At 42.2% G+C, this 144179-nt stretch overlaps 1 protein-coding gene, 3 long non-coding RNA genes and 2 pseudogenes across 8 annotated transcripts; 3 read left to right on the forward strand and 3 right to left on the reverse strand.

Moving 5' to 3' along the window:
• The first annotated feature begins 7855 nt into the window (after window positions 1–7855).
• Window positions 7856–13478, forward strand: LOC309799561. Its single transcript, XR_014293308.1, has 2 exons — window positions 7856–9042; window positions 9938–13478. It is a non-coding gene; the product is annotated as an uncharacterized lncRNA (long non-coding RNA).
• LOC309799552 (U3 small nucleolar RNA-associated protein 25 homolog) lies at window positions 13464–35880 on the reverse strand. Of its 3 annotated transcripts, none has more exons than XM_082612862.1 (7): window positions 33822–35880; window positions 31623–31842; window positions 23815–23963; window positions 22439–22621; window positions 22190–22302; window positions 21217–21462; window positions 13464–14998 (listed from the first exon to the last, which is right to left on the reverse strand). In XM_082612862.1, the coding sequence occupies exons 1-7, from the start codon at window positions 34026–34028 to the stop codon at window positions 14755–14757; spliced, it is 1362 nt and encodes a 453-aa protein (XP_082468988.1). In that variant the 5' UTR covers window positions 34029–35880; the 3' UTR covers window positions 13464–14754. The 3 variants fall into 3 exon arrangements, with proteins under 3 accessions (XP_082468988.1, XP_082468987.1, XP_082468989.1); XM_082612861.1 differs by having other exon boundaries at window positions 23815–24017; window positions 33822–35879; XM_082612863.1 differs by lacking the exon at window positions 33822–35880 and adding an exon at window positions 32135–32240 and having other exon boundaries at window positions 23815–24017; window positions 31623–31906.
• LOC309799560 lies at window positions 31835–38268 on the forward strand. The gene is made up of 3 exons (XR_014293307.1): window positions 31835–31900; window positions 32178–32335; window positions 37003–38268. It is a non-coding gene; the product is annotated as an uncharacterized lncRNA (long non-coding RNA).
• Window positions 38269–46805: 8537 nt separating this feature from the next.
• LOC309799557 (U3 small nucleolar RNA-associated protein 25 homolog) lies at window positions 46806–76348 on the forward strand (annotated as a pseudogene). Its single transcript has 12 exons — window positions 46806–47290; window positions 48409–48448; window positions 49153–49385; window positions 51275–51445; window positions 53818–53906; window positions 55576–55985; window positions 57964–58183; window positions 65794–65996; window positions 67190–67372; window positions 67509–67621; window positions 68349–68594; window positions 74813–76348. The product of its transcript is annotated as a U3 small nucleolar RNA-associated protein 25 homolog (transcript).
• On the reverse strand, window positions 76334–81956 carry LOC309799559. Its single transcript, XR_014293306.1, has 2 exons — window positions 80770–81956; window positions 76334–79874 (listed from the first exon to the last, which is right to left on the reverse strand). It is a non-coding gene; the product is annotated as an uncharacterized lncRNA (long non-coding RNA).
• Window positions 81957–96017: 14061 nt separating this feature from the next.
• LOC309799262 (3-hydroxyisobutyrate dehydrogenase, mitochondrial-like) lies at window positions 96018–100798 on the reverse strand (annotated as a pseudogene). Its single transcript has 2 exons — window positions 100685–100798; window positions 96018–99966 (listed from the first exon to the last, which is right to left on the reverse strand). The product of its transcript is annotated as a 3-hydroxyisobutyrate dehydrogenase, mitochondrial-like (transcript).
• Between the last annotated feature and the right edge of the window lie 43381 nt (window positions 100799–144179).

Raw genomic sequence — 144179 nt, forward strand, 5'->3', positions numbered from 1 at the left:
CCCCCCTTCCCCCCGCCTTGGTATCCATGTGTTTCTTCTCTACATCTGGGTCTCTATTTCTGCTTTGCGAATAAGTTCATCTGTACCATATTTCTAGGTTCCACATATAAGTGATATTATACGGTATTTGTTTTTTTTTTGATATTGATCTGCATGAGTTGCTTATATAGTTTACAAATTTATTTATGTTTATATTTTTTGGAGATGAATCCCTTGTCAGTTGCTTCGTTTGCAACTATTTTCTCCCATTCTGAGGGTTGTCAGAGTCCAGAGTCTTCAGTGTTCCCCCAGTATCCAACTTGGACAAGTGTACAAATAGCGGTGGTATAAATGATGTAGAGAGATGAATAGTGGAAGTAAGTATTGAAGGTAAAATTAATCGTTCAGTAACATCACATAATTAATTTTAAGTGTCCATGTTATATTTGGGCAGAGTTGTTCAGTTGGCAATTAGTTAAGTTTGTAAGAGACTCAGGAGAGAGAGATATGTACGTTTTAGGTCAAGATCTGTGATATATATGGTGGCTGGAATCACAAGAGTAGATGAGACCATCTATCAAGGGCAGAAGAGAGCTTCTGAGAAATACACATCTCTTGGCAGAGGGCAAAGTGAGAGTGCCCAGTGAAAGAGATAAGGATGTCCAGAGGCAGGAGGAAGAAGTAGCAGGTTAAGATGCTACTGTTGTTAAGGTGAAAGATTTTTCTGAGATGACAAGTTTGATCAACAAAATCAAATATTGCTGAAAGGTGACGTAATGACCAAACAACATTCACTCAATTTAATCACAAATTAAATGTTGGTGAATGCAATTCCAGTGCAGATAAGTAAGAAGAAAAGAGCAAAATTGTGTGAGTCACGAGGTACATAAAGATAAGAAAATACAGACAATGAGAATAAATACAATTTTTGATAAACTGCACTGTGAAATTAGGAAGAGAGAAAAGGTAACTAGAGAATTACTTGGCATCAAGCAAGAGTAATTTTTAATGGGAGGGGGGCAGCTTTTTAATGGGAGGGGGCCAAAATAAAATCGCTAAAGAGGAAAACCTTAACAATCCCAATGAGGTGGGAAAATGAATGGAAGATACTGAGGAAGTGAGAATAGGTATTGATAAACTATGTCGAAAAGCTATTCTTGGACGTAAAGAGAAAAAGTTAGTTTGGGGTGTTTTTGCTTTATAGTCTGTGTTTTCTCTGTGAAATAAAAGTTTGATGGGAGGTGATGTCACCTCGAGATAGTGCTCATCAAATATCCTATGTGCTTATCTACATTTTTCATCCTCCTTTGTAGTTCAACTGTTTTCCTTTGATTCGTTGTGGCCAGTGGCAAAGAAGCAGAATCAAGTGTATCACTTCTGAGCTGAGGTCATTAGGAGCCAGTGTCCCTCTTGTCTGGTCCTCTGCTATTGTGACATGGGAGGTCAAATAGTCCAGATGACGTGGCTGCAAGATGGATCAGGACCATGTGATCTGTAAGGGCTTTACTCAGTAGAGAAATAACGTACTCGTATTTTCCACTGAGATTCCTGTGTTCAATAGATCTGCCTGTGAGAGCTCAGAGAGCATAGCGAAGGCTGAAATGACAAAGACAGAGGGAGAGATGTTGGTAACAGATGGAAGGCGCCTGGCAGATAATATATTAAATGGTAAGCAAAGCTGCTGGAGTAAGAGAGAGAGTATATAAGAGATGAGAAGAAGGCCAACTGTCTGTAGTATCTAACGCTAAGGAGTGAGGAGAGAAACAACTGAAAAATAAAAATAAAAAGAATGATCAGAAAGAAGCTAGGTGGTATGCCAACAGAAATCATAAGATTGCTATAAAACATAAAGGAAGGTAGTTTGAAAAGAAGCACCATTTAATGGAGTCAGTTGTTTCCCAAAGGCAAAATGCTATGGGAACTGAAAATAAACCATCTGATTGGATGACTAAACTTTTATGAACAGAAATGGAACCATTTCAGGAAAGTCATGGGAGAAGACGCTGTGTTACAGTGGGGAGAGTAATCAATACATTGTGAGGAAAGGTGCCTTCATTTGCAAGAAATGCCAATTAAGAAGTGAAGACAGCATTTAAAGGGAAGGGATAATGTAAGAAAATCAAAAAAAATTTTAAGGAAACTTGAATAATTCGTAGACAAAGAGGGAGGTATTAGTGAAAGACTGAAAATCAGAGAAAGCTATCTTAAGTTGTTGTTATGGACTGAATTGTGTCCCCCCCAAAATTATATGTTGAAGCCCCTCCTAATTTGACTGTAGAAGATAGGAGATAGGTCCTTTAGGGAGGTGACTGAAGTTAACTGAAGTCATAAGGGTGAGGAAATAATCTGACAGGGACTGATAAGAAGGTGTCCTTATAAGAAGGGGAATAGATTCCAGAGATCTCTCTCCCTCTGCTCGTAGAGGAAAGGCCGTGTGAGGACACTGCAAGAAGACAGCCATCAGCAAGCCAGGAAGATTGTTCTCACCAGAAACCAATTCTTATGGTATTCAATACCTTAATCTTGGACTTCCACCCTCCAGAACTGTGAGAAAATAAATTTCTGCTGTTTAAGTCATTCAGTCTATAGTATTTCACTATAACAGCCCAACCAGACTAATACAGACCTTCATGTACACTGCAATATACAGAAGCTAAACAATGATTGTGAGCCAGAGATTACATCTTGAACAGAAGTGTAATGACGCTTGAGGTACTCACAACTTGACGAATTTTGTCAGAAAGATGTGAAAAAAAGTCAGTCAAACAACGGTTCTGATAGTGGATATTTTCTTTATGTGTTTGACCTAAAGCAGTGTCTGACAGCCTCCCTGATACCCATCAGTATCGCAGTTTTGATTCTGTGGCTCCAGTTCCACATGGCACCAAGGTGCTGTGTACTGTCCATTCTTGGGTTTTTGGGTGCTGTACCTATTGCCAATAGGTGGGTCAAACCACTGGGGCTCTTCTGAAGTCCTCCCTAAATTTGGACCCAGCTTCAGCTCCAAATCCGAGTTTTCAGAGAGCCCAGGGTGAGGCTCGCCTGCCACAGTAGACACGTTGGCTAACGGGTTGCACTGCAGCACCCGCTCGGACAAGGGCACCATCACGTTGCCACCGTTCTTCTTCTGCAGGGGCGGACCCGTGGACAGTCAGCTTGGCCCCCAGCACAGCCAGCTGCCTGCTCACTCTCTCGGCCCCTGTGAGGAAGGTGTTCAGCCCTGGCTTTGAGGTCAGAGTCGTCTCCTCTCTGGGTTTGTGTGAATGGAGGAGCCGCAGCCCTGGTCTGGGTGGTGTGTTGGCCCTGGGTTTCCGGGTTTGGAGGAGTATCTTACCACCTAGGGCTGAAGAGTTCAGGGGCTGTGGACCGTGGGTTTTGGGGGCAGAAGATATTTAACCTGGCGTTTGAGGAAATGGAGGGAGAAGAGGCTCAGGTTCAAGGGCTCCTGGTTTGAATCTCTTGCTTTAGGTTTGAGGGCCAGGGCAGTCTCTCACCAGAAGCTGCAGGATATCATCAGGAACATTGCGAGTGTTCTTGCACATACCCCGGGCAGCTGAGTGGGAGAAGATGACCGGTGCCTGTGACACTTGTAGGGCTCGCCGTGTCACAGCATCCGAGACATGGGCCAAGTCCACCATCATGCCCAGGCGGTTCATTTCTGCCACCACCTTCTGCCGGGACAGGATGGGGAGAGGGCATGAGGGCTGCATTTATCTTGTGTGTATTTATCTGTAGGGAACAGGCGGGGCTATACATTCATGTGGGGCAGGGTATGGAAGCCGGGTCCTTAACTCGCCAAAGCCGGAGAGCCCACTGACATTGCTGTAGAAGGGGTGGATACCTACCTTTACTGAGCTCTGTGCCCTGCAGGATGGCCAGGATGCAGTCTGACTGGTGGCCATGACTTGGCTACAAGAGCCTAGAAAGTGGTTCTGTCGAACCGTCTACACCTGCAACCGTCTACACCTGCAACCGTCTACACCTACCACCCGCCCTGGTGGCCGGCAGGCCCGGGGAAGCGGCCCCGGCCCCTGCTCCCGCTCCCGCCCCCGGCCATTGCGAAACGGCGGAGGGGGGCCTTTATCCGGAGGGAGCTGTGGAGAGCCACACCCGCGGGCAGGTGGCGGCGCCGGGGCAGGGCGCCGGAGGGGGCGGCCAGGTGCAGGTCGAGGGGTTCGCGGGCCGCACGGACAGCACCCGGGCCCGCGGCGGAGTCTGGGTCCGGGCCAGCCACCCCGGGAGCGTCTGGGGTGCGGCCACCTTGCAGGGCCGCCTTCTGGCCGCATAGAGCGCCCCCTCTGGCGCGCTGTGGTGGGAGGGGCCGGAGGAGGTGGGGCCTGCAGCGGTGCCCGTCGGGGGTGCGGAGCTGGCGGCCACCGCCACGGGCGACTAAAGGAGAAGGCGGAGCCGCAGCGGGAGGCAAAATGCCTATGGCACCCGGTATTCCCAGGCGGTCTCCCATCCAAGTACTAACCAGGCCCGACCCTGCTTAGCTTCCGAGATCAGACGAGATCGGGCGCGTTCAGGGTGGTATGGCCGTAGACGGGGGCGGGGGATCATTTGAAGGGGGTCTTGAAAGGTAAGAGTTCCACAGTGGCGACAGGGCATTCTGTGCAGAGGAAACAAGATAGCCAAAGATCTCTATCCATTGACCTTGCTCTATTTTCTTCCAGCATTTAGCACCATCTGAAATTATATTTTTATCTAGCTTCTCGTTGTTTATTTCCTGTCTCCCCCATGCACTCTAATTCTCCAAGTGCAGGAAGCAGGTCTGTCCTATGTGCCCAAAAGAATGCCTGGCACATGGTGGGTGCACAGTACATATTTGTAGCATGGATGAATCAGTAGGCAGTCCAAGCAAAAGGGAGAGAACGGGATTTGATGAGATCTATAAGTACATATGTGGTTTCATTTCAACCTCACAATTCTCCTTCCTAAGAAAGATGTCATTATCTCCGTCTTACAAATAAGGAAACTGAGGTAAGACAAAGGCAAGCAACTTGACAAAGGTCACACACCCAGTAAAAGGTAAAGCTGGCATTGAAGCCTAAGCTAGCAGGTTCCAAAGTCTGGACTGTACCACAGGAAGAGGCTAACAAAGGCCTGAACTAAGTAAAGCCGTGGGAAGGGAGTCAGAGAGAAGAGTTCATGCTTAAGAGTTGCTGGGCTTAATAAAATGGACCAGACGTGGCCACAGACTGAAAGAATCCCCTGCAGATTCATCTCCATCTGAGCCGCTCGTCCTGACCTCCTTCTCAGTCTCATGGGGATGACAGAAAACACATGCAGCATTGGCCACTAACTAGCTGTTTAACTTTGGAAGCCTTACATATCTAATTTCTCCAAGCATGTTTCCCCCACATGAAAAAAATGGTGACAGATACTAGGTTTACGGTTGTTATGAGATGATGCAGATGAAGCACCCAGGACAGTTCCTGGCCCATAGTAGGTGTTCAATAAATATTAACTTACTTCTCTTTCCCCATGGCCTCCTGCTATCTTTTGGTCTGGGAAATACTATTCCCAAGAGGAGGACCAAAGAGGGAGGAAGTGTTAGGAGGGCATCTGCTCTGGGGCAGGTATGGAAATGGATAGTCTCAAGAAGGTAGTGAGTGACAAGCCAGGCCTGGAAGAGGTGGGTGGATAAGAGGCTAGGAAAGTACCCAGCAGTTTTCTCTATGAGGAAAACTCTGACCCCCCCTATAATGAAGGTTCAGACAAGCAACCAGAATTCCAAGTCATGTGCCCAGTCTTTTCTCTGCACAAAAGGTGTAGCCAGAGCTTGGTGAAGGGGAAGCAGGGGACCATTTGACTTGGGCCTCATACGTACAAATTTGGTTGGATTCCCAAAGGAAGTTATTCATCAAGTTATTATAATTTGGGGTGTTTAAAATGTTAATTTTTAACAGTTATCTGTGAGTTTAATTATGGATTGCACCTAGTAGTGATTTTCCATTTCTTAAAACATAATGTACACTGCTCTATACAAACTGTTTCCTGAAATAAACATGTTATTTGTGGACTCATTTTTAAAAGGGGTTAACTTATAAACAATTAAATTATACCACAAGTTTTTGTAACTGTCTTTGAATTTTCACATTTCCTATGTGTTGGAATTGTTTCAAAAAGAAGAAGAAGAAAAAAAAGAGGCTTGGGTTTCTGGGTCTCTTCAGCTCAAGAGGGCACAGGGCAGTGGCAGCCCAGAGGCAGCCAGAGGGGAGGTGAAGAGCCTGTTACTGAACTTGTTTACAGCACCACCTGGTGTTTATAACTCATTAAAATGTCACACTTCCTTGTCCTTAAGCCCTGGAATTTGCTGAGTAAAATCCCCACAGCTATTTTCTGAAGCCCTCTCTCTCAAAATTTCTTTTTCACTCACTTAAAAAGAATAAGGCTTATAGACAAGAATAACCCAAAACAGAAGTTGATGCCCCACGACTTTCCTTTGTTTTCTTTTATTTAGCTTTGTGCTGTGGGACGGAAGGTCTGTATGTAATACTAGTTCAGACTGACTGAGCAGTGACTATGTGCCAAGCAGTTCTAAGTACCCTGCATGGCTTAAGTAACTTAATTATTATAACAACTCTAGAGACAGGTATTACTATTACCATAAGCCCATTTTACAGATGTGGCTACTGAGACACAGAGAGTTTAAGGAATTTCATAAAAATCACTAGAAAGTAGCAAAGCAAAGATTTGAACCCAGGCCTGAAGCCTTGCTTCAGTGTCCATGATTTTAAACACTGTTATGCTGCTTTTCCGTGTAGGTGCATGTTTCAAGAAAAGGTATCTTCTTAATTTTTATTTGGCCTGATATTAAGAACTTAATTTCCCTGGGTAAAGCTCGATGGACCAAGGATAAACAGAGCAGCAAACAAGTTAAAAATATGCCTTCAATAATCATCTGCTATATGAGGCATTAAGCTTCTCAGAAGCCTAGACCGCCCTTTAGAATGTCATACAATCCAGAAGGGTGGCATACAAAACAACTTAGTGTTTGTTTATAACAACGCTACCACCACCAAGAAAGCATTATAATCCTCTGTCTTTTTAAGAGTTCAACAATTTCAGATCTCTCCTTTTAAAGGGGTAGTAATAATAATAGCTACAATCTATTGAGTGCTTTTTTGTTTTTGTTTTAGAGAAGCATCAACTAGTGAAAAACAGTGTGGGTTTGGGGGAATCATACTACCTGGGTTCAGATCCTGTTATTTCTTTTAATGAATTTTTATTGGCATATAGTTGCTTTACAATGTTGTGTTAGTATCTGCTGTACAGCAAAGTGAATCGGCTATACATGTACATATATCTCCTTTTTTGGATTTTCTTCCCATTTAGGTCACCACACAGCAATGAGTAGAGTTCCTTGTGCTATACAGTATGTTCTCATTAGTTATCTATTTTATACATAGTATTAATAGTGTATATATGTCCAATGGAATATTACTCAGCCATAAAAAGAAACGAAACTGAGTTATTTGTAGTGAGGTGGATGGACCTAGAGACTCATACAGAGTGAAGTAAGTCAGAAGGAGAAAAACAAATACCGTATGCTAACACATATATATGGAATCTAGAAAAAAAAAATTTTTTTAAATGGTTCTGAAGAACCTAGGGGCAGGACAGGAATAAAGACACAGGCATAGAGAATGGACTTGAGGACATGGGGAGGGGGAAGGGTAAGCTGGGATGAAGTGAGAGAGTGGCATGGACATATATACACTACCAAGTGTAAAACAGATAGCTAGTGGGAAGCAGCCGCATAGCACAGGGACATCAGCTCGGTGCTTCGAGACCACCTAGAGGGGTGGGATAGGGAGGGTGGGAGGGAGATGCAAGAGGGAGGGGCTATGGGGATATATGTATACATACAGCTGATTCACTTTGTTATACAGCAGAAACTAACACACCATTGTAAAGCAATTATACTCCAATAAAGATGTTAAAAAAAGTATTAAAAAAATAGTGTATATATGTCAATCCCAATCTCCCAATTCATCCCACCACCGCCCCTTCTCCCTTGGAACCATACATTTGTTCTCTACATCCGTGTCTCTATTTCTGCTTTGCACATAAGATCATCTATACCATTTTTCTAGATTCCACATATGTTAATATATATTTGTTTTTCTCTTTCTGACTTACTTCACTCTGTATGATAGTCCTGTTTTTATTTTTAACATCTTTATTGGAGTACAATTGCTTTACAATGTTGTGTTAGTTTCTGCTGTATGACAAAGTGAATTAGCTATACATATACATATATCCCCATATCCCCTCCCTCTTGCTTCTCCCTCCCACCCCTCTAGGTGGTCACGACGCACTGAGCTGATCTCCCTCTCAGAGACAACCTATAGGCGACTCAGGGGTCAAGCAGCAGATTGGACCACAAGACCTCTAAGTTGCTACCAAACTGGGGATCTGGACCCATTTCCTAGTTTTGCTTTGAAATACACCTGAAGAAATGAAAAGCAGGTGGTCGCCGACTTTCAGAGAATTGAAGTCTGTTTTCTTGCCAGTTATTTTTCTGCCACCATCAGTTTCCATAAACCCTATGAGGAGACATATGTCCTCCCTCATTCTTACAGATCCAGTTGGATTGGAGATGACGGAAGTGATGGCACAAAGCCAGACACGTCTTAGCGCTCACTCCGCACTGTCACCAAATGGCCAGGCGTCAACCTTGAAGCACAATCTCTATGCTGGTTCCTGCAGAGACAAGAAGAAAGAAGAAAGAATAGGCAGAGCCTTTGGACTTCAGGACTTGTGATCCCATTTTTGTCCTCTGTAGCCGTGAGGACTTGGCAATACAGCCTGAGGCCAACAGTACTGCCTGGCCTCAGTGGCTGAAACAAATGAGGGATTTAGGTTTTCACAGAAAAGTGTGAAGAGAGACCATGCAGAGCTGGGATGCAGCTTCAGGATATGACCTGAGAGCCAGGCTCCTTCTGCCCTTTGGCTCCACCATCACTTCTGTGTTGCAGGCAGGAAAAAGGGAAGAGCAAGAGGAAAAAGTGGTGTTCCTACCAGTTTCAAAGAGCTCTCCTAAGAGTCTGCCCCAAGGTTAGTGCTCTTTTCCCTGGCCACACCCTACCGCAAGGGGGACTGGGCACTTTGTCACCCAATAAAATCCAGGGTCCTCTTACTAGGGAAGTAGGAGGCGAGTACAGGGCAAACAACAGCAGTCTCTTCTACTTTCTCTCATGTCCCTCTGTCAGGATAGTGGAGATTGTACCCCGCTTTCTAAAGATGAGAAAGCTGAGAGGTGGCCAGGAGGACCTGCACAGAGCCACAGTGGGTTGGTGGTAATGTTGGTGTCAGCACCCAGCTCAGGGCTGGTTTTGAAAAATGATGAACACAAAAGGCAGAAATCCATGAACATCTGTGGGCAAACAGCAGCTGTGAGCCCAGGGCCATCTCTGTGGGGAGTCAAACTGACAGATGAGAGGGGCTGCAGGGTGCAGTGAGAATGAGGGCTGCAGGACACAGGGCTCCATGTCATTCCCTGGGTTGGCAAGAGCTAGACAGCTTTGGCCTTGGCTCAGTTGGGAGAACAGATGGGCAGGAATTCGGCACAGCTTCCAAATCAGCCAAGCAGCAAAGACTGCCTTCTTTGCCCTTGTCAGCTGAGGCTACAGCTCCCACCAGTCCCAGCCAGCTGCAGAGGCCCAAGCCTGAAGACCATGACAACTTGGCCCGGACTGTGCCATGCCCCGCCCACTGTGGGAGCCAGGAGGACAAGCAAGTGCAGGTGTTCCGCCCAGCAGTGAGGGTGACACCTAGGTGGAGCTGCCCACCAGGTTCAGATTTCTCTGTGCAGGGCGAGCAAGCCTTGTAGCAATCCAATCTCAGCCCTGACTCCTTTGGCGCATAGGACTCTTAACTATGGAGACAGCCAGCCCGTTTGATTGAGGTCCAGACCTCTGTTCTTTCTCATGCTCTCACCTCCCTCCCACAGGAATGATGGCAACGTGGCCAGAGGTGAAAGGCAAATCCAGGAATTATACTGAGATGCAAGCAATGCAGAGAGAACTCCTTCCCACATCTGAAGAAAGGAGGGTCCTCACAGAAACAAGGCAATCGATGAGGGGATAGGAACGCGTGTTCAGCTCAGAAACAGGACATAAAATACATAGAATTTTATTGCAGCTCTGGCTAGAGCATATGGTATAAGAGGAAGAAATACAAGTCTTTAGAAAGAAATGCACTTTGTGCTGTCAGCTAGACGTGGTAGGTTCATTCTCTCTTTCTCCCTCCAAAGACTACATGAATTTTGGATTATCTGTGTATCTACTCCCAATTCACTGACTCTGGTATTAAAAGCAGACTGAAATTTGTTTAGAATTCTACTTAGCTAGAAAAGTTCTTTTTTTTTGAATGAGACTGAAATTTGTTTAGAATTGTTTAGCTAGAAAAGCCAGAAAAGCTTTTTGTGAATGGTGCAAGGATGACTACCATGACTCCTTTAAAGAGAGAAGCTGGGAAAGAGATGGGAAGGAGAGGCCGGGCCGGCTGTGAGGGCCCCACCCCCAGGAGGATGCTCCCTGAAAGCAGCAGTCTGTGCAGTGCCCACCACACCCCTCCTCCGCGAGGCTCTGGCGCCCTGCAGCCACCTGCAGGTTACACGATGAGGCTCTTCCAATGAGTATAAAGAACCCCCAACCCTGCTCCCTTACCCCAGGACTTCTATAATCTTGAGACCCTAGACTCATCAAAGCTACACTCTGCAGCCTGAAGATCTGTCCACACAGCCAAGGGAAGGCTGGGCAGGAGGCAGCCAGCAGGCTCTCACACCACCTGCCTCCCCTCCTTCCTCAGTGGCTCCCACGAGGGCACAATCAGGGCTGGGAGGCTTCATGAGCCCCCCTTGGCCCTCTGGGATGTGAGGAGTCAGCAGGGATTCATACCCATCCTGCCGGGACCATCTGCACTCAATTATAAGCCCTTTGGAAGCCAGCAGAGGGCTGTTAAGCTGCCGCTGGTTCTCTATGATTAGCTAGTTCTTGTCTTTTGAATACTGCATATGGTGCAGCCAGCTGCAGAGAGCATTCATGACTCAAAGCTTTTTTCCCCTCAAAGAGAAAAGTGCTAAGTTGTTATTACTATGGGAAGAAAAAAAAAGTTTAAAACTCTTACTTTCTGGTTAAGTTCCTCTTCCTCCCTTAAAATTCTACCTCTTCCCAGGATTGGGACCATTCCTTTGTCTGTTTTCTACCAGCACTATATAGGTACTTGCTTGCTGAAGATGAGCCTTGCTAAGAAATATCAAGATTGTGTATAATTCCAGCTCAGGTGTTGTTATCCGTGGTCCAGTAGACCCTCTTCTCTCCCTTATTTTGTGTGAGAGACCTGACGTTAAGGCATGCTTTTGATGAAACCACTCCAAAAAGTCAACTCTTTGCAATCAACTCAGGAGCCAGCGCCACTGCTGAGGCTTACCTTCTTTCCCAGGTGCTGAGCCAGGAACAGAAGCAATACTGCTTGGTTCGCACTTGAAACCCTCAGTGTTCTCTGTAGGCGAGAAGCAGTTAGCTGGCTACAAGCTAGCATTAAAATCAGTAGGGATGCTTAAAAAAAACATGTATTTCTGGGGCTATACATAGACTTGAAATCCAGGCTCACATGTGAGTGGAGGTCCAGAGAAGATGGAGATTTGAGAGTCTTGTGAATAGTGATAATGAAAGCCATGAATTAGCTACAATTCACAGGGAAAAGAATATGGAAATAGAAGATGGGGGTAATCAGAGTCCCTTCTTCCTCATATCTCTGAACTAGGCAAATAACTCGTTTTTTTTCTCATAATACACAGGCTCTATGGTAAACACAGCACAAATATGCCAATAACCACAGGGCACTCTATGGATAAGACAATTCTTTGTAGAGTGGATACATGTATAACTGATTTGCTTTGCTGTACACCTGAAACTAATGCAACATTGTACATCAACTATACTCCATTTTAAAAATATATATTTAAGAAAATGTTCTTTGTACCATGAGTTTGGCTGGCTTAAGCCTATAAATTTGCAAAACTTTAGGAACCCATCTATATATGGAATGAATAGTTCTACTCTCCATGTTGAGAGACAAATAAAAATGCCTATTTAACTATCTAGCAGGAAAAGTACCCCAAAAGTGATTTCACTTTTTTTTTTTTTGATGAGCAATTTTAAGCATGTCCAAGAGGAAGAAAATCTGTACCAATATGGGTTGTTCCACTGAGCCTAATGGGAGCCACATGTCTATCTGACAAGGGAGTTACAAGTTTGGAAAGGGAGAAAACAAAAGGAACCCTGTGTTGTTAGTCTGAAATTGGAGGTAAGGTGTAAATTCATGGTTTTCAATATATGGATACAGAAATAAATTTAGATGTCATGGGCACATAGGTATGTGTATACATATACACACATGCAGATATTCCCAAACTCTGACCACTGAGATGGCCTGGGACCAGTGGCTCCACAACAGTACTGGGTACACTTAGCACTCAAATCTTCGCTTTAAGGTAATTTTCCACTAAAGCAAGCAGGGCTGGAATAGGGAAAGTACAAGACAAACTTGGAATGTCTTATAGTGTCAGAAAATAAAGAAATGCCCAAGTTAAAGGGGGATGTGTCAAGACGACACAGGAGCCAGCTTGAAGGTGTTCCTGCTGGCCACATCTGAGACCATTTAAGCATCTAAAGGAATAACGATAATAACCAATTACAACCCACTGAATAAAAACTGAAGAATCCATACTTGTAATATTAATATAAATTAATAAAGGGGGAATGAGTGATTCTATAGTGGAAAAGTCTGGCAAGCACCACCTTAAACAAGTGGTCAGTTAGTGTCATAATGATGGGACAGGTGGAAATCATGCACCGCTTGAAGAGATGCAGCGAGGAAGACGCAGCATTGCTTCTATGCTGCTCCTGCCAAAGATGCATAAACTAAACCTAACCTAACCTAATCTGACAGGAAACACCATCCAAAGTAACTGGCCTGTAATCTTCTAAAGTGTCAACGTCCATTACTCAGCCATGAAAAGAAATGAAATTGAATTATTTGTAGTGAGGTGGATGGACATAGAGACTGTCATACATGAGTGGAGTAAGTCAGAGAAAAACAAATACCGTATGCTAATGCATATATATGGAATCGGAAAAAAAAAAGGTTCTGAAGAACCTAGGGGCAGGCTAGGTAGACGGAGGCGTAGAGAATGGACTTGAGGACACGGGGAGGGGGAAGGATAAGCTGGGACGAAGTGAGAGAGTGCCATGGATTTATAATACACTACCAAGTGTAAAATAGATAGCTAGTGGGAAGCAGCCGCATAGCACAGGGAGATGAGCTCGGTGCTTTGTGACCACCTAGACGGGTGGGATAGGGAAGGTGGGAGGGAGACGCAAGAGGGAGGAGATACGGGGGTATATGTATAGCTGATTCACTTTGTTATAAAGCAGAAACACACCATTGTAAAGCAATTATACTCCAATAAAGATGTTTAAAATTTTTTTTTAATTTAAAAATTAAAAAAAAGGTCAAGAAAGCCAAGAAACAGCTGAGGTACCATTCAGAATAAAGGCCACTACAGAGATATGACAACTCAAAGCAGTATGTAACTCTGAACTGCATCCTTTTGCTATAAAGGTTATTATTGGGACATTTGGCAAAATCTGAATGGGGCCCAAGGATTAGTGGCAATTTCCTGATTTGACGGTTGTTTTGAGGTTACATAGAAAAATGTCCTTGTTTACATGAAATACATACTAAATTCAGGAGTGATTTTTAGGAGTGACAGGCCCAGCAACTTGGCAATTTATTTTCAGATGATTCAGGTTCTGAATTGGTAATTTTTCTGTCTGAGGAATAGTTCAATTTTTTTTTTTTTTTTTTTTTTTTTTTGGGCCACGCTGTGCAGCTTGCAGGATCTTTGTTCCCTGACCAGGAACTGAAACTGGGCCTCGGCAGTGAAAGCGCCGAGCCCAAACCACTGGACCGCCAGGGAACTCCCTAAAAATGTTTTTAAAAGTGTAACTTCTTTTCCTTTTTATGTTATATGACTTAAAAAATGACTATAGCAATGAAGACAGTGATGTTGACGATGAATTTGTGACATCAAGAATTTCATAAAATTATTTCTTGAAATAAGGTAGAAATTCATGTTATTTTATATAATGTGATTTTTAAGTATATATTTTCATTAAAACATTTAGGAGTTAAAAAAAGATCAGTGAACGAATGTGCTCTTCTAGGTTGAATTAAAATAGAATATTTAAGGTTTAAAAAAGTTTGGCTGGGGAAAAATAACAGTTTTGCAAAACCTTTGCGATCCAAAACTAAGATGATATTCAACAGCAAGAAGTATTCCAATTTCTCATAACCAGTTCTCACAAGCAAAGAAATGCATGCCTCACTTTAAGAAGGTGTCCAATAGAAACAGGCAAATCTGAAAGAGTTTACCAAGTGTAATAAATTAGAGGTGAAATCACAACAAAAGAATTTATGGCGTACAAAAAAATTCACAAGTAGAAGATTCCTTCTATCAACTTCTCAGAGTTCCATGAGCTCTCCCCTGACCTCTGAAAGATGGGTTTTACCAAAATCTGGTTTACACGGAACTTTTCAGGTATATATGGTCTGAAAAGAAAGAAGTATCTGCTAAGAACCTGCCTGGTGCTCCTTCCTTGTTGCAGCCCTTCTTTGTGTAAGTGATCAGAATCAGGTCCAAGAGACACAGAATCAAGCATGACATATCACACCAAACACCATTTCCTGTCCAACCAATTCTCATCTCTCTCCAGTAATGAAAAGGTGGACGTTCTTCTTGGACTGCAGCATCTGTGCAGCCCGCTCCACCCCGACCACAGCAGACAGCCTCTGGGCATCGTACTTGGAGTAGGGGACAGTGCAGGTCCAGGCAGCTTCCTCTCCTCTGGTGGCGGCTTGCAGCATGTTACAGACTTCACTGTAGAAGTGGGGATATGTTGGCAGTTCATAGAAAATTAGGTTCCTGATGCCTTTTATTGTGTATCTGTTAGAAGGAGAAAGAGAGGCTATGTCTACATGAGAAATTTTATGGAAAAGCCACCGAAGAGTTTTACAGGGACATAGTCACTCTCGCTGTTTCATGCAAGGAGAAAGACCATGGCACAAATAACACACAGACCAAAAGTTACTCAAATTTGAGCTGGAGGGGCTCATTTTTTGTGACAGTGTATTTGAATTCCTAATGTTTGGCTTAAGATAATGATAAAATGAATTTGCACTTCTTGAGCCTAATCTGAGCAGACTGAGGTAGGGTGGGGAAGAATAGTAGACAAGGATTAGAAATCTGTCGCAGAAAATTTGAAAAGCAGGCATTTCCAATTTAACATTATCCTAATTATAATCAGGCAAAACAGTGTTCTGTAATGGAGATGAGGTCAGACCAGACCCAGTACATAAAATAAACAGCATAAACTGTAAATGCACTCCCATTAGTCTTTTCTTGTCATTCTGTAGACATGTTAACTCCATGGCAGATGTCCCAAGTTCACCCATTTACAAAATCCTGCCCGAGGACCCATTAGGCATTATGGGAAGGCAATTAATTTCAACAGCTTCCTCGCTTCTTTCCCTGCTGCACAGGGCTGCATGGTGTGTGGGGGGGTGCAGACCCTAGGGACGCGCCTTACGGTTCGGGTTGAGATCAATCATTCCCTCTTGGGCTCCATGACCAAAGATTTTATACGTTGACAAGTTTCTGATTTTTCCTGTTAAGACTCTCATACAGGGCTGATGTCAGACTCCCTCGGGAATTTTATTTTATTCATGGACGGTAAGTTTTCCTTGTCTTTTTATCCCTTGGCTCATCCTGATCTCTCTGGAGACCCTCCTCTCCCAAAATATAACTGCAGCCCATTACTTGGATCAGCTTTCCACATCCTCTTTCCATAAAGGAATTTTAATGGCTAATGATGTTGAAAAAACACAGTTCTGCCTCAGTAGTTATCAAAACAAACACAGAGTTCCATTTCTGCTTAGTATGTAGAAAACTCAAGAGAATACTGCTCCCGTGCTAACAAGAAGAAGATAATCTACAACAGTGTTCCTTTTCCTGAGCCTAGACAGCTGATGTCACAGGGCAACCAAGTGAACGGATTCAACGGTGCCCTGGTGTGTGTTTAACAACTGATTCTCAGTGGGGGAGGATAGGTGCTGATTTGAAGCATTTGCCAATTTCTGTGGTGTAAATACTCCATTTCAAGCTACCAGTGTCATGTTGCTGAACTTGGAACTGGGAAGAGATGTGCAACCATACCTTAAGAGCTGGTATGAGCCAGCTTCAGCCCATCACTGACTGAATTCCAAAGAGTGACAAGATGGTCTGAAGAAAGACAGGACATATGAACCACTTCACCTTTGGCAGAGCACAGTGGGGAAGAGGGCAGCTGCTAAGAAAGTGGGTAGGAAGAAAAAAGCTACACTTTTAACAAGTTCTTAAAGGGCAATTATGGGCTTGCATGACAGTTCAGAATCCCTGGGATTCCCGGACACTCCTTTACTTCACAGTCATGATGGCTTTTCCAAAGGTCTCCACTGGGAGCCCTGGAAAGGCTGGACGCAAGGCAGAAGACCTGAGAGACCCCGATGGTGGTGCAGACATGAAAACTCACTCTCTTCCCAGAGCCATGTTGTATATGAAGCTAAAGCCTGAAGCCAGTGAGGGGGCAAAGGTCAACTGCCAGGGTGGAGTCAGAAGCAGCAAAACTGTGTGCCCTAAGGGAGGAGCATTAACCCCTCACCCCATCCCTCCCCACCACAGGACTTACATCCAGTCAAAAGAGCAGTCTGGGGAAAGGGGAAAGGGCATGAAGACTGGGGAAAGGGCATGAAGCCTGTTCAGCCCAAGATCCTGCACTGATGTAAGCAGATGTTTGCCACCACTGCAGAGATGCAGGGAACTCTTCCCCACCAAGACCCCTCGTAGAACAAGGCAGAGGCTGGCCACCATGGAGGGTGGTGCAGGAGCCCTGAGAAAGCGCCAGCTCCAAAGCCCAGGATGGACAGAACCTGCCTGCATCTGAGCTGGACCAGGAGGAGAACAACTGCCCCACTTCAAGCCTTAGGGGAGGAGCGAGCAGGAGCAGCCTGCTGCTGGGGGAGGGGCCGGAGCGTGGGAGAGGCTCTCCCTCGGCACAGGGGTGCAGGGCATGGTGAAAGCTGAGAGGGGAGCAGGACACTGAGACAAGGCCCTCCAGCACTGGGCCCCACAGTGGGCCACTGTCTGCTGGAGGAACTGGCAGTTTGTGGTAAATAGAAGGCAACGACGGTAACAACCAAATCCTAACTAGATTCACAACTGCCACGCTAGTGGCCTGACAGAAGAGGCGTCCAGGCCAGCTACTTACTCAGGCACTACGTTCAACTGACAATTACAAAAAACACAGAAAAGCAAGAAAAAGACATTAAAACCATGAGGTATCATTTTGACTATCAAGTCACTGGAAAAAAGGAGAATTTACAGAAATATTTACAGAATTTACAGAAATAGGCTAATGGAGTATAAATTATTGTGAGTGTGTATTTCACCGGGGAGGGGAGAAGATGGGAGTGGCAACACACAGCAAATTTTAAACTGGGTACAGCTTTTGAACAAATAAGTTTTCCTTTCCAAATTTATCCTAAGGAAATGCCTAGGCAACTATGCCATCAACTACGCATATGGATGCTCTTGGCATTATTGTATATAATAACAGAAAACAACAAATCAGTATGCCCATTAAAAGGAAACTGGGTTAATTATATACCCATACAATGTAACACTATGCAACCATTAAAAAGGATGCTATACACGCCTTAAAGATTACTTATAATTACACAGAAAAGGTATTTTTACAATGTAAAGATTTAGCAGACCTACCTTGACCAAGTGATTACATTTAGTATCACCAAAAATGGGACAAACTGACACCCTGGGCCTCTTGAGGAGATGCAGGGGGAAGTACACAATAGCCTCTATGTAGAATTCTTACTAAAATAATGTTTAAATCTTTGGTCCCCGAACTCTAATGCTCACTGAATCACCTATTTGTTTTTTAAAAATACCTGTAATTGGTCCCCATCCCCAAACACCATGATTTAATTGATACTGGGGTATGACCAGGGCATTCAGATTTTTAAAAGCTCCCCAAGGGGATTCTAATATGTAGCAAAGTTTGGGAACACTGATCTAAATAATAAGAAAACAGCCAAATCCAGATGTGAGACATTCTACAGGAAACTGGACTGGACTCTTCAAAACATATCAGTATCACAGCAAGAAACAAAGGCAGAGAATTATTCTAGATCAGGGTTTCTTAACCCTGGCACTACTGCCATTTTAAGCCAGGTAATTCTTTGGTGTAAGGGCTGTCCTGTGCACTGTAGGACGTCTAGCAGCACCCAGGCCTTGACCCGCTTGAACCACTAGACCACTAGAGTAACCCTCCAACTGTACCAACCAAAAATGTCTCCAGATATTTCCAAATGTCCCTTGGGGAGCAAAACTGCTCCTGCTTGAGAACTGCTAAAATAGACTAAAGAAACATGTCACGCAAATGCAACGTAGGATTCTTAACTAAATCCTGGATTGGAGCGGGGGGTGGGTGGTGAGAAGCAGCTGTAATAGTCATTTTGGGAACAACTAGGAAAATTTGCATACAGACTAAATATTAGATGGTATTACTGCAGTAATGTCAAGTGGTATGTTAATGGTGTTGTGGTTAGATAAAAGAATGTTGTTTTTAAGCTCTACAGGCTGAAAGGTTGAGGAGTTAAGTGTCACGAAGCCTCCCATAATTTACTCTCAAATGGTTCAGGAAGAAAAAATAAGAGATGTGAGTGGAAAGAGAGAAGGAGAGACAGAGAATGTGGGTGCATGAGAATGTGGCAAAATGCTAACAGCTGGTGAAGCCTAAGTGGAAGGAGTTAGAGATGTTCACTGGGATAGTCTTACAATGTCTTTTGAAATGAAATCTTCCCAAATAAAAAGTTGGAGCGGGGGCAGGATATAGTAGAACTATATATATATTAACTTAAAAATACATCCATAACATACAAGTATATACCAAAATGCTAACTTATTTAAGCTTTTTTTCAATAAGCACATAAAACATTCAAGATAAAAGAAAGAAAAATCCAAATGTGTACACTGTGATCCCAATGTTGGTGTCCTTTTTAAAATGCCTGTGTCTGTGTGTGTGTGCACGTGCACATGTTTTTTACATCAAAGAGACAGGAAAGAAATACACCAAAATGGGTATTTATATCAGTAAGATGATAGGTGATCCCATTTTTTTAACCTAGATTTTCTAGGTTCTCTACAATAATTGTGTAATACTCTTATAATGAGAGTATTTTTAAAGCAAAATAAAACAACAAAACCAATTCCAATAGGTATTATATTTAAAACCCAAGAAAATCTCTCTTAGGACCAATTCGTGCACAGTAGAGACTAGGCATCTCCTGGAAATAAGAGCACGTGACCAGAACCTCTTCAGAGGGGCAGTTAGTAACAATTCCCATGGTCTTCTGCACCTCTTCCCCTGCCTTCCTCCTCTCCTGTATGTGCTTTGGGTCTTCGGTGACCCCTACAAATATGGCGTAACACTGTGACAGGACCCAAAACTAAGGACATTCCCGATGTCTATGTTACCTGACAACTGTTAAAGATAAATGAGGCAACCACAACTGACTTGCAAGGCTGGCTCCTGCATACAGTCTATAAAGACGAGGTCTGTTACTTCTATAACTGGGGTTCTCCCTGGGGCAGGGAGCACTCAGAAACACCCCACTAGCGTTTCCCACCTCCAGAAATCCTACCTCCAGAGTTTCTGATTGCCCCCTGCTTAAGAATCCTTCCTGTGCTAACCCACTGATAATGCTCAGAGAAAGAACTGTGAACTGTCCTCCCCTCAGGAGGGCCATCATGACCAAATGCCCATCCCATCCTAAGATTCTACTGGTTTCATCTCCCCAAAGAAAACAAATCCTCAGGATGAAAGTTTTTTGCTAGCTCACAAATGAACTGCAATATGTCTAACACGGCCTACTTCCATAGAGAATATAAATACAGAATTTTAAAGCTGGATACTAAAGTGTAAAATACATGTACTTTTCCCAAGGTCAAATGAAAAAATCAAATCACAAAGACACTGCAGATCAAAATACCCATCATCACCTTGGTGACCTCTCAAGCAAAAAAATCTATAGCTGGGAACCTTGAGATAATTGGCAGTTGCAGGTTATCTCCATTCAACTTAAACACCCACTAACCTGGTCCAGGGTACAAAGCTAATGGCACGTGTTCGGTTTGTCTTTATAGTGACTTTGGGGACAAAACAGTTTGGTCAATAAATGAACAGTGTAAGACAGAAGACTGTCCTGCCTACTTAAGAGAAAGGGCTCCTTTGACATCATGCCCTCTCCTTGAAAAGCTGCTACTTGAGAGCAGTCCTCATCCCAGCTTAGCTCACTCTTGCTACAGACAATCACGCTGGGAAGTTTTCCAATCCATCCACTTCATTTAAAGGACTTGCTTTGATGTATCAAGCTTTTGGAAAACTAAGGGCTCTTTAGACCTGCTGAGTGCAAACTCCCCCAAAATACCATTTCCAACATGAATGAAAACAACAACTCACTGGAACAAAGCAAATAATGATGCCAGCAAGAAGCAAACCCTGAAGCCCTTAAATAGTCACCTCTAAGCCCCTCACCTTTTGCTTCTCCTAAACTTCAAGGAGCCCCTTAGTCCTGGTTCTCCTTGGTGCAGAAGTGTGTGTGCACTGCCTCAGGACAAATGAGAGCTTTCTGAACACTGACCCTGTACTCAACTTCCATCTCCACAGACCACACAGTCCCCAGGTGTTTCATCTGTGCTTCTACGACAGGTTCCTCCCTTTCCTGTATTCAGTTGAGAGCTGCTCAACTCTGTAATATCCTTCTTGAGGGGTATACCCACAGCTACAGGAGGTACCCTAAGTATGGACCCACTCCAGATCTGTATACAGGTTATGCTGTAGTCACTCATTCGTTTCTACCACCTTTTCCAACAATGCCCATTTTGAAAGAAAACCAACCAACCAATCAAGAAAAGTCTGTCCAGCCCCCCAGACTCTGGCTTGTCTGCAGGAGGTGAAGCAAGGGAGGACCTTATAACACAGCAAAGCCCACCATGCACTTGGAAGCAGACCCTCCAGAGAGGACACTTGAAACCTGGCCCTACTTTACCTTTTGTAGAAATGGAAGTGCTCTGTGAGGAGCAGGAACTGCTTCTCTCCTTGAAGGAAGAAGTGTCTGGCCCTGGAGACACCAGACTTCTGGGTGTACTCGCAGATATGAGTGAAGTTCAGTTCCTCCTCCTTGAAGTAATTTCGGAGACGCACAAAGTCAAAGTAGGAGGGGACATAGATAAGCGTGTGAGACGTGACTGCATCACGATACTGAGGCAAAATCTTGTTGACGAAAAAGTTAAACCTGATTTGGAAAGGCAAAGGGCAGAGAGTCAGTGGTCTAGAGGTGAGCCATAGTGTCACTGCCAACTGCATGACCCTGGGCAAGTCACAATCTCCTTCTACCTCCCCTAAGAGGCCAATTTGGCCTACCTCATTGCAAAGAGATTATATAGGGATAAAACTTGTTAAGCGCATCAAAAAGTAAGTGCCAACACTATTCATCATAAAGGATAGATGTGATGCTGGTATATCCCAGAGAATTATTCTAGGAAGTACGTAACTGTATCATTCATTCATTCATTCAGTTGTCAATCAGTCAGTCAACAAATAATTACTGAACACCTACCATGTGTTAAGCACCATTCTGCTACCATGGGTCCCCTGACTAAACACAATGAGAAGACGGGGAAATTACATAGAGAATTAGAAAAACAGTTCTTGCCCTGAAGGGCTTAGAATTAAGTTGTTGACATGAGGCATTAAAAAATTAATGTAATTTAAAAATGCCACAGTCTAGGGGAAAGTACCCTTGATTTACTAACCCTGACACTATTGGAACTAGGACAACACACCATTTCTCTGGCCTTCAGTGTCCTCCTCTGTCAATGGCATGATTGGATTCAATTATCTCATTTCATTTCGTAAATGGTAACTAAGAAAGCCAACGTGGAATACAATTCTAAATTTGAATGCCCAAGTAAAATCCCTCTCTGTGACCCCCAGGGATCCAATGGGACAGGGGAGGGTACCTGGCATCAATCACTGAAGCTAGGTTTTCAGGTTCCATCCTCTGGAAGACATGTGGGAGCTGCACCAGGACATGACTGATGCAGCCTGTCATCGGGACGTTCCTCACAGCCACCTGCCAGGAGTCAGTGAGAACATTAGGAAGTGAGCTATCCCCATTGTTGACCAAATGCTGTCCTCTCCTTCTGCCTCATGACCCAAACAATACACAATACTTCATGAAAATTCAGAGAAAGAAGGAGAGAACCCACCTGGCCTTGCACATTGACGCAGTACTTGTTGAACACAGAGTTGATCTGGGCATCCTGCAGGGCCCCAAACAGCAGTGTCTGACGATAGTACTTGGACCAATTATTGAGGTTCCACATGCGCACTCGAGAAAAGTCCACCCCATGTGAGTCCAAGGGCAGTAGGTTCATGTGGTTCATCAAATGCTTTGAGCAGAAGTAATACTCCATTAATACTTATTGAACACTTACCTGTTGGGCGTTGCTAACCTTTCTATAAGCCCATCATCTTATTTAACCCCATGAAGTAGATACTATCATCTCCCAAATTACAACAAGAAAACAGGCTCAGATGGGTGAGTGACTTGCCCATAGTCAAGCGAACAAGAAGAAAAGCTCAAACTGGCCACCTTGTGGATCTCTCAAAAAGGATCAAGATGCTACCTATACAGAATATTTCTTTTAAAGGAAATTCTGAAATGCCACTCTGGTCACTCTATAAGCAACTCAGTTCCAGACTTGGACAAGAAGGGAAATGACACGGAAAACAGAGCTGCTGTCCTTCCATGACTTGGCTCCCAAAACGTTAGAAAATTCCCGGAGTGACTACATGTGCCTTTTGCTCAAAATAAAGATGACTCAACCATCGACATGCCTGTTCTATTTTAATCATATTTTTACCTTGTAATGTATATTGAAGGGTCACAAGTACTATAAGTTTATTCCCTACTTTATAAATAAGTACTCCCCTTTATCTGTCCCAAACTTACTCCAAGTCCTGGGGTTGTAGAAAAGGTAAATTCTCACATGCCTTATAAAAATAAACCTATAGTTCTGTGATGAGGATTGTTCCAAAGCACAATCCTAAACCCCAAAACATTGCAGAGTATGTTGAGAGGGAGAAAAAAAATTATAGTACAAATTACAGTAGGGGGACAAAAACATCTTACGTTTCTCTGTAAAACATCACAAATTAAGAAATCATGAGCAATGTTTTCCCATCTCCACTGAAGACCAAACAAAAGAGAACGAGCATAAATAGGAGGAACTATTTTAGATAAAAACATTCCTGGTGAGGAGGGATTTCAATCAATCAACCAACCAACCAACCAACCAACCAACCAACCAACCAACCACACTAAACTGGTCTATTACTAGAAGCAACTTTTAAGGGGAAGAAATCTTTTCTGGAGATTTGAAAATGTTGACAAGAATTTTTATCTTTCTGGATACTTTACTGACCAACTTGTGGGTAGAAGAGGGGACAACATTTCCCGTTTTCAAATTGGAAAATGTGGAATATTTCCATTTCCAAGCTGAGTTTTAATCTGGACTTTAATAACCATTTCAGACTCAAACCACTGAGCTTCTTGTCTCTAAATGTTAATGACCAGCATTACCAAGACATGCTCCCAGTTCTGCATCAGGTAAATGTCAGCTTGATCAATGATGAGAAGCTTAATACAAGACAGAAAGTCAAAATCTCTCTTCTTCTCTCCTTCTCCACCAATGATGGTCCTCAAGCCCAGAGGGGAGGCAATGAGGATGTCTGACGAATAGAAGGGGGCATAAAGTCGGATGCTTCTCTGCAGTATTGCCACCCCTATACACAAAACAGCCAAGCACACATCAGTTCATGAGTCACCACCAAGCCATTAGCTTCCACCCTCTCCAACTGCAGCCTCCCCTTGTACCTTCCACATCTTCCCCTTTGCATGTAATTGTGCTCCAACTGCTTTAATTATTAAAATCATCATCGTCATCCCTCCTTTGCATCTACGGTCCCTTCTAGCTCCCACCCTCTTCTTTTCCTTCACTGGCAAACCTTCCAAAAAATTATCTCTACTTTAAAATCTCCCACTCACTCCTTAATGTACTGCAATCTGCCTCTGAGTCTCAGGACACCACTGAAATGACTCTTGCCAAGGTCACCAACAGCTCTCAGTTACCAATTCAATGGCACTTTAGTGTTTCTTGTCACGAATGCATAAGCACACCCTCCTTGAAATGTTCTTTTCCTTACTGGTGGTTTCTGTCACTTTAACACTTACTTCTATTACTGACCTGGTCCTTATCTATTTTTCCATATTCAAAGAGCTCTTCAACAAATCCCTGGATTCACCCACAAGTTCTCTTTCACTCTACATAAAGCTTTGGATAAATATATTCACTAATTATGGCTTTAACATTATCATCACAAAAATTTATATATCCTGCCCACATCTCTTTCCTAAGCAACAAGTAGCAGTCTTTAAAGAGCCCAGATCATATGTGAAGGAGATTCACTTGCTAATCTTAAAGCATCTACCAGAGGGGCAGAAGTTGGCTGGGACTCTCTCTGGGGACAGAATGCTGGCAGATGCCATTTTTACAAATTCCCTCTACCTTGATGGCACTGGTGGGTGCCACTTTTTTGCACTCTCACTCTTAAGTTGCTAACAGTGGTGGTGGGTGAGTACCCCCTACCCCACGGCCCTGCACTGCCTGTGTGCAGCACTGACAAACATGGACAACGAGCAGCCACGCCTACCCCATCTCATGCCACTCGCGGGACACGACCTGAGGCAACAATCACATGTAGCCCACACAGGGGACACTCCTTGAGCACCAGGCTCAGGCAGATGGGGGTGGGACTGCATTTCTAGACTCCATGGGAGTGAAACAAACAGAGAGAGTTTATAAGATGACCAAGAACTAGGAAAAAGTTAAAAATACAGTTCATCTCCCACACAGGGCCACTCCTTCAAGACGGGGCAGTAACTGTTTTGCATAATACACAGAAACAAAGACGGAGAGTCAAGCAAAATGAGGAAGCAGAGGAACATGTTCCAAATGAAGGAACAAGATAAAACCCCAGAAAAAATATTTAATGAAACAGATGCAAGTGATTTATCCAATAAAGAATTCAAAGTCATAGTCCTAAAGATGCTCACCAAACTTGGGAGATGAATGAACGAACACAGTGAGAAACTCAAGAAAGAGACAGAATATAAGAAAGTTCTAAACAGAGCTCACACAGCTGAAGATTATAATAATTGAACTGAAAAATACACTAGAGGGAATCAACAGCAGACTAGATGGTAGAAAAGAACAGATCAGTGACCTGGCAGACAAGGTAGCAGAAATCACCCCAACAGAACAGCAAAGAGAAAAAATATTTTTAAAATATGAGGACAGTTTAAGGGAACTGTGGGACAACATCAAGTGTACTATCATCGGTGTTAAGGGGTCGCAGAAGAAGAGAGAGAAAGGGGCACTAACACCCACATTATAGGGGTCCCAGAAGGAGGACAGAGAAAGAAAGGGGCAGAAAACTTATCTGAAGAAATAATGGCTAAAAATGTCCCTAACCTGGTGAAGGAAACAGACATTCAGGTCCAGCAAGAACCAAGAGTCCCAAACAAAATGAGCCCAAGGAGATTCATACCAAGACACATTATAATTAATATGTTAAAAGTCAAAGGTAAAGAGGGAATCTTAAGCAGCAAGAGAAAAACAACTAATTACAGACAAGGGAATCCCCATAAGAATATCAGCTGATTTTTCATCAGAAACTTTGTGGTCCAGAAGGAGATGGCATGATATGTTCAAATATGCTGAAAGGAAAAAACTTCCAACAAAGAAGGAAGGAAATAATAGAAGTCAGATGAGAAATACTGAATAAATGAAATGGAGACAAAAAAAAAAAAGATCAATGAAACTAAGAGCTGGTTCTGTGAAAAGATAAACAAAATTAACAAACCTTTAGTCAGACTCAATAAGAAAAAAAGAGAAGGGGCCCAAATCAGAAATGAAAGAGAAGCTATAACTGACACTACAGAAATACAAAGTATCGTAAGAGACTACTACGAACAATTATACACCAACAAGTCAGATAACCTAGAAGAAATACATAAATTCCTAGAAACACACAATCTTCTAAAACTGAATCATGAAGAAAAAATGTGAATAGATCAATTACTAGTAATGTGATTGAATCAGTAATCAAAAAGCTCCCCAAAAACAAAAGACCAGGACCAGAGAGCTTCATGGTAAATTCTATGAAATACTTAAAGAAGATTTAATACCTATCCTTCTCAAACATATTTCAAAAAACTGAAGAGGCGGAAACACTTCCAAACTCATTTTATGAGGCCAGCATAACCCTGATACTGAAACACCACAAAAAAAGAAATGTACAGGCTACTATGCCTGATAAACACAGATGCAAAAATCCTTGACAAATTATTAGCAAACTGAATCCAACAATACATTAAAAGGACCATACACTATAATCAAGTAGAATTTATTCCAGGGATGCAAGGATGGGTTGACAAAGTGGGTATAGAGGGAACGTATCTCAACATAACAAAGGCATATACGATAAACCCACAGCTAACATCATATTCAGTGGTGAAAAGCTGAAAGCATTTCCTCTAAAATCAGGAACAAGACAAGGATGCACACTTCTGCCACTTTTATTCAACATAGTATTGGAAATCCTAGCCACAGCAACTAGGCAAGAAAAAGAAATAAAAGATACCCAAATTGGAAAGGAGGAAGTAAAACTGACTATTTGCAGATGACATGATACTTTATGGAGAACACCCTAAAGACTCCACCAAAAAACTGTCAGAACTAATAAATAAATTTAGTAATGTTGCAGGATACAAAATTAACAAAAATCTGTTGTGTTTATATACATTAATAATGAACTATTAGAAAGAGAAATTAAGAAAACAATCCATTTACAATAGCATCAAAAAGAATAAACTACCTAGAAAAAAATCTAACCAAGAAGGTAAAAAACTTGTACTTGGAAAACTACAAGGTATTGATGAAAGAAATTAAAGATGACAGAAACATGAAAAAATACACCATGCTCATAGATGGGAAGACTTAGTACTGTTAAAATGTCCATACTGGACACCAAGGGGGGAAAGTGGGGGTGGGGGTGGGGGTGTGATGAATTGGGAGATTGGGACTGACATGTATATACTAATATGTATTAAATGGATAACTAATAAGAACCTGCTGTATAAAGAAATAAATAAAATTCAAAAACAAAGTCCATACTACCCAAAGAAATCTACAGATTTAATGCAATCCTTATCAAAGTACCCATGACATTTTTCATAAAACTAGAGTAATCCTAAAATTTGTACAGAGTTGCAAAGGATCCTGAATAGCCAAACTGATTATGAGAAAGAAGAACAAAGCTGAAGGTATAACACTCCCTGATTTTAAACTACACTACAAGTCTACAGTAATCAAAATTGTACGGTAATAGCACAAAAACAGACACAGATCAACAGAACAGAGAGCCCAGAAATAAATCCATATTTATATGGTCACAATCTATGACAAAGGAGACAAGAATATACAATGCAGAAAAGACAGTCTCATCAACAAATGGTGATGGGAAAACTAGACAGCTACATGCAAAAGAATGAAACTGGACCACTAGCTTACACCATCTACAAAAATCAACTCAAAATGGATTAAAGACTTGAACATAAGACCTGAAAACCACAGAACTCCCAGAAGAAAACATAGGCAGTAACTTCCCTGACAACAGTCTTAGCAATATTTTTTTGGATCTGACTCCACAGGCAAGGGCAATGAAACCAAAAATAAACAAATGGGACTACATCAAACTAAAAAGCTTGTGCACAGCGATGGAAACCATCAATGAAACAAAAAGGCAATCTACTGAATGGGAGAGGATATTTGCAAATCTAGTAAGGGGTTAAGATCCAAGATATATAAAGAACTCATGTAACTCATTATCAAAAAACCCCAAACGGGGCTTCCCTGGTGGCACAGTGGTTGAGAGTCCGCCTGCCGATGCAGGGGATATGGGTTCGTGCCCTGGTCCGGAAAGATCCCACGTGCCACGGAGCGGCTAGGCCCGTGAGCCATGGCCGCTGAGCCTGCGCGTCCGGAGCCTGCGCTCCACAATGGGAGAGGCCAAAACAGTGAGAGGCCCGCGTACTGCAAAAAAAAAAAAAAAAAACGCAAAAAAAACCCCCCAAACAATCCAATTAAAAAATAGCAGAGGGGGCTTCCCTGGTGGCGCAGTGGTTGAGAATCCACCTGCCGATGCAGGAGACACGGGGTCGTGCCCCGGTCCGGGGGGATCCCACATGCCGTGGAGTGGCTGGGCACATGAGCCATGGCCGCTGAGCCTGCGCGTCCAGAGCCTGTGCTCCGCAACGGGAGAGGCCACAACAGTGAGAGGCCCACGTACAGCAAAAAAAAAAAAAAAAAAAAAAAAGCAGAGGACCTGAATAAACATTTTTCCAAAGAAGTCGTACTGATAGCCAACAGTCAAATGTAGAGATGCTCAACATCACTCATCAGGAAAATGCAAATCAAAATCACAATGAGAAATCAAAACTACAATGAGGTACCATCTCACACTGGTCAGAATGGCCATCATTAAAATGTCTACAAATAACAAATGCTGGAGAGGGTGTGGAGAGAAGGGAACCCTCCTACGCTGTTGGTGGGAATGTAAGTTGGTGCAGTCACTATGGAAAACAGTATGGAGTTTCCTTGGAAAACTAAAAATATAATTACCATATGATCCAGCAATCCCACTCCTGGGCATATATCTGGACAAAACTATAATTCAAAAAGATACATGCACCCCTATGTTCACAGCAGCACTATTCACAATAGCCAAGACATGGAAACAACCTAAATGTCCATTGACAGATGAATGGATAAAGATGTGATACATATATACAATGGAATACTACTCAGTCATAAACATGAACAAAATAATGCCATTTGGCAGCAACATGGATGCAACTACAGATTATCATACTAAGAGGAGTCTGTCAAAGAGAAAGACAAATACCATATGATATCACGTATATATGAAATCTAAAATATGGCACAAATGAACCTATCTACAAAACAGAAACAGACTCACAGACCTGTGGTTGCCAAGGTCAGGGGTGGGGAAAGGGATGGACTGAGAGTCTGGGGTTAGTTGATGCAAACTATTACCTTTAGAATGGGTAAACAACAAGGTCCTACTGTATAGCACAGGGAACTATATCCAATCTCCTGGGATATGCCATAATGCAAAAGAATATAAAAAAGGATGTATATATGTGTATAACTGAGTCACTGCCGTACAGCAGAAATGAGCACAACATTGTAAATCAACTATACCTACTCCAATTAAAAAAAAAAAAAGAAGAATGTATCAGGTGGCTAGTAAGTGCTGTGATCAAAATGAAATAATATAAAATGATAGGCTGTGATTTTGGAGTTATAAATTCTTACAGCCACCATGTATTATAAGTTGCTATTAACCAAAGCACAGAGAGAAAAAAAACCACAATGAGATATCACCTCAAACCTGTCAGAATAGGTCTTATCCAAAAGACAAGAAATAACAAATGCTGGCAAAGATGTGGAGAAAAGGGAACCCTTGTGCATTGTTAGTGGAAATGTAAATTGGTGTGGCCACTATGGAAAACAGTATGGATGTTCTTCAAAAATTAAAAATAGAATCACCATACAATTGAGCAACTCAACTTCTGGGTGTTTATCCAAAGAAAAAAACCCACTAATTCAAAAAGATATATGCACTCCTACGTTCAATGCAACATTTATAATAGCCAAAATATGGAATATGGAAGCAGCCTAAGTGTCCACAGATGACAAATGGATAAAGATGCGGTGTGTACACACACACACACACACACACACACACACACACACACACACACACACAATGGAATATTACTCAGCCATAGATGAATGAAATCTTGCCATCTGCGACAACAAGGATAGACCTTGAGGGTATCACAGTAAGTGAAATAAGTCAGACAAAGACAAATATCAACAGCATGTGACTTCACTTATATGTGGAATCTCAAAAACAAAAAACCAGACAGATAGATACAGAGAACAGACTGGTGGTTGCCAGCAGGGAGGGCGGGGTTGGAGGGTGGGCAAAATGGATGGGGGAGATCAGGAGGTATAAAACTTCCAGTTATAAAGTGAACAGGTCACAGGGATCCAATGTATGCCATGGGGAATATAGTCAATAATATTGCATTAACTTTGTATGGTGACAAACGGTAACTTTACTTATTGTTGTGATAAGTTTGTAAGGTATATAGACATTGAATCACTATGTTGTACACCTGAAACTAATATGTCAATTATATATCAATTAAACAAAAGACTGATTTATCAGCTCCTTGTTGGCCGCCTGCATATGTTTAAAACTAACTGTAAGCTCTAATCCCCTTGCACTGCACACTCCGGCCATGCTAAAGCCTCTGAATCCTAAGTCTTGCCGGTTTATTCACCCTGATGCCTCCACACTTGCCATTTCCTGTCTGAAACTTTTTCTTCCACTCTCATCGCTCTACTTTGTACCTGGCTAAATCTGACTCAGGTTTCAACATAGTATGGATGGTACCTCCAACAGAAGGCCTTCCCTAACAGTCCTGAGCCCATTTTGAGTAAGGATATTTGCTTTAAATACTTTAACTAGAACACCCACTATCCTCTAACCGTAACACATCTCATCCCATACTGTCTGATTTGTCTTAAGGCTGGACTTGCTTAACAGTAACTTTTAATTCCATATCTCCAGCTTAACAGTGCCTGGCACATAGTAGATGCTTAATAAGTGGTAAATGGGCATACGTGACTAATAAATATTTTCCAGGAACTTTTTCAATGAACAAGCAACCAAGTACATGGGAGCTGAATGACAAACAAGCAAAAATGTGCAAAGCTGGGTGGGAGTCAGTAAGTCCAGAGTGGAGATAATTCAGGTGTGGGCACTCCACATGGCAGGCAGGAGGGAAGTCCATTACGTACAGATGCTCTAGTTTATTCATCTTCCCCAGACTGACCCACCCAGCCCCATCAGCTCCAACTCCCCCAAGAAGCCCTGTAGCATTGACTGTGAGCTACCAGCTATAGGCATGCTGAGACGTTTGTTATAAACATGCAGGTGCCTTTCATACATGCCTTCACAGACACTCCATCCCATTAGCCAAGTATGTACCCCATTAGCCAAGGCAAGACTCTCCCCTGGCAGACGAGTGGTCTCAAATGCGTCCTGGTTCTGCTAGGAGGCTGAGACAGTGACCCTCTGAAAGAATGCCTAATTCCAGGCTTCTAGCTTCCAGCTATGTGCACCTCACACCTCAGGTCCCTCAGGGTCTCAGTTTTGACAAGGAGGAATTACCAGTCCTGAAGTGGTCATCGATGTTGCCGACAAATACAGCTTCATAATCCTCAGGCCTCTTCAGGTTGGGTGGTCTCTCCTTGGGATCTGAGCCATACTCTCCATTAAACCTCTTTTTGTTGCTTACAATTATTTTCTTCTTGCTGTCGCCCTCAAGAAGACAGATGAAGAGCTGTACCACCCGCAAAGCAGCTTCCCGGAATGGCACCACTATCGGCACCTGTGGAGGGAGTGATGGGCAGCCTTGGAGGGGCAAGGGGAAGGAAGGACAGCTCGAGGTGAGCCTGCTGGGGACCTAAGGAGCCCTCCGTTCCACAGCCCCTGGCCAAGGACCACATCCGTGTCACCCCCTTTACATAGGACCTGGCTCAGTACTGAAGGCTGAGCATCTTTCCGACCCACAGCACCATGTCCTATGGACTTCAATCTCATGGCTCCTTGGGGTGGGGGTGGGGTTAATTCTTAAGCAGAATGTAGAAATTTTATTTATTTATTTTTTTTTTTTGCGGTACGCGGGCCTCTCACTGTTGTGGCCTCTCCCGCTGCGGAGCACAGGCTCCGGACGCGCAGGCTCAGCGGCCATGGCTCACGGGCCCAGCCGCTCCGCGGCATGTGGGATCTTCCTGGACTGGGGCACGAACCCGTGTCCCCTGCATCGGCAGGCGGACTCTCAACCACTGCGCCACCAGGGAAGCCCAGAAATACTCTTTGAGGTAAGTCAATGCCGTTAACAGAGGTGTCCATTAGCAAAAACCCAAGGGCATAAACACACAAAGCTCTTTGAGGACAAGAAATGTTACTCATTTCTGTCTCCCACAGAACTTAGTTCAGTATTTTGATCCGTAAGACCCAAGGAATATGCTGAACAAATGAATTAGATGTATTAAGTAGAGAATAAAGTTAGTAAGGAAAGGACTAAAGCATCATTACTTTTCTAGTACATTTCCTAGTACATTTTTCAGAAATGATGATAAAGGATTTCTGAAATAAGATGATATTTCAATGGGAAATATAGGATTCAGTTTTCCAAACATTTCCAAAAGTGCTCAATTTTAACTGTTGAGGAAAAAAAAACAGAAGATGCTTAACAAATGATTACCTTCTAACTACCCTTGTGTAAACAATACAATCAATGGATATAACCCCAGTCAGATCAGACAATTCACCAAATTCTGAATGTGACTCATGGGTAATCTACCTCATATTCTATTTTGCAATTCTAAATGGAAACAGATAATCTTATTATCCTGATGTTCAAGATTCTGAGATAGTTTCTCAGAAAGGCAACCAGCACAGCCAGAGGGGTGTAGTGATTCAGTTTGGTACAGTGCAGGGATGATGGATCAGTTTTGAAGAGGGCCAAGTTACTGTCCCGGCTGTCACACTAAGTAAGTGTCTAGGCTTTGGTTTCCCCAACTATCAAACAAGAGGGTTGGACTAAGAAATCTCTAAGAGCCATATCAGTATCAAAATCCTAAAATCCTATTAAGCCCAATGAGAAGAATCTAAGAAGATGAGGCTTCTTCAATATAGACACAGAGGCTAAAGGGTAAGGGGGTATGGGTGGCACAGTATCTAGCTCCAGCACATCATGAAAAACGTAGACAGAATTCAACGACGTAAGCTCCCAATCCACTGGAGCTTAGGCTTATGAGCCACATAAATGTAATCATCACTTTAAGCAGTAATAAGGATACAATGCAAAAACAGGGATTTTGTTTTCCAAGGTCTACATATTTATGTGGCTTAGTGAAGGGAATCCTTGGTTCTAGTCCTGTCTCTGCTACTTTTTCTCTGGTTCTCTTTAGCAAGGTCCTCTACGAATCTGGGTCTCTGTCCACAGGTGTAATATGTAGGGATTGAATAAAAGGCTCCTTAAGGTCCCATCCAGCTCTGACAATCACAAAGAAGAGATTTATAGTGGAGTGTTACTTATGTAGGATCAGGGTTTATCTTTAAGGAGAGAATTATCATGGAGGTACCTCCTACTCCACTTTCCAGTTAGATCTGCTGTTAGAGACAGTCCACTGAGCTGTCTGCAGCACTGCCGTGACATTACCTGGCCCATCTAATATGCTCATTCTTGGACTCATTCATTATTCCAATCATTAAACCATCTGAGAACCTGCTAAGTGCCAGGACCCATATGTTAGAGCCTTACAGCCTCCTTGAGGGCAAAGTTCTGCTGCTGCCACTCACCTTGGGCCTCGTTAGCCCTTGGTCCCTGAAGTCATCATCATCACCCAACCCAAGTTTCTGGCTTCGGCATCTGCTGTTGTTGGCAAGCACCTGGGCATTGGCTTTGAGAACGTGATTTATCACATGCAGGCAGTACACGTGGCGGATCTCTTCCCCTTTCTTCAGGGCAGTCCTTTCTGGGTAGAACAGGTCCCGGTAAGAATTCATAATTAAGAAGAGCTCTTTCTGGAGGGGTGTGAAGGGGCTACTTGAATTTGGGGGACAAGAGGGGAACTGGCTGTTGGTCTTGATCCAGGTGGATTCCAGAGGCTTCTGGAGATGAAGTGACTTTAAGTCAATGTCCTTTGGGGGTTTAAAGGTTTCCAACTGTTGAAACCTGGATGAAAAGACAAGCTGGCCCAGGATGGGCCACTGTGGGAGAAATGATCAAGAACTAAGTTAGAAATGAATTATAGTACCTTACATTCATATAATGCTTTATAATTTACCAAGGCCTTTCACAACTTACAGATCCTCTCACTTTATCCTCACAACAACCTTACAAGCTAAACACTATAATGCTCTTCTGGCAGTTTAGGAAATGCTGAGGTTCAGAGGTTATAGGATTCAGACAAACAGAGGAGAACAGAGCTAAGGGTTAGAGCCCAAGGTTTCTGACTTTAGAAACCTTGTGAGCTCTTCACTAGATCAGTGGGTCACAAACTGTCCTGTGGACCACACTGTAGGAAGTCAAAATTTACTCTAGACAAAAGAAAAGGGGGCCCAACGGTCAAATAACTTTGGTAACCACCACAAAACCTAATCCCCCTCAGGGAGAGTCACAAGCAGATCGGACACTAAAGGTTCTGCTGAGTCCTGTAACAAGGACTCCGTTCCACTTCGTTTGACCCAGAGTTTTCCAAATTTACTTGGACGTGGAACAAGGTTTTTGTTGTTGTTTTGGATTTTTTTTTTTTTTTGGAGACATATATTAGAATTGAAAAGAATAGTATTTTGTGGAATACCAGTTTGGGAATTTTTGCACTGTAACAAAACTGCTGATCTTAGCAATAAAGAAAGGATGACCTCTGCAATAAAAAAGAATTAACTATTGATATATGCCAACAACTGGGATGAACCTCCAAGGAATTATGCTGCGTGAGAAAAAGCCAACCTGTATGATTTTATTTATATAACGCTTTTGAAATAACAAAATTATAGAAATGGAGAACAGATTAGCGGTTACCAAGGGTTAGGAATGGGGGAAGGGAGGTGGGTGTGGTTATAAAATGGCACCAGGGAAGAGGAGGGATCTTGATGGTGCTGGAAATGCTCTGTATGTTGACTGTGGTGGTGGCCAGGGCAACCTACACGTGATAAAACAGTATAGAACTAAATAACACAAAGGAGCAGGAGCAAAAGTGAGGAAATCTGAATAAGACAGGTAGGTTGTATCAGTGGAAATTTCCTACTTGTGATATTGTACTACAGTTTTGTAAGATGCTACCATTGGGGGAAACCGGGCAAAGGGCACATGGGATACCCTTGTATGATTTCTTACAACTGCATCTATAATTATTACCTCAATAAAAATTTCAATGAAACAAGGATGACCAATTCTTATGAATAGCATCAGTGGTGAAAAAAAAAATCACCGAAAAAAGAAGCAAAAACTGCTCCATACTGAATAATTTAGGTGTGAACTTATCTCAGATATTTCAAACAAATGAACAGCAGTAGCTACTGTCTGACTGAACACTTTGTACATGTCTTCCAGTAAACTAAATTACTTTATTTTGATGCAGGCATTACTGTCCCCCTCTAACAGATGAGAACAGTGAAGATTAAAAAGGTAGATTAACTTGCCTTAGGTCATGAGATAGCCCCTTGCAGACGTTGGTCTAAACCCTGGTGTACCTGTCTCCAAAGCATTCTTATCTTATTGGTCCCCACCTTCCAGCTTCCCAGTGCCTTTTCTAGCTATGCCTGTGCCTTACTGGGCTCTTCCAGTCTTCCTCTATCTTGCTCCCTCTCAAGCCATCTGCCACGGGTGTGTATCATACATTCAGGGAGACCACTAAAACCCAAGACCACTGCTTGCTTTTAGCTGGTGGGTAGTTTTGGGATTTGTGGCAACAGCCTGGATTTCTTTTTCTTTCAGTTCTTTGTTTACATGTTGTGCAAATGGATCTAATTCAGAAATAAAGAATATTAGAACACTTAGGGCAAATGACAGGGATTTTCCAGTCTTCCCCTGTGAATGACATCCTGTTTTCATGATGTTAACTCATCTTTTTCCCCATCAACTTTCCCCATCATTTATCCCAGTCCAGAGCTTAAAAGTTTCTGACAGGTTCATCTCCCTAAAGCATTTCTTTAATCACATTATTCCCCACCTCAAAAACCTTTGAAGAAACTTCTTGGACTGAAATTCAACATACACCTCTAACCTACCTCTCTAATGTAATTTTTGAATTACATGGCTCTCAAATTCTTCTGCCACTGTGGCTTTCCTTCCTTTAACTGAAAATTCTATCCTCTTGTTCACCGCATTTCTATATATCCAAATAGTATCCGTTGAATGTTACCCCCTGACTCACAATAAATAACTATTTCCCAAGAGCCTACTGTGTCAGGCACAGTTCTGGCTCCAAAGAAGCCATCTCTGGTCCCCTATAGACAGTCATCACTTTCTCTCAAGCGCCCCACCCTGCCCTCAGTTATCCACACCAACACATATATGTGCATGTCCTACCTCACCTAACTAGACTGCAAGATCCCTGAGGGCAGGTACCACGTCTGATTTAACCTGCACTGGAAGACAAATGTAAATGCTCAACACTCAACTGAGGTGAACAAATGATCAAAATGGCAGGGTCAGTGCTCTGCACTGGCCACCCAACCTTCTCTTCCAGCCCCACTCACGTAAGAAGCAAAGTTAAATGACCCATTCAGGGACCCAGGTAGTAAAACTTCAAATGCAGTGCACCTTATATTAAGACCTAAGATAAAGGTGAACAATAGGAAATAAGAATTCTAGGTGATAATATATCAGTACAGACCAAACAACCAGAGAAACTTTAGGATAGTCAAGCCTCCTAATGTTTCCTCCAGGGTTTTTTTGTTTTTTTTTTTAACTTTTTTTGAGTTCAGAACGCGGTTTTTGCCCAAATTCTACCTGCTACTTCTTCCTCTTGTCTAGAATAGCTAACAGAACCAAATGAGGATTAAAATTTCAACTTCAGTGGCACCGCTGGTTGAAGAATGGCACTGGGACCAAAAAAGGCAGTCAGGACGCAGAATGAGACCAACCTGACGTGCCCACCCAGGCACAGGCTAAGACACAGGACCTGAGAGACAGCAGAGCCCTGCCTCAGCCTACCACAGGCTTGTCTAAGTAACAGTCATTGGGACAGAGGCATGGCCCAGTGTTCTGTATCTTGACTTTGGCGATGACAATATAAATATACACATTTGTCAAAACTTATCGAATTGTATACTTAAAATGGGTACACCTTGTTGAATGTAATTCATACCTCAATAAAGTTGATTTTAAAGTTAAATTAAACAGTCGCCTATGGGGACTTCCCCAGTGGCACAGTGGTTCAGAATCCGCCTGCCGGGCTTCCCTGGTGGCGCAGTGGTTACGAGTCCACCTGCCAGTGCAGGGGACATGGGTTCGAGCCCTAGTACGGGAAGATCCCACATGCCACGGAACAATTAAGCCCGTGCGCCACAACTGCTAAGCCTGCACTCTAGAGCCCACACACCACAACTACTGAAGTCCATGCACCTAGAGCCCGTGCTCCGCAACAAGAGAAGCCCCCACAATGAGAAGCCCATGCACTGCAATGAAGAGTAGCCACTGCTGGACGCAAATGGAGGATGCCCGCATACAGCAACGAACACTCAACGCAGCTATAAATAAATGAGTGAATGAATTAAATAAATAAATAAATAAATAAAAGGAAAGCAGTGCACTGAGCCGTGACTGTGCCTTCAAATACAAGATTCTGGAAAGAGTCCAGAAATTGGTAAATTACTCTCAGAACTGTAGAGAGGAACAACAGCTTTCCCCTGTGAATTGTAATAGTTGGCAAAACATGCTAGTGTTTCCTTCTTTCCTTATCCTTTCTGAATAAATTGAAAGTGTATGAATATATGAATAAAATGTGACACAGTTCATGGGCATCATTCAAATCATTCCCTGCCAATTATGGGAGTCTGTTGAACACTGAACAACAAATGTTTCTTGACTGACTAAACTATTGTCTGATTTGATGAAGGAAGAGAGGAAGAAAGAAGGAAAGGAAGGAAGGATTGATTTTATGGCAACTGAGTAGATCTTAGCAGAAATCCTGACTCTGATTTTAGAAGCCTCAAACACTGATATTCTATTTCCCCAAATCCCCCTTCACTGGCTCTATTGTTTTCCCACCTCCTTTCCTTTCTTTCTTGTTTTTAAATTAATTTTTATTGGAGTAGAGTTGCTTCACAATGTTGTGTTAGTTTCTGCTGTACAGCCCCCCTCCTTTCATTTCTATGTATGCAGCAGCCATGAGCAGCTCTGCTAATAATGTTTGTAAAAGAGTGAACTAGATCAGAAAAAGCCTGGTAGCTACCTGGTACCCCTAGGGATTTAGTCATCCAGGATCCTGGACAGCAAGATCTGGTGGGTCTTTGTTTGATTTTGAAAGACCCAGAAGAAACTGCTACTGCTAGCAACTCAACGTTTTACAGATGTCACTGTGCTGGGGAGGGACAGGTGGTGAGTGGGCTGCCTCATCTCTGATTCCTAGGTCTGAATGAGATAAGAGAGGGAAAACAGTCCCAGAGAACGGCATCAGAAGTTTCCCAGGGGGGTTAAAATCAAGTGGAGCCACACACAGGCCATCTGAGCCGTCCCCACATCCTGGATAGGGGATGGGGGTGGTGTAAGGGGCTGACGAAGAGCTGTTTCTACTCTTCTACTCTTAGTCTACCTTAATCCATCTTTCTTGCAAGACATTTTGTCTATTTCCAAGTTCAGAGATTTGAACTTGAACCTGAGTGTGGCCACTTCCCGTGTCATCTATTGTCCTCCATGAGCCTCAAGCGTACAATACGAATACTAATAACTAACACATACATATACATTTAGCAAACATGTATGAACACCTACTGTGTGCCAGGCTCTGTGGCAAGCACTGAGAACACAGTGGAAATAAGACAAAGTCCCTGTCCTCCTGGAGCTTACTTATACTCCAGGCAGAAGCCCCCAGAGGGCAGCTCCTATGGGGGGTTTTATATACAATTAAAATTTTATACGTAATCAAAAATTTTTAAAAACTTGTTGCAAACATATAAAAATTGGAAGATTTTATATAAAAATCCAGATTTCCCAGTGGCAAAACTGGGCTTGTCTTTCTGTACAGCAACCATCAGCCAGAACTCTGGCTGCTTCCTTTACAAGGAATGCATGCTTTCCAAGTAGACACAGTCCTCAACATTCCCGGACACTCTTACCTTGTTAAAGCTTAAACAATATTTTTGTTTACTTGTTTGTTTACCTAAAACCCTTCAATGTTCCCTCACTGTAAATAGGAGAAAGTCTAGCTCTTTGATATGACATTCCATTCAAGGCCTTCCAGATCTGTTTCCTGCCTAATGCATCCCTATAAATGCTACACACCAGTAAACTGCAGTTTCTTGACCCTCCCATGTGGTACCTCTGAACCTGTGCAGTGCTATTTTCTTTGCCTAAAATGTCCTTTGTTTCTGTTTTTCTATCCAGATAATTAATATTGACATTTAAGGGTCATCCTAAACACCTCCCTCTCCCTTTGTGCAGGCTTCCTGTGAGGAAATGCCCAGAGGGTCACGTGGTCTGGAGACCCATAAAGATGCAAATGGTCCACTTGAGACCAAAAGGGAATCAAGTGTTCTTTATCTTATGGTTGGGCCCAGGGACCTTCCAATTGGTGGCAACTTGTAAAAAGCCTCAGCTTTCCCAATAAGTGGGGACAAAATATAAACATTAAATGAAATAATGTCTGTAAGTGAAATTAGACAATACTTTTTAAAAAATTGAATGGAATTATTGATGCTGGATAAGTAGCAGCTATTATTCCAGTTGTTATTATTATTCGAAGTGGAGGCCACTTCATCAAGGATGATAGGTCAGCCGCTGCCAAGTGTGTTCGGGGAAGAAGAGTCTGTTAGGGCTACAGGGTAGCAGAATAGTAAGAGATGTGATTGGACAAACAGAAGAGGGCCAGCAAGGGGCCTTCCAACTCATCTCCCTGCTTGGCCATTTTCTCCTTTCTCTTTATTTTAAACACAGCAGCCAGAGTGATCCTGCAAGACAAGTCACCCCACATCACTTTTCTGCTCAAAACCCCTAGTGGCCCCCTATCTCTATCAGAGTAAAAGCTGCAGCTATTAGATCTCAGATCTCACATCCCAACCGTCTCCCCTCTCTCCTCACTCTGCCAGACACTGGGCCTCATTCTGACCTCCCTGCTCATCCTTTAAAGTGTGCTCTTACCTCAGGGCCTTTGCACTTGCCAGCCTCTCCTTCTGGACCCATATTCCCTCTGCTATCCCCAGGGTTCCCTCCTTCATTTTCTTAGATCTTTACTTGGATGTCTTCTTCTTGCTGGTTAGTCTATCTAAAATTTTACTTCTCCCTCGCCCCCTCCACTTCCTGACCTGTTGCCTTATTGCTCTTAGAACTTATCACCAACTAACATGCTTTACTTATCATACTTGTTTATCTTGGTTATTGTCTATCTCCCCCACTAGAATATAAGCACTATAAGAGCAGAAGTTTTTATCTGTTGCTCACCGCTGTATCCCCAGCACCTACAACAGAGCCTGACCCATCGTAGACATGCAATAAACATTTGTTGGATGAGTGAATCAAGTTTCTTGATTCAATAAACATTGGGAAACCACAGAATGTTTTTGACCAGAAGAGTAAACCGATCAGAGCTCACAAAGGGGCTTAGGATAGATTAGGGTAGGGGATAGGATGGGGCCACAATAGTAGAAGGATACACATGGGAAGGTTTAAACAGAGGGCTTCAGTAGGAATGAAAGAAAACAGTAGGAGGCAGTAAGTTTCATGAGGGCAGGGATTTTGTCTGGCATATAAGAGGCGCTGAATAAATATTTACTGAAGGATGAATGAAGGAATGATGCTTGTGTCTCATGTGGGATGGGCCCAGGGCTCTGGTTTGGGTCTGTCTGAGAAAAGATATAAATCCTTTCTGATCTTGACCCGGATGCGCTCGTGGTCAGGGGTTACACGAGATCAACACTGAACTCTTATATCTGTATGTACATCTTCCCTTTCTTCCTGGATTGGGCTAACCCTCCACGGCATTTAGTCACCTTGTAGGCCTCAGTTCAACTCAGACAAATTGGGATTCAGACTTTGGGAATTGAGGAGGGGGGTCGAGCTGTAGGTGTCTAGGAGCAGCATCCAGATCGAATGACCTGTTTGAATGCTATGCAACCAAAGTTTTAAGTGATGTGGAGAAATTAGTGTGGAAGGCAGCCCATAGTGTGGAAAATCAGTGTGCCAGTCCAGAGCCACTCAAGAGAGAGGAAATCCCTGTGGACACCATCTTTACCTTTTCTGCAGAACGACAGGTAATGGAATAGGAGGCTAATCTAGGTTGAGGTTGTGTATGTCGACACTGTTAAGAGAAAGTCCCCACAGTGGAGGGGTGGAGGGATGGAAGGTAGTTGGTCAAAGAACCTCTCATTCATGCCCTCCCTTGTCTACCCTTTAGTTAGCTACCTCTCCTCAAAGGAATTACTCACTAGGCTCTGATACCCACACTTGGACCTTGCCCCTAATACAATCAACAGAAATGAGGTGCTTCACATTCTCCCTACCCCAAGAATAAATAATACAGTAACTCATTTCTGAACTCTTCAGGTTTTAATTAAACCAATGCCTGGTGACCAGAACTGTGCCAGATCCTTGCCTAAATATGGGAGGTGCAGCAGTTGAGAAAACATACATTTGCTGCTTTACTTATTTGTTGCTTTACTTATTTCATTTAATCCTTCTGTCAGTCCTGAGAAATAGGCAGTATCCTCATGCATGAGTTGAGTAAACTGAGGCCCAGCCAGCTCACACAGCTAGGAATTGAAAGGGGAAATCTGAGACAACTTTTGACTAATTCCAAAGCACAGGTGGTTTTTCTGAGGACGTCAGTGCTGCCTCTATAAGTTACTTGTAGAACTAGGAATTGTTAGAACTAGAAGGTGATTGTGGGATTTGTTCAGCTCCTTCAGATAAAGGGGCTCAGGCTCAGACAGAGACGGTGACAAGCTCTGCTGTCACCAAGTACCAAAGAAAGATCTGACACCCAGGTCTCTCCTGAGTCCCAGGTGCTCTTGCTTCTTTCTTTAAAAAAAATACTAATAATAATATTTTTCTTAAATTTTATATATATCTGCTTTAAAAATTAAATAGTACTGAAAGCTTTCTAATCAAAATATCAGCCCTCCCCACTCCTTATTTTTGTTAACATAATACTTCACCTCCTAATATTTCCTGTTGAAATCTTTCATCCATCTTATCTCCCCGCCTGTGCTTTTGTCCTCTCTTACCCTTGTGGGTTAAAATCTTTTTTTTTTATTCCTTCATTGTCATTTTACTGGAATGGCCTGGGGAGGGAGACACGATAAAACACATTTGGTCAATCAGTCTTACTGAACAGAAGTCCAGTTTTTTGTCTCACTGACACCCAATGATCCTGTATCCCCAGATAACTCATTTTTCTGAAGTCAACACATTCTCCATTGCTCGTGGAGATCACCCTGCCCCTAGCCCTGTGCCAGGAGCTCCTGACTTACAGGAGTTCCTGTCTGGCCTGCGCCTTGCTGCCCTCAAGGACTTGACTGAGGCCTGGAGAGAATGATTTACAGGAGGAAACAAAAAGCCGATAATAGCAGTGAGAAGCCCTCCCATCCACACAGCACTTGTCCAATTTCAGAGAGCTTTCATATCCACGATCTCATATCATAGCCATAGATAATCAAAGGATAGGTAGTTTGGTGCTGACCAAAGTCAAAATCAGGACACTGCTCTGTCCCAACAGGGAAACATATTTGAAATCAGGACTATGAACCTTCACGCTCATGGTACTTGTAACTTCTTGTTTGGCTCTTTTATCTGCAGGTCCAGTGACAACTTTCTTTGCCAGGGGAGATGGAAGTGGGCTGTTAGATTGGTGCTGAAGGGAAGAAGTTTGGAGGGAGGGCCCCAGGTGGGCAGCGTACTTCCAAGGGAGTTACTGAGCCTTCTTTTTCCTCCTCCTCCTCTTATACAGGTCCAAGTTTGGAATAAAGAAAGCTGCTTCTCTGAGAACACTTACCAGTGCTCAGCTTGGTCCAAGGATAAGAAGAGAGTCAGAAACAAGTAATTCTGAACACGTTAGTGGAGAATTCTCCTAAAGTCCCAAGCCAAAGTCTGTTTCATTGTCTGGGTTGGAAAGTGAGATAGATTCATTTATGGATTTCTGCCAGCACTCTCAGGAAGAGGCTGGATGGCTTTGGGGTGTATACAGACATGTATGCATACATGTGGTGGAGGAGACTGTCTGATTTGAGGCATCTAGGAGGAGACAGATGTGTGGGTGCACACACACCTTCCCCAGAATCTTCCCAAATCAGTAGCTGAGGTGTCGGAGCTTTCATAATTAGAGAGTCATACCTTTGGATTATTTATGGCTCCCTGTCAACATATCTTGAATACATGTGCCCTTGTTACCACTTAGATTATCACATAAATTTCAAAGCTCAAACTTCCCCAGCATCTGATCTGTATCCTCAAATTGTGCTCCTTCCCCACCTTCCCATTCCTGCTCTGTTGAGAATCTCAGATAGACGACTGTTTACTTTCTGTGGTTTGTATTAGGACATAGTTTGTCTTTTCAAATACATCACTATATGTCAAATAAGCTCTTTCCAATCATGTACACCATAATATTTGCAAGGGATTAAAACACATCAATTTGTGTAATTCCATGAGTTCATAATGATACTAAAAATTTTAAAAAAGTTGATTGGTCAACATTAGAAGATCCAGTGAATTGACTCCTTGTGTTGAAAATTAGTAAATGAAGGGAGAGAATCAAGCATTTCTTCTGCTTTTCCTATACAAACAGTACCACTGGGTAAGCAAAATTTAGGGGAAGGAAAAGCTTGCTTTCATAGAAATAGTCCAGCAAGTAAGTGAAGAAGAAATGATAGAATTAGAATATCACCTCATGATAGAATTAGAATGTGACCTCTAATGAATTAACGAATTTAGACATTGACTACCAATGACTGGTAACATCACAAAATGAAAGGCAACCAGACGGTATACGCCTCCTGATGGAAGTATAAAATATCAGCTATCATGAAATCTGATCAAAGTTCTAAATCCCACAATGTATTCGCGAGAAACACAGAGAATAGCAGAACACGTTCAACTAACAGTGTAAAAAAAAAAAGACATTTATGAGACAATCAGAAATCTGAATACTGACTGGTTACATGATGATATTAAATAATTGTTATCATCTTTTTTTTAGGTGAAATAGTGCCATTGTAGCTATGTTAAAGAAAGAACCCTTATCTTTTAGATATTTAGAAATAAATATTTACAGATAAAATAATACAATGTCTGGGATTTGCTTCAAAAATAATACAGGGGCGGGAGTTAGGGGTAGTGGGTGGGCATATAAATGAAACAAGATGGCCTTGCATTGAAGCCAAGGGATGGGAACATGGGAGTGCATTATACTCTTTTGTCTACTTTTGTATATACTTGAAATTTTCCAAAGAAAAAGTTTTTAATAAAGAAAAACTAACACTTTTCTGAATATTCTGACCATCTTGTCTTAAGGGACAGCCACCGCCCTCCCACCCCTTGAGATCGTTATCCTAGGGAGTCTCCCCGAATTGAAATACCCAAGTAACATTAATTCATCAGCCTCTCTTTACAAACTAGTATAAAAGATTATTTCCTGGATTGTTTTTACCCCTGAAAATACTGAGTCCCTGAGGGCAAAGGGCAAAGAAAACCCTGCAGGATGGAAAAGGAAGGGCTGAGCATGGGAAGAAGAAAGGGAAGAACAAATTTTGCCTTTATTACAATTTTCCCAGGGCCTTCACTAGTTGGCACACGCATCTTCTTTGTGTGGGTTTTACTAAGAGAACTTTCACTGGAGGCATGAAAAATATGTTTAAATTGCGAAGTCTCAGGTTAAAATTTCACAAAGCATCCCCTTTTATGTTGTCAAAGGCTAATATAAATATTTTCAGAAGCGGGCTCAGTGAGCCAATGATGAGACCACTTGGGTGGAGCTAGGGCACAGTTGTGTCTGAACCTGGGAACAGTCTAGACCTGTCCATAGGACTACAATGACATGGAAAGCAGGAGAGAGTAAAGAGTCACATCAAGTGCTCATGAGTATAGCTTTTTATAGCAGATCTCTGGAAGAACACCAAGAAACTGGTTGCCTCTGGGGAGGGAAGCTGGGGCACTTGGAATAGGGTGGGAGGAGAAAAAACATTGTATGACTTTATTGTCATAGCCAGGTTATACTGTGGTTAGTGCCTTAGTATGTATGATGAGATTTGCAAGCAGCCTTTTGTTTACGTAAGTGACTGTACTTTTTATGTTGAAATGAGACAGAAGACAGATGTGTGTTTGTTTCTGGGTTCCTTGGCTGGGCCATCAGCTGGCACTACCTGCTGTTTGCATATTTTCTTGATCCTCCCTCCCCCTTGCCTCCCTCCCCTACCCTAAGCTCCCAGAATCTAATTAGGAGTAGATGGTCCCCAGAAGGAGAAAACTAGGATTTGAATAGTTGTAGTGTGACTTGTATAGGTGTGACATGGTATTGGACAAAGGTCCAATTCTCTCACAGACGCTCGTCTAATAGCAGAGGCAGTGAACACTATCTTTGATGGCTCCTATTTTACCTTAAATATTCAGGTGAATTCTGTGGTTTATGATTGACATTGTAAGTTACTATTAGAAACAAAGTGTCTCTGTGTTTATGCTGTGGTTTTTGTTTTGTTTTGTTTTTTCGGTACGCGGGCCTCTCACTGTTGTGGCCTCTCCCGTTGCGGAGCCTTGCGGAGCCTTGCGGAGCCCAGGCTCCGGATGCACAGGCTCAGCGGCCATGGCTCACGGGCTTAGCCGCTCCGCGGCATGTGGGATCTTCCCAGACCTGGGGCACGAACCCGTGTCCCCTGCATCGGCAGGCGGACTCTCAACCACTGCGCCACCAGGGAAGCCCTATCCTGTGGTTTTTAAGTATCCCTGCACACTCTGCCTGTCTCTAGAGTATTAAGTCCAGTTGCGCTGTTTTTTCCCTCTTTGTTTATTGAGGTTATTATTTACTTGCATTAAAATGTACCAATTTTAAAGGTACAGTTTGATTAATTTCGGTAATTGTATACAAGGTGTAACCACCACCACGACCCAGATATAGAAAAGTTACTTACCCTTTAAAAGTTTTCCATCCCAATTTGCCCCAATTCAGTTTTGAGACACTTTATTGAGTTTTACTGCTTTCTCTAACATCGACTCTCCGGGTGATTTAGGAAAGTCACTTTACCTCTCTGGATGTGTTTTTGCTTTTCTAACATGAAAAATGCCAGAACAGATTTGTTACCAAGGGCCCTTGCAATCCTTTCAGAAAATGAGGGGGTAGGGTAAAGGGCGGGAATCTCAGCCTTGCGTCCTCATTCTTCACATGGCACACGCATGTGGCAGATCCTAGTGGGAAAAGCCTGTGGTCGCATCAGAGAGAATTAGGTTTCCATCTCCTCTCTTGCTAGTGTGTATGTAACCTTTTGTAAGCATCAGCTTTCTCATCTCCAATATCAGGCTTATTAACAAGGCCTATTTGTTTACTGTTGTTGTGAGGATGAACTGAGATGCACCGGCAGCCTTAAATGTTAGTTGGTATTTGTATTATGGCATAATATAAAGGCACTGCATTCAACCATCTCAGTCACTACACGTTTATGCAGGCTGATTCTCACAGCCAAAACAGACGCACAAAGTACACCCACCCATTTACCCACCTGGGGAAGCCCGAAGCCTCCCTGCCTGCCTGTCTTCCTTACGGGGCTCAGAGAAAAGCTGCGCATGCGTGCACGTGCTTCCAAAGAGCCTCGCTAGGGGGCGGAATGGGAAACAGGAAGTTCTAACGCCTGTCGTACAAGCGCGACGTAAAGCGGGTCTGCTTTATGGCACCCTGCTTCCGCCGTAAAGCGCCGTTGGCAAGCCCGCGTGAGTGGGTTGACGAGACTACTTCCAGGTGCAAGACGCGTTTCTTGGAGGTTGGCTGACTTGCCGTCTTCCCCATGGGCAAACGCGGGAGCGGGAGCCGGAGCCGGAGCCGGAGCCGGAGCCAGCTGCTCAGCTCCCTAACTAAAAAGCAGAAGCATCTAAGGGATTTCGGCGAGGAGCATCCCTTCTGTGACACGTATGGAGAGGCAAGGCTGGGACCGGCGCTGCCGGCGTCCTTTCCCGGTGGGAGCCCGCGTGTCCCCGCGTTTGGTCCGCCGGTGCCCCGGGGGTAGTGACAGTGCAGCTCCCGCCGCGTCCCACGCTGCCCCGGCGCCGGCCTAGCTCGCCCGGGGATCCTGACGGCTTCCCGCCTGAGATGGGGTTCTTCACCGGTCTTCCTACCCTTTGTTGAGCCTGTAGTTTTATGCTAGACGGCACGCCTCCCGTGTGGCGATTGGGCGGAGATTTTATAAGCTTGTTTTCGTTTTATATGTTTTTAAAGAATTGCTTGGGGGCTTCCCTGGTGGCGCAGTGGTTAAGAATCCGCCTGGCAACGGAGGGGACAGGGGTTCGAGCCCTGGTCCAGGAAGATCCCACATGCCGCGGTGCAAGTAAGCCCGTGCGCCACAACTATTGAGCCTGCACTCTAGAGCCCGCGAGCCACAGCAGCTGAGCCAGGGTGGTGCAACTACTGATGCCCGCGAGCCTAGAGCCCCTGCTTTGCAACAAGAGAAGCCACCGCTCGCCGCAACTAGAGAAAGCCCGGGCGCAGCAACGAAGAGCCATAGCAGGCAAAAATAAATAAATTAAATAAGTTAAAAAAAAAATAGAATTGCTTGGGACCCTCGACATCACCTATGTATTCAATGACCATGAGGAAACTAATGTTTGGGTAGTTGTGGGTTCCTCTATAAGTGTCCAGACTCTCAGTTATGATCTTAGTGCTCATCCCACCCCTTTGGGCTGCTTTATCAACAGTTAGAGGGATAATCTACTTAAGAAATTTGCTAGAAAAGGTGAACCCCGAGGGCTTGTATTTGCCAAAATTTCCCATCTTTTGGATGAGAGCCTGTTACTGTGTGACTGTAGTATTTGTCATGTGGTCTTGTTAGACCTTTTCATTCGTCTATTATTATCTATTTGGCATATCCTTACAAAACCTGTCCAAATGCATATGGAGTTTTTAACTTGACAATAGATATAATGTATTTATAACGGTATAGTCTGCCATGTTCATTTAAAGTTGTATCATTAGGCTTTTCCTAATTGCTACATACTAGTAGTTAAAGTTTAACATTGCCTGTTTCTTCTCAGGGTTTCCAGAAAGGAAGCAAAACCACAGACTTGTCAACTGGTAATGCTTTATACCTTCTTTATGATAGTAGATTCTGGACGGTTACTTTTAAGATTATATATGGTAATAATGTTTGGCTACAGTTCCACTCTTTCTGATTTTAGATGTAAGCTATATTTTAGTAATATTGCTTAGTTTTAAGTGCAGATGTCTGTTAAGATGCCATTGTGATAACTAATATAGTATAGAGTATGAAACTGTCCTGAGAGAGTAGCCTGTTAGAACCTGTTAAGGAGGCTTACCAGAGGGCTCTTGGTGAATCCTAAGAGGGAATGTCATGTTTGCTTAACATAAAATAGAGTGCAAAATCATCAAAGGTCTTATTTCATTACCACGGACTCAGAAATAAAGTACACTTTTTTGTTGTAAGTTTTCCTGTTGCTCCTTTAAAGGTGCCAAGTGGCTGACACATAGGTTAGATCGCCTTATAACCTAAAGCTCCATGTGTTTAGTTTGCTGTCTTCCCACGTGGAACATTAGCAGTTCAAAGAAGAGGAAGAGCTTCTAGAATCATAGCTAGATTAGCTGTTTTAAACAAATTTGGTGCTAGGTTTGGTTGAATAGATAGGATTGCATATTTGCAGAAAAGCTAGTTTTTATTTAGAAAAGTCTGAACTTGGTTCCACTGTGGGCCTGATGATAGTCGTGGGGTAGCAACAAGAACAATATAATTTTTGTTTTTAAAATCCCCATTTTCCTTTTAGTCAGAGGGTTTAGATACTTCCAAGTTCTGAAAGTGAAGCATAGAGTGAACCAGAACAAGTTTCTGGTTACAACAGACTACTTGCCACGTTAAAGGATGTTTCCAAGGAAGATGAGGAGGAGGAAGAGGAAGAAGACAGTGTTACAGATGAGACAGAAATGAATCTTGAAGACGGCGATAGTGACATCGTTGTGGAGGAAGAGACGGCAGTAGAGTCTACTGACACGCGGAAGAGTAAGTGTCTTTGATGTGGGTTTATCATCTTTGCAGGGACCACAGACAGATTGCCCCAGGGGCAGGGTGCCTTGTACCATAGAGCTGGGTGAAAGCACATGGATTCAAAGCAGAGATTCTTAACATTGTTGGGCTCTGTGATATCTTCAAGAATCTGATGAAAACACAGGACCCTCTGGCCATAAAAATGCAGAAATGACGTTTTTGCTTATGATTTCCAGGATCTTCCCCATCCTACTTCAAATTCCCCTGATTGAGAGGAAAGGGAACATAATTCTGTTTTTGTAATGGTCTCAATTTATGAAAGAGATGATTGTTCCTGCCTTAGAGGAACCAAGTTTAGTGGAAGATAGACATAAAATATACAAAACTTTTCAAGCATCAAATCTGAATGGAACCGATAAATATAAGGTGTTAAAGAGGTGCAAAGTGGTCACATGCTGCCAGGGTACATGAGGGGAGGCTTCAGAGAAGAGCTGGGATTGAAAGCTGAAAGGAACTCTGTCTCACTCGGACATCTAGGTGACTATTCTTTTAAAAATTATTATTAATTTATTTATTTTTGGCTGCATTGTGTCTTTGTTGCGGTGCGCCAGCTTCTCACTGTGGTGGCTTCTCTTGTTGTGGCGCACGAGCTTAGTTGCTCTGCGGCATGTGGGATCTTCCCAGACTAGGGCTTGAAACCACGTCCCCTGCATTAGCAGGCGAATTCTTAACCACTGTGCCACCAGGGAAGTCCCCATAGGTGACTTTTTAATTTAACTTTAAAATCAACTTTATTGAAGTATGAATTACATTCAACAAGGTGTACCCATTTTAAGTATGTAATTTGATGAGTTTTGACAGATGTGTCTGTCTATATTGTCATCGCCAAAGTCAAGATACAGAACACTTCCAATACCTGCAAAAAGTTCCTTCTTGTCCTTTTACAGTCAGTTTCCCAGGCCTGGCATCAGGCAACCACTGACATGCTTTCTTTCACTATGTATTAGTGTTTTCTCTTCTAGAAATTCATATGAATGGAAGCACACAATAAGTACCCTTTTGCATGTGGCTTCTTTGGCTCCTCATGTTGTTGTGACTCATCCGTGTAGTTCATATTAGTAATTCATTTCTTTTTATTACTGGAATAGTAGTCCATTGTCTGAATATATCTGGGGAACTTTTTATATTCTGTTATCTTAATGCCTATTTGCCTTACTGTATTTTTGTCTCTAAGGTGTCACACACCATTCTTAGTATTTTCATTCATCACTTGTACTCGGATAAAAAAATCGTTGCCTCAGACTTAGGGACTTTTTAAATTTTGTTGGTTTTCCATTTTTCTTTCATGTTTTAGGTTTTTAAAAATGAAAAGTTTGGTTTTTTAAATTATAAAAGTAATATATATTTACTGTAAAAATTTAAGAGGGTAATATAGTTAACGTATATCTCCTCCACCCTGGGATGAACACCTTTAACATTTTATAGAACCTTCCAGGCTACTTTTTTATGGATATATGAGTGAATATATATTTGTGTGTATGTGCATAATGGCCTCATACATTTCTGTAAGTTACTTTTTTCTTTAATGATATAACGTGTGTAACTGTGGGTTCACATTAGCTTAATCACATAGTATTCCATTGTAAATAATATGTGGTAATTTAATTAGTACCCCTTCGATAGAAATGACGAAATCATTTTTTCTAGTTATTTGTTATATCAACGCTGATTTGAACATCTTTACATGTACTAGGTCAGCAGTCAAGCTCAGTTTTGAAACTTATGTCTTCTACCTGAATTTGCTTAAAAGTAAATGATAGCCTAAGGAATTAGATTTCATTTGTCAACAGAAGTGTAATTATGAGTAGTAAATAATTTCACAAAATGTTTTATCAAAACTGCAGATGCGGCCTTACCTGCTGACCCTAAGGGAAAAGATGGGCACGGGCCACCTGGCACAGCAGAGGAATCCCCAAAGGAGTTTACAGATGCAAAACATGAGTCACTCTTCAGCCTAGAAACCAACTTTCTCGAAGAGGAAAGAGGAGGCAACTGTTCTCTGAAAGCATCACAAGGTCAGAGCACAGCTCATGTTGTTTGAATTCAGCTGGTGCTTAGTATGGGTGGTTGTGGTCTAATACCTGTTAAATCTCTTGTTATTGGAATGAGCAGTAATAGAAACAGATAGTTTAGCAGCTAGATGTAGAGCTGGAAAGAAATGCTTCTCCGAGATCTTTTGTGTTTTTCAGGGTTAGGCAGTGTTGCGAGTGGGCGCGGCTGTTCATGAGGACAAACAGTTGAACAATGATAGCACGGAAGGCCAGTTCCTCAAAGCTCACGATCCACAGCTGGGGTCAGGGGAAGACTTCTGATTTTTTTCCCCAAGCAGGGAAGGGAGAGAAAGAGGAGAAAAGTACTTTGCATTTTTCTCTCTATCCTTCACTTGCTCTTCCTTACTGGAGCAGTAATTTTACAGATTTGTGAGACCCGGCAGTGGCTAATCTGATTGGTCCTTATTACCAGGAAGCACCGCAGAAGCCAGAAAGCTCCACCCTGTCTCCCCAGTCTCTCTCTTTATTTTTGGCTGCATTGGGTCTTTGTGGCAGTGCGTGGGCTTCTCACGGTGGTGGCTTCTCTTGTTGTGGAGAGCAGGCTCTAGGCACGCGGGCTTCAGCAGTTGTGACATGCAGGCTCAGCAGTTGTGACACATGGGCTCAGTAGTTGTGGCTCGCTGGCTCTAGAGCTCAGGCTCTGTAGTTGTGGCGCATGGGCTTAGTTGCTCCGTGGCATTGGCAGGCGGATTCTTTTTTTTTTTTTTTTTTTTGCGGTACGCGGGCCTCCCACTGTTGTGGCCTCTCCCGTTGCAGAGCACAGGCTCTGGACACGCAGGCTCAGTGGCCATGGCTCACAGGCCCAGCCGCTCTGCGGCATGTGGGATCTTCCTGGACTGGGGCATGAACCCATGTCCCCTGCATCGGCAGGCGGACTCTCAACCACTGCGCCACCAGGGAAGCCCGGCAGGCGGATTCTGAACCACTGTGCCACTGGGGAAGTCCCCATAGGCGACTGTTTAATTTAACTTTAAAATCAACTTTATTGAGGTATGAATTACATTCAACAAGGTGTACCCATTTTAAGTATACAATTCGATAAGTTTTGACAAATGTGTATATTTATATTGTCATCGCCAAAGTCAAGATACAGAACACTGGGCCATGCCTCTGTCCCAATGACTGTTACTTAGACAAGCCTGTGGTAGGCTGAGGCAGGGCTCTGCTGTCTCTCAGGTCCTGTGTCTTAGCCTGTGCCTGGGTGGGCACGTCAGGTTGGTCTCATTCTGCGTCCTGACTGCCTTTTTTGGTCCCAGTGCCATTCTTCAACCAGCGGTGCCACTGAAGTTGAAATTTTAATCCTCATTTGGTTCTGTTAGCTATTCTAGACAAGAGGAAGAAGTAGCAGGTAGAATTTGGGCAAAAACCGCGTTCTGAACTCAAAAAAAGTTAAAAAAAAAAACAAAAAAACCCTGGAGGAAACATTAGGAGGCTTGACTATCCTAAAGTTTCTCTGGTTGTTTGGTCTGTACTGATATATTATCACCTAGAATTCTTATTTCCTATTGTTCACCTTTATCTTAGGTCTTAATATAAGGTGCACTGCATTTGAAGTTTTACTACCTGGGTCCCTGAATGGGTCATTTAACTTTGCTTCTTACGTGAGTGGGGCTGGAAGAGAAGGTTGGGTGGCCAGTGCAGAGCACTGACCCTGCCATTTTGATCATTTGTTCACCTCAGTTGAGTGTTGAGCATTTACATTTGTCTTCCAGTGCAGGTTAAATCAGACGTGGTACCTGCCCTCAGGGATCTTGCAGTCTAGTTAGGTGAGGTAGGACATGCACATATATGTGTTGGTGTGGATAACTGAGGGCAGGGTGGGGCGCTTGAGAGAAAGTGATGACTGTCTATAGGGGACCAGAGATGGCTTCTTTGGAGCCAGAACTGTGCCTGACACAGTAGGCTCTTGGGAAATAGTTATTTATTGTGAGTCAGGGGGTAACATTCAACGGATACTATTTGGATATATAGAAATGCGGTGAACAAGAGGATAGAATTTTCAGTTAAAGGAAGGAAAGCCACAGTGGCAGAAGAATTTGAGAGCCATGTAATTCAAAAATTACATTAGAGAGGTAGGTTAGAGGTGTATGTTGAATTTCAGTCCAAGAAGTTTCTTCAAAGGTTTTTGAGGTGGGGAATAATGTGATTAAAGAAATGCTTTAGGGAGATGAACCTGTCAGAAACTTTTAAGCTCTGGACTGGGATAAATGATGGGGAAAGTTGATGGGGAAAAAGATGAGTTAACATCATGAAAACAGGATGTCATTCACAGGGGAAGACTGGAAAATCCCTGTCATTTGCCCTAAGTGTTCTAATATTCTTTATTTCTGAATTAGATCCATTTGCACAACATGTAAACAAAGAACTGAAAGAAAAAGAAATCCAGGCTGTTGCCACAAATCCCAAAACTACCCACCAGCTAAAAGCAAGCAGTGGTCTTGGGTTTTAGTGGTCTCCCTGAATGTATGATACACACCCGTGGCAGATGGCTTGAGAGGGAGCAAGATAGAGGAAGACTGGAAGAGCCCAGTAAGGCACAGGCATAGCTAGAAAAGGCACTGGGAAGCTGGAAGGTGGGGACCAATAAGATAAGAATGCTTTGGAGACAGGTACACCAGGGTTTAGACCAACGTCTGCAAGGGGCTATCTCATGACCTAAGGCAAGTTAATCTACCTTTTTAATCTTCACTGTTCTCATCTGTTAGAGGGGGACAGTAATGCCTGCATCAAAATAAAGTAATTTAGTTTACTGGAAGACATGTACAAAGTGTTCAGTCAGACAGTAGCTACTGCTGTTCATTTGTTTGAAATATCTGAGATAAGTTCACACCTAAATTATTCAGTATGGAGCAGTTTTTGCTTCTTTTTTCGGTGATTTTTTTTTTCACCACTGATGCTATTCATAAGAATTGGTCATCCTTGTTTCATTGAAATTTTTATTGAGGTAATAATTATAGATGCAGTTGTAAGAAATCATACAAGGGTATCCCATGTGCCCTTTGCCCGGTTTCCCCCAATGGTAGCATCTTACAAAACTGTAGTACAATATCACAAGTAGGAAATTTCCACTGATACAACCTACCTGTCTTATTCAGATTTCCTCACTTTTGCTCCTGCTCCTTTGTGTTATTTAGTTCTATACTGTTTTATCACGTGTAGGTTGCCCTGGCCACCACCACAGTCAACATACAGAGCATTTCCAGCACCATCAAGATCCCTCCTCTTCCCTGGTGCCATTTTATAACCACACCCACCTCCCTTCCCCCATTCCTAACCCTTGGTAACCGCTAATCTGTTCTCCATTTCTATAATTTTGTTATTTCAAAAGCGTTATATAAATAAAATCATACAGGTTGGCTTTTTCTCACGCAGCATAATTCCTTGGAGGTTCATCCCAGTTGTTGGCATATATCAATAGTTAATTCTTTTTTATTGCAGAGGTCATCCTTTCTTTATTGCTAAGATCAGCAGTTTTGTTACAGTGCAAAAATTCCCAAACTGGTATTCCACAAAATACTATTCTTTTCAATTCTAATATATGTCTCCAAAAAAAAAAAAAAATCCAAAACAACAACAAAAACCTTGTTCCACGTCCAAGTAAATTTGGAAAACTCTGGGTCAAACGAAGTGGAACGGAGTCCTTGTTACAGGACTCAGCAGAACCTTTAGTGTCCGATCTGCTTGTGACTCTCCCTGAGGGGGATTAGGTTTTGTGGTGGTTACCAAAGTTATTTGACCGTTGGGCCCCCTTTTCTTTTGTCTAGAGTAAATTTTGACTTCCTACAGTGTGGTCCACAGGACAGTTTGTGACCCACTGATCTAGTGAAGAGCTCACAAGGTTTCTAAAGTCAGAAACCTTGGGCTCTAACCCTTAGCTCTGTTCTCCTCTGTTTGTCTGAATCCTATAACCTCTGAACCTCAGCATTTCCTAAACTGCCAGAAGAGCATTATAGTGTTTAGCTTGTAAGGTTGTTGTGAGGATAAAGTGAGAGGATCTGTAAGTTGTGAAAGGCCTTGGTAAATTATAAAGCATTATATGAATGTAAGGTACTATAATTCATTTCTAACTTAGTTCTTGATCATTTCTCCCACAGTGGCCCATCCTGGGCCAGCTTGTCTTTTCATCCAGGTTTCAACAGTTGGAAACCTTTAAACCCCCAAAGGACATTGACTTAAAGTCACTTCATCTCCAGAAGCCTCTGGAATCCACCTGGATCAAGACCAACAGCCAGTTCCCCTCTTGTCCCCCAATTCAAGTAGCCCCTTCACACCCCTCCAGAAAGAGCTCTTCTTAATTATGAATTCTTACCGGGACCTGTTCTACCCAGAAAGGACTGCCCTGAAGAAAGGGGAAGAGATCCGCCACGTGTACTGCCTGCATGTGATAAATCACGTTCTCAAAGCCAATGCCCAGGTGCTTGCCAACAACAGCAGATGCCGAAGCCAGAAACTTGGGTTGGGTGATGATGATGACTTCAGGGACCAAGGGCTAACGAGGCCCAAGGTGAGTGGCAGCAGCAGAACTTTGCCCTCAAGGAGGCTGTAAGGCTCTAACATATGGGTCCTGGCACTTAGCAGGTTCTCAGATGGTTTAATGATTGGAATAATGAATGAGTCCAAGAATGAGCATATTAGATGGGCCAGGTAATGTCACGGCAGTGCTGCAGACAGCTCAGTGGACTGTCTCTAACAGCAGATCTAACTGGAAAGTGGAGTAGGAGGTACCTCCATGATAATTCTCTCCTTAAAGATAAACCCTGATCCTACATAAGTAACACTCCACTATAAATCTCTTCTTTGTGATTGTCAGAGCTGGATGGGACCTTAAGGAGCCTTTTATTCAATCCCTACATATTACACCTGTGGACAGAGACCCAGATTCGTAGAGGACCTTGCTAAAGAGAACCAGAGAAAAAGTAGCAGAGACAGGACTAGAACCAAGGATTCCCTTCACTAAGCCACATAAATATGTAGACCTTGGAAAACAAAATCCCTGTTTTTGCATTGTATCCTTATTACTGCTTAAAGTGATGATTACATTTATGTGGCTCATAAGCCTAAGCTCCAGTGGATTGGGAGCTTACGTCGTTGAATTCTGTCTACGTTTTTCATGATGTGCTGGAGCTAGATACTGTGCCACCCATACCCCCTTACCCTTTAGCCTCTGTGTCTATATTGAAGAAGCCTCATCTTCTTAGATTCTTCTCATTGGGCTTAATAGGATTTTAGGATTTTGATACTGATATGGCTCTTAGAGATTTCTTAGTCCAACCCTCTTGTTTGATAGTTGGGGAAACCAAAGCCTAGACACTTACTTAGTGTGACAGCCGGGACAGTAACTTGGCCCTCTTCAAAACTGATCCATCATCCCTGCACTGTACCAAACTGAATCACTACACCCCTCTGGCTGTGCTGGTTGCCTTTCTGAGAAACTATCTCAGAATCTTGAACATCAGGATAATAAGATTATCTGTTTCCATTTAGAATTGCAAAATAGAATATGAGGTAGATTACCCATGAGTCACATTCAGAATTTGGTGAATTGTCTGATCTGACTGGGGTTATATCCATTGATTGTATTGTTTACACAAGGGTAGTTAGAAGGTAATCATTTGTTAAGCATCTTCTGTTTTTTTTTCCTCAACAGTTAAAATTGAGCACTTTTGGAAATGTTTGGAAAACTGAATCCTATATTTCCCATTGAAATATCATCTTATTTCAGAAATCCTTTATCATCATTTCTGAAAAATGTACTAGGAAATGTACTAGAAAAGTAATGATGCTTTAGTCCTTTCCTTACTAACTTTATTCTCTACTTAATACATCTAATTCATTTGTTCAGCATATTCCTTGGGTCTTACGGATCAAAATACTGAACTAAGTTCTGTGGGAGACAGAAATGAGTAACATTTCTTGTCCTCAAAGAGCTTTGTGTGTTTATGCCCTTGGGTTTTTGCTAATGGACACCTCTGTTAACGGCATTGACTTACCTCAAAGAGTATTTCTGGGCTTCCCTGGTGGCGCAGTGGTTGAGAGTCCGCCTGCCGATGCAGGGGACACGGGTTCGTGCCCCAGTCCAGGAAGATCCCACATGCCGCGGAGCGGCTGGGCCCGTGAGCCATGGCCGCTGAGCCTGCGCGTCCGGAGCCTGTGCTCCGCAGCGGGAGAGGCCACAACAGTGAGAGGCCCGCGTACCGCAAAAAAAAAAAAAAATAAATAAAATTTCTACATTCTGCTTAAGAATTAACCCCACCCCCACCCCAAGGAGCCATGAGATTGAAGTCCATAGGACATGGTGCTGTGGGTCGGAAAGATGCTCAGCCTTCAGTACTGAGCCAGGTCCTATGTAAAGGGGGTGACACGGATGTGGTCCTTGGCCAGGGGCTGTGGAACGGAGGGCTCCTTAGGTCCCCAGCAGGCTCACCTCGAGCTGTCCTTCCTTCCCCTTGCCCCTCCAAGGCTGCCCATCACTCCCTCCACAGGTGCCGATAGTGGTGCCATTCCGGGAAGCTGCTTTGCGGGTGGTACAGCTCTTCATCTGTCTTCTTGAGGGCGACAGCAAGAAGAAAATAATTGTAAGCAACAAAAAGAGGTTTAATGGAGAGTATGGCTCAGATCCCAAGGAGAGACCACCCAACCTGAAGAGGCCTGAGGATTATGAAGCTGTATTTGTCGGCAACATCGATGACCACTTCAGGACTGGTAATTCCTCCTTGTCAAAACTGAGACCCTGAGGGACCTGAGGTGTGAGGTGCACATAGCTGGAAGCTAGAAGCCTGGAATTAGGCATTCTTTCAGAGGGTCACTGTCTCAGCCTCCTAGCAGAACCAGGACGCATTTGAGACCACTCGTCTGCCAGGGGAGAGTCTTGCCTTGGCTAATGGGGTACATACTTGGCTAATGGGATGGAGTGTCTGTGAAGGCATGTATGAAAGGCACCTGCATGTTTATAACAAACGTCTCAGCATGCCTATAGCTGGTAGCTCACAGTCAATGCTACAGGGCTTCTTGGGGGAGTTGGAGCTGATGGGGCTGGGTGGGTCAGTCTGGGGAAGATGAATAAACTAGAGCATCTGTACGTAATGGACTTCCCTCCTGCCTGCCATGTGGAGTGCCCACACCTGAATTATCTCCACTCTGGACTTACTGACTCCCACCCAGCTTTGCACATTTTTGCTTGTTTGTCATTCAGCTCCCATGTACTTGGTTGCTTGTTCATTGAAAAAGTTCCTGGAAAATATTTATTAGTCACGTATGCCCATTTACCACTTATTAAGCATCTACTATGTGCCAGGCACTGTTAAGCTGGAGATATGGAATTAAAAGTTACTGTTAAGCAAGTCCAGCCTTAAGACAAATCAGACAGTATGGGATGAGATGTGTTACGGTTAGAGGATAGTGGGTGTTCTAGTTAAAGTATTTAAAGCAAATATCCTTACTCAAAATGGGCTCAGGACTGTTAGGGAAGGCCTTCTGTTGGAGGTACCATCCATACTATGTTGAAACCTGAGTCAGATTTAGCCAGGTACAAAGTAGAGCGATGAGAGTGGAAGAAAAAGTTTCAGACAGGAAATGGCAAGTGTGGAGGCATCAGGGTGAATAAACCGGCAAGACTTAGGATTCAGAGGCTTTAGCATGGCCGGAGTGTGCAGTGCAAGGGGATTAGAGCTTACAGTTAGTTTTAAACATATGCAGGCGGCCAACAAGGAGCTGATAAATCAGTCTTTTGTTTAATTGATATATAATTGACATATTAGTTTCAGGTGTACAACATAGTGATTCAATGTCTATATACCTTACAAACTTATCACAACAATAAGTAAAGTTACCGTTTGTCACCATACAAAGTTAATGCAATATTATTGACTATATTCCCCATGGCATACATTGGATCCCTGTGACCTGTTCACTTTATAACTGGAAGTTTTATACCTCCTGATCTCCCCCATCCATTTTGCCCACCCTCCAACCCCGCCCTCCCTGCTGGCAACCACCAGTCTGTTCTCTGTATCTATCTGTCTGGTTTTTTGTTTTTGAGATTCCACATATAAGTGAAGTCACATGCTGTTGATATTTGTCTTTGTCTGACTTATTTCACTTACTGTGATACCCTCAAGGTCTATCCTTGTTGTCGCAGATGGCAAGATTTCATTCATCTATGGCTGAGTAATATTCCATTGTGTGTGTGTGTGTGTGTGTGTGTGTGTGTGTGTGTGTGTGTGTGTGTGTGTGTACACACCGCATCTTTATCCATTTGTCATCTGTGGACACTTAGGCTGCTTCCATATTCCATATTTTGGCTATTATAAATGTTGCATTGAACGTAGGAGTGCATATATCTTTTTGAATTAGTGGGTTTTTTTCTTTGGATAAACACCCAGAAGTTGAGTTGCTCAATTGTATGGTGATTCTATTTTTAATTTTTGAAGAACATCCATACTGTTTTCCATAGTGGCCACACCAATTTACATTTCCACTAACAATGCACAAGGGTTCCCTTTTCTCCACATCTTTGCCAGCATTTGTTATTTCTTGTCTTTTGGATAAGACCTATTCTGACAGGTTTGAGGTGATATCTCATTGTGGTTTTTTTTCTCTCTGTGCTTTGGTTAATAGCAACTTATAATACATGGTGGCTGTAAGAATTTATAACTCCAAAATCACAGCCTATCATTTTATATTATTTCATTTTGATCACAGCACTTACTAGCCACCTGATACATTCTTCTTTTTTTTTTTTTAATTGGAGTAGGTATAGTTGATTTACAATGTTGTGCTCATTTCTGCTGTACGGCAGTGACTCAGTTATACACATATATACATCCTTTTTTATATTCTTTTGCATTATGGCATATCCCAGGAGATTGGATATAGTTCCCTGTGCTATACAGTAGGACCTTGTTGTTTACCCATTCTAAAGGTAATAGTTTGCATCAACTAACCCCAGACTCTCAGTCCATCCCTTTCCCCACCCCTGACCTTGGCAACCACAGGTCTGTGAGTCTGTTTCTGTTTTGTAGATAGGTTCATTTGTGCCATATTTTAGATTTCATATATACGTGATATCATATGGTATTTGTCTTTCTCTTTGACAGACTCCTCTTAGTATGATAATCTGTAGTTGCATCCATGTTGCTGCCAAATGGCATTATTTTGTTCATGTTTATGACTGAGTAGTATTCCATTGTATATATGTATCACATCTTTATCCATTCATCTGTCAATGGACATTTAGGTTGTTTCCATGTCTTGGCTATTGTGAATAGTGCTGCTGTGAACATAGGGGTGCATGTATCTTTTTGAATTATAGTTTTGTCCAGATATATGCCCAGGAGTGGGATTGCTGGATCATATGGTAATTATATTTTTAGTTTTCCAAGGAAACTCCATACTGTTTTCCATAGTGACTGCACCAACTTACATTCCCACCAACAGCGTAGGAGGGTTCCCTTCTCTCCACACCCTCTCCAGCATTTGTTATTTGTAGACATTTTAATGATGGCCATTCTGACCAGTGTGAGATGGTACCTCATTGTAGTTTTGATTTCTCATTGTGATTTTGATTTGCATTTTCCTGATGAGTGATGTTGAGCATCTCTACATTTGACTGTTGGCTATCAGTACGACTTCTTTGGAAAAATGTTTATTCAGGTCCTCTGCTTTTTTTTTTTTTTTTTTTTTTTTGCTGTACGTGGGCCTCTCACTGTTGTGGCCTCTCCCGTTGCGGAGCACAGGCTCCGGACGCGCAGGCTCAGCGGCCATGGCTCATGTGCCCAGCCACTCCACGGCATGTGGGATCCCCCCGGACCGGGGCACGACCCCGTGTCTCCTGCATCGGCAGGTGGATTCTCAACCACTGCGCCACCAGGGAAGCCCCCTCTGCTATTTTTTAATTGGATTGTTTGGGGGGTTTTTTTTGCGTTTTTTTTTTTTTTTTTGCAGTACGCGGGCCTCTCACTGTTTTGGCCTCTCCCATTGCGGAGCGCAGGCTCCGGACGCGCAGGCTCAGCGGCCACGGCTCACGGGCCTAGCCGCTCCGTGGCACGTGGGATCTTTCCGGACCAGGGCACGAACCCATATCCCCTGCATCGGCAGGCGGACTCTCAACCACTGTGCCACCAGGGAAGCCCCGTTTGGGGTTTTTTGATAATGAGTTACATGAGTTCTTTATATATCTTGGATCTTAACCCCTTACTAGATTTGCAAATATCCTCTCCCATTCAGTAGATTGCCTTTTTGTTTCATTGATGGTTTCCATCGCTGTGCACAAGCTTTTTAGTTTGATGTAGTCCCATTTGTTTATTTTTGGTTTCATTGCCCTTGCCTGTGGAGTCAGATCCAAAAAAATATTGCTAAGACTGTTGTCAGGGAAGTTACTGCCTATGTTTTCTTCTGGGAGTTCTGTGGTTTTCAGGTCTTATGTTCAAGTCTTTAATCCATTTTGAGTTGATTTTTGTAGATGGTGTAAGCTAGTGGTCCAGTTTCATTCTTTTGCATGTAGCTGTCTAGTTTTCCCATCACCATTTGTTGATGAGACTGTCTTTTCTGCATTGTATATTCTTGTCTCCTTTGTCATAGATTGTGACCATATAAATATGGATTTATTTCTGGGCTCTCTGTTCTGTTGATCTGTGTCTGTTTTTGTGCTATTACCGTACAATTTTGATTACTGTAGACTTGTAGTGTAGTTTAAAATCAGGGAGTGTTATACCTTCAGCTTTGTTCTTCTTTCTCATAATCAGTTTGGCTATTCAGGATCCTTTGCAACTCTGTACAAATTTTAGGATTACTCTAGTTTTATGAAAAATGTCATGGGTACTTTGATAAGGATTGCATTAAATCTGTAGATTTCTTTGGGTAGTATGGACTTTGTTTTTGAATTTTATTTATTTCTTTATACAGCAGGTTCTTATTAGTTATCCATTTAATACATATTAGTATATACATGTCAGTCCCAATCTCCCAATTCATCACACCCCCACCCCCACCCCCACTTTCCCCCCTTGGTGTCCAGTATGGACATTTTAACAGTACTAAGTCTTCCCATCTATGAGCATGGTGTATTTTTTCATGTTTCTGTCATCTTTAATTTCTTTCATCAATACCTTGTAGTTTTCCAAGTACAAGTTTTTTACCTTCTTGGTTAGATTTTTTTCTAGGTAGTTTATTCTTTTTGATGCTATTGTAAATGGATTGTTTTCTTAATTTCTCTTTCTAATAGTTCATTATTAATGTATATAAACACAACAGATTTTTGTTAATTTTGTATCCTGCAACATTACTAAATTTATTTATTAGTTCTGACAGTTTTTTGGTGGAGTCTTTAGGGTGTTCTCCATAAAGTATCATGTCATCTGCAAATAGTCAGTTTTACTTCCTCCTTTCCAATTTGGGTATCTTTTATTTCTTTTTCTTGCCTAGTTGCTGTGGCTAGGATTTCCAATACTATGTTGAATAAAAGTGGCAGAAGTGTGCATCCTTGTCTTGTTCCTGATTTTAGAGGAAATGCTTTCAGCTTTTCACCACTGAATATGATGTTAGCTGTGGGTTTATCGTATATGCCTTTGTTATGTTGAGATACGTTCCCTCTATACCCACTTTGTCAACCCATCCTTGCATCCCTGGAATAAATTCTACTTGATTATAGTGTATGGTCCTTTTAATGTATTGTTGGATTCAGTTTGCTAATAATTTGTCAAGGATTTTTGCATCTGTGTTTATCAGGCATAGTAGCCTGTACATTTCTTTTTTTGTGGTGTTTCAGTATCAGGGTTATGCTGGCCTCATAAAATGAGTTTGGAAGTGTTTCCGCCTCTTCAGTTTTTTGAAATATGTTTGAGAAGGATAGGTATTAAATCTTCTTTAAGTATTTCATAGAATTTACCATGAAGCTCTCTGGTCCTGGTCTTTTGTTTTTGGGGAGCTTTTTGATTACTGATTCAATCACATTACTAGTAATTGATCTATTCACATTTTTTCTTCATGATTCAGTTTTAGAAGATTGTGTGTTTCTAGGAATTTATGTATTTCTTCTAGGTTATCTGACTTGTTGGTGTATAATTGTTCGTAGTAGTCTCTTACGATACTTTGTATTTCTGTAGTGTCAGTTATAGCTTCTCTTTCATTTCTGATTTGGGCCCCTTCTCTTTTTTTCTTATTGAGTCTGACTAAAGGTTTGTTAATTTTGTTTATCTTTTCACAGAACCAGCTCTTAGTTTCATTGATCTTTTTTTTTTTTGTCTCCATTTCATTTATTCAGTATTTCTCATCTGACTTCTATTATTTCCTTCCTTCTTTGTTGGAAGTTTTTTCCTTTCAGCATATTTGAACATATCATGCCATCTCCTTCTGGACCACAAAGTTTCTGATGAAAAATCAGCTGATATTCTTATGGGGATTCCCTTGTCTGTAATTAGTTGTTTTTCTCTTGCTGCTTAAGATTCCCTCTTTACCTTTGACTTTTAACATATTAATTATAATGTGTCTTGGTATGAATCTCCTTGGGCTCATTTTGTTTGGGACTCTTGGTTCTTGCTGGACCTGAATGTCTGTTTCCTTCACCAGGTTAGGGACATTTTTAGCCATTATTTCTTCAGATAAGTTTTCTGCCCCTTTCTTTCTCTGTCCTCCTTCTGGGACCCCTATAATGTGGGTGTTAGTGCCCCTTTCTCTCTCTTCTTCTGCGACCCCTTAACACCGATGATAGTACACTTGATGTTGTCCCACAGTTCCCTTAAACTGTCCTCATATTTTAAAAATATTTTTTCTCTTTGCTGTTCTGTTGGGGTGATTTCTGCTACCTTGTCTGCCAGGTCACTGATCTGTTCTTTTCTACCATCTAGTCTGCTGTTGATTCCCTCTAGTGTATTTTTCAGTTCAATTATTATAATCTTCAGCTGTGTGAGCTCTGTTTAGAACTTTCTTATATTCTGTCTCTTTCTTGAGTTTCTCACTGTGTTCGTTCATTCATCTCCCAAGTTTGGTGAGCATCTTTAGGACTATGACTTTGAATTCTTTATTGGATAAATCACTTGCATCTGTTTCATTAAATATTTTTTCTGGGGTTTTATCTTGTTCCTTCATTTGGAACATGTTCCTCTGCTTCCTCATTTTGCTTGACTCTCCGTCTTTGTTTCTGTGTATTATGCAAAACAGTTACTGCCCCGTCTTGAAGGAGTGGCCCTGTGTGGGAGATGAACTGTATTTTTAACTTTTTCCTAGTTCTTGGTCATCTTATAAACTCTCTCTGTTTGTTTCACTCCCATGGAGTCTAGAAATGCAGTCCCACCCCCATCTGCCTGAGCCTGGTGCTCAAGGAGTGTCCCCTGTGTGGGCTACATGTGATTGTTGCCTCAGGTCGTGTCCCGCGAGTGGCATGAGATGGGGTAGGCGTGGCTGCTCGTTGTCCATGTTTGTCAGTGCTGCACACAGGCAGTGCAGGGCCGTGGGGTAGGGGGTACTCACCCACCACCACTGTTAGCAACTTAAGAGTGAGAGTGCAAAAAAGTGGCACCCACCAGTGCCATCAAGGTAGAGGGAATTTGTAAAAATGGCATCTGCCAGCATTCTGTCCCCAGAGAGAGTCCCAGCCAACTTCTGCCCCTCTGGTAGATGCTTTAAGATTAGCAAGTGAATCTCCTTCACATATGATCTGGGCTCTTTAAAGACTGCTACTTGTTGCTTAGGAAAGAGATGTGGGCAGGATATATAAATTTTTGTGATGATAATGTTAAAGCCATAATTAGTGAATATATTTATCCAAAGCTTTATGTAGAGTGAAAGAGAACTTGTGGGTGAATCCAGGGATTTGTTGAAGAGCTCTTTGAATATGGAAAAATAGATAAGGACCAGGTCAGTAATAGAAGTAAGTGTTAAAGTGACAGAAACCACCAGTAAGGAAAAGAACATTTCAAGGAGGGTGTGCTTATGCATTCGTGACAAGAAACACTAAAGTGCCATTGAATTGGTAACTGAGAGCTGTTGGTGACCTTGGCAAGAGTCATTTCAGTGGTGTCCTGAGACTCAGAGGCAGATTGCAGTACATTAAGGAGTGAGTGGGAGATTTTAAAGTAGAGATAATTTTTTGGAAGGTTTGCCAGTGAAGGAAAAGAAGAGGGTGGGAGCTAGAAGGGACCGTAGATGCAAAGGAGGGATGACGATGATGATTTTAATAATTAAAGCAGTTGGAGCACAATTACATGCAAAGGGGAAGATGTGGAAGGTACAAGGGGAGGCTGCAGTTGGAGAGGGTGGAAGCTAATGGCTTGGTGGTGACTCATGAACTGATGTGTGCTTGGCTGTTTTGTGTATAGGGGTGGCAATACTGCAGAGAAGCATCCGACTTTATGCCCCCTTCTATTCGTCAGACATCCTCATTGCCTCCCCTCTGGGCTTGAGGACCATCATTGGTGGAGAAGGAGAGAAGAAGAGAGATTTTGACTTTCTGTCTTGTATTAAGCTTCTCATCATTGATCAAGCTGACATTTACCTGATGCAGAACTGGGAGCATGTCTTGGTAATGCTGGTCATTAACATTTAGAGACAAGAAGCTCAGTGGTTTGAGTCTGAAATGGTTATTAAAGTCCAGATTAAAACTCAGCTTGGAAATGGAAATATTCCACATTTTCCAATTTGAAAACGGGAAATGTTGTCCCCTCTTCTACCCACAAGTTGGTCAGTAAAGTATCCAGAAAGATAAAAATTCTTGTCAACATTTTCAAATCTCCAGAAAAGATTTCTTCCCCTTAAAAGTTGCTTCTAGTAATAGACCAGTTTAGTGTGGTTGGTTGGTTGGTTGGTTGGTTGGTTGGTTGGTTGGTTGATTGATTGAAATCCCTCCTCACCAGGAATGTTTTTATCTAAAATAGTTCCTCCTATTTATGCTCGTTCTCTTTTGTTTGGTCTTCAGTGGAGATGGGAAAACATTGCTCATGATTTCTTAATTTGTGATGTTTTACAGAGAAACGTAAGATGTTTTTGTCCCCCTACTGTAATTTGTACTATAATTTTTTTTCTCCCTCTCAACATACTCTGCAATGTTTTGGGGTTTAGGATTGTGCTTTGGAACAATCCTCATCACAGAACTATAGGTTTATTTTTATAAGGCATGTGAGAATTTACCTTTTCTACAACCCCAGGACTTGGAGTAAGTTTGGGACAGATAAAGGGGAGTACTTATTTATAAAGTAGGGAATAAACTTATAGTACTTGTGACCCTTCAATATACATTACAAGGTAAAAATATGATTAAAATAGAACAGGCATGTCGATGGTTGAGTCATCTTTATTTTGAGCAAAAGGCACATGTAGTCACTCCGGGAATTTTCTAACGTTTTGGGAGCCAAGTCATGGAAGGACAGCAGCTCTGTTTTCCATGTCATTTCCCTTCTTGTCCAAGTCTGGAACTGAGTTGCTTATAGAGTGACCAGAGTGGCATTTCAGAATTTCCTTTAAAAGAAATATTCTGTATAGGTAGCATCTTGATCCTTTTTGAGAGATCCACAAGGTGGCCAGTTTGAGCTTTTCTTCTTGTTCGCTTGACTATGGGCAAGTCACTCACCCATCTGAGCCTGTTTTCTTGTTGTAATTTGGGAGATGATAGTATCTACTTCATGGGGTTAAATAAGATGATGGGCTTATAGAAAGGTTAGCAACGCCCAACAGGTAAGTGTTCAATAAGTATTAATGGAGTATTACTTCTGCTCAAAGCATTTGATGAACCACATGAACCTACTGCCCTTGGACTCACATGGGGTGGACTTTTCTCGAGTGCGCATGTGGAACCTCAATAATTGGTCCAAGTACTATCGTCAGACGCTGCTGTTTGGGGCCCTGCAGGATGCCCAGATCAACTCTGTGTTCAACAAGTACTGCGTCAATGTGCAAGGCCAGGTGGGTTCTCTCCTTCTTTCTCTGAATTTTCATGAAGTATTGTGTATTGTTTGGGTCATGAGGCAGAAGGAGAGGACAGCATTTGGTCAACAATGGGGATAGCTCACTTCCTAATGTTCTCACTGACTCCTGGCAGGTGGCTGTGAGGAACGTCCCGATGACAGGCTGCATCAGTCATGTCCTGGTGCAGCTCCCACATGTCTTCCAGAGGATGGAACCTGAAAACCTAGCTTCAGTGATTGATGCCAGGTACCCTCCCCTGTCCCATTGGATCCCTGGGGGTCACAGAGAGGGATTTTACTTGGGCATTCAAATTTAGAATTGTATTCCACGTTGGCTTTCTTAGTTACCATTTACGAAATGAAATGAGATAATTGAATCCAATCATGCCATTGACAGAGGAGGACACTGAAGGCCAGAGAAATGGTGTGTTGTCCTAGTTCCAATAGTGTCAGGGTTAGTAAATCAAGGGTACTTTCCCCTAGACTGTGGCATTTTTAAATTACATTAATTTTTTAATGCCTCATGTCAACAACTTAATTCTAAGCCCTTCAGGGCAAGAACTGTTTTTCTAATTCTCTATGTAATTTCCCCGTCTTCTCATTGTGTTTAGTCAGGGGACCCATGGTAGCAGAATGGTGCTTAACACATGGTAGGTGTTCAGTAATTATTTGTTGACTGACTGATTGACAACTGAATGAATGAATGAATGATACAGTTACGTACTTCCTAGAATAATTCTCTGGGATATACCAGCATCACATCTATCCTTTATGATGAATAGTGTTGGCACTTACTTTTTGATGCGCTTAACAAGTTTTATCCCTATATAATCTCTTTGCAATGAGGTAGGCCAAATTGGCCTCTTAGGGGAGGTAGAAGGAGATTGTGACTTGCCCAGGGTCATGCAGTTGGCAGTGACACTATGGCTCACCTCTAGACCACTGACTCTCTGCCCTTTGCCTTTCCAAATCAGGTTTAACTTTTTCGTCAACAAGATTTTGCCTCAGTATCGTGATGCAGTCACGTCTCACACGCTTATCTATGTCCCCTCCTACTTTGACTTTGTGCGTCTCCGAAATTACTTCAAGGAGGAGGAACTGAACTTCACTCATATCTGCGAGTACACCCAGAAGTCTGGTGTCTCCAGGGCCAGACACTTCTTCCTTCAAGGAGAGAAGCAGTTCCTGCTCCTCACAGAGCACTTCCATTTCTACAAAAGGTAAAGTAGGGCCAGGTTTCAAGTGTCCTCTCTGGAGGGTCTGCTTCCAAGTGCATGGTGGGCTTTGCTGTGTTATAAGGTCCTCCCTTGCTTCACCTCCTGCAGACAAGCCAGAGTCTGGGGGGCTGGACAGACTTTTCTTGATTGGTTGGTTGGTTTTCTTTCAAAATGGGCATTGTTGGAAAAGGTGGTAGAAACGAATGAGTGACTACAGCATAACCTGTATACAGATCTGGAGTGGGTCCATACTTAGGGTACCTCCTGTAGCTGTGGGTATACCCCTCAAGAAGGATATTACAGAGTTGAGCAGCTCTCAACTGAATACAGGAAAGGGAGGAACCTGTCGTAGAAGCACAGATGAAACACCTGGGGACTGTGTGGTCTGTGGAGATGGAAGTTGAGTACAGGGTCAGTGTTCAGAAAGCTCTCATTTGTCCTGAGGCAGTGCACACACACTTCTGCACCAAGGAGAACCAGGACTAAGGGGCTCCTTGAAGTTCAGGAGAAGCAAAAGGTGAGGGGCTTAGAGGTGACTATTTAAGGGCTTCAGGGTTTGCTTCTTGCTGGCATCATTATTTGCTTTGTTCCAGTGAGTTGTTGTTTTCATTCATGTTGGAAATGGTATTTTGGGGGAGTTTGCACTCAGCAGGTCTAAAGAGCCCTTAGTTTTCCAAAAGCTTGATACATCAAAGCAAGTCCTTTAAATGAAGTGGATGGATTGGAAAACTTCCCAGCGTGATTGTCTGTAGCAAGAGTGAGCTAAGCTGGGATGAGGACTGCTCTCAAGTAGCAGCTTTTCAAGGAGAGGGCATGATGTCAAAGGAGCCCTTTCTCTTAAGTAGGCAGGACAGTCTTCTGTCTTACACTGTTCATTTATTGACCAAACTGTTTTGTCCCCAAAGTCACTATAAAGACAAACCGAACACGGGCCATTAGCTTTGTACCCTGGACCAGGTTAGTGGGTGTTTAAGTTGAATGGAGATAACCTGCAACTGCCAATTATCTCAAGGTTCCCAGCTATAGATTTTTTTGCTTGAGAGGTCACCAAGGTGATGATGGGTATTTTGATCTGCAGTGTCTTTGTGATTTGATTTTTTCATTTGACCTTGGGAAAAGTACATGTATTTTACACTTTAGTATCCAGCTTTAAAATTCTGTATTTATATTCTCTATGGAAGTAGGCCGTGTTAGACATATTGCAGTTCATTTGTGAGCTAGCAAAAAACTTTCATCCTGAGGATTTGTTTTCTTTGGGGAGATGAAACCAGTAGAATCTTAGGATGGGATGGGCATTTGGTCATGATGGCCCTCCTGAGGGGAGGACAGTTCACAGTTCTTTCTCTGAGCATTATCAGTGGGTTAGCACAGGAAGGATTCTTAAGCAGGGGGCAATCAGAAACTCTGGAGGTAGGATTTCTGGAGGTGGGAAACGCTAGTGGGGTGTTTCTGAGTGCTCCCTGCCCCAGGGAGAACCCCAGTTATAGAAGTAACAGACCTCGTCTTTATAGACTGTATGCAGGAGCCAGCCTTGCAAGTCAGTTGTGGTTGCCTCATTTATCTTTAACAGTTGTCAGGTAACATAGACATCGGGAATGTCCTTAGTTTTGGGTCCTGTCACAGTGTTACGCCATATTTGTAGGGGTCACCGAAGACCCAAAGCACATACAGGAGAGGAGGAAGGCAGGGGAAGAGGTGCAGAAGACCATGGGAATTGTTACTAACTGCCCCTCTGAAGAGGTTCTGGTCACGTGCTCTTATTTCCAGGAGATGCCTAGTCTCTACTGTGCACGAATTGGTCCTAAGAGAGATTTTCTTGGGTTTTAAATATAATACCTATTGGAATTGGTTTTGTTGTTTTATTTTGCTTTAAAAATACTCTCATTATAAGAGTATTACACAATTATTGTAGAGAACCTAGAAAATCTAGGTTAAAAAAATGGGATCACCTATCATCTTACTGATATAAATACCCATTTTGGTGTATTTCTTTCCTGTCTCTTTGATGTAAAAAACATGTGCACGTGCACACACACACAGACACAGGCATTTTAAAAAGGACACCAACATTGGGATCACAGTGTACACATTTGGATTTTTCTTTCTTTTATCTTGAATGTTTTATGTGCTTATTGAAAAAAAGCTTAAATAAGTTAGCATTTTGGTATATACTTGTATGTTATGGATGTATTTTTAAGTTAATATATATATAGTTCTACTATATCCTGCCCCCGCTCCAACTTTTTATTTGGGAAGATTTCATTTCAAAAGACATTGTAAGACTATCCCAGTGAACATCTCTAACTCCTTCCACTTAGGCTTCACCAGCTGTTAGCATTTTGCCACATTCTCATGCACCCACATTCTCTGTCTCTCCTTCTCTCTTTCCACTCACATCTCTTATTTTTTCTTCCTGAACCATTTGAGAGTAAATTATGGGAGGCTTCGTGACACTTAACTCCTCAACCTTTCAGCCTGTAGAGCTTAAAAACAACATTCTTTTATCTAACCACAACACCATTAACATACCACTTGACATTACTGCAGTAATACCATCTAATATTTAGTCTGTATGCAAATTTTCCTAGTTGTTCCCAAAATGACTATTACAGCTGCTTCTCACCACCCACCCCCCGCTCCAATCCAGGATTTAGTTAAGAATCCTACGTTGCATTTGCGTGACATGTTTCTTTAGTCTATTTTAGCAGTTCTCAAGCAGGAGCAGTTTTGCTCCCCAAGGGACATTTGGAAATATCTGGAGACATTTTTGGTTGGTACAGTTGGAGGGTTACTCTAGTGGTCTAGTGGTTCAAGCGGGTCAAGGCCTGGGTGCTGCTAGACGTCCTACAGTGCACAGGACAGCCCTTACACCAAAGAATTACCTGGCTTAAAATGGCAGTAGTGCCAGGGTTAAGAAACCCTGATCTAGAATAATTCTCTGCCTTTGTTTCTTGCTGTGATACTGATATGTTTTGAAGAGTCCAGTCCAGTTTCCTGTAGAATGTCTCACATCTGGATTTGGCTGTTTTCTTATTATTTAGATCAGTGTTCCCAAACTTTGCTACATATTAGAATCCCCTTGGGGAGCTTTTAAAAATCTGAATGCCCTGGTCATACCCCAGTATCAATTAAATCATGGTGTTTGGGGATGGGGACCAATTACAGGTATTTTTAAAAAACAAATAGGTGATTCAGTGAGCATTAGAGTTCGGGGACCAAAGATTTAAACATTATTTTAGTAAGAATTCTACATAGAGGCTATTGTGTACTTCCCCCTGCATCTCCTCAAGAGGCCCAGGGTGTCAGTTTGTCCCATTTTTGGTGATACTAAATGTAATCACTTGGTCAAGGTAGGTCTGCTAAATCTTTACATTGTAAAAATACCTTTTCTGTGTAATTATAAGTAATCTTTAAGGTGTGTATAGCATCCTTTTTAATGGTTGCATAGTGTTACATTGTATGGGTATATAATTAACCCAGTTTCCTTTTAATGGGCATACTGATTTGTTGTTTTCTGTTATTATATACAATAATGCCAAGAGCATCCATATGCGTAGTTGATGGCATAGTTGCCTAGGCATTTCCTTAGGATAAATTTGGAAAGGAAAACTTATTTGTTCAAAATCTGTACCCAGTTTAAAATTTGCTGTGTGTTGCCACTCCCATCTTCTCCCCTCCCCGGTGAAATACACACTCACAATAATTTATACTCCATTAGCCTATTTCTGTAAATTCTGTAAATATTTCTGTAAATTCTCCTTTTTTCCAGTGACTTGATAGTCAAAATGATACCTCATGGTTTTAATGTCTTTTTCTTGCTTTTCTGTGTTTTTTGTAATTGTCAGTTGAACGTAGTGCCTGAGTAAGTAGCTGGCCTGGACGCCTCTTCTGTCAGGCCACTAGCGTGGCAGTTGTGAATCTAGTTAGGATTTGGTTGTTACCGTCGTTGCCTTCTATTTACCACAAACTGCCAGTTCCTCCAGCAGACAGTGGCCCACTGTGGGGCCCAGTGCTGGAGGGCCTTGTCTCAGTGTCCTGCTCCCCTCTCAGCTTTCACCATGCCCTGCACCCCTGTGCCGAGGGAGAGCCTCTCCCACGCTCCGGCCCCTCCCCCAGCAGCAGGCTGCTCCTGCTCGCTCCTCCCCTAAGGCTTGAAGTGGGGCAGTTGTTCTCCTCCTGGTCCAGCTCAGATGCAGGCAGGTTCTGTCCATCCTGGGCTTTGGAGCTGGCGCTTTCTCAGGGCTCCTGCACCACCCTCCATGGTGGCCAGCCTCTGCCTTGTTCTACGAGGGGTCTTGGTGGGGAAGAGTTCCCTGCATCTCTGCAGTGGTGGCAAACATCTGCTTACATCAGTGCAGGATCTTGGGCTGAACAGGCTTCATGCCCTTTCCCCAGTCTTCATGCCCTTTCCCCTTTCCCCAGACTGCTCTTTTGACTGGATGTAAGTCCTGTGGTGGGGAGGGATGGGGTGAGGGGTTAATGCTCCTCCCTTAGGGCACACAGTTTTGCTGCGTCTGACTCCACCCTGGCAGTTGACCTTTGCCCCCTCACTGGCTTCAGGCTTTAGCTTCATATACAACATGGCTCTGGGAAGAGAGTGAGTTTTCATGTCTGCACCACCATCGGGGTCTCTCAGGTCTTCTGCCTTGCGTCCAGCCTTTCCAGGGCTCCCAGTGGAGACCTTTGGAAAAGCCATCATGACTGTGAAGTAAAGGAGTGTCCGGGAATCCCAGGGATTCTGAACTGTCATGCAAGCCCATAATTGCCCTTTAAGAACTTGTTAAAAGTGTAGCTTTTTTCTTCCTACCCACTTTCTTAGCAGCTGCCCTCTTCCCCACTGTGCTCTGCCAAAGGTGAAGTGGTTCATATGTCCTGTCTTTCTTCAGACCATCTTGTCACTCTTTGGAATTCAGTCAGTGATGGGCTGAAGCTGGCTCATACCAGCTCTTAAGGTATGGTTGCACATCTCTTCCCAGTTCCAAGTTCAGCAACATGACACTGGTAGCTTGAAATGGAGTATTTACACCACAGAAATTGGCAAATGCTTCAAATCAGCACCTATCCTCCCCCACTGAGAATCAGTTGTTAAACACACACCAGGGCACCGTTGAATCCGTTCACTTGGTTGCCCTGTGACATCAGCTGTCTAGGCTCAGGAAAAGGAACACTGTTGTAGATTATCTTCTTCTTGTTAGCACGGGAGCAGTATTCTCTTGAGTTTTCTACATACTAAGCAGAAATGGAACTCTGTGTTTGTTTTGATAACTACTGAGGCAGAACTGTGTTTTTTCAACATCATTAGCCATTAAAATTCCTTTATGGAAAGAGGATGTGGAAAGCTGATCCAAGTAATGGGCTGCAGTTATATTTTGGGAGAGGAGGGTCTCCAGAGAGATCAGGATGAGCCAAGGGATAAAAAGACAAGGAAAACTTACCGTCCATGAATAAAATAAAATTCCCGAGGGAGTCTGACATCAGCCCTGTATGAGAGTCTTAACAGGAAAAATCAGAAACTTGTCAACGTATAAAATCTTTGGTCATGGAGCCCAAGAGGGAATGATTGATCTCAACCCGAACCGTAAGGCGCGTCCCTAGGGTCTGCACCCCCCCACACACCATGCAGCCCTGTGCAGCAGGGAAAGAAGCGAGGAAGCTGTTGAAATTAATTGCCTTCCCATAATGCCTAATGGGTCCTCGGGCAGGATTTTGTAAATGGGTGAACTTGGGACATCTGCCATGGAGTTAACATGTCTACAGAATGACAAGAAAAGACTAATGGGAGTGCATTTACAGTTTATGCTGTTTATTTTATGTACTGGGTCTGGTCTGACCTCATCTCCATTACAGAACACTGTTTTGCCTGATTATAATTAGGATAATGTTAAATTGGAAATGCCTGCTTTTCAAATTTTCTGCGACAGATTTCTAATCCTTGTCTACTATTCTTCCCCACCCTACCTCAGTCTGCTCAGATTAGGCTCAAGAAGTGCAAATTCATTTTATCATTATCTTAAGCCAAACATTAGGAATTCAAATACACTGTCACAAAAAATGAGCCCCTCCAGCTCAAATTTGAGTAACTTTTGGTCTGTGTGTTATTTGTGCCATGGTCTTTCTCCTTGCATGAAACAGCGAGAGTGACTATGTCCCTGTAAAACTCTTCGGTGGCTTTTCCATAAAATTTCTCATGTAGACATAGCCTCTCTTTCTCCTTCTAACAGATACACAATAAAAGGCATCAGGAACCTAATTTTCTATGAACTGCCAACATATCCCCACTTCTACAGTGAAGTCTGTAACATGCTGCAAGCCGCCACCAGAGGAGAGGAAGCTGCCTGGACCTGCACTGTCCCCTACTCCAAGTACGATGCCCAGAGGCTGTCTGCTGTGGTCGGGGTGGAGCGGGCTGCACAGATGCTGCAGTCCAAGAAGAACGTCCACCTTTTCATTACTGGAGAGAGATGAGAATTGGTTGGACAGGAAATGGTGTTTGGTGTGATATGTCATGCTTGATTCTGTGTCTCTTGGACCTGATTCTGATCACTTACACAAAGAAGGGCTGCAACAAGGAAGGAGCACCAGGCAGGTTCTTAGCAGATACTTCTTTCTTTTCAGACCATATATACCTGAAAAGTTCCGTGTAAACCAGATTTTGGTAAAACCCATCTTTCAGAGGTCAGGGGAGAGCTCATGGAACTCTGAGAAGTTGATAGAAGGAATCTTCTACTTGTGAATTTTTTTGTACGCCATAAATTCTTTTGTTGTGATTTCACCTCTAATTTATTACACTTGGTAAACTCTTTCAGATTTGCCTGTTTCTATTGGACACCTTCTTAAAGTGAGGCATGCATTTCTTTGCTTGTGAGAACTGGTTATGAGAAATTGGAATACTTCTTGCTGTTGAATATCATCTTAGTTTTGGATCGCAAAGGTTTTGCAAAACTGTTATTTTTCCCCAGCCAAACTTTTTTAAACCTTAAATATTCTATTTTAATTCAACCTAGAAGAGCACATTCGTTCACTGATCTTTTTTTAACTCCTAAATGTTTTAATGAAAATATATACTTAAAAATCACATTATATAAAATAACATGAATTTCTACCTTATTTCAAGAAATAATTTTATGAAATTCTTGATGTCACAAATTCATCGTCAACATCACTGTCTTCATTGCTATAGTCATTTTTTAAGTCATATAACATAAAAAGGAAAAGAAGTTACACTTTTAAAAACATTTTTAGGGAGTTCCCTGGCGGTCCAGTGGTTTGGGCTCGGCGCTTTCACTGCCGAGGCCCAGTTTCAGTTCCTGGTCAGGGAACAAAGATCCTGCAAGCTGCACAGCGTGGCCCAAAAAAAAAAAAAAAAAAAAAAAAAAAATTGAACTATTCCTCAGACAGAAAAATTACCAATTCAGAACCTGAATCATCTGAAAATAAATTGCCAAGTTGCTGGGCCTGTCACTCCTAAAAATCACTCCTGAATTTAGTATGTATTTCATGTAAACAAGGACATTTTTCTATGTAACCTCAAAACAACCGTCAAATCAGGAAATTGCCACTAATCCTTGGGCCCCATTCAGATTTTGCCAAATGTCCCAATAATAACCTTTATAGCAAAAGGATGCAGTTCAGAGTTACATACTGCTTTGAGTTGTCATATCTCTGTAGTGGCCTTTATTCTGAATGGTACCTCAGCTGTTTCTTGGCTTTCTTGACCTTTTTTTTAATTTTTAAATTAAAAAAAAATTTTAAACATCTTTATTGGAGTATAATTGCTTTACAATGGTGTGTTTCTGCTTTATAACAAAGTGAATCAGCTATACATATACCCCCGTATCTCCTCCCTCTTGCGTCTCCCTCCCACCTTCCCTATCCCACCCGTCTAGGTGGTCACAAAGCACCGAGCTCATCTCCCTGTGCTATGCGGCTGCTTCCCACTAGCTATCTATTTTACACTTGGTAGTGTATTATAAATCCATGGCACTCTCTCACTTCGTCCCAGCTTATCCTTCCCCCTCCCCGTGTCCTCAAGTCCATTCTCTACGCCTCCGTCTACCTAGCCTGCCCCTAGGTTCTTCAGAACCTTTTTTTTTTCCGATTCCATATATATGCATTAGCATACGGTATTTGTTTTTCTCTGACTTACTCCACTCATGTATGACAGTCTCTATGTCCATCCACCTCACTACAAATAATTCAATTTCATTTCTTTTCATGGCTGAGTAATGGACGTTGACACTTTAGAAGATTACAGGCCAGTTACTTTGGATGGTGTTTCCTGTCAGATTAGGTTAGGTTAGGTTTAGTTTATGCATCTTTGGCAGGAGCAGCATAGAAGCAATGCTGCGTCTTCCTCGCTGCATCTCTTCAAGCGGTGCATGATTTCCACCTGTCCCATCATTATGACACTAACTGACCACTTGTTTAAGGTGGTGCTTGCCAGACTTTTCCACTATAGAATCACTCATTCCCCCTTTATTAATTTATATTAATATTACAAGTATGGATTCTTCAGTTTTTATTCAGTGGGTTGTAATTGGTTATTATCGTTATTCCTTTAGATGCTTAAATGGTCTCAGATGTGGCCAGCAGGAACACCTTCAAGCTGGCTCCTGTGTCGTCTTGACACATCCCCCTTTAACTTGGGCATTTCTTTATTTTCTGACACTATAAGACATTCCAAGTTTGTCTTGTACTTTCCCTATTCCAGCCCTGCTTGCTTTAGTGGAAAATTACCTTAAAGCGAAGATTTGAGTGCTAAGTGTACCCAGTACTGTTGTGGAGCCACTGGTCCCAGGCCATCTCAGTGGTCAGAGTTTGGGAATATCTGCATGTGTGTATATGTATACACATACCTATGTGCCCATGACATCTAAATTTATTTCTGTATCCATATATTGAAAACCATGAATTTACACCTTACCTCCAATTTCAGACTAACAACACAGGGTTCCTTTTGTTTTCTCCCTTTCCAAACTTGTAACTCCCTTGTCAGATAGACATGTGGCTCCCATTAGGCTCAGTGGAACAACCCATATTGGTACAGATTTTCTTCCTCTTGGACATGCTTAAAATTGCTCATCAAAAAAAAAAAAAGTGAAATCACTTTTGGGGTACTTTTCCTGCTAGATAGTTAAATAGGCATTTTTATTTGTCTCTCAACATGGAGAGTAGAACTATTCATTCCATATATAGATGGGTTCCTAAAGTTTTGCAAATTTATAGGCTTAAGCCAGCCAAACTCATGGTACAAAGAACATTTTCTTAAATATATATTTTTAAAATGGAGTATAGTTGATGTACAATGTTGCATTAGTTTCAGGTGTACAGCAAAGCAAATCAGTTATACATGTATCCACTCTACAAAGAATTGTCTTATCCATAGAGTGCCCTGTGGTTATTGGCATATTTGTGCTGTGTTTACCATAGAGCCTGTGTATTATGAGAAAAAAAACGAGTTATTTGCCTAGTTCAGAGATATGAGGAAGAAGGGACTCTGATTACCCCCATCTTCTATTTCCATATTCTTTTCCCTGTGAATTGTAGCTAATTCATGGCTTTCATTATCACTATTCACAAGACTCTCAAATCTCCATCTTCTCTGGACCTCCACTCACATGTGAGCCTGGATTTCAAGTCTATGTATAGCCCCAGAAATACATGTTTTTTTTAAGCATCCCTACTGATTTTAATGCTAGCTTGTAGCCAGCTAACTGCTTCTCGCCTACAGAGAACACTGAGGGTTTCAAGTGCGAACCAAGCAGTATTGCTTCTGTTCCTGGCTCAGCACCTGGGAAAGAAGGTAAGCCTCAGCAGTGGCGCTGGCTCCTGAGTTGATTGCAAAGAGTTGACTTTTTGGAGTGGTTTCATCAAAAGCATGCCTTAACGTCAGGTCTCTCACACAAAATAAGGGAGAGAAGAGGGTCTACTGGACCACGGATAACAACACCTGAGCTGGAATTATACACAATCTTGATATTTCTTAGCAAGGCTCATCTTCAGCAAGCAAGTACCTATATAGTGCTGGTAGAAAACAGACAAAGGAATGGTCCCAATCCTGGGAAGAGGTAGAATTTTAAGGGAGGAAGAGGAACTTAACCAGAAAGTAAGAGTTTTAAACTTTTTTTTTCTTCCCATAGTAATAACAACTTAGCACTTTTCTCTTTGAGGGGAAAAAAGCTTTGAGTCATGAATGCTCTCTGCAGCTGGCTGCACCATATGCAGTATTCAAAAGACAAGAACTAGCTAATCATAGAGAACCAGCGGCAGCTTAACAGCCCTCTGCTGGCTTCCAAAGGGCTTATAATTGAGTGCAGATGGTCCCGGCAGGATGGGTATGAATCCCTGCTGACTCCTCACATCCCAGAGGGCCAAGGGGGGCTCATGAAGCCTCCCAGCCCTGATTGTGCCCTCGTGGGAGCCACTGAGGAAGGAGGGGAGGCAGGTGGTGTGAGAGCCTGCTGGCTGCCTCCTGCCCAGCCTTCCCTTGGCTGTGTGGACAGATCTTCAGGCTGCAGAGTGTAGCTTTGATGAGTCTAGGGTCTCAAGATTATAGAAGTCCTGGGGTAAGGGAGCAGGGTTGGGGGTTCTTTATACTCATTGGAAGAGCCTCATCGTGTAACCTGCAGGTGGCTGCAGGGCGCCAGAGCCTCGCGGAGGAGGGGTGTGGTGGGCACTGCACAGACTGCTGCTTTCAGGGAGCATCCTCCTGGGGGTGGGGCCCTCACAGCCGGCCCGGCCTCTCCTTCCCATCTCTTTCCCAGCTTCTCTCTTTAAAGGAGTCATGGTAGTCATCCTTGCACCATTCACAAAAAGCTTTTCTGGCTTTTCTAGCTAAACAATTCTAAACAAATTTCAGTCTCATTCAAAAAAAAAGAACTTTTCTAGCTAAGTAGAATTCTAAACAAATTTCAGTCTGCTTTTAATACCAGAGTCAGTGAATTGGGAGTAGATACACAGATAATCCAAAATTCATGTAGTCTTTGGAGGGAGAAAGAGAGAATGAACCTACCACGTCTAGCTGACAGCACAAAGTGCATTTCTTTCTAAAGACTTGTATTTCTTCCTCTTATACCATATGCTCTAGCCAGAGCTGCAATAAAATTCTATGTATTTTATGTCCTGTTTCTGAGCTGAACACGCGTTCCTATCCCCTCATCGATTGCCTTGTTTCTGTGAGGACCCTCCTTTCTTCAGATGTGGGAAGGAGTTCTCTCTGCATTGCTTGCATCTCAGTATAATTCCTGGATTTGCCTTTCACCTCTGGCCACGTTGCCATCATTCCTGTGGGAGGGAGGTGAGAGCATGAGAAAGAACAGAGGTCTGGACCTCAATCAAACGGGCTGGCTGTCTCCATAGTTAAGAGTCCTATGCGCCAAAGGAGTCAGGGCTGAGATTGGATTGCTACAAGGCTTGCTCGCCCTGCACAGAGAAATCTGAACCTGGTGGGCAGCTCCACCTAGGTGTCACCCTCACTGCTGGGCGGAACACCTGCACTTGCTTGTCCTCCTGGCTCCCACAGTGGGCGGGGCATGGCACAGTCCGGGCCAAGTTGTCATGGTCTTCAGGCTTGGGCCTCTGCAGCTGGCTGGGACTGGTGGGAGCTGTAGCCTCAGCTGACAAGGGCAAAGAAGGCAGTCTTTGCTGCTTGGCTGATTTGGAAGCTGTGCCGAATTCCTGCCCATCTGTTCTCCCAACTGAGCCAAGGCCAAAGCTGTCTAGCTCTTGCCAACCCAGGGAATGACATGGAGCCCTGTGTCCTGCAGCCCTCATTCTCACTGCACCCTGCAGCCCCTCTCATCTGTCAGTTTGACTCCCCACAGAGATGGCCCTGGGCTCACAGCTGCTGTTTGCCCACAGATGTTCATGGATTTCTGCCTTTTGTGTTCATCATTTTTCAAAACCAGCCCTGAGCTGGGTGCTGACACCAACATTACCACCAACCCACTGTGGCTCTGTGCAGGTCCTCCTGGCCACCTCTCAGCTTTCTCATCTTTAGAAAGCGGGGTACAATCTCCACTATCCTGACAGAGGGACATGAGAGAAAGTAGAAGAGACTGCTGTTGTTTGCCCTGTACTCGCCTCCTACTTCCCTAGTAAGAGGACCCTGGATTTTATTGGGTGACAAAGTGCCCAGTCCCCCTTGCGGTAGGGTGTGGCCAGGGAAAAGAGCACTAACCTTGGGGCAGACTCTTAGGAGAGCTCTTTGAAACTGGTAGGAACACCACTTTTTCCTCTTGCTCTTCCCTTTTTCCTGCCTGCAACACAGAAGTGATGGTGGAGCCAAAGGGCAGAAGGAGCCTGGCTCTCAGGTCATATCCTGAAGCTGCATCCCAGCTCTGCATGGTCTCTCTTCACACTTTTCTGTGAAAACCTAAATCCCTCATTTGTTTCAGCCACTGAGGCCAGGCAGTACTGTTGGCCTCAGGCTGTATTGCCAAGTCCTCACGGCTACAGAGGACAAAAATGGGATCACAAGTCCTGAAGTCCAAAGGCTCTGCCTATTCTTTCTTCTTTCTTCTTGTCTCTGCAGGAACCAGCATAGAGATTGTGCTTCAAGGTTGACGCCTGGCCATTTGGTGACAGTGCGGAGTGAGCGCTAAGACGTGTCTGGCTTTGTGCCATCACTTCCGTCATCTCCAATCCAACTGGATCTGTAAGAATGAGGGAGGACATATGTCTCCTCATAGGGTTTATGGAAACTGATGGTGGCAGAAAAATAACTGGCAAGAAAACAGACTTCAATTCTCTGAAAGTCGGCGACCACCTGCTTTTCATTTCTTCAGGTGTATTTCAAAGCAAAACTAGGAAATGGGTCCAGATCCCCAGTTTGGTAGCAACTTAGAGGTCTTGTGGTCCAATCTGCTGCTTGACCCCTGAGTCGCCTATAGGTTGTCTCTGAGAGGGAGATCAGCTCAGTGCGTCGTGACCACCTAGAGGGGTGGGAGGGAGAAGCAAGAGGGAGGGGATATGGGGATATATGTATATGTATAGCTAATTCACTTTGTCATACAGCAGAAACTAACACAACATTGTAAAGCAATTGTACTCCAATAAAGATGTTAAAAATAAAAACAGGACTATCATACAGAGTGAAGTAAGTCAGAAAGAGAAAAACAAATATATATTAACATATGTGGAATCTAGAAAAATGGTATAGATGATCTTATGTGCAAAGCAGAAATAGAGACACGGATGTAGAGAACAAATGTATGGTTCCAAGGGAGAAGGGGCGGTGGTGGGATGAATTGGGAGATTGGGATTGACATATATACACTATTTTTTTAATACTTTTTTTAACATCTTTATTGGAGTATAATTGCTTTACAATGGTGTGTTAGTTTCTGCTGTATAACAAAGTGAATCAGCTGTATGTATACATATATCCCCATAGCCCCTCCCTCTTGCATCTCCCTCCCACCCTCCCTATCCCACCCCTCTAGGTGGTCTCGAAGCACCGAGCTGATGTCCCTGTGCTATGCGGCTGCTTCCCACTAGCTATCTGTTTTACACTTGGTAGTGTATATATGTCCATGCCACTCTCTCACTTCATCCCAGCTTACCCTTCCCCCTCCCCATGTCCTCAAGTCCATTCTCTATGCCTGTGTCTTTATTCCTGTCCTGCCCCTAGGTTCTTCAGAACCATTTAAAAAAAATTTTTTTTTCTAGATTCCATATATATGTGTTAGCATACGGTATTTGTTTTTCTCCTTCTGACTTACTTCACTCTGTATGAGTCTCTAGGTCCATCCACCTCACTACAAATAACTCAGTTTCGTTTCTTTTTATGGCTGAGTAATATTCCATTGGACATATATACACTATTAATACTATGTATAAAATAGATAACTAATGAGAACATACTGTATAGCACAAGGAACTCTACTCATTGCTGTGTGGTGACCTAAATGGGAAGAAAATCCAAAAAAGGAGATATATGTACATGTATAGCCGATTCACTTTGCTGTACAGCAGATACTAACACAACATTGTAAAGCAACTATATGCCAATAAAAATTCATTAAAAGAAATAACAGGATCTGAACCCAGGTAGTATGATTCCCCCAAACCCACACTGTTTTTCACTAGTTGATGCTTCTCTAAAACAAAAACAAAAAAGCACTCAATAGATTGTAGCTATTATTATTACTACCCCTTTAAAAGGAGAGATCTGAAATTGTTGAACTCTTAAAAAGACAGAGGATTATAATGCTTTCTTGGTGGTGGTAGCGTTGTTATAAACAAACACTAAGTTGTTTTGTATGCCACCCTTCTGGATTGTATGACATTCTAAAGGGCGGTCTAGGCTTCTGAGAAGCTTAATGCCTCATATAGCAGATGATTATTGAAGGCATATTTTTAACTTGTTTGCTGCTCTGTTTATCCTTGGTCCATCGAGCTTTACCCAGGGAAATTAAGTTCTTAATATCAGGCCAAATAAAAATTAAGAAGATACCTTTTCTTGAAACATGCACCTACACGGAAAAGCAGCATAACAGTGTTTAAAATCATGGACACTGAAGCAAGGCTTCAGGCCTGGGTTCAAATCTTTGCTTTGCTACTTTCTAGTGATTTTTATGAAATTCCTTAAACTCTCTGTGTCTCAGTAGCCACATCTGTAAAATGGGCTTATGGTAATAGTAATACCTGTCTCTAGAGTTGTTATAATAATTAAGTTACTTAAGCCATGCAGGGTACTTAGAACTGCTTGGCACATAGTCACTGCTCAGTCAGTCTGAACTAGTATTACATACAGACCTTCCGTCCCACAGCACAAAGCTAAATAAAAGAAAACAAAGGAAAGTCGTGGGGCATCAACTTCTGTTTTGGGTTATTCTTGTCTATAAGCCTTATTCTTTTTAAGTGAGTGAAAAAGAAATTTTGAGAGAGAGGGCTTCAGAAAATAGCTGTGGGGATTTTACTCAGCAAATTCCAGGGCTTAAGGACAAGGAAGTGTGACATTTTAATGAGTTATAAACACCAGGTGGTGCTGTAAACAAGTTCAGTAACAGGCTCTTCACCTCCCCTCTGGCTGCCTCTGGGCTGCCACTGCCCTGTGCCCTCTTGAGCTGAAGAGACCCAGAAACCCAAGCCTCTTTTTTTTCTTCTTCTTCTTTTTGAAACAATTCCAACACATAGGAAATGTGAAAATTCAAAGACAGTTACAAAAACTTGTGGTATAATTTAATTGTTTATAAGTTAACCCCTTTTAAAAATGAGTCCACAAATAACATGTTTATTTCAGGAAACAGTTTGTATAGAGCAGTGTACATTATGTTTTAAGAAATGGAAAATCACTACTAGGTGCAATCCATAATTAAACTCACAGATAACTGTTAAAAATTAACATTTTAAACACCCCAAATTATAATAACTTGATGAATAACTTCCTTTGGGAATCCAACCAAATTTGTACGTATGAGGCCCAAGTCAAATGGTCCCCTGCTTCCCCTTCACCAAGCTCTGGCTACACCTTTTGTGCAGAGAAAAGACTGGGCACATGACTTGGAATTCTGGTTGCTTGTCTGAACCTTCATTATAGGGGGGGTCAGAGTTTTCCTCATAGAGAAAACTGCTGGGTACTTTCCTAGCCTCTTATCCACCCACCTCTTCCAGGCCTGGCTTGTCACTCACTACCTTCTTGAGACTATCCATTTCCATACCTGCCCCAGAGCAGATGCCCTCCTAACACTTCCTCCCTCTTTGGTCCTCCTCTTGGGAATAGTATTTCCCAGACCAAAAGATAGCAGGAGGCCATGGGGAAAGAGAAGTAAGTTAATATTTATTGAACACCTACTATGGGCCAGGAACTGTCCTGGGTGCTTCATCTGCATCATCTCATAACAACCGTAAACCTAGTATCTGTCACCATTTTTTTCATGTGGGGGAAACATGCTTGGAGAAATTAGATATGTAAGGCTTCCAAAGTTAAACAGCTAGTTAGTGGCCAATGCTGCATGTGTTTTCTGTCATCCCCATGAGACTGAGAAGGAGGTCAGGACGAGCGGCTCAGATGGAGATGAATCTGCAGGGGATTCTTTCAGTCTGTGGCCACGTCTGGTCCATTTTATTAAGCCCAGCAACTCTTAAGCATGAACTCTTCTCTCTGACTCCCTTCCCACGGCTTTACTTAGTTCAGGCCTTTGTTAGCCTCTTCCTGTGGTACAGTCCAGACTTTGGAACCTGCTAGCTTAGGCTTCAATGCCAGCTTTACCTTTTACTGGGTGTGTGACCTTTGTCAAGTTGCTTGCCTTTGTCTTACCTCAGTTTCCTTATTTGTAAGACGGAGATAATGACATCTTTCTTAGGAAGGAGAATTGTGAGGTTGAAATGAAACCACATATGTACTTATAGATCTCATCAAATCCCGTTCTCTCCCTTTTGCTTGGACTGCCTACTGATTCATCCATGCTACAAATATGTACTGTGCACCCACCATGTGCCAGGCATTCTTTTGGGCACATAGGACAGACCTGCTTCCTGCACTTGGAGAATTAGAGTGCATGGGGGAGACAGGAAATAAACAACGAGAAGCTAGATAAAAATATAATTTCAGATGGTGCTAAATGCTGGAAGAAAATAGAGCAAGGTCAATGGATAGAGATCTTTGGCTATCTTGTTTCCTCTGCACAGAATGCCCTGTCGCCACTGTGGAACTCTTACCTTTCAAGACCCCCTTCAAATGATCCCCCGCCCCCGTCTACGGCCATACCACCCTGAACGCGCCCGATCTCGTCTGATCTCGGAAGCTAAGCAGGGTCGGGCCTGGTTAGTACTTGGATGGGAGACCGCCTGGGAATACCGGGTGCCATAGGCATTTTGCCTCCCGCTGCGGCTCCGCCTTCTCCTTTAGTCGCCCGTGGCGGTGGCCGCCAGCTCCGCACCCCCGACGGGCACCGCTGCAGGCCCCACCTCCTCCGGCCCCTCCCACCACAGCGCGCCAGAGGGGGCGCTCTATGCGGCCAGAAGGCGGCCCTGCAAGGTGGCCGCACCCCAGACGCTCCCGGGGTGGCTGGCCCGGACCCAGACTCCGCCGCGGGCCCGGGTGCTGTCCGTGCGGCCCGCGAACCCCTCGACCTGCACCTGGCCGCCCCCTCCGGCGCCCTGCCCCGGCGCCGCCACCTGCCCGCGGGTGTGGCTCTCCACAGCTCCCTCCGGATAAAGGCCCCCCTCCGCCGTTTCGCAATGGCCGGGGGCGGGAGCGGGAGCAGGGGCCGGGGCCGCTTCCCCGGGCCTGCCGGCCACCAGGGCGGGTGGTAGGTGTAGACGGTTGCAGGTGTAGACGGTTGCAGGTGTAGACGGTTCGACAGAACCACTTTCTAGGCTCTTGTAGCCAAGTCATGGCCACCAGTCAGACTGCATCCTGGCCATCCTGCAGGGCACAGAGCTCAGTAAAGGTAGGTATCCACCCCTTCTACAGCAATGTCAGTGGGCTCTCCGGCTTTGGCGAGTTAAGGACCCGGCTTCCATACCCTGCCCCACATGAATGTATAGCCCCGCCTGTTCCCTACAGATAAATACACACAAGATAAATGCAGCCCTCATGCCCTCTCCCCATCCTGTCCCGGCAGAAGGTGGTGGCAGAAATGAACCGCCTGGGCATGATGGTGGACTTGGCCCATGTCTCGGATGCTGTGACACGGCGAGCCCTACAAGTGTCACAGGCACCGGTCATCTTCTCCCACTCAGCTGCCCGGGGTATGTGCAAGAACACTCGCAATGTTCCTGATGATATCCTGCAGCTTCTGGTGAGAGACTGCCCTGGCCCTCAAACCTAAAGCAAGAGATTCAAACCAGGAGCCCTTGAACCTGAGCCTCTTCTCCCTCCATTTCCTCAAACGCCAGGTTAAATATCTTCTGCCCCCAAAACCCACGGTCCACAGCCCCTGAACTCTTCAGCCCTAGGTGGTAAGATACTCCTCCAAACCCGGAAACCCAGGGCCAACACACCACCCAGACCAGGGCTGCGGCTCCTCCATTCACACAAACCCAGAGAGGAGACGACTCTGACCTCAAAGCCAGGGCTGAACACCTTCCTCACAGGGGCCGAGAGAGTGAGCAGGCAGCTGGCTGTGCTGGGGGCCAAGCTGACTGTCCACGGGTCCGCCCCTGCAGAAGAAGAACGGTGGCAACGTGATGGTGCCCTTGTCCGAGCGGGTGCTGCAGTGCAACCCGTTAGCCAACGTGTCTACTGTGGCAGGCGAGCCTCACCCTGGGCTCTCTGAAAACTCGGATTTGGAGCTGAAGCTGGGTCCAAATTTAGGGAGGACTTCAGAAGAGCCCCAGTGGTTTGACCCACCTATTGGCAATAGGTACAGCACCCAAAAACCCAAGAATGGACAGTACACAGCACCTTGGTGCCATGTGGAACTGGAGCCACAGAATCAAAACTGCGATACTGATGGGTATCAGGGAGGCTGTCAGACACTGCTTTAGGTCAAACACATAAAGAAAATATCCACTATCAGAACCGTTGTTTGACTGACTTTTTTTCACATCTTTCTGACAAAATTCGTGAAGTTGTGAGTACCTCAAGCGTCATTACACTTCTGTTCAAGATGTAATCTCTGGCTCACAATCATTGTTTAGCTTCTGTATATTGCAGTGTACATGAAGGTCTGTATTAGTCTGGTTGGGCTGTTATAGTGAAATACTATAGACTGAATGACTTAAACAGCAGAAATTTATTTTCTCACAGTTCTGGAGGGTGGAAGTCCAAGATTAAGGTATTGAATACCATAAGAATTGGTTTCTGGTGAGAACAATCTTCCTGGCTTGCTGATGGCTGTCTTCTTGCAGTGTCCTCACACGGCCTTTCCTCTACGAGCAGAGGGAGAGAGATCTCTGGAATCTATTCCCCTTCTTATAAGGACACCTTCTTATCAGTCCCTGTCAGATTATTTCCTCACCCTTATGACTTCAGTTAACTTCAGTCACCTCCCTAAAGGACCTATCTCCTATCTTCTACAGTCAAATTAGGAGGGGCTTCAACATATAATTTTGGGGGGGACACAATTCAGTCCATAACAACAACTTAAGATAGCTTTCTCTGATTTTCAGTCTTTCACTAATACCTCCCTCTTTGTCTACGAATTATTCAAGTTTCCTTAAAATTTTTTTTGATTTTCTTACATTATCCCTTCCCTTTAAATGCTGTCTTCACTTCTTAATTGGCATTTCTTGCAAATGAAGGCACCTTTCCTCACAATGTATTGATTACTCTCCCCACTGTAACACAGCGTCTTCTCCCATGACTTTCCTGAAATGGTTCCATTTCTGTTCATAAAAGTTTAGTCATCCAATCAGATGGTTTATTTTCAGTTCCCATAGCATTTTGCCTTTGGGAAACAACTGACTCCATTAAATGGTGCTTCTTTTCAAACTACCTTCCTTTATGTTTTATAGCAATCTTATGATTTCTGTTGGCATACCACCTAGCTTCTTTCTGATCATTCTTTTTATTTTTATTTTTCAGTTGTTTCTCTCCTCACTCCTTAGCGTTAGATACTACAGACAGTTGGCCTTCTTCTCATCTCTTATATACTCTCTCTCTTACTCCAGCAGCTTTGCTTACCATTTAATATATTATCTGCCAGGCGCCTTCCATCTGTTACCAACATCTCTCCCTCTGTCTTTGTCATTTCAGCCTTCGCTATGCTCTCTGAGCTCTCACAGGCAGATCTATTGAACACAGGAATCTCAGTGGAAAATACGAGTACGTTATTTCTCTACTGAGTAAAGCCCTTACAGATCACATGGTCCTGATCCATCTTGCAGCCACGTCATCTGGACTATTTGACCTCCCATGTCACAATAGCAGAGGACCAGACAAGAGGGACACTGGCTCCTAATGACCTCAGCTCAGAAGTGATACACTTGATTCTGCTTCTTTGCCACTGGCCACAACGAATCAAAGGAAAACAGTTGAACTACAAAGGAGGATGAAAAATGTAGATAAGCACATAGGATATTTGATGAGCACTATCTCGAGGTGACATCACCTCCCATCAAACTTTTATTTCACAGAGAAAACACAGACTATAAAGCAAAAACACCCCAAACTAACTTTTTCTCTTTACGTCCAAGAATAGCTTTTCGACATAGTTTATCAATACCTATTCTCACTTCCTCAGTATCTTCCATTCATTTTCCCACCTCATTGGGATTGTTAAGGTTTTCCTCTTTAGCGATTTTATTTTGGCCCCCTCCCATTAAAAAGCTGCCCCCCTCCCATTAAAAATTACTCTTGCTTGATGCCAAGTAATTCTCTAGTTACCTTTTCTCTCTTCCTAATTTCACAGTGCAGTTTATCAAAAATTGTATTTATTCTCATTGTCTGTATTTTCTTATCTTTATGTACCTCGTGACTCACACAATTTTGCTCTTTTCTTCTTACTTATCTGCACTGGAATTGCATTCACCAACATTTAATTTGTGATTAAATTGAGTGAATGTTGTTTGGTCATTACGTCACCTTTCAGCAATATTTGATTTTGTTGATCAAACTTGTCATCTCAGAAAAATCTTTCACCTTAACAACAGTAGCATCTTAACCTGCTACTTCTTCCTCCTGCCTCTGGACATCCTTATCTCTTTCACTGGGCACTCTCACTTTGCCCTCTGCCAAGAGATGTGTATTTCTCAGAAGCTCTCTTCTGCCCTTGATAGATGGTCTCATCTACTCTTGTGATTCCAGCCACCATATATATCACAGATCTTGACCTAAAACGTACATATCTCTCTCTCCTGAGTCTCTTACAAACTTAACTAATTGCCAACTGAACAACTCTGCCCAAATATAACATGGACACTTAAAATTAATTATGTGATGTTACTGAACGATTAATTTTACCTTCAATACTTACTTCCACTATTCATCTCTCTACATCATTTATACCACCGCTATTTGTACACTTGTCCAAGTTGGATACTGGGGGAACACTGAAGACTCTGGACTCTGACAACCCTCAGAATGGGAGAAAATAGTTGCAAACGAAGCAACTGACAAGGGATTCATCTCCAAAAAATATAAACATAAATAAATTTGTAAACTATATAAGCAACTCATGCAGATCAATATCAAAAAAAAAACAAATACCGTATAATATCACTTATATGTGGAACCTAGAAATATGGTACAGATGAACTTATTCGCAAAGCAGAAATAGAGACCCAGATGTAGAGAAGAAACACATGGATACCAAGGCGGGGGGAAGGGGGGGATCAATTTGGAGATTTGGATTGACATATATACACCAGTATGTATAAAATAGATAACTAATGATAAACTATGGTACAGCACAGGGAACGCTACTCAATGCTCTCTGGTGACCTAAATGGTTAGAAATATTAAAAAGAGGAAATATATGTATAGGTATAACTGATTCACTTTGCTGTACAGCAGAAACTACCACAACATTGTAAAGCAGCTATACTCTAATAAAAATTAATTTAAAGGAATAATAAAACTCTGGACTCTGTATAATCATCCCTCACCTTCACAATTAATTCAGTAACCAAGTACTCTCTAACCTAAATTCCTACTATCTCTCAATATTGTCTACTTTTATTCAAGCCTCTTGCCACGACTTGGTTCTGAGCTACATTTTCTCTTATTTATGGAACATAAACCGTCTCTTAACTTTTAACAGAATAAATCTTTTAACAGAATAAATATTCATTGAGTACCTACAACACTGGTAAATAAGGACATTGTTCACATGCAGTTTACAATGTAGTAGGGGCAATGAACTATAAAATAGAACTATACCTCTCATAGGTAACTGGACAGCCAAGTTTTATAAGAACACGTAGAAAGGGAATTTAATCTCTAATGGAAGTCATGAAAAGCCAGAGATTCAATGTTTATTTGGAAACTTGTATGATGAGAGTGCATTAACCAAGGATTGAATGAGTAAAGTATGATACAAATTGATGACATTACCTGGAGAAAGTTCAGCAGTAAGAGAAGTCTAACCCTGAAGTCTACTGAGTATTGCTGAAAACTTATGGAAGAAGGAGATGCTAAGTAAGGATAGAGAAAGCAGATGAGGGTGGACTAGTAGGCAAGAGCACAGTGCTTGAAGCCTTTTCCCCAAAATTAAAGAGAAGCTATCAAAGAGCTCTAAGCCATTGAGTGAAATTTAGGTTGCAATGCAGAGAATAAACAAGACAGAAATAATACTGGAGTCAGGGAAAAAGTGAACTGGGATGTTACATCCGAGTACGAAATGTAAAAGATATGACAATGGACATAGAGAAGAATGGACATATGTGTGTGTGTGTGTGTGTGTGTGTGTGTGTGTATACATATATACACACATATGTGTGTATATATATATGTGTGTGTGTGTATATATATATATATATATATATATATATATATATATACACACACACACATACATATATATATATATAGTATAATTATGACAACTCCTAGGGATTGTTCCAGAGTTTAAGGGAGGGGAGAAGAGTAAAGAATGACTCTCAGTTTCTTGCTTGGTTAATTGGGTTAAAACAGTTTGCAATAAAAAAGATTTAGCTTAAGTCATTTAATCATTTTAAGTGCATTCTGAATCCTATACAAATAAGTTTGAGAAATTTAAGAAAATTGTGTTTCCTTAAGTTTTGCATATCTTTTGTTATTCCATGTAAATTCCCTTCTTTTTCATATGATTAAAGAAAAGTTATGAAAAAAATAAGAGAGAAATGAGAGAAAATAAGATCTTATGAAAAATTATGAATGATCTTTATCTGTTTTTGTGCTCACTGTAATTTCTTACTGTTTATCTCTCTATATACATATTCTGAGATATCTTCTCAGACCTGCTGAATCAATCTGTGAGGAGTAAGTTTAACTAATCACTCAGATGAACCTAAAATTGGTTCATCTACAGGAATAACCAACATAAGAGAGTAGTCACGGTAGTCTCAAAATTAGAGAAGACTTCCCAATTATTCCCATTATGTCCAAGAGAGAATATGAGCAGGTACTTCAAGTATCCGAACTTCGTATGATTAGATTCTGCAAAAGCATTTTAAATAGGAAAAATACATAGAAGAAAGGTTAAGACAAAACTTCCCCAGGATAAAATGGATCCCATATTTTCACCAGATGCCTTTACTCAGGAAAAAGAAATGTTAAAGAATTGTAACAGTATCCAACCTGGAAAACAAAATACAGAAATTTTCACCACTAAGCCTGAGCTCTGTACAACTCTGATTTAGTGTTTTTTCAAGCCTTACACCGCAGTCTCTATTTTTAAAATATTTATAAGTAACCCATTTTGTAGGAAAACACCTAACTTTCATCATAAGAATTATGACACTTTATACTTTTATTCCAGCCTAACTTTTATACTCTATTTTCTACCATTTGGCAACTTATACCCTACGCTCTAGTCAAAAAAATCTCATTTACAATCACTTAAACATATTGTGTTGGTTCTCAAGTCCAGGATGTTCCTTCTGCCTGGTATGCCCCTGACCTTCTCTCCACGTGGAACATTCCTACTGACATTCAAAACCTAATTCCAAACCCCCTCATTGTTGGCATCCTCTTTAATATCCCCTATTAGCAGGGTTAGTGACTCCAAGTTCTGTTTTACAAAGTTACATTTTTATGATCTATTTATTTAATAGCCTCTCCCTATTTGATTGTAATGAGTTGTTTATGCATCTCTCACACTCTCTTTTGAGTTCCTCTGGCCTTTATTTTTTCTTTTATCTCTTACCCATAAGCACAGTGCTTGCCCCATAGGACGTGCTCAACGTGTTGGCTGAGTGAAAAAAGACACCTTTTAGCTCTAATCATTTGTGAAATGTCATTTAAAATGCCATCAGATTACCCTTTGTTTCCTAACTTAATTTCTAGTACTATAGAATGTACACTCAGAACACCGTCAGTGGCCTACAGAAACAGTGTTCTCACTGGACTTCCATGCATATAGTCAACCCCCTTATAACTTTCTCTGGCATACAACTGCCAGACATGTTATTAAAAGAAAATGATGTACCAACCCCTCACCTATTGGAAAACTTCCAGAAGCTCTCCATTCCTTATTGTATCTTTTCTACTTGATTTTTCAAATACCTCTGTCTTACTTCATCTATTCAGAACTGGCTTTTCTACCTTTGCTTTCATTTTCAATTTCATTCATATCATTATCTGCACTTACCCATAGAACCTAAGCATATTTCAGTTTCTTATGCAAGTTTCCTCACTAGAGGTCAAAGGGGCAAGGACTATTGTGATAAATTATTAAATAAATAGACGATAGGACTTTGTTCTATTGGTCTGGGAAAATTACTACCTGAAACAAAAGAATTCTGGAAACTGAAGGGGTCAGACCAGTCAGCTTTGTTTACTTCAGACTCAAATCAATGTCTTGTCTTTACCTGAGCTCTGGTTACATTTAGAAAAAAGTACTGTAAATACAGTGAATGAGCAAGGCCACTATCTGAGACGTGTCTGGGTCCTTAGTATAGTAACTGAGGGAATGGTAAGCATTGGTCAATGTTTGCTGATTGATGACTCAATAGATCTGGTTAAGCCTCACCATCAGAATTCCAGATTTTTTAACAAGCTTCTCAGTCTTTTCAACCCAAAGAAAAAACTAAAGAAAACCAGATGACAAGAATTTCAAATTGTAAAATATCCCGATTGTCAAATTTAAATAGGGATATCCTGTGCAATGGAGAGGCTGGCTGGTGCCAATTTCACATTTTGTTCTCTAGTGTCTGGACGAAGCCTGCTCTGCCAGTGAGCTGACAGGTCGAGAGCACTCCAGCTTCCACAGACACCCGAGAACTTTCTATTTTTCATGGTGTTCCTACCTTACCTAAGGGAAGGACTATATTCACAATGAAAAGAGTTATGATTCATCACCAGTAGAGAGATTCTTCCACTTTCTGGGTGCCCACGTTAAAAGTCTGGTATAGTCAACACTCCCTCTAACGTAGATCATGTATTGAAATGAGAAAACTATCACCTAATATGGCCAGAGAGGTGAAGGGACTTGGCCCAGCTGAGCCCAGGAGACACCACTAATTCAAAACCTCAACCATTAACGTAGTGATTGTGATCAAGGAGACTTACAGCACCTAAGAGATTCAAAGAGCATATTAATCCACCTCTGGCAACACTGCCAGTTTAAAAGAATGATTAACCTTCTCTCCCACTTGATTCAACCTGGCTATGTATTATACCACTCTAAATGCTAGCAGACTCTATGCTTATGGCTTCCATTAGGTAGCACTTAGTATACATGAAAACTTTCTTCAAGAAGTAATTACTTTTGAAACCATAAACATTTCAGTTGGGAAAAGTGAAAAAGAAAGGAGGTGCAAGTAAAGGGAACTAGGAAAAAATAAGAAAATACCCTCAAATATAAACATGTTGATTCAAAAGATAATTTAATGGGGATTTAAATGATACTAGGTGAGCATTTATTCTGTTTCTGCTTTAAATAAAGCATTCTGTTCTATTTGTTAGGTGTTGTACTTGTTTAGTATCTAATGTCTGTTAAAAGCCTCTCGAAAGAGATGTATTCATTCTGGTATCCTAAGCACCTATCTGGATGAAAAGCACAAGCAATGGGAAGTCATGGGGCATAAAGGACCTTGCAAAGGCTCTGAAATCCATCTCTTACTTATGGCCTTTGAGACTCAGCCTCCTCCTCTATGTAGTGTTCATAAAACTTAGTGGAGATAGAACACTAGGGACACAGAAGGTCAAAGGAGGTATTTACTACGACTTTCCAAATATCTTCCTTTAGGAAAACAAATATATTTTATTTGCAATGAGGCTTTCTTGTGAATTTTATTCTTCTAAAGAGGAATATTTTTAGTGAACAATTGATTCGTTTGCCTCCCTGTGCTACTTTATTGACAATACTCAGGTAGGGGTGGTTTTCCCTCAAGCAGTTACCTCCATGTGATTTGTATATCAGACCTTCCTAAAAGCATGTTTTCCTGCTCTTTCGTTCCACCCCATCCCAGCTCTACTTCAAATATTGTGATCCTCTATTAAAATGCACAGAACCCTGGGAAAATAAGGAGAAGCAAAATGTTTGTCACTGCCAGCTCTGGTATGCATATATCAGAGGCTAAATTATAACTGATGAAGACAGAAATGGGACCCGTATCTGTCTGACTTCAGAAACCAGAAGTGTAGCTACTACAAGCTGATGAATGGGAGCTCAGATCAAGGCCTAGAGTGGAGAGGAGTCTTCTGATCAGAAGGGGAAAGTAAACAAAGGGCAGCGTTTAATTATTTAATAATAAGTAAGAGAATGACTAGGGTGTTTTTACAGAACAGGATATAATATTGAAATAAAATCCCCCAAAGTGACACAGAAACATAATGCAATCCTCTTAAGCTACAACCCTTCCTAAACCAAACCATACCATTCTCTTCACACAGCCTGGAAAGTCAAAAGAAAGGGGATACTGATCTGCATCACACTGGCATTAGAAGCAGATCTAGTTTTAATGAAGTATTACTTCATGGGCTGAAGTTTCCCCCCAAAAAGGGTAAGCTTTTTTCTCAAGAAACATCACTGTGTAATAATCAAGGAGCCAGGGATGGTGGTATTAATTGTTCTAAGTACAGGGATTTCTTTTGCAGAAAGAAGTACCAATCAGAAAGAGAACTGACCAATAATTACTTAACAAAACTGCTTCAGAAGTAGATTTCTAAATCTACTTTTAGACTGATAGTTAGAAAAATCTTACTAAGTTTATTCATTTAGAGGAAATCTGTGCAAGCCTCTGAAACCAAGAGGTATTGTATCAAAAGAGATAAGGTCACTAGACACTTATGTAAGAGCTACTTCTTCCTCAAATGGCCACCATTAAGAGGAGAAACTATTTGCTGTATTTTCTGACTATTACGTTACCAAGAAGTAACAATGCACCTTTAGGAAACTAGTATGAAAGAAAAACATAATAAAATTTTTTGCAGGTGACTCTTTGATCTCATAGGTGTGTGTTAATTTTCCAAAGTTGGCACTGGATCCTGCCTTTACAAAATGCTCCTTGAAATATCACATTGAAAATCTTCTCTTTTACTCCTTATTGTAAACACTGTGTTTAAGTGTTTAAACACTTTTTAAGAAGACCAATAAAAAATATGGACTATGGGGCTTCCCTGGTGGCGCAGTGGTTGAGAGTCCGCCTGCTGATGCAGGGGACACGGGTTCGTGCCCCGGTCTGGGAAGATCCCACATGCCACGGAGCAGCTGGGCCTGTGAGCCAGGGCCGCTGAGACTGTGTGTGCAGAGCCTGTGCTCCACAACGGGAGAGGCCACAGTAGTGAGAGGCCCGCGTACCGCAAAAAAAAAAAAAAAAAAAAAAAAAAAAAAATATATATATATATAGAGAGAGAGAGAGAGAGAGAGAGAGAGAGAGAAAGAGAGAGAGAGAGAGAGAGGGAGAGAGAGAGAGAGAGACTATGAAATTATTTTTCCAATAGTGAAATTGTGGAGAATACATCTTGCATTTCTACTGTATTCCCGCAAAAAGAGGAAGTTCTTTTCCACAAAGACTCTCATCAATGTTAACTCTGGGAGAGAAGTATTTGTAGTTGTCTCATGCTTTGTGGTGAGAGACTCGCACTTTTTCCCCTGTCTCTATTGTGGGAAACAGGGCACACTTTGGGCTGAGAATTCATGCTGTGGTCGGAAAAGAAAGAAACGAAAAATACCCTCATTAACACTGCTCTTTAACAAGTTCAGCAAATGGGCTTCAGGCGTTCTAAACAGCAGCAATTAAAAAATAACTTTAGATTTCATACATTTCTTCCAGTAGGATGAAAAGCTGAGGTATGTTAACTTTAATTTTATGGTTTGCGTGAATACCGAGTTCGATTACTCCCTGTCAAAGCAGAAATCAGCCTCTTACAGGGAATAAGTGCTAATTAAGCAAAACAGAGTAAGCATGTTATATGAAGTATATTTGATTCTTTCCTGTGCACTTTGGCTGCACAAGCTCTAACCACAGTTTCCGGAGGGACCATCAGTGCTCCCTAAGAATGCCAATGCAGTGTTCCGTCCAGTTAGTGGGGTGCAGAGACCAGTCAGAATGCTGATGCTTTCCACAAAGGAGATGGGGCTAGGGAGGCAAATGCAATCAGGGAGTATTAGCTCTGTCTTGTGTGCCTGCTACAAAACCGTGTCCTCTCAAGACTGCTCTATCCCTTCTTTGCTTTATTCGTGTATGTGTAAGTTTGTATATGTAAGCTTTACAAGTCTCTCCTAAGAGAAAACTGAAAATGCCCAGGAAAAAGACAAAACTGCTTCAACAGAGAAAGGTCTCTCTGTTCCAGTTGAAGAGGATATAGAGTTAATAACAGGAAATATCCATCCCCTGAAACTCTATGAAACATGGATGCTTCCACAATTTACTCAAGGTCTCACTGACCAGGCTATAAGTAATTTTAATTATTATTTCTTATGGTTATGGTTGATAAAAAGTCTCAGTGGTATGCTAAAAATCTTTAACACTTGTTGACCTTTTTTCTTGATAGCTTTCCTCCTCCCAGGCTCCAGCCAACAGTAGCAGTAACAGATATCCAGATCTTAAGAGGATAGAAGTATAATGGTGCACTGAATATGGAAAGGAAGAACCAGTAATGGTTCCTATACATTCATAACGCGAATCAGCATCAAACTAAGCTTCCCCAAGAAGAAGCTGACAGCAAATAGTTCCTCCTCTTAATGAACTGAGGAAACAACTTTGAAGTTATCCGTAGCCACCGCTTCTGAAGCAACCAGTAGCTTTGCAACTATTAGTTTACTTGTATTAGATTAATTTATATTAGAGTTTATTTAATGCAATTGCTCACAAATTTTAAACCATTTTGTAGAGTAGTGTTCTGTATCTGTTTAAATGAAATGCTTTCCTAAGCTCAAAATCAGTGTTTTTATGTTGTGTAAATTATGAAATTACTGTGAAATATCTGGTAAACTTGATAGGAAACCCCAGATGTCAGCACTTTGCTGGGCAGGAGTTAAAGTGGCCCACACCATTAGCCCTCATCAGGAGCAGTAGCAGTGGGCTAAGTCATAAGGGCACGCCCGTCCATTACACTCACCCAGGATACTGTGAGTGAGAAACAAAGGGCAGTCAGACAGGGACCTCTATGCTCAGATTCCACTGCCAAGAAATGGCCTAAGTCAGCTCTTGTTGTTGAAGAAAATAACCCTTTAGGAATCAGACTGAATCCTATTTTAAGTTTTAGAGGAAGAAGGATACTATTTAAACATTGATGAAATGTGCCTCTCTTTTTATATCAGCATAGAAATTTATTTGAATTCAAAAGAATATGGTTATATTTAGCATAGTGTAATAATTATCTAAAGCACATATCATCGTTGGCTCTGAAACAGTTCTAAAGATGTCATTCTTTTGAAGTCAAAAAATATGCAGTAAAAATGGACAAGGAAGCAAAAATATGAAAAAAACAAGTTTGCTGAGTATGGGAAGTTGTTACAAGAGGGGCACAACAAGATAATGTAACAGAGTCCAAATTACATAACATGCAGCAAGGAGTTCTCTTGCTTTAACAACTCCTAGAAATTAAACCAGTAATCTCAATGCAAGAATATCACCACTGGGTTATTTAACAGGACAAATTTTCTGAGGGACACAGGTAGTAATTCACTCTACTTCCCCTTTCTCTAATATCTTTTCTCACACCAATTTCTTTTCTTTCCTCGAGGATAGATTTTATCCTGTTGAAAACAATTTTAGTTTTATTTGTAAAGTGGAGTAAATAATATCCTGAGTGAAGTAGGCAGAGTTTTAGCTGAAGATGCTCAGGAATCAAACTTTTGAAAAAGGCCAATCAGCTAGCTAGCTAGCAGTTACCATCAGTGGCTTGCAGAAAAAAAAAATTACAGATGATATGTTTGCTAAATAGATAAAAAGAATAAGCAGTTTAGAATGGGCGAAAAATCCCAGGATCTACTGTGACCTAGACCAGAGGTGCCTAAACTTTTTGGAACCAGGGACCGGTTTCCTGGAAGCAAATTTTTCCAGGGAGGGGGGGCGGGGTGTGTGAGGTTCAGGCGGTAATGTGAGCCATAGGGAGCAGCAGATGAAGCTTAGTTGGCTTGCTTGCGACTCACCTCCTGCTGTGCAGCCCGGTTCCTAAGAGGCTGTGGACTGGTACCCGTCCAAGGCCAAGGGGTTGGGAACCCCTGACCTACACACTCAAAAGCAGACAGTTGACCTTTGATTAAGCCCATTTTCCTGTGGAGTGAGCCATAAGGGGCTCCAAGACACAGTTTGGTTTCAATGTTTCAGTGTTCACAGCCAGAGGGCAAACTCAGAATGTCTCCTCCTCTTGCAAAAACTGGACCACGGATGAGAAGTCTTTTTTTTTGAGTAGCCCTTCACGCACAACATCCCTGCAGATCTGATGGGCTTGACTGCCCAGAAGGACTGGGCTCTTCGTGCTGGTAGCAGAGTCTCATGCTAATCCCAGATCCTTAGCCATTATAGTGTTGCTCCGAATCCGCCCTGATAGTAATTAGCCGAGGGAACTCCATCCATCACCCCAGGTACAGGATTATAAGTGTCACTTGACCAACATTGTCCTGAGCTCGTATTTAGGATTTTAGCCAAGAGTTTTGGGTCAAGCCCTAACCTGAGTCCCAGATTCATAGCTTCAGCAGTTCCAATCCTACTAATAGCTAACAGCAAGTTTGTGCAGATCTTCGAAGCCTGGCCAGTCCCAACAGCTCCACGATGCACCACATGGGAGCCCATGCACCACAGCAGCTCAACTCCTCCCATCCTAAGTGTGAGGTTGCCAGATCGAGCCATTCCCACACTACCAGAAACAGGGGCATCCGTGAAAACCGCTCCCATTTTCTCAACTTCTTTGGCCAATTCTCCGAAAACCATAGGATCAACAGTACTGGAATCTATTAATGGTGAGTCTTTCTTCACTTTTTTTTTGAATTCCATTTGCTCCACAATAAGCTTCTAGTGCATTGATGCATTGTAATAATTCTGTCACCTTTTTCGGCTACATCCCCTGCAGAAGACACTACAGGGTTCATCTGCATCTAGAAGCTCTTTGCATGAATCAGGGAACACATCAACAACGGTGAGTGGCTAGCCATGTTTCATGAGCTCTTTTGCCACTGGACTCCCCACGTTGCCTACTCCAATGAATCCAACTGGAGTCTTGGAAGCTACTGACCTAGAACACAGCGCTGCAAGGCTGGCCACCACTGGCTGCTGCAGACGACTCCCTGTACCGGAGGCCGGAGGTGGCTCCACGGAGACGGAAGGAGGCTGCCACGCTGCCCGCGCCCCTCCTTCTCACGGTGACCTCCTCGACTCCCGGCTCACCCACTGGCTGCTATAGGGTGCGTGATGCGGAGGGCCGGCTCGGCTGTGGCGATTCTTAATACCTCTTTGGTACTAGGTTACACATACAGTTTCACCTAGTGAGCGACTTAACAGAAGGAATTTTTTTCTACGGCATTTTTGTGGCACAGCAGATAGAAGCGAGGTCACTATTTCTTTGAAAAACTGAATTAATATAGAAAGTCATGATTCATTCTACAAATATGCTGAGTCAAAGAAACGTGAAAATTGATGCGATGGAGGAAGAGCGCTAGACTTCCCTGATGCTCAACTGGCGCCTTTCTTCTGGTGTCAGAACATGGTTGTGTAACTCCTTTAATCCCAGTGGATTTTCCAAAAATTCCAGAATCTTCAGATTTTGGTAGCCCCTGTTTACTGCCTTTGCCCCCCTATGCCAAATCCCACCCCACCCCGCACACATTTATTTTTTACCAGTTGTCCTCCGGGGTGTTTTTCTTTATATAGTTATTGCAGCAGTTTGTTAGACTACTGACCCCCAGTGCAAATGCCCCTCCCCCCGTTTTCTCACCCTGTGTAGTTTTGTTCCACCTTGACCTGGGCTTGGTCACGTGACTTGCTTTGGCCCAATGGCATATCAAGAGCTGAAGCTTGGAGAGTACTCGTGCTTTAGGGCTTGTCCTCATGGAAACCTGACATGTTAGGAAGCCTGGCTAACCTAGTGGAGACTAGGCACAGGCCACAGCCAGCACCAATGGCCAGACATGTGAAAGCAACCAGCCCCAGTCCAGCAACCAGATGATGGCAGCCTCAGTAGTCACCTCAGGTGAAAGCAAGATAGATCCACCCAGGAGATCCCAGCCCATTCCGCTGATTCACAAATTGTGAGGAGATAAAGTGCCTGCTGTTTTAAACCACCAAGCTTAGGAGTAGTTCATCACACAGGAAGAGATATAACTATCTTTACTGTTAGATTATCTTCCCATTTTATACCATGTTTCCCCTCAAACGACTGTTCCTTTATCCAAGATTCTAGAAAAGAAATAACAACTGATGAGGCTGATAGAGCCTTAACATTTTTTATAAGTTTTGTAAACTTTTAAAATAACTGTTAATAAAATCAATATTTATTTGATCACAAAATTATTTTCTTCAGTTGCCTTAAGAAGTAATGCAGAATTGTACTAAGTTTATACATTTGGAGGCTCTAAAAATGTGTTATTCCTTGGATTCAAGTCCTAGTGTACTTTATGTGGGCATTCACGTTTGCAAAATGATTCCAGGAAAGTTGCGATTTCATTTTACAACTTTGGCCTAAGGAGTCTTATGATATTTTACCTGGGAAAAAGAACACATTAATTCCACTTTCAGCTATTAAACCCATGGCTTCCTGTATTTTCTAAATTCCCTATCAGTGAAGAAGACTATGTATAGCGTACAAGACCGTCATGATTAGGAGGAAGGTAGTACAGAAAGAGCCCATCAAATTAGGCATTGCCCAGTCACGTCAGTATACTAACGTGGTGAGCCACAGGCAGCTTGAAGCCTGGAAAAAAAGACAGATACAGTGTAATGATTATCCTAAGGATCCGGATAATGATTCCCATGATTTTGTTTTAAATATTAATGGCAGAGGATTCTGGGGAAATGGTGGTGGCTACAGAGAAGATTTTTATCCCTGAATATGCCACCCCTCCCCTAAATACACAACCCCCCACCCCCACAAAGAAGAAAGAAAAGCATCTAGGATAACAAGATCAAAAACCCACAGACAACATCTACAACAAGGTGTCCACATGAACTGCAACATACAGCCAGGTAGGAACAAATCAACAACAGGAAAAAGACCTACATATGTGTATCCCAAGGTGTGTGGGAGGAAGACGAGGGAAGGACTCTCTCTCTCTTTCAGGAGAGCCAAAGGTTACTATGGTTCACGAACTCACTGAGATTGAAAAACTCACTGAGAACAGCGGCAGAAACCGGGAGTGAATGTTGCAGGCTCCACTTTGCAGCTGAGTGCAAGAACTTTGAAATGTTCTGAGGATGCCAAGTGTTCTGGGGTCTGTGAAACCTTGACACCTATCAAACCAAAGCACCATCCCAGAACAAATCCCCATACTCAACAAGGACAGGAAAGAGGAGGCCTGGGTAAATGGGCATAGGAGGGCCGAGGAGGAAGATTTTAGAAATTTTAAGGTCATTTTTTAAAATTATGTTGTGGGGCTTCCCTGGTGGCGCAGTGGTTGAGAGTCCGCCTGCCGGGACACAGGTTCGTGCCCCGGTCTGGGAAGATCCCACATGCCGCGGAGCGGCTGGGTCCGTGCACCATGGCCGCTGAGCCTGCGCATCCGGAGCCTGTGCTCCGCAACGGGAGAGGCCACAGCAGTGAGAAGCCCGCGTACTGCAAAAAATAAATAAATCAATAAAATTATGTTGTGAAAATAATAGAAGATAGTGAGCCCTGGAGTTCTGAAGCTAGAAATTATATTCTGATCTATGTTTCCCTCCTAAAGTGGAAACTTATTTCATTTAAAAATGAGTGACAGAAGAGTATTCCATTCACATCCTGTAGAAAATCAGTGAGAAAAAAAAAGAAAAAAGAAGGGTGAAAAGAAAGTTCCAGCAAATCCTGAAAACGTCACAGAAAGACACGTCCACAGAACAAATGAAATTTATTGCCTGATACTGCGGAAAAAGTAAAAGAAATTTTCAAAGGAATAGAAACTGGTTTTAAGAAAAACATAAAAGAAATTAGAAAAATTCAGAAATGAAGTGATTGGAGAATAGCAAGATTTGAAAAGGTGAAAAATTCAGTAAGTAATTTGTTTTAAAAAAATCATGTCTCGAGAGAAGGTTAAACTAGAAGGAACACAAGTTTGAATAAACACAGTGGATAATGTCTCCTTGGAGAAACAGCTGATTTCAAATCCAGCATAAGAAACGAACAAGATGTTCCTGTTACATCTTGTCATATAAGAGAGCTGGGAAGACTTCAAAGACTACTGTGGTTGTGTGGAAAGGACTCAGGAGCCAACTTGAACAGGATCCGTGAACCTAAGAGGGGACAATCTCTGCATCGATATTTATAACAACCTCACTGAAAACAACAACAAAGAAAGAAAATACCTCATTAGTTATCTTTGGAAGAGTCAACCTTTCTCTCTCTTGTTTTTTCTTTTTTTGTAAAACTGGTAAATAAAATAAAAGAAACATTTATTCTTCCTTTCCTAATTAAACTGTAACTCAGGGCAACCAAGTAGTTGATGAAATAATGTTCTAGCTAGTAAATGAATAATCATCTAGTTAGTAGAATATCACCATTTGGTACCCTTAATAAATTAATGGATCTAGACATTGATCATTAATGGCTGCAACGTCACAGTAAGACAGACACTTGATAGTTCCTTTTGGAATTCATCAATATTATCTATGAAGTAAACTTGACAAAAAAATCACACCTGAATTATGTCAGTGCTCTAGATCTATCTACCAACTGACAGTAAATACATGGGCCAAAGGAGCATGATAAATATATAAGCAGAAAGGGGATGCAATCAGCATAATCCAGACAATCAGCATAATCCAGACAGTTGGGAACCCTACTGGATGAATGCTTTGAATTCAAGGACAAATACTTGCAAGAAAAATGAGCAAATTGAGTTCTTTTAAACCTATACTTTAAAAGAAATTGTGTTTGGATCAGCAATCAAATAAATAATGGTTATTAAAATAAAAATACATTTATAGGACAATCAAGGAAACATGAACTGACTGGCTATTTGTTGATATTAAGGAATCATTATTATTTGCGGATGTGTGATAATGACATAGTTGAGCTTAAAAAGGGCAGTTCTTGCATTTTAGAAATATGGATACTGACGTTTTCACTGAGAAAAAGAAATCTGGGATTTGCTTTAAAATTGCTGGGGATGATGGTGGTAGTAGTAAGAGAGGGTGTAGAGAAAATCTATTGGCCTGAAATGGACATTTGATGAGAACAATGGATGAAAGTTTCTACTTCTTTCTCTTTATTTCTGTAGATGTTTGAAATTTTCCATACTAAAACATGTTTTATAAATGTAGATGGCTTGCAATGTGCTCTTCTGAGCTCTCAGAAGGCAAAAAGCCATTCTTAAATTAGGAGCTTTCTTCTCTAGCCAAGAATTCTAATGATAATTTTGTCCCAACTGGCCAGTGCACTCAGATTGCTCTGAGATCTGTTGGTGGAAAAAAAATCAGCACAAACAATAAAGAGGCTCTTCAGTCTTAGAAGAAAACAACAAAGAATAAAGGCTGCTGCTAGGTCTGGGGCAATAGTGTAGTTACCAGTATAAGACAAAATATTAGTTTCTTCCAAAATCCACTTGTTACTACTGTGTATACTTTTGCAGCAAAGTATCTTTTCTACGTTGTCAGCATTAAAGTAAATTTACTATTTAGGTAGCATTTAAATTATCATATACTCAAAGCCTAGGCTGAAATGACATTAAATCTTATTTGGGCCATTGCAGTGTATTCTCCAGTCTTACTTGCTTTGTCTATAACTGTCGTAAAAAGGTGTGAGGAGATCTGCCAATATTAATGCCAGGATTCAAAATGAGTTCTTTGTAGCTTGCTTCCTTCAGGATCTTCTGCCCTCAGACCCATGTATTTACTTAATGCCTCAGATTATTGTATATGTCACATCTTTCCAACTAGGAGACAAGCTCCTTTAAGGGCAGTGACTAGTCTCATCAACATCGAATTTACTCCAACACCAGTGCTTTCAAATTGTGTGTTGCTTAGTATACGTCTGACCGTAAGAAGTTATAGAAACAATTCTACTCTAACTAAATAATAATGATACTACTGCTACTATTTCTACTACTACTGCTAATAAAATGTATGAAATAGAGTATAAATGGGAAAATAAAGATCACACTGGAAATCCCAGACTATAAAATGAATGATCCCAAAGCCACTGGCCAATCCATCGACTGTAAACAGTTACTTGTGAATTGGTCAACATTTAAATGCGTAATTGAGAGAAGGGTTAAAACAAATTTTATTACCAAAAAACACAATTTTTATACCTACAATTTTTGAGCTCAACTAACCTGTAGTTTTAACAGAAATAGAGGACATTCAAAGTGTTCATTCAGTTTCCTAAGTGATCCATTCCCTATCTTTCCTTATGAAACAATCAGTTACAACTCTAATAATTTGTCAAGGATTCACCAATCTCTACTTCCTTTATTTTCCAAGGTTTGGTATCATTACAAAATCAAGTCCTTTGGCAGAATTTAATAGTTTCAAAATCCCTCATCAATATTATTCACTGGGATAAAATAATATGAAAATTTAACAAACACTGACTATGTGCTGAGAAATGATCCTTCAGTGATTCACTCAAGGTGGAGACTAGTATTCAGGCTGCACCTGAGGTAGAACTTGAATTCCAAAGTGGACCTTTAAACCACAGCTCATCTTCTCTTTTTAAAACCATCAGAAAGAAGAAGCCTGTTGCCTGACCTTTGAGATTCTGCAAAGAGACCATATTTAAGTCTTTTGTCCCTTTTAACTTCCCTAGTCCCCTTCTCTACTTTCAGAATAGTGATTCCCAGATAAGTACAATGAGTTCAAACAGTGTGGTTAAAGGGGTAATTAGTCTGCTCTGCAGCCAAGTTACTCACAGAATAAAAAAGTTGGCTTTCACAGTTGTTACCTTCTTCCTGGGCTTTGTTTAGAGGGGTCTCAGCTCAAGCAAGCAACCTGTCGGCAGCCTGAAATAACTCTGTGGAAATCTAATGGCATATATGTAAAATATGTCTATGAAACCTTTTATTCAATCTTAGGTGCATAATTTTACTACTTCTTTAGGCCTGGAAAAGGATATTCAGCTACAAAAGGACAGAAAAGAAAATGTGTATAATACCTCATGCCCTCCTCACACCCTAGAACCTTATTTTACCCCTGTTTCATCAGAAAATGATGTATACTGTAAGAAACATTTTTAAAATTAGTTGATCAAATATTTAAGTGCACTAAGTCTCTGTATTTATTAAAGCAAATATAGTTACCTTTCTGTCCCTTTCTAAAAGAAAGCAAAAGATACAGTTCTTTTTTCTTAAGACTCAGGGTTTATGGATATTAATTATTACACTATATTGACACCCAGACATGTTTATAGGAGGCTTTTGAGACATACAGAGCTATTTATTCCCATACCAAATGGCACTTCTTTTTCCTCTGCCTTCTGCTTGTATTTTTTCTGTTGCGATTATATCCTACTGAGGCTGCTACATGTCTTTGTTTGAGTTGAGGTTCTAAAGGTAAGACTGTATAGTCTCCTTTTTACAGAATAATAATGGGTTTTATGACTGTTTGCCTTCAGAAGCCTCTTTTTCCACTCATTCTCATTTCATATCTATGGTGAGGTGTCGAAAACAGATGAGTTAGTTCTGAACTGGTGATATATAAATCAATTATTATTTGATTCATATTCAAAGCAGCTCCTCCTAAAATAGCGGCCTTCCTGCCTGTGGGATGTAGTCTAACCTACTGCCTGGATCTACACCCACCAACATCCATATTTTGTCTATTGTTACCTTGGACACTTGTAGGAACTGAGTGAGTTTCTGTTTCTATAGTGTCCATTGACAGACAAATGAATAAAGAAAATACGGCACATATGTAGAATGGAATGTTATTCAGCCTTAAAAAATAAGGGAATCTTGCCATTTGCAACAACTTGGATGAACCTTGAGGGCATTATGCTAAGTGAAATACGTCAGAGAGAGAAAGACAAACACTGCATAATCTCACTTTTACGTGTAATCTAAAAACGCTGCTCTCACAGAAACCGAGTAGAATGGTGGCCGTCAAGGGCTGGGGAGTGGAGGAAATGGGGAGTTGTTGGTCAAAGGGTATAACCTTCCAGTTATAAGATGAATAAATCCTGGGAGTCTGATGTACAGCATGGTGACTATAGTTAACAACACTCTATTGCATACTCAAAATTTTGTTTCCGAGATAGTAGATCTTACATGTTCTCATCACACACACACACACACACACACACACACACACACAAAAGGTAATTAATTGTGTAAGGTCATAGATGTGTTAACTAACCTTATTGTGGTAATCACTTTGCAATATATACATGTATCACATTATGATGTTGTACACCTTCAACTTATACAGTGTTATATGTCAATTACATCTCAATAAAACTGGAAAGAAGAAAAAGATTCACATGGAGAAGGGTGAGGCTGGTAGAAAAAAGCCACTGCCTTGAGCAGTACCGAGGTGGGTGGAAAGCCATGGGCCTCTATTAGCACTGCTGGGTAGGTTCTGTTCCCACATGTGGGAAGGGGGTAGGACAGCACAGCTGTGATCCTTATTGCAGACCCTAGGCAGCCTCAGGCAACTTTTCAAAGTTAGTTGCTGAAAACCAATAAATGAAATTATAAAGAAGAATTACATAAATGCCTTTATTCTACTTCTGGTCCTCTTGGCAACTTTTTCCATCTAAAAGCTGCACCCTGCAGTTCTCAAAGCAGGAACATTAACATGGATCAGAAGTTTCCAAACTTTTCATCATCAACCCCTACACCAAAAGAAAAGTTGAAATTTTATGACCCCTAGTATATGAAGTACCTTGTGTGTTTTTAACATTTATCAAGAGAACATTTAACAGTTACCTACTATGTGCCAAGAGAAAATAAAAATAAGACACAGACTTTCAATGCAGACTTTGTTCCGGTATTATTCTTCGTTTTGACTTCAGTATAAGAACTATTGAGCTATTTGCTGTCCCAATAAGGGGATAAGCAGACGATTACAGAATCCTGTGATCTCTTCCCAAGTTTGCAACTATAGGGTTGGTCCTAGAATTGCTCAATAACTTTGTATTTTGATTTAAGGGGAAACTAAAAGAACTTCCTGTCCCAAAGTAACTCTGCTTTGTGGAGACTGGAGGTGCCCTGCAATTGACTCAAGATACTGTTTATTTGTTTAAACAGTTCAATGAGTAGTTTCTATTTAACAAGTGAGCACAAATTTTCACAACAGTACCTACCCCATGACATAGCTCAGACGAAAACTCTGAGGGAAAGGAAAACTATATGGGCAAAAAGTCCAGGTTCCATCCACTGTACATGGGATATTGATAGGCTTGTAAAACTTACAGGGGTACCTGGAGGTACCCAGGAGCCCTGGGTATTTAGTATACAGATCAGCAAAGGATGGTGGAAAATAAGACGACACCAGGTCAGGGGACAAATTAAGCAGGTGAAGCTGGTCCTTTATACTCTTTTCCCTTCTGATACACCACTGCTCTGTCATGTCCAGAATATGTTCTGTATCCTCAGTAGACCTACACACACACACACACACACGTGTAGCACACAAACATGCACGCATGCATGCATGTACACATACATGGACTTCCCAGTCTTCTCAGTTAAAATTCAGCTTGTAGTAACTAAAGAAAATTTATAATGCTCTATATTTTATAGATTTTAAAAATACTTGCACTTTAAGAGAAAACTTTTCATGTCTGAAAATCCCTTCTCACGAAGGAAGTTATTTCTGATATTGGAGGTTGACAGTTTCACAGAGAAAACTTCAGGAGCACAGAGATATGCCTGACCCTCTCCACACGCACCATCTGGGGAGAATTCACCAACACAGAGGCTCAACCCCTCTGCTAAGTCAAAATCAAGTATCCCAACATCATTATTTCACAGAGAATACCCTACCTCATGTTAGGCATTCATATGTATTTTATTTGTTGAAGAGAGGAAGAAGATATAAAGGAGGGAATCATCCGAAATTACAGAGGACAGCATTTAAGTCAATATAGATATTTAAATTTAAGGTAAAATTAAATGATAATTTGAAATTATATGTGGAGTTTTATTTACTAAAGAATATTTTGGAAAGTTCAACTCCTATTTTCACTTATGTTTTCAGAGAAGGTATTTGGTCCAAATGAAGAATACCTTCAATTATTGTTCTTTTATTGCAAGCAAAAAAGGATTTATACTTCTTTTCATGAAATATGGTTGTTTGACAACAGAAGGATAAATATTTTATATTTTTAGAAACAACAGTCAGGCTACTGATATTCTTAATTAGTTTTAATAAATCTGAATGCTTCTTATCATCTACTCTTTAGCTTGTACCTGAGGAGTTGAATACCTCCGGGAAGATACGTGCTCCAGACCCGTAAATATGCAGTTCACAGAGCCCACCACCAGAGGGCAATAAAGAAGTCAAATCTTGAAACCATGGAGTGAAAATAGTGGGAGTTTAAATAAAAGCAACATTTCACAGTATGCTTTTCTGACCAACGTTATATCTAATAACTTAACGGATTGTATGTACGTGGATTCTGAAAAGTCAGCAGCACACTTCACTGGTCAATTTCTATGATAAGGGGAACGTAATTGGAGTGTAGAAAAACAGTATACTTACATCTTAAAATTCCACCCCTACAGAATCTACTACTCACTATTGAAAAATGGTAAGAAGAATAGCTTTCTGTGTCTCAGTCACCAGTTAACATTTTCAAGAGTAGAATTTATCTTCCTATGATGCTCAAATACACAGGAAAAATGCATATCTAGGACAATGGATAAACTCTATATGACATGTGAAAATAATTATTCAAATGGAAAAAGTAAAAGATCTACAAGGAACAGTTTTATATGCATTAGTGTGGATATATACATAAAGAGGCTCTAAGAAACATAAAAATCACTTCCAGGAAGTAATTTTAGGTAGAAGAGAATTAACATGGATGAGGAAGAAAAGAGAGTTGGTTTTAAGATAGTTTCATTTACTTGTTTTTTTGTGTGTTTATTTATTTGTTTTATTTATTTGGTCTTTGGAATATAAGGAAACAGTGGCTTTCACATCCGTATCCCAGTGGAACAAAGGGACCGAGGTCTATACTGGAGCCCAGCCATTGTTTGACTACCTTGTAATAATACTGGTGAAATACAGCCAAATCATTTGAACTACAAGCATCCTCTCTGACAATAATCTTAAGACATCAACATTATAAATTAAAGAAAGGAAAGAGAGAATACTGTTTTCTTTAGAGAGAAAATACAGATTCTGGATCAAATCAATAATGTCAGCAAACCTCACGGGTATAAAATATTCTGCTGCCTATCATTCAGATCATGCCTCTAGAAGAGGGAAACTGGGTGATAATTTCCCCAGATTTTATATTTAATTCAAATATTTTAGGTAAGAGGCATCTCTAGTAAAGCACTGTATCATTGATTTTTTCCAATAGGATAGCTCACAGGAGTTCCTCTTTCCTTCTCAAATACATATGGGGAAATGGAACTGGGTGTGGGTTAGAGGAACTATCTAAATAGAGCATAGTAATCAACAGTTTGTTTTTTAAAAATAGAAATTTCTATTTAAATTGTTTCCAGAGACAGAAACACACAGAGACAATTCCATGTGACAACAGTGGAAGAGACCAGAGTGATGCAGCTGCAAATCAAAAAATGCCAACACCAGTGATTGATGGCCACCACCAGAATCTGGTTAAGACAAAGAAGGATCCTCCCCTCGAGGCGTCAGAAAGAACATGGCCCTCTCAACACTCTGAGTTTGATCTTCTGGCCTCTAGAGCTGTGATAAAATAAATTTCTGTTCTTTTAAGCTAACAAGTTTGTGGTATCTTGTTATGGTAGCCCTAGAGATAACGGTATTTGATTCCTGAGATGGCAACTGTATTCTGGCTATGTAATGACTATTCCAAGACGATCAACAGACACAAAGATAAAGAAAGGCAAAACTGAGACTAAGCCCAGTTCTTTTTATTCCCAGAATAATAAATGATTTTTTAATTAATTTACATCTCTTTGTCTAACCCCTCTGCTTTTCAAAAGACTATGTGCGACCAATCGAATATTAACATGTTATACTTTCCTTTTACTTCATCTCAAATTATTTCTAATTCCCCTTATGAGTTCTTACTTGACCCATGAATTATTTAGGAATATACTGTTTAATTTCCATTTGTGATTTTCAACAAATTTCTTTCTGTTAACGATTTCTTATTGCATTCTGTTGTCATCTGAGAGCACTCTTTGTATTGTTTATATCCTTTAAAATGTACTGAAATTTGTTTTATGGCCTAGCATACAGTATATCCATGTGCATTTGTAAAGAATGTATATTCTGATGCTGTTGGGTGGAATGTTTTATAGATGGCTGTTAGGTCTAGTTGATTGATAATGTTGTGCAAGTTTTTTTTTTTAATTTTCTTGTTGATTTTCTGTCTGTTCTGCTATTGAAAGAAAGGTACTAAAGTATCCAACTATTATTGTAGAACTGTCTGTTTCTCTTTTCTGTTGTGTTGATTTTGCTTCATTGTATTTTGAAGTTCTGTTGTTAGGTGCATATAAGTTTATAATTATTATACATTCTAGATGCTATAATCCTTTTATCAGTTTAAAATATCTTTGTCTCTAGTAAAAATTTTCGTCTTAAAACATTTTGTTTCTGATATTTTCTTAGCCGCTCCAGTTTTGTTGTTGTTGTCTTGTTTTGTTGTGTTGTTACTGTTATGGTATATCTACTCCAACCCTTTTACACTTCACCTATATATTTTCTTGACTCTAAAGTGGGTCACTTTCTTGTTGACGTTATATACGTATATAACTGCATATTACATTCAAAAATCACATATATAATAACAAACTATGGCAGACTTTGAACTGGACCTTTTATTTTTTTCGGTACGCAGGCCTCTCACTGTTGTGGGCTCTCCCGTTGCAGAGCACAGGCTCCGGACACGCAGGCTCAGCGGCCATGGCTCATGGGCCTAGCCGCTCTGCGGCATGTGGGATCTTCCCAAACCGGGGCACGAACCCGTGTCCTCTACATTGGCAGGTGGACTCTCAACCACTGCGCCACCAGGGAAGCCCTGAACTTCACCTTTAAATGAGTATGATTTAGACAGTAGAGCTTCCCTACCAAATGCAAATAACTCACTTGAACTCTCTTTTTTGTAAAGGACAGACCAATTCTTCCAAGGGGAATTCTTGAACTCATTAGATATGTGATATTCATTATAATTAGTTGCATTTAACACCACAGAAAGGACTTGATCAAAGGCTATTTTACTCTTTTCTTCCTCACTGGATGATTAGCTAGGTTCATTTTTAAATGAAAGATATACTCTAGATATTTCAATGTAGGGCATCTCTTCCTTTCAAATCTCAGAAAGAAAGGTGTGCTTCAGTTTCCCTGCAGAAAGCTCTAGTATCTTGCCCCCCTTTTGAAAGAGGAACGAATCCTTCTTTCTCTATTCTTCTTTGTCTTCTTCCCTTCATCAGCAATGAGCCTCTTTATCATTTTTGTCAGCCCAAAGAATAATTTTTCTCTTTCCAGGCCATTCAAAAATTGTACACTACAAAGTAAACGGAAAGAGCTTTATTTATAAAAATAAAACAGCTATGGCATTAGTTCTTAAAGAGTATAAAATTTTGATCCCTCATTCCAACAAAAAGTCTTGTTAGCATTTAGGGTTCAATGAGAGGCAATAAACAAAAATGTTTTGGTGACTCATTTGACATCTTTACTAATAGGTTTGAATTCATACTGGTGAATATCAGACATATTTGTGTTAGGCAATTAAAATTAAATTATATCTAGACATCTTTTAAATTACCATATTAACATTAACAAGTAATCTTAGAACTCATCTTGAGAGTAAAAGGTACTTTTATACTTTATAATGAAAAAATCAATAAAATGTGCCTTTATGCAGAGAAAATGTAATTATAATACCAATTAATGTTAACTGGTCACTTTTTTATTGAAGTAGAGTTGACATACAATATTATGTTAGTTTCAAGTGTTCAACATAGTGATCCAACATCTAAATACATTTGAATTGGTCACCATGATAAGTCTAGTAACCATATATCACCATACAAAATTATTACAGTATTATTGACTATATTCCTTATGTGGTAGATTGCATCCCCAAGACATTTATTTTATAACTGGAGATTTGTACCACTTAATCCCCTTCACCTATTTCTCTCAGTCCCCTATCCCCCTTCCCCTCTAGTAATCACCAGTTTGTTCTCTGTATCTACAAGTTTGTTTCTGTTTTCTTTTCTTTGCTTTATTTTTTTAGATTTCACATATAAGTGAAATCATACAGTACTTGTTCTTCTCTGCCTGACTTATTTCACTTAGCGCACCTAGTACTCTAGGTCACTCCATGTTGTTGCAAGTGAAGATATTTCATTCTTTTTTAGGACTAAGTAATATTTCATTATATATATGTGTATATATACACCACATCTTCTTTATCCATTCATCTATTTATGGACACTAGTTTCTTCCATATCTTGGCTATTATAAGTAATGCTCCAATGAACAGAGGGGTGCATACAGCCTTTCTTATTAGTGTTTTTGTTTTCTTTGGATAGATACTCAGAAGTTGAATTGTTTCATCATACGGTAATTCTATTTTTAACATTTGGGGGAACCTCTGTACTGTTTTCCATAGTGGCTGCACCAATTTACATTCCCACTAACAGTGCACAAGGGTTCCCTTTTTGATGATGGCCATTCGGACAGGTGTAAGGTGATATCCCACTGTGGTTTTGATTTGCATTTCCCAGATGATTAGTGATATTGAGCATCTTTTCATGTGTCTTTTGGTCATTTGTATGTATTCCCAAAGCAATGTAACCCCGATCAAAATACCAATGGTATTTTTCCCAGAATTAGAACAAATAATCCTAAAATTTGTATAGAATCATCCAAACAAACAAACAAAAAACCTCCAATAACCAAAGCTATATTGAGAAAGAAATACAAAGCTGGTGGTACGACATGCACTGATCTCAGACTATACTACAAAGCTATAGTAATCAAAACAGTATGGTATTAGCATAACAACAGACACATAGGTCAGTGGAATAGAATAGAGAGCCCAGAAATGAACCCACAGTTATATGATCAATTAATCTACAACAAAGGAGGCAAGAACATACAATGAAATAAAGACAATAAATGGTGTTAGGAAAATTGGACAACTACTTGCAAAAGAGTGAAACTGAATTATTTCCTTACACTATACATAAACATAAATTTAAAATGGATTGAAGACTCACATTTAAGACCTGAAACCATAAAACCCCTAGGAAAAATACATTGACATCGATCTTAGCAATATTTTGGGGGGGTCTATCTCCTCAGGCATGGCCAACAGAAGTAAAATTAAACAAGTGTGATTATATCAAACTGAAAACCTTTTGCAGAGAGGAGAAAACCATCACAAAATGAAAAGGTAACTTACTGAATGAAAGATTTTTTCAAATGATATATCTGATAAGGAGTTAATATCCAAATTATCTAAAGAAATCATACAATCTAATATCAAAACCCCCCAGATATTCCAATTTAAAAATGGGCAGAGAACCTGAACTGGTTACTTTTTAAAGTGTTTGATACAGTACTTAGATGCATTCTTTTTTCATTAGCCTTGAATATCAATACTCTTAACGTCTCCGTTTATAAATGAAGAAATTAAGGAATGGAGAGATAAATGACTTGTCTAAGGTACAAAGCTTATTACAAAAAAGATTATACTAAACCAGACCTCTGATTCAGATTCCTATACTTTAATCATTATGGCTTACTGCAGAAGATTAGAGACAGAATTTGACATTGAAAGCTTAGATTCCAGTTTTTAATGAGACTTCTTCACCATGCCTTTATGTCTAAGGGAAAAAATTCTGGTCTGTACTGCCATTAATGATAATACTGCTTTAGAGAAATGTTCTGGAGGGAAAGGATATTATTCAAATTTATTTTTAAAGTTTTTTTTTTGGTTTGACTTTGTTTCTTAATTTTCTCATGCTAGGATGGGAGGGCAAACCAAACCTAAACTAACAATACCAACTATATGTGTGTGCGTGTGAGTGTGCCTGTACTTATAAGTATGAAAATACAACTTACAAGAAAAGGCAAGGCCAGAATCTATAAGGCTAAGGATTTCGACTTTATCTTAGATGCAAGAGAAAGCAATTAAATGAAAAGATAGTTGTGTAGATACTAGGCTGTTCAAGTAGAGCAAAGGAGAAATGGTAGTGGCTAAGATGGTGGCAATGAAGATGAAGAGAAACATTATGTATGTGATGAGAGAGAGAGAGAGAGAGAGAGAGAGAGAGAGAGAGATGAGATTCCAGAGGACCTAATGATGCAGTCTATGCAGAAAGTGAAGAAAAGGAAGGAATTGAGGATCATTCCCAGGTTTTTGCACTGAGTTAGTTTTTGTGTGAATCATGGCACCATTCACTGAGGAAGAAAAGATTTGCAGGATGGGACAGTTTGGAAGAAGGAATAATTGAAGTTTCATTTTAGACATCTTAGTTGTAGAGACGTCAAGCAGTGTTCCTCATATTTCTCCAATGAAAAGAATCACCTGGGGATCTTATTGCACATATGGATTATCACCTTTTCTGCCAGAACTTCTGGTTTGGTAGTCTGAGTTGAACACAAAGTACTGGATTTTCTCACACTGCAGAAGAAAAAAAACACACTGAAGGAGGTGGGAAAGAGCTAACCTAAGTAACTTTGGAAAACAGTATTTTAATACACTGTCATTAACCATGCACAATATATACTGAAAAGCTAAAGACAAAAAGAAATGTACACAAATATTGAACTTGTTAGTAAATTTATTTTTCACACGTGTACAGGTTAATGATTTTTTAAATATTTTATGTGTATTCCAGAATTGAGCAAATGACTAAATAGACTGCAAATAATGAGAATCAGGTTTCTAATTGTTAAAGAGTGACAAATAAGGAAAGGGTAAGGGAGGCTAGAATAAACCCTGTGGTGTTGGATTGGAATCAAGGTATCAATTTGAATTCATATATCAACTTGAAGTTATATATATATATGTAGGTAGACAGATGATAGATAAGGTGTGTGTGTGCACACGTGTGTGTGTATACACACACACCCAGATAGATAATATGAAAATAGAGATACTTGTATATTTTTATGTATTCGTATATATATTTTTAGCTCTCTCTGCTGAAAACACAATGAGGTAGCTTGGATAGTGATAAATCCACCTCATACCAAGATTCTGGTTTCTGAATACCATTATTAATGCAAGGAACAAGAACTCCATGGAGAAATGACTGATTCAAGCCTGAGACAGAAGAAAGTAAAAGATGGGTCTGGAGCATTTTGTGGTGTCAGAAAGTAAGATATTACTCCAAAAACTGTATGGCCATGTAGGAAAAATATAGGAGACAGCTGGAAGGAGTACCAGTGACCAAATATGGAACACTTTGAGAAACAAAACTATTAATGACAGTAATAAATTTTAACCCGTAGAATAAAATAAATATCCACAAGTTCACACTGATGTATGTATATATATGAACAAATAACCAGATAAATACATAAATGAATGAGAAGAACAGCTCTTTCTTATACTCAAATTATAGTTAATAAATGTAGAGGGAATGATGGGAATAGAAAATGAACAATCATCAAACACCACAGTACCTGGTGGAGTCAAAAATTATTGATGGATGCTAAAATTAGTATGGGAAAATTAAACAAGAAGCAGAATATTTGAACAATCTCAAATAATTACAAAGGGAAAAATAGTGATTTTGCAGCTATCATTATAACTAAGTCATCAAGGTTAGCATCCCCAGTAGTGAGACATACAGATTTGTTTGTAGCTCTAATATGTACTGAAAATGCCATAATATCTCTCCTGAAGTCTTCTTGTCAAGAAATTCATATCCTCAGTCTAACCATGAGAAAATATCAAACAAACCCGATTTGAGAAAAATTCTACAAAATGACTGCATAAGATTTTCCATTAGTTCAAGGTCATAACAGACAAAAAAAGACTGAGGAACTATCCTAGATTAGAGAAGAATGGGGAGATATGACAAGCAAATGCAATAAGGGATCCTAGATTTGAATCTGGACCACAAGACAATAGGCAATATTTGAATACGAGTCTATAAATCATTAGTAGCATTGTGACAATGTAAACTTTCTGCTTTCAATAATTATACTCTAGTAATATAAAATGTTAACATTTGGGGAAGCTGAGTAAAGGGTATATGGGAACTCATACTGCTATGTTTGAAGTTTTTTGATAAATAAGATTTGATAACACAGTTTTATAAAAACTTAGTTTGGACATTTCTGAACCTCTTTTTTGTTTCCTTATGGAACAAAGTTGCTTGTTTAGGGATAATACTAATTCAATGGGGGTAAGATTTACACAGGACCAACCCTAACATTCATAGTGTGTGGCACAGGAAACACCTTTGAATGGCCATTTCAAGGAACAATATACTTAAGTGTATACAATGAGTAAAATGGATGAACTACACAAATTAATGAGTTGAAAAACCATAGAATCATAGAATTTTCTCACTGTAAAGGCTCTTACTTTCATAACTTTTCATAACTTTTTAGTTCCTATGGGTAAATACCAAAGAGCGTGATTACTACATCACTGTATGGTAAAAGTACGTTTATTTTGTAGGCAACTGCCAAGTATCCCGCTAGCCACAAATGAGAATTCCAATTGTTCTGCATTATCACCAACTTCGGTATTTCAGTTTGGGGATTTTAGCCATTTAAATAGGTGTGTAGTGGTATCTCATTATTGTTCTAATTCAAAATTCACTGATGACATGGAATGTGCAGCATCTTTTCATATGTTTATTTGCCATGTGTCTATTTTCTTTGTTTAACCATAGTAGTTTTGTTGTTTTTTTTAAACCAAGGCCTGCTAACCCTTGTCCTCCTGTGTCTATTTATGTTGTCTTTTTTCTTTCTTTCTTCTTTTTTTGAACATTTGATCATTTAGTCTTTTTCCTGGTTATGTCCAATTATTTTTTATACTAAAATTGGGCTTAAATTATTTTACGGAACTATAAAGATACCTCCACATTCTGGATGTTGTTATCTTTCTCTTGAAAAGATTTACTTTGGCCCATGGCAGACAGTTACTATAGGGACTGGTAACCTTAGTCCATTCTCAGTTTGAGCTCATTCAAAGCCGTTTTTCAGTCTGTGTGAAGGTTGGTCTATTTCTGTCTTGTCCTTCCTCTATGGGTGTTGCCCTTTGGGATTACCATGTGAATGTTTGGATTCTCCCTATTCCCAACTACCCTTGTATTTGTTAGGCTTTAAATGTAATGGTTCCCGCAGCCCTGTGAGACTAAAGATACACTTAGCTTATCATTCCATTAGTTGTTGCCTTTAGCTTGAGCTGTTGCCCATTGGCTTCTGTGGTTACAGTCTTTTGAACTCTTTGGCTTTTCAGCTCCTAGGCTGTATGAGCTGAATCAGCAAATGCCCCAAGGACAAAAGCTGCACCAAGTGTCAAGCTTGCGTCTGTGTTTCCCTTCTCTCCACAACTTGGCCCACATGTCTTGGTGTCTCTCTAACATTCAGATGCCAGCGAACGGATGTTTTCTTACTTTATCCAGCTTTTCTAAAATTTCTTTAGACTTCACCTGATCTTATGTTATTACTGAACTATCATCTCAATTACCCCTAGGAAGAAAATTTACAATTTTATGTTTTATTTTTTTATTTTCTATATTACCTCAGTTTCTGTAGAGACCTTTTACCTCACTGTTCGGTCTAGTTCCTGTGTTAGCAGCAAGATGGAGATAAGGTGGAGGCTAAGAATACTGGGGGGAAATCACTGATGAATGATATGTCTCGTTCTTTTTGTTTTTTCCTCTCCTTATTTATTACTCTGGCAGCCTACACCTGCCTTTCTTCATTTGACCCAGTTGCCCAAATAAGAAACCCACTCTGGTAAAGACCTGACTTTACTCTCATCAATGTCTGCATGTTAGGATTAGCTAGATGATGAACACCATGCCAGAGTTCTTTGTGTGAGACTTTTGCAGACTTTTGTTAGCCCTTTAGTTTGCCTCTTGCAAACACTGCTCAGATTGTTGAGGTTTTCTAAGATTCTGTAGGTCAAACCTCTCTACCTGCATACCAGATGAGCCCTTCTCTCTTTCCTGACTTCACTTGTGGGAGGTTAGCCCTCGGTTCTTCTTTTTCCCCATCCAATCATAATTGTTCATGAATTCCACAAGGCCCTCAAAATATCTGTCGTCCCTTTCTCTCTTCTCTTTTTTATCAACACTGTTAAACATTAACCATATATTTGCATACCTCTTTCTTACTTACAGTGGAATATTGGAAGGCTCGATCATTAAGTGTGAACCCCACCAAATTAGGACTCATACGACACTCTCCTCCAGGCCAAAACTTTTGATATCCACTGGGTTTTTTTTTATACTATCTTATATGTATCTAAATTTGTAATGATTTAGTTAATTCCTGAGTTACGTGACAATAAGAAATCAGTCAAATTAGCACTACAGAAGTGCAGCTTAGACCTAGGGACCAGAACCAAGGACCACAAAAACCTGTTAACCAACAAGTTTCACTTGTACTTCATGTTTAACAACTGCTGAGGGTGAATGGGAAGTGAGGGAAAAAGAGTTTAACTTCATATCACAGAAACTTGCACTAAAATGAAGAGGAAAATGACCCAGTTCCTGGTTCAAGTCACTGTAATCTGCTTCAATAAATAATAACAGCACACAAGGAAAACAAACACTATATGATAGGACCAATGGATAATTAATTACCAGATCAGGGAGGACAGATGACACTTGCTATGGGATTTCATTAAAGAAGGATTCCAAAAAGTACTGGCTTCTTCTGAGAAGACTACTCAGAACAGGTAGCATTTAAACTGAGTCTTGAACAAGTATATAGAGGGTAGGGAACAGGCCTTCCGGGCAGGGAACAGGCACAGTGTCAGGAATGGCACAAAGGCCTTATGGAATAGGGGACAAAACTGGCTGAACACAGGAGTGCTACGTGTTGGGGAATATGGGGGAAGGCTGGCTGAGGTTGGTTAAATGAAACATAATTAGATGGAAGAGAAAGTAGGTGGAAAGACACATGGAAGACTGTGGAAAGCCCCTGAAGATGGAGGTCAGCATAATAATATGAAGAACTCAGTGGTACTTTGACACTGTATGAATGTCTAGGTTTAAAAAATCAGGAAAACACAATAAAAGAATAAACTACCGATATAATGATATGTAATCAGAGGCCAGATACCAAAGAATACACACTGTGTGTTTCCACGTATGTCATATATGGTGATAGATAGAGGTCAGCTTAGGTGTTGCCCTGGGAGAGTATGGAACAGAGAGAAGTAACAGAGAACCGTGTAGGCTGTTAGAAATATTTTATAATATCTTGATCTGGTGTTGGATACATGGGTGCGTAGAGATGTAAAAATTCAGTTATTAGCAATGTAGTTAACCTACCAGAGTTTTTTTTAATGTATGCGTACATTAAAAAAAAAACTCTAGTAGGTTAATTAGGCTGTCAGTTGTATGAAGTAAATTTTGGTCAAGGAACAGCCAAGGTAGTAATGCAGTAATAAGTTATAAATGTACTCACTGTGCTCTAGAATGTCACAATTGGAATACAAGAAATATGTGTAAGAAAAAAGACAAGTATTGAATATTGATGGTTGGATGAGCTGAATAAGTTAGATCACTCTACTTTCAATTTAAGAACTTGGCCAGTGTTTGGATACCTTTGAACAAAGAAAAAAAAAGAAATACAATTTTTATTACGCATATGCTATGTATCAATCCCTGACTTATATTTTGACACATATAAACATGGGAAATATTGCACCTTGTAACTGAGACAATGAAGATGAGTGAGGTAGCTGGTTTTGACACTAGAGGCTGAGAAAACCATCAGCTCATAATCGGAAGAAGTCTGAAGTCGGAGGAAAAGAATCAAGAGGAAATAGTGGTTAAGTGCCAGGAGCTTCTGGAAACTACATCAGAGATGAAGACTCCAGGATTGTTGAGCTTTCTAAGAGTCCCAATAACTCAGGTAAAAACAGAGGGCTTAAAACTGAATCCTGGGGATATATGTATGCATATAGCTGATTCACTTTGTTATACAGCAGAAACTAACACAACACTGTAAAGCAATTATACTCCAATAAAGATGTAAAAAAAAAAACAAAAAAACTGACTCCTGCAAAGTAACAATTGTTAGGACAAACAGTAAAGAATTATAAGAAAAATAATCACATGCCTGTCCCAACAGAGAAATAGCCTAAGCTCCATCTCACCATTTCTCCGATTGGCCTTTCACAAAATACAGTCCCATCAGCTGAATATAGGTTTGTCAAGTAACTGTGAGTAAGACTGAATTAAACAAAAATAAATCAATTCCTTCCTCCAAAACTTTTCAGAGTATGTAATGTAACAAAGTGAAACTTGAATTTCATGTCGGGATGTAGAGTACGGCTCTTCCCAAATGCTTCTGTCTTGTAACTACATTAACATCATCTAAAACCAGTGTTCTGCAGGACAGAGATTGTGAAACGCTGCTCTCATCATGTAAGATATCAAGTCTTTCTGAAAATCCATTCTTCCTTCTGCCCTTTCTCGTGTTGTCCCTGTCACCTGGAATGTCTGTCCTAAGCTCCACCTGCCAAAACCCTACCCATTTTTAGGATCCAAGAGATAATAAAAGGCTTACATTACTGAAAGGCAGAGAAAGAAATCCCTTCCTAGGGATCTACATTTCCTTCCTAGGGAAAAGAAAAATTGTAAAGTATACCACAGTGACCTTAAGTCTATGAATGTAACTATGTTGTGTTACTTTGAGTTCTGTAAAAATCAATGTGCTACAATATACATGGATATGAATGTTTGATCTCTTACAAGTAGAACTTGCTGATAACTTTCATCATGAGCGAGGTTAATGATTAAGGGAGCCACTGTATTTGGCTCAGCCCTTATAACTAGGGAATATTAAAATTGGAAAGGTCCCTAGATATTAGCAAATCTATCCACCTCATATTCTAAGTAAGGAAACTGAGACCTTCATAGATTGGATATTTATATTAACAAAGGAAAAGGATATAAGATTGGCAGAACTACCTTTTAGATTAAGAATTTTGAGATTTTTATAGACTACTAGGACATTATGTCTACTGATATTGAGACAATGTGTTTCTTAGTCATCATTTTCTATTGCACTGACCAAGCGAGGTGGCAGTCAGTAGTTGTACAAAGGGAAAAAGAAAACTTTAGGAACTCCCAATTTATATACGCAGGGAAATTCATCATTCATGTATTTAAGCTAACTGGATGCAGTTTATCAGCTACATTGAGGAATGGTGAAGTGAAGTGTCTATACAATTAACATGTTAGTTTGTGTCATGAACTCCCTGTTGTTCAAGTGAGTTAACGGTTAGCACTCAACTAGGCACTTAAGAGTCCATTATAAATCTGGACTAAACGTTTATCTGTGGCATCTTTATTCTTCTTTGGTGCCCTTAGGCAGAATTAGCCCTCTTATGTTTTGATAAATTCAAGTATTAAACAGGGCTAAGGTTTCACAAGTTCTTTGGCCTAAACATGGGGGTAAGGGAGACCAATGAGCTGGAGTACTTCTAGACTTCAGAATGGTCAGATTGAGGAAGAAGAGTCTTATGCCAGAGGTGAAAGAAGACTGATTATAATTACCTATTTTTAAAAATTCCAACCCTTTTCAATGTTCTAAAGTGATCAGGAAGTACATGGGTATGCTAGGAAGTAAGGGACTCAAGCAACAATATTCTCTAAGAGTTTGTGGATGGCAATGAAGAGGAAAGGAAGATAGAGACAATCCTAGAAAAGGTTTTGGTTGGCCGTAATAATGAAGTCAGAAGGAGAAGAAGAAGAAGAAGAATGACACACGCAATGGGAAAGAGAAAGCAAGAATAGAGAAGCAAAAGGGAGAGTAGAAAAATGAGACAAATTTGGAGAAGGAAATGAGGAAGAAAACTGGGTGAAAGAAGGAAGCACTGATGGTAGACCACTTGACACTCAAACATTAACACGATGCACATTTAAGATGTGTCATCCATGGCCATGGTCATTACCCTCAAATAGTTCACAGTACGTGTTTCAGAGACATTTATAAATGGAAAATGCCATTAAAATAAGTGCCAGGGTATAAGTATTCATGGAATTGTATGGGAGAATAAAAAGTCCCCCGTCAAAGAGCCTTCTGAGACATCGGAAAAAAAGGAAAAACCTAAAAAGCATAAGACTCTTCCTATTTTCATTTCCAATGATACATCCCAATCTTGATGATCAATCAGCGATTTAAATATCAACTATAAACACAGTATTTTATGAGCTGCTATGCAGTATACTATACTAGAGCAATAGAACAGAGAGGACCTCAAACCCTCTGTTCCCTCAAATTGAAAGGCACGCTTCCTGACCCCTCCAGACCACTACTGGACACAAGGAACACACACTAATGTTTCAGGACCCCAACCAGCAGTCACCTGCTTTGTGATTACTTCCATGACACACCCTAACACCACTGACTTTCCTGCTCCTACGGGACATGACATATATTTCCTATTTTAACACATACCACAGTGCATTATGATTGCAGGTAGATGTTCTAACAACTTGAAAGAGAATGATGACTTTTTTTCTCTTTACATCTCGTTATTTCCCTACTCATAATATTTCTTGAAGAGAAACCATAAAAATATAAACAAACACAAAAAACAGACAATATACAAAACGTGTGCTTTGCACCTTAACACAAACTTAAGTAAAATTAATTCTGACAGTATCCGGCATGACAAACTTCCATGGTACAAATGAGAATGGACCAAGGTTTGAGCAGGTACAGGAGACAATCCAGGCATGAACAACACCAAGGAAAGGTAGACAGGAAGTAACATGGTGTGTAGGAAATCACAAGACCAGTCTGATGGGAAGAGACTTAAACAAGACTGAAACTCACTTTCTAAACCTCCATCTCCAACTGGACAATTCGCAAGACACAGGTGCACCAAAGTGGCCCAATATTCAATCCCTTTAATGGCGAGGAACAGTTTAAAATTTTATAAATTTAGTTTGCCCAAAAGCAACTATCACATGTTGGCAGGACACAATGAAGGCTTACCTTTGTTAACATAGTTAAGTCTCTCTCTCTCACAACTAGCCCACTTGGATCCACGTTCCTTAGCACACCCGACGCACTTACACAGCATTGATGAGCTTTACGCAACTGGAAGGTCACATCTTTATTTCTTATTGCAGGAACACAACATCTGGAAACTTTATTTCTATCGGAAGCTAAAGCAAAATTATTGTAAAATGAGTCATTTAAACCATACATTTTATCACCGTTAAAAAGCATCTGCTCTGTGCTAAGGATTAGAAATGATTCCTGTCCTTAAAGCCTCATTAAGGACGAAGATCTATAAACTCAAAATTTCAATCACATGAGATAAAGAACCATAACCTTTAAGCACACAAGTGCCTATGGAGGCCAAAAGTTATATCTAAGTGATGGCTTCATGATAACCCTGAAGTACAGCCTAGAAAGATGAGGCTATGCAGAGTTGGAGTAGGAGGTGCATTAACTGCAGAGGAAACATCTGTGAAAAGACACTCGAGCCTGACACCTGCTGGGCACTGTAAATACTGCAGGTGGGGATGACTAAAGACCAGGAGTCCAAGTGTGAGGAGAGACAGAAATAAAAATAGACATGTTGGCCCAAGCAAGCCTGGGAGAGAGCATGGCTTGTATCCCACAGGTGATGAGGCCTGGGGCTACCACTGGCTGAGTAAGGGTGCCTCCGCTGATTAGAAGAAGGCTCCCCGCTGCTGAAGGACCAATTAGACAAAGGGAGTGATCACAAAAAGCTCCCCTTCCTCAGGGCCAAAGAGCCCCAGGAGGCTTGGCAAAGCACAGTTCAGATTACAGGCCTCTGTGCAGAGCACACGCTGGGCGGCTAGTATGCACTAACTCTGTGTGGGCAAGCCATTAGCAGCATTATTTTAGGCATATCTTGTCATGTTAGAAGATCACTCAACCCGAGTAGGCAGATGAACTTAGAGGAACTGAGACCAGGGGCCGCGAAACCACCCAGGAGTTTCTACCATAGTCGGGGAAAAAGGTAATGTGGATGAAGAAGCAAATTTAGGAGGAGGCCAAAATTTACAAGCTAGACCCACTGGATGAAAGTCATAAAGAAAGTTCAGTGAAGGCATTCTGAAGAGAATGGGCTCTGCATTTTTCTGACAATCAATGTAAAATATTAGGCAAAATTAAGTACAGTGGCCTTTAAGGTCCCTTCCAGCTCTAATTTCTTTTGATTTCTAACTTATTACTCTGGTTAAGTAAAGTCCCTTCAGAGGTACAGAACAGTTCCTACACCTGAATGGGATGCAAAGAATAATCTGACTTCTCTTCACCAGGGGATGAGTTGAACTGTCCTTGCAGAAGAGGTAACACATGGTGAGAACCCCAGAGCCTAGAAAAGGGCCAGGCACACGATAAGTATTCAGCTTTTTGAAAACAAATGAACAATCATTTCCTCTTCTACATCTTCACACCCTTTCTCTGCTGGTTGCTTTCTTTCAGCTTATAAACTTCCTCAATATACCCACTTAAAAAGCCCTCAGACCTATGATTCTTTGGATCTTGTTGTGGGTAACCTAATTCTCTCCCATGCCTTCAAACACCTCTCCTCCCCAAAAGCCCAGATATGAACCTTGGGCCCAGACCTGGCTACCAGGCCCCTCTAAAGCACTGAAGATGAAGTAAGATCCTCTCCCCACCCCCAGTCCCTTCCTACTGTGCTCTGTATCTCTCAAAAAGATGCAGCTGTAAACTGTCACCCACGCTTGCTGCCCTCCCTTTTCTAACTGGTCACCAGGCCCCACCCATTCTCTCTCACATCTGCAAAATCCAGTCCAACCTTTTATAACTTAAGTGGGAACCTTAGATTACAATTCACCCTGCACCCAATCAAGTGCCTTGCACATGGAGGTCCGAGTGAGTCTCTAAACCACAAGTCCATCTCACTGTTCTTTAGGGTTTCCCACAGCCCTCAGGATAAACATCTAAACTTCTGACAGGACAAACAAGGCCCCCTTCTCTTGGGCCCCACTAAGTTTCCAGTATCAACTCTCATTTCTTTCCCAAACCCTGAGTTCCAGTCCTATACCTTAGTTTTGCCATATTTTCTTATATTTCTCAAACTTTGACACACACTGCTCCCTCCTGCCACCCCAGGAGCTTCTACATATCCTTAGAAAGGATGGCACCTCCTCCAAGAAGCCTACCCTGAACTTTCCCTTCCAAGATTCTGTGCTCTGCAAAGGGGAAAGGTGGGGGGGGAGGGATACATTAGGAGTTTGGCATTAACATAGACACACGACTCTATATAAAACAGATAATCCACAAGGACCTACTGCATAGCACAGGGAACTCTACTCCATATCCTGTAACAAACTGTACGGGAAAAGAATCTGAAAAAGAATGGATACATGAATAACTAAACCACTTTGCTGTACACCTGAAACTAACACAATATTGTACATCAACTAACCTCCAATATAAAATAATAATTAAATTTTAAAAAAAGATTCTGTGCTCTGTAGCACCAGAACTCACTTCTTCCAGAGCACTGACTACTGTGCTTGTGTTTACCTGCCGCCCAGTAGAAGGGGAGATTACCTAGGGCAGAAGCATCGTCTCCAGCAGCCCTTGGTTCTGACAACTCATTCAAGTGCCAGGCTACTTGACACACATAACCTGCTTAATTAATTCTAAGAACCCACAGAAAGAGTGGTTATTAATGTCATTTTACAAGTGTGGGGACTGCAGTTCAAAAGAAACCTGCCCAGGCCACAGACAGCATAAGCCCTGGAATTCAAACCCTAAGCTGCCTTCACACCAGTGCTCTTTCCACTATATGATACGACTACTGAAAAACAGATTTTTTTTTCCTGAACCCTGTTTTAATGGAAAGGAAATGAAGCTGGGATATATCCATTTCCTAATCGCTTTGGCGTGTACCAGGCAGTCGTTCAACAGACCAGGTAACATCTGTGGAACAATTAACGATGCTCCAAACTGTCCTAAGTGTTCTACATTGTAGGGTCTACAAACATTAACACAGTGCGACCTTGTAACCTCCAGAGAGAGTGAGTCCTGTTCAGCCCATGCTACAGATGAGAACACTGAGACCTAGAAGCCTTAAGGCACTCGGCCGGGGTCACCGAGCCGGCAGGAGTCCTAGGCCGCACGCCCCATCCAGCGCACACACACCCGGGCACTGGGCTCCGGTTCTAGTGCCCACCCTCCACCTTGCACCATCTAAAACCCCGCTTCGCAGCGCCCACATGAGAGCCCCTGGAAGCGGGAAGTACAAAGCTGTCTCAAACAGATGAACCAGTTTGCAGGGCAGAAGTTGAGACACTGATGTAGAGAACAAACGTATGGACACCAAGGGAGGAAAGCCGCGGGGGGGTGGGGATGGTGGTGTGCTGAGCTCGGCGAGTCGGATTGACATGTATACACTGATGTGTATAAAATTGATGACTAATAAGAACATGCTGTATAAAAAAATAAAGTAAAACTCAAAAATCAAAAAAAAAAGGAATACTGTCTACTGTCCTCCACGCCCCCTGGAACACTCACTGTAAATATCCAGGAGGTGCTTGCAGAATGAATGAATCAATGAACAAACAAGCTCACTCATTTCAAACGTGCAGTCACATGCGTAATCTGACCTTCTGAGAAGTTAGGCTTCTGGAAGGAGCCCATTTTCTTAATGTATTCAGCATCGAGTCATCACAAAACATGAACTCTTATAAAGTACTGCCCCCTCACTTCCCATGAGAGAGCAAAATTCCTCAGCAGGGAAATGGGAGGGTAGCAGACATTACCCGCAAACTTTAGGAAGGCTGCGGCTCGCTGAGCACTTCACTAGGGCCCCTGACCGCCTGCCTGGTAGTAGGACAGACACACCAGGAACGGCTGCTGACCAGCAGAAAGAGCGCCCGGCCACGCAGGCAGCACACCCCGCACCCTGCCAAGCGAGGTCTGGCCAGCAAGGGAAAGACGCTCTCCACTGCAGAACCGCCCACCACTAGAAAGCCAGGTCCTGCCAGGGCCTGGACACACGAGGCCTTCCTTACAAGGGTTACAAATCTGTGGCCTTGCTCTGCCTCGAATAAAAGACAGTGACGGGGACAACGTGACCATCTCCAGATGAACTTTCAACTCCGTTTCAAGTGCCTGGGTGCTGGGTCACAGTGGATTTCTCAACTCTTCCAATATTCAAAAATATCAATTTCTAAGATGCAGGAGGGTTGTTAAACATACACTTAGCACAGACCCCAGTCCCACTCCTGAGTATTTTCTCAAGTGAGGTAAAAACCCAAGTTCACATGGAAAACTGCCCTGGGATGTTTACAGCAGCTTTATTCCCGATCCCCTCAGAAGTGGAAACATCCCACAAGTCCTGCCACCCGCAGGCGAACGGACAAACGGAAAATGGAATACAACACAGCCAGAAAAAGGAGTGGCTTCTCATACCCGCAACAACAGGGATGACGGACTTCCCTGGTGGTCCAGTGGTTAAGACTCCGCGCTCCCAATGCAGGGGGCCCGGGGTCCATCCCTGCTCAGGGAACTAGATCCCCCACGCCGCAACTAAAACATACTGCACGCGCCAATGAAGATCCCATGTGCCGCAACTAAGACCCAGCACAGCCAAGTAAATAACTAACTAAATAAATATTTAGAACAACAACAACAAAACAAACCCGGGAGGAATCTCGCATAGGTTTTGCTGAGCCAAAGCAGCCAGAATCAAAAAGCTACGTGCTGTTGTTCCGTTTATCTGACTTTCTGGAAAAGCCAAAACCTTAGGGACAGAGAGGAGATTAGTGACCAAGAGGCTAGAGGCACCCTGGCGCCAAAGGGCAGCAAATGGGATGACAGGATTGCTCTGCCGCCTGATGGCGATCAAAACTCCTACAACTGTGCACTACAAGTGAACTATGCTTCACGGCTACTAAGGACACACAAATTATTACATTTTGAAAAATGCGCCGGCCAGCCAGCCCGTGCATGACAAGTGCAGTAAGAAGGGCGGGGAGGCGAGGCAAGTGCATCAGCTGGAGTTCTGAAGGTTCTCCCCACTTTCAGTTTCCCTCCCCTGGCATGTCTCCCCGCCCGGCCCACTGCTGCTCAGGTCACCCACCCGGGACACCCGGAGTTACCCAACCGGAAAAGCCAGAGCCCAGGCTCAGCCACGCCTCCAGGCACAGGAACGGCAGAAATAGAAAGCGCCAGTGCGCAGTGGAGGGCTGGAAACCCTCGGACCTCAGATAACTGCGGAGAACCGGGCCTCGGAGTCAACATCGGCTCCCAGGCGGTCCCAGCGTCCCAACCCCGACCCCGGTCGCGACACAGTTTCCACAAAACTGACACACACGGAGCCCGCGCGAGGGGCGGGTCGCGCGGGCTTCCCCGCCGGGTCGCCTGGAGGCCGGTCCCCCGCAAGCTGAGCGCACGAAAGGGCGCCCCAAAGGCGCCGGCCCAAGGCGCCCGCTGCGCTTTCCCTCCGGACGGTGGGCTGCGGGGCCCAAGAGTAAACCCTGAGACAAGGTACACGCACACCACGCCGCCACAGGGGACGAGAGGCCGTGCGCCCACCTGGCCGGACACCCTGCATTTCTGGAATCACCGGACTTCTGTGTAAATTTCCCTTTGGCGTGTCATTTTCCAAAGGCCACTCAAGATCAGGGGACGGAACGCCTCCTCTCCAAGTGTCCTGCCAGCCCACCCACTCAAGATCAGAGGGACAAAATGCCTAACTAAAACAAAACAAAACAGAAACACAAAAAACTGGAGAGAGGGAGGAAAGGGTGCCCTCAAAAAAAAAAAAAAAAAACCTAAGCACGTTGACAGCGCTAAGAATAAACTACCAGGAAACAGAATCCCTACATGTCACATCCTAAAGTACAGAAGGGCAAGCCCACCGGCAGTCCAGGCCCGGGGGTACCGGGGTCCCCAGCCCTGCAGAGCCAACCGCAGACCGGCTCGGGCGCCCCTCGGAAGCGCGGGGTCCCCGCGGCCGAGTCTGCGCCCCCGGCCGGCGCCGGCTCCCCTCTGCCCACCCTGCGCGCGGGGGCTGGAAACGGCCGCGGAGAACCACGGCGCGGGGGGAAGGGGGGCTCCAAAGAAGGTCTGGCGACTCGAGTCGCTCCGTTTCTCGGTGGGCTCAGCGCGCGCCGTGGGGGAAGAGGGGCGGGGGTCCGGGAGGAGGGCACGGGTGGCACTTACGTAGACCTGCAGCGGCCACAGGCAGACGGCGGGCTCGGCCCCCACGAGCGACTCCAGCCTCAGCTCCAGCTTCTCCCCCATGTCTTCGCGCGCGGCCCCCGCACCGTGCTAGTCTGGCGCTTGGGGGAGGGGCGCGGCGCCGCCGGCGGGGGCGGGGCACACGGGCGGGCAGGCGGGCGGCTGAGGGGAGGGGGCCTGGCCTGGGCCTCAGCCGCCGCCGCCGCCGCGCTCCCGTCCGGCCCCCGGTTCCCTCTTTGTGGTCACAGGCCTGGGGCCTCCAGCGCTGCTGCGAACTCGGGCCGGCGTGAGGCGAGCACAGTGAGCCGGGGGCCGGGGCGAACCACTCACGGCACGCGCGGCCCACCCCGTGGACTCGCCCGCTCTCACGACGCACGCACGCACGCACGCACGTCTTCGGCTGACCCCGGCCACCCCCACCGGCCCGAAGTGGGGACCCGAGGAGAGCCCTCGGGGCCTGGGGTGGCGGGTTCGACTCCCGCCCTTGACGTACCGTGACACACACACCCCCCCTCCCCCCCAATAAGAAGACTATAATTCCTCATTAAATATGACAGCCGGCATCCCGGCTTCTGTTCACAAAAATGCCGTGTATTTAGCCTATGCTAGGCACCAGACCGCGGACGCTCAGTACTGGCAAAAAAGGAAATGCCCTGCCCTCGTGGCACTGCCATTTTAATTGGAATAGTAGTGACAATGGTCAAGGGAGAAAATAAAGTGTCATCATCGCCACGGGGATGGTTAATCTCATGTGCGCACTGCGTGGGGCCCCGGCAACCACAAACATTATTCCAGATGTGGCCAGGAAGGTATTTTTCGGAAGAGATTAACGCTGAAATTGGTCCATTTTGCGTAAAGGAGATTGTCAATGCCGCGGCGTGGGTGGGCCTCGTCCATCAGTTGAAGGACTGGAGAGAAAAATGAGGTTCCCTAGAAAGAGGGAACTGTTCCTCCAATGGCCTTGGGACATCAGCTCTTCCCTCTGTCTCCAGCCCAGAGTCCTGCCCTGACTTGCCTGCCTCACGGTCACGAGTCAACTCCTTAAAACAAAACTATATATGTAAAAATACTGAATATACACAAGCCTATTAATTTGTATATGTGTGTATACATATTATATATGTATACACGTTTATATGTGCGTGCGTTTGTAGTATATGTGTAAGTACTATATACAGTATACATACAAGCCTATATGTGTGTGTATATATTGTATGCATGTATGTATGTGTATATATATAGTATACATATTATAAATGTGAACATGCTGTATATATACACACACCCATATATTGATATATGGGTGTGTGTATATATACAGTATAGGTACACTGTATGTATGTATGTATACAGTGTATATTTATATATAGGTGTGTATATATGTTGTATACCTGTATGTGTATACGTTGTATAGGTATTATATGTATATATGTATATACTATATATAGACACACTTGTGTATGTATTTATATGTGTATTTACATGCACATATTTACATATAGGTGTGTATGTGTGTGTATACGTTGTGTATATGTATGTGTGTATATCTTATATATATGATATATGTATATATATGATGAATTTATATATACAGTACATATATATTTTTATGCTACATGCTTTTATATGTAGGTGTATATGTGTGTCTATATGTACGTGTATGTATTGCATATATTATATATGTATGCATACTATATATATACACACACCTAAATATCTTTGTATGTGTGTATATATGTATGATATACATGTACCTAGGTGTCTATTGCATGTTATACATATGTGTACATACTGTATATATATAAACTATGCATTTTATGTGTGTATGTATAGTGTATATGTATGTGTGTATTGTATATGTGTATATGTGTGTATACATACTGTATATATACAAACTGTGCATTTTATATGTGTGTATATGTGTGTGTATTGTATATACTATATGTGTATATGTCTGTATGCATACTGCATATATACACAGCTGTATATTTTTGTATGCATGTACATATGTACGTGTGTGTGTATATATACACACATAAACCCTATGGGTTCTGTTTGTCTGGAGAACCCTTACTGATACGGACACTTATGACAATTGAGCACCTGCCCTTTGCCAGCCAGGGAGCCAAACACTTGTCTTTTCGGTGTCTGCCTTAAGTGTCACAAGTCCCGGGAGGCAAGGTGATGCCGCTCCTACCAGTTGAGGTGCCCAGGGTCAGAGAGGTGCACAGTGCGGGGGGCTGGAGCCTGGTGGAGCCAGGTGGAGTTCTAGCAGCAGTACAGCCTAGCAGTCCCACTTCCCCGGGTGCTTCTCACAAAGACGCCGAGGGAGAGACTGGGTCTGAAGGAGGGGATGAGGAAGCTTCCGTGGGTCCGCAAGCCCAGACCAAGGCTGACTCGTCAAGGGTGTTAGAGGTCAGGACTGTGGTTACCCTGGGGGTGGGGTTACACAGAGCCATTCCCATTCTGAAAAAGTATCCATTCTGCTCTTGTTTGTATGTTTACCCCCCTCCCCCAAATCTTTTACAAACAGATTCTCTTGGCTGCTGGGAGCACACACGGGGAAGTTGTGTGTGAGAGGGTGCAGTCCAGGGGACAGGGAGGTTAAGACCCCCACCCTTAGGGCCAGGAGTGCCTCAGCTTTGTGAGCTAAGGATGGCCCGCGAGGTCCCAGAGAGAAGGGTCCCTACTCCGTCCCTGCTCCGTGCACCCCATTCCCAGCCTGAGAAGCCTAGAGCCACCCCCCACACACACACACCAGGGAGGAGAGCCAGTCACCCTGGCTCACAGGCTGCGGCTCCAAGACTCCTGGCACTAGGAGCTCAGCTTTCATGCCCTAGGACAGGGCCAGAGCTGTTGTCTCCGGAAACTCTCTGTCTCTCGCCCGCCCGCCCTCCCTCCCTCCTCCGCCTCTTCCCCTCCCGCTCCAGCTGGCCTGCCCTCCACCCTGCATTTCTACACAGGATGGCTCACAGACAGCTGCTCCCTGTGTCCACCCACCACCATTCGATGGATGTCAAAGCAAGCCCTGGGGACTTCCCTGGAGGTCCAGCGATTAAGACTCCGAGTTTGCACTGCAGGGGGCGCAGTTTCGATCCCTGGGCAGGGAAATAAAATCCCACATGCCACACGGCACGGCCAAAAAAATAAATGAATAAAAAATAAAGTTATAGTGATGAAACAGCCCTAGTGGTGATAGGATGGGACATACAGCTCTATGGTATAGAATAAAGGTCCAGAAACAGATATATGAGAACTTGATATGACAGAAAGTGGGGAAATTAAGGAGTTTTCAATAAATGGCATTAGGACAATTGCATATCCATGTGGGAAAAAGTAAATTAGAAAAAAAAAAGCAAGCCCTGGTCAGGTGTGACCTTGGGCCCAGGGCCATTGGCACACGTTGTCGTGTGGGATGTTCTTCCTTAGACTCCTCCCTCCCTCCTGTGCCACTTTCCCCGCCAGGTAAAGAACTCTGCCTGGTCAATAAGACCCTAGAGGTCCTTGGCCATTGCTATTGCAGTTGGAATTGTTACTGTGTTTACATAGGGTGACCAACACCCGCCTCCAGTTTGCCCAGGACCACTCAGGTTTGAGCGCTGGAACTGTGGGGAAACCCTCATTCCCGGGGAACCCCAGAAGGCTGGTCAGCCTATTTAGGACGGATCTCTCACTTGATCTCCCAACCCCCGAGAGCCAGAAAGGGAATCTCGCCCCTCCTTCCATTGTAACCTTCATTCATTCATCCACTCATCCCTTTATTCAACTCCTTTATTCAGCAAGTATTTATGAAGCATCTACTACACATCAGACACTCTTCTAGGTGCTGGGGACAGTAAACTGAGAAGGTGTGATTTATTACATAGGGATGATGTCTCGGAGACCACTGCAGGGCAGGGGAGCTGGGAAAGGGAAGGGGCAGTTCTAAATGCAGGCTCTGACGGGATTGGGGCAGACCTTGCCCTGGGACAGGCTGGTTGCTTCAACACACCTGTCCTCACCCAGGGCCATCCTGCCCCCGCCTCACCCAGTTCTTTGGTCATGTCTGGGGAAAATCTGTGGTGGTCACAACTGGGTGGGAGGGGCCCCTGGAATCAAATGGGTGGGGCCAGGGATGCTGCTGAACCCCACACAGTGCCCAGAAGGGGCCCCCAGCAGAGGATGAGCCGCCCCAAATAACCCCAGTGCCGTGGGGGAGACCCTGCACTGATATTATTCAGACCCGCTGGTGCCCCTAGATTCCTGCACAGGCAGGGACTCTAACCGGGTCATCTCTGTATCACGAGGTGACCTAGAGTGGGGCAGCCAGGAGGGCTGAGTATCAGGGGTGAAATGACAAATCTCTGTGCCCACTCTCCCCGCCGCACCCCAGGGTCGATGGCCTCTATCTCCTCCCTGTGCAGGTAGCTTTTCCCTGAGCCATTTCTTCTTGTCAAGGTCCCTGTCGCAGGTTGGGTTCCCCAAAGATGACGTTGAGAGCAAGGATTGGAGTGCAGGTGGTTGATGTGAGATGTGAAGACAACAGATACAGCTGCCATAGGGTCCTGCAATTCCACTCCTGGGCATAGATCCAGAAAAAACTCTAATTCAAAAATATACATACACCCCTGGGATTTCCCTGGTGGTCCAGTGGTTAAGACTCCGTGCTTCCAGTGCAGGGAGCATGGGTTCCATCTCTGGCCAGGGAACTAAGATCCCACATGCCGTGTGACAAAAAAAAAAAAGAAAGAAAGAAAGAAAGAGAGAAAGAAAGAAAAAGAAAGAAAGAAAGAAAAGATACATGCACCCTAATGTTCATTGCAGCACTATTTACAATAGCCAAGATGGGGAAGCTACCTAAATGTTCACTGATGGATGAATGGATAAAGAAGATATGGTACATATATACAATGGAATATTATTCAGCCATAAAAAGAATGAAATAATGCTATTTGCAGCAATGTCGTGGATGGACCTCGAGATTATCATACTAAGCACTGTGAAGTGCCTGGGGCAGCCACTCAGAGCAAAGCGGCCACCAACCCTGCTGCAGCTGCCCGAACAGAGAGTGGAGGGCGAGGGAAAAATACGTTGGCTTCTCCCATCCCCCTGCCCTCCAACCTCTGGCCAATGTTTTCCACTGGCTGAACCTACCTGGAAAAGAGTTGGCGAGGAAATCTGGGCGATGGGGTTTGCAGGATCAGCCCTGTGACACGGAGCAGAGCAGTGGAAAGACAGGGAGACGGTCTGAGGCAAACAGGCCAATGGCAGCGCAGTACCCACTTCTCCCTACCTCTCCTGTGCCACTGAGTGGAACCATCTTCATGCGCGACCTTTCTCTTCCCTCATCTCCCACATCTACCCATCCATCCTCTAAGGAGCTCATCCATTCCTCTCTCTTCCTCACAGCCACCGCCATCACTCACTATCGTTACTGCAGCAAGCACCGCTCTGCCTTCTCCTGTCTCCAGACTCCCTCTTCTAATCAGTCACTACACTCCAGCCAGAAGGGTTTTTCTCAAATGCCTATCCTACGTCACTCTGCCGCTTCGAGTCCTACAATGGCTGGCCCGTTGTGCTTAGGATCCAGTCCACATTCCATGGCAGGACTTCATCACATCTCCAGTCTCCCCTCCCCTGACATACGCTTCCATCCTCCACATTCCCACATCCTGAACCTCAGGCCCCTGAATTTCCTGGAGCGGCTCTCAAGTTAGGGCCTTCACACGTGCTATTTGCTGTCTTCACAGAGCCCTCCCCTATCCTGCACCTCTTCTGACTTAAGCCCTCTCATGTTGGCCTCAATGGCAGTACTTCTAGGAAGACGTCCCTGGTCCTCCTCACCTGTGTTCCCTTGCACCCAAGACTTTCCCCGGTGGTAGGGGTATCAGATTTAACAAATAAACCATGCAAGTTTAACCGGGTGTCCTGTATTTTTATCTGCAACCCTACCTGATAGGCACTTGTTCCAGAGTATGACAATTGCATGTTGACATTTTAATTTCCCTACTAGGCTCCAACTCGCTTAAGGATAATGATCTTGTCAATACGATTCCCCATTTTGCTAACTAACTAGGTAAGGTTGGATGAATGGATCAGTGACTTGTGGATGGGAGTTTTTACTTGAAATCGTATAGAACTAGACTTCAGCCCTAAACAGGAGAGATGCTTAAGAGACTCAAGGGAGGCTAATGACAATTACTCACCCAAGTGGAGGCTCCTAGGTTGGTTCTGGGCCAGCCTCTCAGGGTGTAAGAGAAGAACTTGGAGGTGGAAACTGTACACTAAAGGGAAATGACCAGAAGGTATGACTGGCAATGATTATGTAAAGCTTTCAGGCTGCACAAAGCTAACAGGCTAACTTCAGCTGGTTTGGGGATTGATCTGGCTCAGTTCTGAGTCCTGCACACAGCTGGAAAGTTTATGCTCCTGCTGCTGGGGTTAAAACAGTGGAAAAGGCCAGAAGGGTGATGCCAAGGATCATCGTACTCTTTTGACCTCGCGATGGTTTTCTAATAGAAAGCTGAAATCTTGCTATTTTCAGACCCGGTACCCAAGGGCAAGTACGTCACAAATATGAAAAAAGTGAGAAAGGTGGAAGAAAGGCAAATTAGAGCCCACCATCTAAAGAGGCAGCCTCTACTGGCTGCAGACAAACCTCCATGCTGCAATGCAGGCCCAAATTTTCTCCCCCTTCAAGAAAAGACAGGAATCAAGATGTTAATGCTTCATCTCATGACTTTTTTTAACATGCCCATTAAGTCAATAAGTATTAAATGGTTCAAAAAGAACACAACTATAAGTTTATTACTCCGTGCGGGCCTCCAACACTTTACGTGGAATCAACATGTGTCTCCAGGCTGAGATTCCCCTCAACTTGCAAACCTCAGGCAGATGCTGATTCAAATCCCAGAAGCCTCTAGTTGAAAATCAATGTCTGAGATGCTCTGCGGAATCTAGGGAAGCATTTGCTAATTTGCTCTGGGGCGAAATCTTCTATCAATATCAATCAGGCATGAATGTAGATAATTTTCCCACGCTACCGATACAGTCATCTATATGTTTAGTCAACATTTATTGACTATCGCATGGGGAGGTTTGGTGGTCAGTAAACAGTGGAAAGAGGCCCAGAAAAAAAGGGGGTACACTCAGGCTTGAAATCCACCAGGTACACGCCTCTGCTGCCATACCAGTTATTTATATACTTATCTACTACTTCCATCCTAGTTGGTTAACAGTCTCTGCCCCAGCCCTAGCCCTGTGGGCCTCAGACCCCAGCAGTGGGCCACTCATCTGTGGCCACCTACGGCAAGGTGGTGCTTTCCTGGAGTCATCCTCCTTTGGCCACTTGTAATTTGGCCCTCTTTAGGGTACCATACTAGTTGTTCAATATTTTGAGCATCACACACCAACTCTCCAAAGAGAAAGTCAAGTGATAAAGGTTCCCCCAAATGCTCACGTGGCTTTTGTCTCTCCCTAACCTCTTTTCTTGATTAACTCCTGCGCAACCATTCAGATCTCAACTCAAATGTCACTTCCCATTTCGCCGTCTGGACCGTGTCTCCCTGACATTTATTCTCAGAGCTCTGTTCTTTCACTTCATATCTTGTATCCATTTGCTTATTTGTTTGTCTGCCTCCCTGATGAAGCTGTAAACTCCATAAGGGCAACAAAAAGCACAACTTATTTGGCAAACTGCACAGGCTTCTATATGGTTTACGTGGGATTGGCCACCTACCCAGCTCCAAAGATGGGTCCTGTTGTATTCCAGCCAGTTAGCATGTCCCTTCCTCCAGGTCCTACTCATTGGCACAGGAACGAGAACCTGATCTAAGGCAGCCCAAGCAGAGTGAGGCTGGACACTCTGGCGAGGAAAGCAGAGCTACAGACCCGTTCTGAAGAGGCAATGTCACCAATGTGGTTATCATGAAGCATGACACGAAGGAGGACAAAGACGCAGAGTCCCAGAAAGGTGGCTCCAAAGGGTACACAACATGGGCCTCTCGAGTGAACCAGATCTGGGCTGGCCCTTGTGTTTGGACTGTTCAGTTACATCAACCAATAATTTTTTTCTTTTTTTTTTTTTTTTTTTGCTTTAGCCAGTTGGGACCAAGGTTTCTATGTATTGTGACCAACAAAATCCTAACTGATATATCTTGTCCCTGTATCCACAAGAACCTTGCTCATGGAAGACACCATATCTTGAACAATATGCCATCGGGAGAACTGGAGATGGCTTAATGGGGGAGGTGACTGGGTAACATCAGCTGGAGCCTTAATTTGAACATAGTTCTTTAGAAAATATGTTAGACTGCCCAAGATTTAAATTCATCAGAAATTCAGGAGTATTTTCCCCGGTGTGTTTTACAGCAGAATTGTTCCTACCTGAGGTTACTAACCTGCTCACCTGTCATTTCCTAAGAACTCCTAAAGATTTCTGCTTCAAATCCTGGACTTTCAACCTAAAGAACCTATGGTTTTAAATTGGGGGAAGGGAACAGGAAAGAATGATTCAGCCTCTAGCTGCTTTTTACTCTGCTGGATAAGATCATTAATTTTTTCCCCCAGAATGACCTGTGACTTCCTACATTTCTTACATTTCAACTTCAAGTTTCATTTCTCGGGATGCCTACAGCTTTTCACCTGGCTAGATGGAAGCCAAGATTTTACTTTTCTCTTGGGGGCTATTCTGCTGGGCTAGAGTCATTAGAAGCAACTTTAACTTCAGGTTATTATAAATATCACATCTTTTAAAGCATAATCAGGCTATGTGGTTCATGATCTGGTTATTAGATTAAAGGTCTGTGTGGCCAAAGGGCTGTACTTCTACAACTATTGAGAAATAAACAACCTTGACTAGTTCAGGGAGGGAAAAGTCTGCAAGTCGGTCCCCATAGCCTGATCAGGGGATTCTTTTCCTCCTTCCCTGATTCACCAGAAAGCACACTTGCTCATACTGTTCACATTCTCAAAATATGTTTGTTACTCTCAGAGCTCCTGGAATACATATCCTCCAATGGTTGCCTTTTGTCAATGAACTGTTCTGCACAGCTCCACTGCTTATATTTTAGGATTTTTTTTCCTTTGGGAGAGAGAAGAGTGGCTTGTAAAACTACTAGTGGAAAATAAGCATTAAGAATCACTTCACCTTCTTCATCAAATAAATCCACCTGAATTACTGGTTCTGTGAACCAGTATGTAATTCAAAAGTTTGATGAAGAACAGAATACTTTGAGTCTCAAAATATCTCTCCATAAATTACTTATTAACTACAAAGGGACAAATAATAACTTCACAGTGGAGAAAGTGCGGGGGCACCACCTTAACCAAGATGCTAATGAGACAGATGACCATCAAGGGGCTCCTGTAAGGATGCACAGAGAGACACACCGTCACCTCTGTGGAACCCCATCCAAAGCACAGAACATGAAAGAACCATGAGGAAACAGGACAAACCCAGAATGAGGATCATTCTACACAACAACCAGCCTATACTCGTCACAAACTCTCATAATATGAGGAACAAAGAGGCTGAAGAATTATTTCATACTTAGACCAAAGTGACATGAGAACTAAGTGCAATGCAGGATTGTAGACTGGTTCCTGGCCTGAAAAATTTAGCCATTAAGGATGTTACTGGAATAACTGGCAAAATTTGAATATGGATGGTAGATCAGTCAGCAGTATCAATGTTAAATTTCTGACTTAGACCACTGTGCTGTGGTTTGGTAAGAAAATGTTGTTTCGCTTAGGAAGTAATCACTATTTCCAGGGAAAAGGGCAAAATGTGTCCTTACCCTTAAGGGGTTCAGGAGAAAAAAACATGTATATATGGAAAGACAGTGAATGCCAAAGCAAATAAAGCTAAATATTAATCATTGGTGAATCTAGCTAAAGCACATACAAGAGTTCTTTGTACTAATCTTGCAACTTTTCTTTAAGTTTGAAATTATATCTATAACTATATATCTACATCTATATAGATATACAAAAATCAACACACACAATTCAAAATAAAATGCATCAACCTAAAATCCAGCCTATTCTTCAGGTATTGTTGGCAATCTGAAGAGAAACAAAGGCTAGGATACCAAAAGGGATTGGGTCAGTAGATTCATTCATTAGGACCCTGAGTACATTTCTACTAACTTAAATTATGCTTTCATTTGAATCAAACATTTTGGACTGCCTTCAGCTTAGTGCCAATTACTTATACATTTAAACACTCAAAGGATGAATTCCATACTTTTCCCCAAGTGAGGCACAAGGCTGTCAGTATTCTCGTGTGCTAACGAGTAAGCAAGGCCAATTTCTATAACCTAACTATAGGACTTCTGGGTACGTAAACTTTTTCTCATATGCCCAGTTCCCTATTTTCTTAGAAAATCCAATTTGCTCTGGGATTTCAAATACCACAGGCTCTTGTTTTTGTCACAACAAATGAACTATTTTATTCTGTAGATTCTTAAAAAGAAATTCAATGAATCTTTGCTCACTGCTAGCTTTTTGAGATCTCTCCCAATATCTCTTTGATCAAGCTTTTCCACCCACTCTGGAATAATCCAGGGGTAATTAGAACTTCTTACCTTCTTTAGCCCAAAAGGAGCCAATTCATCACAAGCTGTCATGGATTCTGATTCTAAATTACCAAGAGCCCCATTACTAACAGAGGCAGGGAATCTTCTTTGCAATTAAAGTGACTGATTTCTTTGCAGACGCAGTAGCATTTCACTTTTTAATTATGTTCATTCGGATCAAATGTGAGAAAATTCTTCCTCATTTTATTTTCCATCCAAAGGACACGATACAACAAACATTAATCCCAGAGTGATACAAGGCCAGACCTGCAAGGGCCTTAGGTGGAGCTGGACATCTATCAATGGGTCTTGTCCATTTTACAGGGTCTTAGTGGCTCCTTAAGCTCCAAAGGGGAGAAAAGGGACTAATTATTTGTTACATCACATACTTCACCTAAGGGCTGGCCAAACCTTCCAGCATCTGCTAAGTTGTGATGAGACAGCATTAGACGTTTAGATAAACATAGACTAGCGCCGAACAGAACAATTTTGTTTCTTGTGCAGGCAAAGAACAGAGCCACAGTGCTGGGGATAAAGCAGTGTGTGCAGGTAAACATAAGCAACGAGGGAACAAATCTGTTTTTTCTCACTTAGGTGGTATTAACATGGTTATGTGTTGTCAAATTTTGAAAGAGAAAAATAAACAAAAACAGTTTGGGAGAAGAAGGAGGACACTCCGGAGGATCTGAAGGATCTGAAGGAACGTGAGGCCACCAAGGCTTACACAGATTTCCCAAGGCCTGAAAGACACCTGCCTGTCCACTTTGCTTTTAACCTTAAAGACTGGCCAGTTGTGGCTCCCGCAGCCTGTAGACCCGGGGCCTGCATCCTTGTCTCCCCTTCCCCACTCTCCACGTGGTCAGCAGACTGGCATCCGTTCACTCACTTGAGACATTCAAAGGTCAAGGTTTTCGCTCAATGAGTATCTTCCAGCGATCTGTGCTCCAGACAACAGTGACTACCTTTTGTCCTGGTATGAATGCAGTTGCTCGCCGTTTTCCAAACACTTTCACACATATGTAAAGAAGAGCCTGGGAGCCCTCCAAGATTTTAAATTTTAGTTAAAAAATGAAATTATATAGTAAGCTCTTGAAAAATGAAAACATCCACGTATGTGAGATTGTACCTCTGCCTTTACTGCAGGCTGTTTGCAAAATTCAGGAAGCCCTGCCTTTCCATTCATTAAACACATAGTCGTTGAGCACCTCCTAAGGGCAAGGCAGGATGCCAGGTGATGGAGGTGGAGAAACAGGGCTTGTTCCTTGCTCCGATGGGGAAGGCACATAAGCAGACACCCTCGGCACAGGAAAACACAGAATGGAGGTGCTGTGATGGGATAAAAGGGTCACGCTTATAAGAACAAAGGAAAAGCGCATCCTTCCAATGCAGGAGACACAAACAAGCTCAGGAGGTTGGCAGGTGTCTTGAAGGAACATCAGTCTTGCTGAGGGGGGGCAGAAACTCCAGGCTTACCCGACGTAGCACGGGCATATATGCTCGCCACATTCCAAGAACCAGAAACACAAGAAAGAAGAAGCCAGACCAGACACCACAAAGCTGTGACCGTTGGGCTCAGAAGTCTGGGATTTTTATGAACCAAGGAGGAGCATGAAGGGGAAGTGACGGTCCAGCTGGCGGTGCTGGTAGGGGCAGGTGGGGGCAGATGAGGCTGCTGAAATGATCCACTGAGGGCTGACAGAGCTGGCTGTGGCAATGGGAATGGAAATAAGTGGAGATTCAAGAGATTTGGGGCCGGTACAAACCACAGGGACTTGGAACCATCATATGAATGGATGAGGAAGTAGGCAAAATAGACTCTGAGCACTATTATATGTGAACACTTGGATGGCGTCCATGGACTGGCCGGCTTTTGCTGTTGAAACATTTACTGTGTTTAAACAGTCACATCCTGCACTGAGCCCTTGTTTTAAGCTCTTCAAACATCCCTGAGATAAGTGGGGGAGTTACTTCAATCCTCCTTTTTACAGATGAGAGAACCATGACTGGCAAGGTTTAGCCCTAAGCAGGAAACCCAACTAACCCAACTAATTGGTGCAGAGCTGGGACGAAAGATCAGTGTAGTCCTCATTACACAATTCAGAGAAACACAAAGATGGCTCAAAACTGTCCTAGTGGCATGTTTCCAGCCTAAGTGGGACAAAGTTCATACAACTTTATATCGTGAGCTGTGTTGTAAGGTGGTCTGTTGATAACGTCCATTCCAAAAGCCAACGGAAAGCTACCAGTACGCTGAATCATTAAAAACATGGAGGTACAGGACTCAAGTCTTACACGGTTCTGAAAAAAATACCCTTCACAGATGCTATTTTTAGACTCAAGTTTTCCCAGCATAAAGTTTTTAAAAGAACAATCCATCTAAAAAGCATGTAAAGAAATTCATTGACAAAGGTTTAGATGTTTTAGGACTTTAATGTCCTTCACACGGTCAACATAAAACACTGACAATGGATGAACAATAGGGGAAAAGACTATTCAGCAAAGATCTTCCTTCTTCGGCATCACTGGTCAAACACCAGAAGGAGAACGATCACGTGAAGCAACAGTAAGGGAATTTAACACAGATTTTTAGTTTAACAGCATAACTGAAAAACAAAACCAACCAACCAACCAACCAACCGATCTTCTACCCACTGAAAGGAAAGGAAAAGTGAAGCAGGGAGCTTCCAAATCTTGTGAAGCAGCTTAAAAAGGGAGAGGGGAGGGGGAAGGGGAGGCACACGACTGTTGAGAACCTAACACTCTAATGCACAAGGTCAAGGATCCTAACAAATTCTCAAAGTCTCAACATATACCAACAAGAACCGTATTATTAGAAATATAAAGGCACAGAGATATAAATGCATAGATATATAAACTATTTGGTAGTAAAAACAGACCTTGCTATACAAACATATAGTAAGTCACTTCTACCACTTTATGAGAACAACCGTATAAAGAAAGGATCCAGAAGACCCCACTGCTGTCATCTTGCAAAGGATCAAAATTCAGCACCTAGAGGGCCCCACCCACCCTCCATGCTGTGTGTCTGTGTTTCTCTAAAAATAATAACCTGCAATTGGCATATAATTAAACCCATAGGCAGCTTTGAATATGAGATCTAGGCAGAAAAAGTAGCAGCAAAGACAACAGTGGCTGGCATTTGGTAGAAAAGTAAGAGAAGACTTTTTAAAAGCTTCCAGTTCAAGTCAGAATTAAGGTTAATTTTCAACAGCTTGGGATAGCTGTGGATGCTTTTGTGTTCTCTGAAAAAAGAAGAAAATCTATCATAAGTATGTTCATTCAAAAAAAATACTGTGTTTTTTAGCCATGCCCAGGTGACTTTCAATTTTCTACACTGTTCAAGGGCAGAGTGTATATTAGTTAGGATGTGCTCATAGCT

The sequence above is a fragment of the Mesoplodon mirus genome (assembly GCF_964341445.2).
Source record: "Mesoplodon mirus genome assembly, chromosome: 3".
Classification (NCBI taxonomy): Eukaryota; Metazoa; Chordata; class Mammalia; order Artiodactyla; family Ziphiidae; genus Mesoplodon; species Mesoplodon mirus.

Coding starts and splice junctions, on each gene's coding strand:
- LOC309799552 (XM_082612861.1), bottom strand. CDS start 34,028: ATGAATTCTTACCGGGACCTGTTCTACCCAGAAAGGACTGCCCTGAAG. Junction 22,622..23,814: donor AGAACTGGGAGCATGTCTTG/GTAATGCTGGTC, acceptor TTCTGCTCAAAG/CATTTGATGAACCACATGAA. Junction 14,999..21,216: donor CACTTCCATTTCTACAAAAG/GTAAAGTAGGGC, acceptor TCCTTCTAACAG/ATACACAATAAAAGGCATCA.